This window comes from Ceratotherium simum, chromosome 11 (genome assembly GCF_057802395.1).
Source record: "Ceratotherium simum simum isolate JZ-2026a chromosome 11, ASM5780239v1, whole genome shotgun sequence".
Taxonomy (NCBI): Eukaryota; Metazoa; Chordata; class Mammalia; order Perissodactyla; family Rhinocerotidae; genus Ceratotherium; species Ceratotherium simum.
In genome coordinates, this window is record NC_141910.1 from 49903026 (window position 1) to 50027168 (window position 124143).

General features: G+C 46.9%; 2 protein-coding genes across 2 annotated transcripts; one reads left to right on the forward strand and one right to left on the reverse strand.

Moving 5' to 3' along the window:
- Positions 1-35523: 35523 nt before the first annotated feature.
- Positions 35524-64533, reverse strand: EHD3 (EH domain containing 3). Its single transcript, XM_004418171.3, has 6 exons — positions 63656-64533; positions 53746-53922; positions 49613-49710; positions 41182-41594; positions 40324-40488; positions 35524-37739 (listed from the first exon to the last, which is right to left on the reverse strand). The coding sequence occupies exons 1-6, from the start codon at positions 63880-63882 to the stop codon at positions 37212-37214; spliced, it is 1608 nt and encodes a 535-aa protein (XP_004418228.1). The 5' UTR covers positions 63883-64533; the 3' UTR covers positions 35524-37211.
- Positions 64534-84935: 20402 nt separating this feature from the next.
- CAPN14 (calpain 14) lies at positions 84936-121651 on the forward strand. Its single transcript, XM_087436423.1, has 22 exons — positions 84936-85014; positions 96014-96280; positions 97523-97592; positions 98547-98665; positions 98798-98934; positions 99357-99531; positions 100134-100199; positions 101934-102019; positions 104517-104591; positions 105735-105898; positions 106945-107108; positions 107605-107613; positions 109781-109986; positions 111089-111125; positions 111603-111659; positions 113284-113341; positions 115888-115952; positions 117291-117359; positions 118030-118108; positions 118712-118828; positions 119180-119235; positions 121625-121651. The coding sequence occupies exons 2-22, from the start codon at positions 96065-96067 to the stop codon at positions 121649-121651; spliced, it is 2052 nt and encodes a 683-aa protein (XP_087292549.1). The 5' UTR covers positions 84936-85014; positions 96014-96064.
- The last annotated feature ends 2492 nt before the right edge of the window (positions 121652-124143 follow it).

The window sequence follows — 124143 nt, forward strand, 5'->3', positions numbered from 1 at the left end:
CTAGGCAATAGCATTCCCTCTACATGTGGGGAGATGGTGGCTCAGAAAGGTTAATTCACTGCCTAAAGTAAGTATGGAAGTCAGGATGCCATTCCAGGACCATATGGTTCCTGACCTCTTGCTCTTGATGTAGTGCTCTGTAAGGCAAGTAAACAATGTGCAATTACTCCGACTATCTCTACATTCATTCATTGTTTCATTCATTTACCTAACATAAATGAGCTCCTATTAAGTGTCTGACACTGAGTGGGGGCTGGGGACTAATTGGTAAACAAAAGACACTGTCCTAGACTCTAATGGAAAACACATACATTAGACAACCACACACATAACTATAAACTTTGCCAACAGTTGTAAGAACGGAAGTGGAAAATTGCAGGATCTATAAGAAAGAAAGCAGGGGCTCTTAATTTATACTGGAGGATCAAAACAGGCCTCTGTGGGAATGTAATATTTAAGCTGAGACTTGAAGGATGGGTAGGAATTGCAGGTGAAAACCGGGTTCTGCACCCTGTCATTACTCTCTTACAGTATCAGCTTTTCAACAAATTGCTGAATCTACTATCACATCCATTCCACCATTCATTCACATGGGGAGTGCTGGGAAGAGAGGAGGGACACTAGGTGGGATCAGAAGTGTGAATCAGAGCATGAACATCCTTGTACAGATGGCAAACCAGGGAGTTTGCATGTTAACCCTCTGATAACGAGATATCTTTCACAAAACATGGGTTATTAGGTCTAAGGCACAGCCCCTCAGAAATTGAACTCCAGTGGAATTAAGACAGTGCACAGATGAGTAGGCATATCAGTAATAATTTTGATTTATTTTACTGTGGGAGTTTTGGCTACTTGACTGTGAATTGAAGGGAATTTGGATGGAGGTGATAGGGCTCTGTATCATGCAATGTGAAGACGTCATTCTCTAGATTTTGGGAACACTGCATGACCCTGTAGGTCTAGGATCTATTGTTGCAAGCTGTTAATTACTGTTCAAAACAAGGGATGAGACACTGTATTTGGTAAAATGCTACATTAGGTCAGCAGTAAGGCTTTTTTTAATCCTTATTACCTATTAAGATTTAAACTCCTCGGGCTTCCATTATTCTGTCTGGCAAATATATAAATAACCTTCCTAGACAATGTTTTTAATTTGGTTCTGTTTTTTCAATTGTTGTATGTGGGCACTGTTCATATCTGTGAATGTTTATTTTATATTAAACGTTTAAAAGTTAAAAAAAAAAAAAAAAAAGGATAGGTAGGAATTAGCCAAACTCAAATGTGGGGAAGAATGTTCCAGAACTGTGTTGTGCAAAAGAACATTCTGTGAAGACGGACATATTCCATATCTGTGTTGTACACATGGTAGCCACAAGCCACATGTGACTATTGAGCACTTGAAATGTGTCTAGTGTGACTGAGGAACTGAATTTTTACTTTTATTTAATTTCAATTAATTTAAATGTATGTATTTAAAAAGCCAAGTGGCTAGTGGCCATTGTATTGGACAGCATAGCTCTGAACAAAGAGAAAGTAGATGCAAAGGATCTGAGATGAAAAAGTGTTTGGCAGCTTCGGGAACCTAAGGTGTTGGGGCACGAGCGGGAGACAGGAGCAGGGCGAGGCCCAAAGGGAGCGGGCTCAGCATACGCAGGCACTTGCAGGCCTCAGGAGGGTGTTCAGTTTTGCCGCCATGGGGAAGTTGTTGGCGGGTTTTGAGAAGAGGAGTGACTTGGTCCATTTTTTGTTTTAAGAAGATCACTCAGCACCGTGGCAAAAGGATCTGAGGAGGGAAAGTGGGAGAAGGGAAGCCAGGGAGAAGGGGATTGTGGTGGTTCAGCCGAGGGTAGAAACCACAGAAATGAAGAGAAGTGGACAGATTTGTGATATCATTTTCGGGTAGAATCGACAAAACATACGGTTTTAAAGAGACAGAATCCAGCTCCCTAGACCTGTGTTGTCTAATATGGTAGCCACTAGCCCCTTGTGGATACTTAAATTTAAATTAATTAAAATTAAATGAAATAAAAAATGTTGGTTGCCCACACTAGGCATATCTTAAGTGCTCAATGTCCACATAAGCTATTGGACAGTGTGGCTTTAATGATGCATTTCCATCATTGCAGAAACTTCTATGGGACTGTGCTAAGGCCACTTGGGAAAGTATTAAAAATAGATCTAGAAGAGATCAAAGAGGTCATCAAGTCCAACACTCTCACTTGAGAGGTCGTGTGCCGGAGGACTCTCAGCTGGAGTCACTAGAGTAGTACCTATGTGAGGCTCACAGCTGGCAGCCTCCTCTACTCGCGCACGCTTTGTAAGCATCATTGGCAGAAACACCAGCTTTCCTAAGGGCTTTGCTTCCAGAAGGAAAGGCCCTGCTTCAAGAGCAAGGGCAGAGCAGTTCTCACTTCTCCCTAAGCTTTTGTCAACGGGGAGGGGGTGGGAGCAGAGGTGAAGGGCACACAGAGGGTGTGATAACCCTATTTGACAGAAGGCTAAACTAATGAGCTACTGGCAGCAACAGAGTAAGCAAAGGTTCCCAGAAGGCTTAGGCTGAATTCTGACTCAGACCATTTAATAATTCCATAGCAGTCTGGAGAAGGAAGGATGAGATATAAACAACAGAACACAACTGCCATTATTGTTTCCAGCTGACATGGCCCAGAGCTGGAGGCTCAGAGAACGTGTTTTTAGTCACTTCTGCAGGAAGGGATGCATTGCCTTCTGAAAACCACACACCACACAGGGAGCCTCATTTTGTCTTTCAGTCCTATCCTCTCACCCAGCCTGTCCAAAGACATACTAAAGATGTGGGTTCCAAAGAAACACCACTGGTTCACACTTTTCACACAAGTCTATACTCCAAGTAGACCTTGTCTCCAGAGAAGCAAAAAGAAAAGAAAAAAATCTCCTGAGCTAGCAAAGCTTTCTGGTGACCTGGTAATTCTGGGAACACGAAGTGAGTTCACAGGAAGTAGGTGAAAAGAGAAAAAAGCCTTGTTTTCATCACCTCTGAGCTTCTGGTTATGGACAGGGCTTAGCTTCAGATGAGTCAAGTGGAGGAAGGGAAGGGGGCAGCTGCCTGAGGAGCGGGCTTGGGAAGGAGAGGAATGCACAGTGGAGGCCAGCAGAGGTCTAATGGCACACGAGCCCCCTCAGACCCTGGCTTGCTAAACCTGGGACAAACTTCACGTAGACAGCGGCAGTGGTTTATCTCCACATCCCCTCCCCCAGCTCAGGCTGCTCAGGACTGCAGCACTCAGGGTCATGGCCCCCAGAGACCCCCACATTCTGCCTTGATGGAGGCAGTGGTGCCCTTCCAGCTGCCCTGTGCCTTTTGGATTGTGACAGACGATCCATGACTGTGACATACTAATAAGTCATCTCCCTAAGTCAATGCTTGGATTCACATCTCTCACATTAGTGTTGTCATTGACACTTGAATAGGACAAAGACAGCTACCCTTAGTTGAGCACTACCTACGTGCGGGCACTGTGCTAAGTGCTTCAAGCACATTAGCTCAAATAAAGACCACAATACCCCATAGAACTATGCTATTTCCTCTTTACCAAGGAGAAAAATTAGGCTCAGAAACGTTACAGTAACCACATGATCCAGCAATGGTGCTCTTTAGTATTTACTCAAATGAATTGAAAACTTATATCTGCACAAAAACCTGCACATGGATGTTTACGGCAGCTTTATTTATAATTGTTGAAACTTGGAAGCAACCAAGATGTCCTTCAGTAAGTGGATGGATAAATAAATTGAGGTACATCTAGACAATGGGATATTATTCAGTGCTAAAAAGAAATGAGTTATTAAGCCATGAAAAGACATGGTGGAAACTTTAATGTGTATTACTAAGTGAAAGAAGCCAATCTGAAAAGGCTACATACTGGATGATTCCAACTATATGGCATTTTGGAAAAGGCAATACTGTGGAGACAGTAAAAAGATCAGTGGTTGCCAGGAGTTAGCAGGAGGGATGGATAAATAGGTGGAACACAGAGAATTTTAGGGGAGTGAAACTATGCTGTGTGATACTATAATGGTGGACACATGTCATTATACATTTGTCAAAACCTGTAGAACGTACAACAACAAGAGTGAACCTTAATGTAAACTGCAGACTCTGGGTGACAATGATGTGTCAGTGTAGGTTCATTGATTGTAAAAAATGCACCATTCTGATGGAGGAGGCTGTGGTGGGGGAGGGGTTGGGGTATATGGAACTCTCTGTAATTTCCTCTCCAAGGTCCCCGCACCAGTGAACAGTGGAACTGGGACCCAAATGCAGAGCTCTTTAATTCCAAATATCATATTCTTCTCCTTCACGCTATCCCACCTCACTGCAGTCTTTCATACCTCATGAACGCTTTTGTTTTTAATTCACAGCTTTAATTCATAGTGATTCCGTGACTTGGGTGTTAATCCTATTTTCCAGATAATGAAATAGGCTTAGAGAGGCTAGCTAACTTACTCAAGTCACAAATTGGGTGAGAGAGTAGCTGAGTCAGAACTTGAATCTAGGCCAGCTGACTTGAAACTCTGTGCTCTTCTCAGGTAACACATTGACCTCCCTGACCCAGAAGCTCATCTGACCTAGAAACACACACGGAGTGATGTCTCTGCTGATTGCCGTCACCTACCAGCTACTCTATGACTTTTGCTAGATGGCCAGTTATTCCATCATCTAGCAGTGGATGGAGCCCTGTGTACCTCAGGACTTGGGTCATGTCTCCACCAAGGCAAGATGGACGAAAATCAGCTTTGCCATTGGTCCACACCCAGAATAAAGGGGTGTGTAATAAATGGAGAGAGAAGGGGCAAGGGAGGTAACTGGGCTAGGGTGCTGGGAAACTGAGATGCAAGCCCAGCACCTCACTTCTTACCAGAGAAGGCTCTGCTCTTCTTCTCACTAGCATAATGGGATTCTGGGCTGCCCCGTGAGTGGGCAGACCTCCTGGTTGTGGAGGGAAAGTTTGCAACAGCAATGGAGAAGGCCCTTTGGAAACACTGGGGATATTCAAAACTCCCTTCTCTCTATGTCCTTTCTCTAAAGGCAAGTTTGACAATGGCTTCTCCTCCCCTATAAGCTGAGAACTTGCCTGACTGAAATCCCGACCACATGCTGCTTTCCCCTCTCTTTCTGACCTTCTTTCTTTCCTTTGCTTCTAGGCCACACCCCCTTCCTTATTCCCTCCTAGGAAAGGAGGAGATGGAGGGTGCTGCCCATGTCTGTCTGTCTGTCAGGTTGGTACCTCTCTTTCTTGGCCAAAGTCTACACTCCGGCCCATTGATTTCACTGCTCTAGGTGGGGCCAACCTGGGAGTTAGTAAAATGTTGAGCGCACAGCCACCCTGCTGCAGAAAAACAACTCAAAACTTAAGGTGATAACCATGGAGGCTGTCAATGTGGAGTAGGGCAGGTTGTGCAGTGCCCAGGGGTGAAGGAGTGGGTGATGAGTGGGGTCTGAAATAGAGACCATGCTATCCTCACCAAGCTGTGCCCCCGCAGCCCAGAGAGACATCTCTAATGAACACAGAAGTGCCAAGCGGCCTGAGGTATCTTAAAGAACAATGGTGATCATTGTCCGTAATCAGCATTATTGTTATATTTATTCCTAGATACTACTTGACACAGCACAGAAGGAGGCTGAGCTTGGGAGTCAAGGCTCTGGGTTCCATCATGCTGTATGATTCCAACTATATGGCCTTCTGGAAAAGGCAACACTATGGAGACAGTGAGAGGACCAGTAGTTGCCAGGAGTTAGTGGGAGGGATGGATAAATCGGTGGAACACAGAGAATTTCTCCACTTCTCCACTAACTTCTCCACTAATTTAGTGAGAGGGAAGAACTTTGTAAGTCTCTTGGCCTCCATTTACCCAGCCCAAAATGCTTCCAAATACATATTCTCATTGACCCTCACAAAAAAAAAAAAAGGAAAAAAATCTCTGTATGGAAAGCAAAGCATGGGTTACCATTCCCATTTAACAGAGAAAAAGTTAAGTGATTTGCCTGAGGCCACCAAGTTAGTAAGTGGTTCTTTTGGTTCCAGCTACCCGGCCCCAACCCCACACACACACACACACACAGGTGTCATACCTACACACATAGGGACGATTGTCAAAGCACCTCACATTCATTATCTTATCTGAGTCTCATAATGAACCAGATGAGGAAAACAGTGGATATATTTAGGGTGGGTCATACTGATGTCTTGTTTATCCAGCACTAGGGGGATGAGTGTCCAGAATTAGCCACGAATACAGTTAGTAAACACAATTTATTAGCATCCACTAAATGGTATTCTCTTATTTTTGCATAGCCCTTTGCAGTTTAAAATGCTCTTCCAAATATAACATTTGAAGATCTCATTTGATCTCCACAACTCAGGGAGGAGGCGGGGCAGTTCAGATAGCCTCAGTTTTACAGAGGAAGGCGGGGCTGTGCTGAGGGCGGGGCTGACTTGCCTGCCCTCACCCAGCTGAAGGGGCAGAGCACAGCTCAAACTTGGGCATTCTGGCACTGAACCAATGCCCTTCCCAGGAAACCCTTCTGCCTTGAGCCATGATCTAATCTAATGGTTTTCAGAACTCCTGACAGCTTCCTGGAGGTGACTCCAGGGCTTCTCCACAAGGTTTGCGTGTACGGGAAGGTGGAAAGGAGATAATTTTAATCTGCCCTATAATATTATTTAAATTTTTAGTAGATAATACATGCATAGGGAACAAACTTCAGAGGATGTATTTATTTTACCAAACACGTCTAGGGTGCCTGCTCTATGCCAGTATGCCAGACTGAGGGGGGATCAGCACGTAGTGCAGAAGGTTTATCAGGGAGTGCTCTTGGGATCAATGTCTGTGGAAGGAAGAGAATGAGGAACCAGGATTGGAGGGAGGGAAAAGTTGGGGTGTAGTGCAGCAGCAACAAAGGCCTCGGCCAACACTGGGAGCAGCTCGGAAGCTGGGGCAGACCTTCAGAGCTGTCTTGAGTTGTGGCAAGGGTACAGGGCTTTTATACCCCTGTGTGAGCCAGTCATTGGATTCAGGCAGCCTTGGGAAGAGGAAATGATTTTGGGTGAGGTGACTCTGTATACCAAGGCAATTCTGAAGGGGGTTATCAGCACATCCAGCAGCTGAGGGAATAAGGCCTCCATTCCTGAAGGGGCATCTGGGCTGCTCATCACAGCATCTACAATGGTCCATCTTTTGTGCCACTCAGATCCACTCTTTCTTATAAGTTCTGGAAGCACTCCTCCAGAATTCTGGTGGTCTCTTTTTGGGGGAGAAACTTACAAGAGGAAATGAGACAAACCCAAGCACCTGCTGCTACAGCTGGTGTCAGGGCCACACATAATACACGTTTCCCTCCTTGACTATCCATTCTAGCTGCCCTCACCCTCAGCCAGAACTTCTACCCGGTCTCAGTGGCTTCCCTGGTGGTGCGACCCAGATAGACACTCATCCCTGAGGTGTTTGAGCTTCTTCAGTGCTCTAATAAGCCCACGGCTGCTTCACTTTCCATTTACTGTCAAGATTGGGCAAAAGGGTACCACGAGATGCCCAGGTGAATTACCTGATGCCGTTACTCTTCCCTGCCCCCTTGAGTAAGAGCAGGCCTACCTCATCCTGCTGCCAGGGTCAGTTACCCCTGCCAGGATGGTAAGTCCGCTTCTTGCTTTCTGGCCTCTTGGCACAAGAAACCTGAAGTACCCAGGTGGCAGCTGTAGCTTATGGTCAAGGAACTCTTTCTGTGATCTCTGGTAGAAGTTTCCCTTTAGAGAACTAGGACCTAAACCCGCAGAGCCCAGAGCTGCAGGGTGGGAAGCAAAAATTCCCCAAGAAGGTCCCCCAGAGTGATGATAAGTATGACCTCTTCCCCTTCTTCCCAGATCTGTGTATTCCCTGCACTGGGCCACAGCCTCTTAAAGGGGAGCCTGGGATGAACAGATGTTGAGTGTGCACACAGCTCAAGAGCATTCACAGAGCAAGGAGCAGCAATACCATAACCAATGCGCCTAATGTTGGCCTCAGCGTTTTGGGAAAGCTCCTCTGTGAGCAAAATGGACTGTCCCCTAGTAGGACTCGGACGTCATCTTGTACTCAGGGAAGGTGCAGGGTGTCCTCTCTACTCAGGGGACGTTTAGCTGTAAGCTTCTCCGTGGCTTACACCTTCTTCTGCCTGCTTCCATGGCTGCCTATCTGTGTGTGTGTGTGTGTGTGTGTGTGTGTGTGTCTCCCAACCACTTCCATAGTCTCATTCTCTCTCTCACATATACCCACACACACTCACATCCCCCACAGACCCACACACTCACACACCACATGTGCACTCACACACACACACACACTCACCCCACACACTCACACACACACTCACACACACACCCCACACACACACCAGCAGTGGGATGAAGACTTGGTCCACAGCCTGCTCCCTAGGGCAGAAACTTTCCTTTGCACCTCAGCCCCCATCCAGAGGTGGCTACACCCTACACAAACCTAGACCTTTCCTCGGGGTGCTGAAAAGCCACAGAAGGGCTCGCAGTTAGAGTCATGGAGGAGCCATTGGAGAAGACGACGCACAAACTTTCCCACTTGGTGGTAACAGGCTTTTCAGCTTTTTACTTCATTAGACTTTTCAGCTACAAGGAAAACCCCACAGACCTTAGTTGAGTTTCTTTCTAAGTAAGAATCAACAGGCCTCCTGTATAATTTTCTTCTAGGGCCTCCCAAGCTCCGGAGACACCTCCGCTTCCAGCTTTCCTCACCAAAGCCCCTCAGAGCAGAGGTACCCAGGCCCCAGCTGGAGATGACTGTAGCCTCAGCTTTCCCTTCTAGGGGCTGCTCTGGCCTGTCTCGGGGCCTGTGCCCTGCCCTTGGGGTCTGGTGAGGAAGCTGTCCTTCCAAGGCCTCCAAGTATTTTTAATCATCTAGTGTTTATGGGACCTGGAATGGGGCAGGGCTCGGTGGGGGCTCTGTGGCTATTTTTTTCTTTTTCCTGGACAATCAGCTGGGATTGTCAGGAATTCCAGGCTGTGTGTGTTAACGGAAGGCCACAGGGGGTCCTGAGAGAGGAAACTGACACTCTGACCTCCATTCTGATGAGCCCCTGGGAACCTAGAGGCATCTCCTTTCCATTCCTCCAAGTGAGTGTGTTGCCGCAAACCCGGCACTCTGTCCAGGGCGGGTCACTGAGCTGTGCAGGGGAGAGAGGGGAACTCAGCAGCAGAGCCTCCCACAGCCCTGGCTTCTCATAAGGACTGTCACCCACCTCTGCCCCTGCCCGATCTGTAAGTATTTCCAGATTGTCTCTTGTGGGCACAGCTGTGCTTTCCTCAACCTGGGGAAATTGCTAAAGTCTGGGCCACTCAAGGGAGAACTGAGAGACAGAGGTGCCAGTCCAGCCCCTGATACATACAAGCATCCAGTAAATACTTACGAAGTGAACGATTGCTCCTGGCCGGCGTCAGTACCCTCTTGCTGACTCTACGTGAGCTTCTTTCACACCAGCCCCATCTACAGCTCCCCCAGGCCACATGACAGCCCCCAAAGAAACGTCAACGAGTTGCAACGTGGGTCTTAGACGCTGGCCTGCACATGACTGACCACCACCTCCCTCCCCGCCAGCCCCAGGCCTTCTGGATATTATTGCAGGGTGTTAACTAGTCTGGGCCAAGATCATCTTTTACCCAGTAACCCTGCTGTTGGCAGACAGGTGTGAAAAGAACAGAAAGTAGACATCGCGGTCTGCTGATTTAATTACAGCTGTTCAGAGCAGCCGAGTTTTGGTCTGGAAAGCTCCTAATGGCAGGTCTGTCTGTGGAACAGGAGCAGACATTGTGAGCTTTAAATAGGGGGTTGACAGGCCACGGCTGACAGTAATGTCAGACCACCCAGTTGGGGCAGAGTCCTCTGGCTTTTTCCCTTTTCTCTCTGACCTCAGCTGTGGGGCGCTGTGTTCAGATGAGCTCCAGTGCCGGCCCTGAGGAGCCTGCAGCCAGGATGGGGTAGAATGAGGCAGGGACATGCCCTTAGGGGAGGCTGAGCTGTACATCGTATTGTCCAAATGGTGCGTGTCCTTTTCATTTATTCACTCAACAAACATCTGTTAAGCCCCTGTTGTTTGGCAAACGCTGTTCTTCCCTGGGGACACGATGGTGAACGGTGAATCACAGTGGTGAATGGTCAGCTGTCCTGACTTCCTGAAACTTTTGTTCTCCGTTGTCCTTCAGCTGGTGCCTGTGCCTGGCCACAGGTTTAGGGAACAGAGGAAGGCTTTTCAGCCACAGAGTCTCCTTGAGCATCATGTAGCATTTGGGCCCAGGCCTGAGGTGACTCCACTGTTGGCCCTGGAAGACCCCAATGAAGAAGCATGATCCTGTTAGCAACCCCTCAGGCAACTCTTCGCTACCTCAGATGGCCTCAGGGGCCAGTTGAATGGCTGGCTGCTCGTGCTGCCCCAGATGGCCATTTCTGATGTCTTGTGTTTAGTGGGGGAAGGGCAAACTCTTTATCTGGAAGGACTGGCCATTGTTCCAGGTATTCTCAGGGGTATGGGAGAAAAATCATGGGCAATCAAGGCCATTTCCCAGGGCGTTTGTGTAGAATGAACTGACAGGAATAATGACCTATCCATTTGTCTTTGACTTGTTCCGAGACGGCGGATCAGGTCCAGGGTCTTTGTCGAGGCTCTCGGACCTGCCATGCTCCAGCACAAGCCAGTCCTCCAGCCTATCTTCCCCCCTGAGTGCCTGTGAAGCAGCCACATCATCTCTCCAAGGCCTGCTCTGGACACACTCAACTTCCTTTAGCCCTTTTTGCCTTCTCAAGCCATCAGTCTACTATGACTGGCGGTGAAGAACTATGAAACGAGAGTGTTCTTAAGCAGTGAAAGGTTTCAGACTGGATGCTTGAACACTGAAGGATCAGACCACCGATTCCTTCCCTCTCTCGTTATCTCAGTTCATTATCCTATTTTCTTCTATCACATGCTTTTATTTAAAGCCAATATTGAGGGCTTACTCTGTGTCAGGCACAGTGTTTATGTGAATAGTTTCATTTAATCTTCAAAACAGTCTTGTGAAGAAGCATCACAAAACCTTATCTTACAGAAGAAGGAACTGAAACTAAGCAAGGAAGGAAGTATGCCCACCATCCCCCAGCTGGTTACGGGGTTTGCCCCACCATGGTCTGACCCCAGAGCTCCTGCTCTTACCCTCTGCACTAGGCAGACCCTCTAGGCCAGGTAATGCCCATGTCACACTTGTGTCGTTCATGGTCAATGCTGAGGTTCATCCTTGAACCTGTCATTCAAGTAGTTCAGGAAGGTGGCTGATTTCCTTTTGTCTCTTGCTTACAAGACCTGCAGCTCCTCATCTCCATGCCTGAGGGTGAAATCTGCCCAGTCCTGTAGCCCAGAGCTCCCATGGGAGTCATTGCCTCTCTTAGGTCTACCATCCTAGATGCCCCCAGAGGGGACCACAGTGAGGGGGAAGAGGATGATGCCTATAACTACCCACGTTCCAGTGCTCACTCTCTGTGTAATCTTGGGCAAGTTACTAACCTCTTTAACCCTCAGTTTCCTCATCTGTGAAATGGAAGTAAAATGAGAACCTACCTCACAGAGCTGTTGGTGGATTATATGAGGTAACTCACAGTAGGCATTAAGCAGAGAGTCTGGCACATAATAAGCACTCGATAATTATCATCTATTACAGGTCCATGATCTGTTTTCTTCAATTCTGAAGTCAAAAAAGCTCCGAAAATTGTATGGTTGGTGTCAAAACTCATTCAGAAGCAGGATATATCCGGAGGTGGCATACAGCTATATTTAGAAAGACTAATGAGGTGCTGCTCTGGACCCTGCTGGGGTCGTTACAAGATATATTGTACATGCACCACATTACCTTTTATAGTTTGAAGAATTCTGAATTCTGAAACACACCTGGTTCCAAGAGTTTAGGATAAGGGATTGGGAACCTGCATTACTTTTAAGAGCAGAGTCAGTATGTCTCCTGATTGACTTTCCACAGCAGTGACTGAGAGCCAAAACCATGGAAGGGATGGAATTAATTCTCTTTTTTTCCTAGAAAAAATTATAGATTACTTTTTAAGGGCAGAAAGAAATAGAGGTAGTAAAGTTAGTTGAAACAATGTATTTCTTTCTTCATTTGCTCATGTGATCATTGGGGAGTTTCTATAGGGGTCTGCTCCTGGGTGAGAACAATCTCGAAAGACCTTTTCAGTTCCCAGATCCCAGGAGGCAGTGATCACTTCCTGATTATTCAGTGTTTTGCTAGGCAGGGCTGGGGAGAGGGGAGCAGAGCACTTGTCCTCTCTCAAAGCATAGGCTTTTATCAAGGACGCAAGATACACATGCTTGAAACAAGGAGTAGTATGTTAGAAGACTTGATTAGATTAGAATGTATTGGGAGGTTCTGAAATCGATGTTCAAGTGAGGAACATAGCTGGTATGCATTGTAGGAATCCAGAAAAGGGACCCTAGGTGGGAGAGCTAATCTCAGGCCAGCTAATTCTTAGAGAGAAGAGCCCCAAGGAATGGATAAGAAACGAGAGAAGAAGGAGAACTGAGATTGGAGTGGAGGGAGCAGTAGAGACTCTGGAATTCAGTCCACGCTCCACATTTACTAGCCATGTGGCTTGGGCAATTTGGTTAACCTTTTTGAGCCTCAATTTCCTCATCTTTAATGTGGAGATGGTTATATCTCTCTCTAGCTACAATTGTTATAAATATTAGACTAAACAAAACAGTATGTGTAAAGTGTTACCAGAACACCAATTCTTCTTTTGATGGCAATTGTCCTGCAATCTGGCTCTCAGAATCTTAGGGTTCATTGATTCCATTATGCCCATTGACCACAGCTGGGCAGCTTATAACCTTGCTCAAAGTTATGTTTGACAAAGGCATATAAATCAGTAGGAAACAAACATTCAACCAGCCAAAACCCCAACATTTCTTCTACCCACCTGGCAACATTTGACAACTCTCTTCCATTCCCCTCCCATCATTCTAATTAAGCCACATCCTCCATCCAGCAGCGGACAGGGGAAGCCAGCCTGCCCATGGAACTTTGCCCTGAAATCAGAGATGTTTGTTCTCAGGAGATCTCATTTTATCTTCTTCTTGGGATCTCTTGGCCTGTTAACACACAGCACCACCCTAGGGAAGCTTCCTGATAGATGGCGATTGTCCTGAGATCTTGGCTCCAATGCCATTGTCCAGCCTCAGTAGGTCATACAAACACCAAAACCATATAGAGCCTACATGTCAACTAGGGGAGAGGTTAAGGGGAAATGTAAAACAAAAGGGAGTAGAGGTTATCATGGTAGAAACGCAGGGTGAGAGAAGTCTGCTTTATGTCTAATGCAGAAGAAAAAGGGGGAAGAAATAGTCACCAGAGCAGAGTTAACACCAGAGCCCATCGCACGAGCAGGGGACTCAGGAAAACTGTCTCAGTTCTGATAGGAAGCATCCCCACTCCAGTACAGGACACCCAGGAGAGCTGGGGCATGTAAGGCTTTGGATGACTGGAAGCTATTAGTAGTAGTAGTGATGGTTTAGTAACATTGTCATCATCATCATCTACCTTTGTAGAGGATAAAGGTTCATGAAGATGGGTATCTCCTGTGAGGGCTGGGGTCAGGAAGAGCGCACGAACCTCCGGGACCAGTGCCAGTGGGGACAGCAGCCTAGCTAAAGCAGAGGGGTGCTTGGCAGTTTAGATGTAGACACTGGAAGATTCTGAACACCCAGCAGAGCCTTCATCTATAGTCACTAGGGTGTCATTGGGCATTGTTGAGAGAGCAAACATCGTGATTAACAATGGTGAGAAGGGAGCCCTGGGGCGACGGGTGAGTGTGAACGCTTGAATGAGGAAGGGAAAGGAGTCAGGGCAACTAGTAAGAATAAAAAGGTAGGTTGGGTCCCGATGATATTTTTGTTTTATTTTGTTTAAATTGGTTTTATTATTCTTTATCAACTTAAGTTTTTAATATAATTTATTGAGGTGAAACTCACATAACATAAAACTAACCATTTTAGAGTGAACAATCTAGTGGCCTTTATACATTCATAATGTTGTGCAACCACCACCTTTATCTAGTTACCAAAACGTTTCCAGCACTCCAAAGTAAAACCCGGTACCCATTAAACAGTTTCTCCCCATTCCCCCCTCCCTCCAGCCCCTCGTAACCACCAAGTCTTCTATCTCTAGGGATTTATCTCTTCTGGATACTACATGTAAATGGAATCACACAACATGTGACCTTTTGTGTCTGGCTTCTTTCACTTAGCATGTTTTCGAGATTCATCCACATTGTAGCATGCGTCAGTAGTTCATTCCTTCTAATGGCCAAATAATATTCTGTTGTATGGATATACCAAAATTTGTTTATCCATTCATCCATTAGTGGACATTTGGGCTGTTCTGTGTTTTAGTTATTGTGAATAATCAACAAGAACATGTGTGTACAATCCTGATGACATTTTAAAGATGACTTTGAAGATGTATCTTTATGTGTTTTCTACTTGGATGCTGTGGCAAGTCAGACTTTGTGAAATGTATTTCAGAAGTTAGGTTCCCAGTTTCAGTTACTGGTGAGCCAGGACATGGGCATCAGTAGGTGGAAGAGACTAAAGATTGAATAACCGCCATGCTGGTTCCCCAGCTCCAATAGACCAGCTGGTTCCACCAGCTCCAATATAGCTCAGGAGGCCCGGGAGGGACAGTGTGGTCCAGTGGAGAACATCCTCGATTGGAGTCAGAAGGCAAACCAATATTCACATTCCCAGGCTATGTTGTAGCTGGAAAGGTCTCTGAATTTCAGCCCCCTCATTTCTCAAAAGGCGCTGTGATTGCTGCTTGCCTTCCTCACAGAGCTGTTAAAAGGCTGAAGGAGCTGTCTTATGTGGGGGTGCTTCTCAAGCAGTCAAGGATCACACATTTGTGCTATTACTGTTATTTCCCTGTTAGAAGACATCTAAGGTGACACTTCTGGCTCACCATTAGTACTCTTTTGTATTAGTCACAATAAGTTATTTCCAAGTATTAGAAAATGAAGATCTTCAGAAGGCTTACAGAATTGGAGAAATGATTATTAGGCTTAGAAGGGCAAGGTTTGGGAGTCCAGGGGGCAGGCACTGACTGCTGGGGTGAATAAGTGATGGTCACTTTTCTGTCTTTGCATCACTCCACTCAAGGTTCCAAATCCCAGGAAAGGATCTGATTGACAGGCCACCTGACTAGGGGAGGGCAAGAATCCTTGATTGAGTTCCATCAGGCCTGCATATTGGGGGCAAGAGGTGATTCTCTAAATGGAGATGAGGGAGCTCTTAACAAAAGAAAGAGGAAGTGGATGCTGGGAGGCTCGAAAGCCTCAAATGTCACTAGAGACAAACTCTTTGAACTATTTATGCAGAAGAAAGCACATCTGGGACTCTGAGCCAAAGGCTCTGGGGCTACCCTAGATGCAGAGCACAAGTTGGGGTGACTAGGGCTTTGGGGTGAAGGTTGGGGCCTTGCGCCTGCACACGCTGTGCGAGGTGCTGCCCTTATATGACATATTGCATGTGTGAGGTGCATCCAACAGCTCAGCCTGAGAAGTCGGGACCAAATTGCGTCTGGTAACTAAAAATATCCAGGCCTCAGGGAACCAGCAGAAAGAGCTTTTCCAAAGCCAGCCAAGGTCTTCAATGTGTGTAGGAAATTATCAATCGCACCCTGTGGGTCTTCTGGTATGAGCTGTCTTTACACTTTAAAAATAAATAAATGTGAACCGAGGCTCACTCGGCCCCTCCTTTCTTTAATCATTCATCTCGGAAGTAGTTGGTAACCCCCACTGTCCATGCCCCCTAATATAGGCTGCCCTGTTCTCTGGAAAAAACAGGAATTTCTTATCAGATCAACAGGAAATTCTATTTTTACTTGATGTCATAATTAAAAATACCACAGGGAGAGAGAGGCACTCCCAGATCCAAGCTGGGCACGGAATTTATCCGCCACTGAGGCACTCCCCTCCAAACCTGCTGCTCCCAGGGGTCATTCCCAGGGTTTGCTCCCTCTGAGACTGGCCCCAGTTGGCACGGGTGAGACAAAGAGCTGTGACATCTCTACTGGTTTTCTTTCTAACCCCAGGTCGCAGTGTTGCCATAAGGATCACATATGACTCTAGGAGGACAATGCTCCGTGCAAGTCATGGTTGGGCCTAGAAAGCTGCTTCAAAGACAGTCACTGAGATCCCAAGACAGCTGCAGTTAGCAGCATTCCAAAGCTAACTAAGTGGCTCTGGCCAACAGTGGCCCTTAAGCCCGAGAATTTCTTTCCCAAAAGAAGTTCAGAGAATGGCATTGATTTGCTGTGAGAAACCAGCCTCAGGAAAGGAAAGCAAAAGTTTATTGAGGCCTGATTGTGTGCCAAGTACTTACTAGCAGGGCCAGGCCGTTCAGTCTTTCCAGCAGCCATCAATGGAAGGTATCATGAGCGTCATCAGCATCTTCCTCACTTTACAGAGGAGAGAGCAGAGGCTCAGAGACGTTGTCGGGGATTGGAATCCAGGCCAACTTGATTCCAGAACTCGCGTTCTTTTCTCTTTACCACGAATATTTTGTTCAACATCTTGCTGCAGGTCAGAAGCAAAGCTAAGAGATCCAGTAGCCACTAGTGTCGGCGCTGCCAGCTGGATGAGTGGCAGCCCTCTAAGACTCCTTTCTCCTGGAAAGAGCATCTGTCTGTTCAGCACGGCAGCTGCCTTTGTTCAGCTTTAGCTGTAGCACAAATAGCTACCTCACTCAGAGAGTGGTAAGAAATTCTCTCAATGCCCAGCTTTCTTGAACTTGAAAGTCACATGACTCCTTCATTGTAACTCTGCTAATGCACCCTTAGCCTTTGTCTGGGGTTTCTGTAAACCGAGACCTTATTTGTTTGCTGAGTGGTGTTCTTGTTTGGTTCTGGTTTGGTTTTTTCAGTGGTACAACTAAAAGAGTGTTGCAAAACATCTGGGCTTTAACCTTGCCTCTGGAGCTGGGATCTTGATGTAATTCTCTCCTCATCTCAGAACCCCAGTTTCCTCATCTGTAGCAATAAGAGGCTTAACTAGACCTGTGCTCTCAGGACAGAGGCCACTAGTCACAAGAGTCCAAACTGGGATGTGCTATAAATGTAAAATACACACTGGATTTCGAAGACAGCTCAAAAAAAAAAGTAAACTTTCTCATTAATAATAATTATATTGATTATATGTTGAAATGATAATATTTTGGGTATATTGGGTTAAATAAAATATATTATTAAAATTTATTTCACCTGCTTGTTTCTTTTTACTAATGTGGCTATTAGAACATTTAAACTACATAACATATATACATTTAAAATATATTTGTGTATTATATTTCTCATAGACAGGTTGGACTAGACCTTCTGGGTTCCTTTCCAGTTTTGGTCTGGTCAGTTTACTTGTCCAGGGTTAGGTGAAGTGGTGCTTAATGGAAGCCTCTCGGTGGCCGTGGGGACTCCTACCTCTGGCCACCCCTCAGTCATTTACTGCGATGTCCCTCAGAGCTGGCCCAAAGTGGGAAGGGAAGCCCCCAATTGCCAGTGTCCTTGTGAACTCACATCTGTGGCAAAATGTTTGCTACAAAAGGAGCTGCACGGGGTCGTGGCCTGTCCTCCCTGCCACCACTGTGAGGAAGAGGTCACCCATACCCTGAGATCCTTCCTGCTCTGGGGTTGACCACCCCCTGGAGAATGCCGGGCATGTGACTAATGGCTGAGGGCCAGCCTCAACTATTGACGTATGTCCAGGAGTAAGAGATGGTCTGCCACGTTTTCAAACCTTAAGTGTCTTAACTTCCAAAGAGTTGGTTCTTTCAGGCAGCCTAAGGAAAGGAGATTAAAAGACGAATAAAAAGGAATTAAGAGTGGGTCCTGGACAGAAACCCAATGCCCCTGGTTAAAAGGCTGACAGCTCTTAGAATACTCAAGAGTTGGAATGTGATAAGAGAAAACAAAAGAAACAAACACACACACAAATAAGCTCACACCTCTCATTGTAAGGGTACACGCTGGTGCCAAAGGCCAGTGCTTTTGTGGAGTCGGTTAAGGACTGAATGCTACTTCAGAGCAACAGTGAAAGGCAGGGCCTGAGAGATGAGACTCAAGAATAAACTCATACCTGTGGGCAGCTGTATGAAAAACTAGGAGATGCAAAGGGCTACTCAAGAGTGGGTCAGTGCACTCAGTCTGACCTTTACCCCACCTGGAGAAGGCAGTGTCAATTATTCCCACGGGAAAGATGGGATATGCCTATGAGACTGCTAGTTGATCATCAACACATGAGTGCCTACTCTGTGCAAGGCCCCATAACGAACACTGTGAGGAAGATAATGGACACCGAGGGGTACACAGCAAGACAGCCTAGAAGGGAGTTTTTCTCATCCTAGCAGTGGAGAAACTGAGGCCTGGGAGAAAGAATGACTTACCCAGGATCACATAACTAAGTAATGAAGGGCAGGGGCTGACATCCCAGACTCCTGTTGTTAAGTCCTTGTCTCAAGGATCCTACAGGATGGTGTCATGGAAGAAGTATTGGGCTGGATGTTAGGGTCACTTGGCTCTAGACTTGAGTCACTACTAATGATATGACTGTAGGCAAGTCCTTTCACCTTCTCTGAGGCTTAGTTTCCTCATCCGTAATGCAGGGGATGGGACTAGATGGTCTCCTAGGTCTCATGTTATAACAGTCAGGATAAACTAGATTTTGCTGTGATAACAAACAACCTCCAAATCTCAGTGACCTAAGAAGCAAAGACTTATTTCTCGTTCACACTATATGATCATAGCAGGTCGGCAGGGACTCAGGCTGACAGAGGATCCACCCTGACGCATGCCTCATGGAGAAGAAAATGTGGCAAAGACACTGGCTTTTAAAACTTCAGGCCAGAAATGACACATCCCACTTTCACTTACGTTTTGTTGGCCATTGCAAGTTACAAGATCATTCACCATATGCCCAGAAGGAGAGGAGACTGGAAATATTTGACAATGGTCCTACCACCCATATGGTACTTACGTTGTGACAAAACAATACAGAGAGCTGTGTGGGGCAGCGGGGGCGGGAGCACTTGCCCCAAGTGGACTTGATGGGAAGGCTTCATGGAGGAGGAAGAGATTAGAGAGCACTGGATCTAGAAGGGGTGACAGGAGGAAGCAGGCAGGGGACTGCCTAGTTCGGCTGAAGTATAGGTGCATGAGAGGAGGAATAAGAAGAGAGAAATCTGAGACCAGCTCACGGAGGGCTTTGAGTGCCAGGAGAAGGGGCATGTGCCTTATTTGCTAGGCCCTGAAATTTCTAAGCAGGTTTGTGAACCTATTAAGCAGTGTGGATAATACTACCAGCTCTAGAGAAGGGGTGATAAGAAGAAATGGGGGTAGGGGAGACCAGGTAGGAGGCAACTACTATCCTTGGGGCTGGAGGTGATGAGGCCCTAAGGCCCTGAGGCTTTACTCATGGTGGAAGCAGCAGGGGAAATAGGACAGATGCAAGTGAGGTTACCATGCAAGAACCTAGCACACATCTTGGCATCCTAGACAAATGGCTTGAGTTTGGTGATGGTTGATGGTGTATAAGGAGGAAGAGGGAGGAATAAAGATAAGCAGGATGTCTTGAGTTCACGTGACTGGAAGAAAGGGGTGGCGTCTACAGAGAGAAGGAAGTTAGGATGGGGAGCTGGTCTGGAGTGAGGGAGCTGGGGAGGTGTGCTCAGTTCTAGAGATACCGAGGGAGTCTCTGTTTTCTTCTCTGGGTGAGGGAGCGTGTGGAGGGCAGGAGAATGGTTGTGGAGTGTCATTTGGGCTGAAGCAGTCCTCTTGGATGTGAAATTTCAAGCCAGTGTCCTCAGAAACCCCAGAAGAATCCTTGAGCACCCAGCCTTCATTTTCTGAGCACATGAGGATGCCCTGCAGGGCAGGGACGATTTGTTTGGGAGTTGCCTGGAGCAGCTCCAAGAGGTTCATGTTTCTAAGGGTACCTGGGGTCTTCTCAGGAGGGAGGGGGGTAGCCCTGAGTGCCTGTGGGGGCTCCCTCCCGAACCCTAAGGTGAGGATCAGACTGAGTAACAGGGAGGACACTCCTGCCTGGTCTGGAGTCATGGTCAAAGGCATGGGCAAAGTACAGTGCCAAACCAAGGGGGACCCAGGCATCAGCTGTCCTTCTCTCTCCGGGGTTATTTGTGGATCTCTGGCTCTCCGTGCTGTGGACTGATTGCTCCTCAGAGACAGGGAGAAGAGGCTAAGAGAGATGACAAACCCATCAACTGACTGTGAGTCCCGCCATGGGTGACAAAGGCTTATCTAGCTCCACTGGGGAAAGATGGAAGCCCCCAACCGCAGGAGCTCAGAGCTTGTTGAGTGGCCGCCCTGGCATCTAAATGTTCCTTCTGGCTAGGACTCAACCCCCGACTGGTTGTTTTGTGCATTTTGACCAGATCTGAACTTGCCATTTCTAAAGCTGCTGCAATCACCCTGAGTTACTCTAGAAAAGATGCTGACACACTCTGTCAGCGCCTGCTGCTTACGATCCGCCAAGACTTTGAATATGATTATTTAAAGTAATAATGAAAAGCAAAACAGGAAATTCTTATCCGTTTTGGCAGGAAATTCTTTAGCTGGGTGGAAGGTGCTGCCCTCGGGGTTTGTGCCCTCCAGGAACGGTTTAGAAATGATTTATGGGCCAAGATGGCGCCAGTCCTTCCTCAATCCACAGCATTAGAAGAGAGAGGGATAAGCTGGACCCTGGGAAGCAGGACCTGCATTATCTTGGAATGTGCATTTCTGTTGATAACACATTTGTTGTCTCCATTGATAAGTTATGGTCCTGTTTTCATCTTGCCCTGGAATGGGAAGTACCAAATTCAGGAAAAATAAAGATGCCCCATTTCAAGTTTGGAAAGTTTAATTCTTTAGCAGGTATTATTATTATTATTTTGTGTGTGCGTGAGGAAGATCAGCCCTGAGCTAACATCCATGCAAATCCTCCTCTTTTTGCTGAGGAAGGCTGGCCCTGGGCTAACATCTGTGCCCATCTTCCTCCACTTTATACAGGACGCCACCACAGCATGGCCTGATAAGCAGTGCATTGGTGCGTGCCTGGGATCTGAACCCGGGCCACCAGCAGTGGAGCGGGCACACTTAACCACTACGCCACGGGACCGGCCCTTTTAGCAGGTATTATTTTATGTGGAATCCTAGGTAATAGGACTTAGGAGAGTAGGGTGACATTTATTGAGGACACTTGAGTTCCACATATTGTTGTAGACCCTTTATATGTGTTGTGTTATCTTCTCTAATTATGGGTACTATTTTCTCCATCTCACAGATGTGAAAACTGAGGCTCACTGAGGTTAAGCAACCTGGTCTAAGTCATATCAGTAGTAAAGGGCTGAACCAGAAGAAATAATATTTTCAATAGACTCTGAGTTACCTGAGGGCCCAGGCCAGGTTGGCTCTGCTCACCACTGTGTCCCCAGCACCTGACAGATTGTCTGGAATCTAATAGGTTCAATCCAAAACAGCAGTTCTGGAATGAAAGAATTAAGGTGTGTGGGGGTGGGGAGGCTGATTATCTGAATTTGCTGCGATGTCTGTGTGTTATTCTGTTCTCATGAGGTCTTTTGATTATTTCTAGTATACACAGTGCCAAAGCAAAAAAACCTCATTAAAATGTTGAAGGATTGTTGATTTTTACCAAGAGCTAGTGTTATGGGCTGAATTATGTCCCCCCAAAATTCATGTGTGTTGAAGTCCTAACCCCTAGTACCTCAGAATGTGACTGTATTTTGAGGTATGGTTTTAAGGAGGTAATTAAGGTTAAATGAGGTCATTAGGGTGAGCCCTAATTCAATACGACTGGTGTCCTTATGAAAAGAGGCAACCAGGACACAGGCACAGAGGGAAGACCATGTGAAGATAAATGGAGAAGACAAGTTAAGGAGAAAGGCCTCAGAAGAAACTAACTCTGGCAACACCTTGATCTTGGACTTCTAGTCTCCGGACTGTGAAGAAATAAATTTCTGTGGTTTAGGCCACCCAATCTGTGGTACTTTATTATGGCAGCCCTAGCAAGCTAGTACAGCTAGTCTCTCTCTCTGTCTCATTACCCATTGGGCATTACGGCCCTATGTTGGCCCCCTGCACATTCCTTATTGCATTTTTATCTCAGAATCTGCATCAGGACAAGGCCAATGCTGAAAGTGGTCTGAGCGTGTCTCAAGCTGAGGCTCATAAGCAGAAGATCTGTGTTTGAACTTGCCCTGTCCACAGACCCTCCTCTCTCCCCCATTGTCTCAGCGGCGTGTTGTTGGCAGTCAGATCTAGATTCCAGGAATAGGGCCGTCATGCACTGGCAGGTTCTTCCAGTCTCTGAGCAGGTTTCTTCATCTGTGTTTGTTTGGCTGGCAAAGGTTTCGTTTTTAACTGGTTTTTAAACGCCTCCATTTAAAAGGATGTGCATTCTCCAGTTCACCAGCGAGCATGCCTATTGTCTTACATCTGTCTGCTTTACTCATCTACTTTCAAGTTTAACCTCTTCTGGCTGCAACAGCCTCTGTGTACATGATTCTAGTATGGTTTAGCATATAGCTTACCCTGTGCTTGGCCTCATATTTAGAAGGCTTCTCACAGCAAGGGCGGTTCCCTCCTCTGTGAGGCCTCCTCTGTGGCTAGTTCTTGGCATCTGGTGTCCTGCCAGCTTGTCTGTCTTCACAGCTCCCACTTACATCAAACTTCCACCTCCATGAACTTGGGACTGCTCACTCTTGTTTTTATATCTAGGCTAGCATTGACTGGTTTTAAGTCAGAACAGGTCTGACTGATCTTAGCAATTCCAAATTCGCCCATTTGTTTATTCATTCATCCAACAAATATTTATTACTGGCTTTCCAGTATGTCTTTTAAACTCATTGTTACCTCTGGTGCTGCTAGCTTATTTATAGAGTCCAAGAGTTTACAAATTGTTTTAGTTTAGCCCTTCTAATTTAATTAGGCTGACACTAGCTGGTAGGCATTATATACCCATTTTACAGATGAGGGAAAATGGAGGCTTAGAGCTTAAATTACTTACCCAGAGACATGTGGCTAATAGCAGCAGAGCCAGCAGCTATTTCTTGATCTTCTGGTTCCATGTTTTCAAGACACTCTGTTTGCTTCTAACTCCTGACAGATATAAAGCGGAAAGGTTTGTCAGTTTTGGAGAATTTCCTAAACTCTAAGAAAAGACGCACTGAAAAGCAATTGCGTGCCTAAACCCTGCTCCTGTGAAACTACTGTCAAAAGAAGGAGACCCAGGATGGGGGAGGCTGGATAAGATGAAGTGTCAAAGAGGGATTTGAGGATGTGGCTCTGCAGGGATGTGGCCAGATGGGAGTGGGAGAAGGTTGGGGAATATTCTAGCAAGCCTGCACACATGCTGCAGGCCTGAGCACTTCCGCCCTATGCAGCATTTAGGAGAATGTTTTCATCCAAAGCAAAGGCCCAGCCTGAGGCCTCAGCTTTAAGGAGCTTTATTTGTCGAGGGCTGAGGACTAACAGAGTGAAAGCTTGACCTTGAGTTGGAGGACAGAGAGCTGGAAGGTCAGTGACCAGAAGGCTCTAGATCGCTAGAGTGAGTTAACTAAGAGCATGAAATAAGGAGTAGCAGGGAGACACCAAGACTTTAGTCTTGCACCAAGCTAGCTGAGCAACTGAGAATGTGATTCTATAATTCATAAACCCATATGTTCTTTGTGCACCAAGATACTTCTCAGAGAAATAAAAATTGGTATATAGAAAGCTTCCATCCTCCTTTTCCAGCTTAGTCTTTCTACTCTTCCAGAATCCGGTAATTATCTCACTCCATCCCCACACTGCCCCCTTTGCATTTTGTAGGATGACTAACTCACTCCAGTTTGCCTGGGACTTTACCAGTATTAGCACTGAAAGTCCCACATCCCAGGAAACCCCTCAGTTATGGGCAAACCAGGACAGTAAGTCACCCTAAAGATCTTTCCCTCCATTGACTCCTTCCTAACCTGTGAATATACCCATGACTCCTCTTTGTTAAATAATTCTGCTTCCCCTTGAGCTCCTATTCCGTTCTTTTTCATCTATGGATTTCTAAACATTTCAACAGGTTGTTGTCCATGACCTCACTATGTCGCCTCACCTTCCAGATGACTCCTGAACCTTCGCTGCCCTCATTCTTGATAACCACTGCGTTCTGGGATCACATTTTCTCCTCCTAGCTCTGAAGATGCTGCTCTCTGTCTCAGGTCTAGGGAGTGAGTGCCACCTCTTCTCTCTCTGCCTATTTGATCCCTCCAGACTCAGATCTTGTCCTGTGCTCTCACTGATCTGCACAAATGCCTAGAAGAATCAGGCAGGTAATGCAATCCATTAGGCAGACTGAGTAAGGATGGGGAGAACCAGTGTATGTGCTCCCTCTAGAGAGATTTTCACTTTAGCAGGTTTTCAAAAGAGTTGGCCAATCTTGGTGCACAACTCTTGAAGTTCAGCTGTTATATGAAGCAAGGAGGAGCAACCTTACGATCCAAACTGGGAATGGCATATTTCCACCAAAAGGCATAGAGGTAAATCTGGATATACCTTATGTTAACAATTCATTTCTCAGCGTTTTTGAAAATATCCCATCTTTGACTTGAGAAAAGAGTTCTCATCCTTACATTGGAAGGAGAAGGCTCTCTCCTCACCTGACTTTGTACCCTGGCCCCTCCCAAGCAGCTGATCAATAGTTCCTAATCACAAGCCCCTCACGGTGGAGTCAGGACCTTGACAGAGACAGGTGAGAACCAGCCAGTCAAGTCCTGGAAGCATTGGTAGTGTGGGAAAAAATCCTCTTAGCTGATAAAAGTCTTTTCACTCATTATGGGCTCATTCATCTTTCCACTGAAATTAATGGGCGGACTGTGGCGAGATAGAACATGATGGTCAGCAACTAATGAACAGCTAAATCACAAGAAATTTCAGACCTGAATAAGGTCAACAGCTTGAATATTTAAGCTATTTTTAGTATCCAGTGTCACAAGTCTAGAAAGGACTTTGAAAAATAATTTGTCTAGTCTTCTGATCTCTAACAGGGCTGTATGTGAATAATCTCAGATTTTCTATATTCTAATTCTTATTATTTCCTTAAAGAGTTTGTGCCCTCTGTTCCTTTTTAAAACAATTCCTTCATTCTTTTATTAAGCATTTTCTGGTGTTTTTAAAGGCTATATAGTTGGAAATAAACACGTGGAGGGTATATCTTTATCCTTGAAAAGATATATGTAAGAACAATAACCTTGAAAAAACTTCCTGTTGCTAATCCTAGCCCTGCCACTTAATGGATGTCAAGCTTGGGCAAGTAACTCTCAAGTCTCATCTAAATCTTACTCTTTAAGTTTCTCATCTGCAAAATAGGGGTCATAATATCAGTGCATGATTTACAGGGTTGTTGTGGGCTCCAAATGAGACGCACATAAGGAGCCTAGCCTGGTATACAGTGAGTACTTAACAAATGTTAGCAATCATTAATAACTTTAATTCTTATGAAAGTTCTTGTGATAGAAGCATTGTTACTTTTATTTCGTGGGTGAAGAACAGCGATATTAGTCACCCAAGGCTAATACATGGTAGATTTGGGCTTCCAACTTGGGCCTGCTGACTCTCTAGAACAAGCGTGTCCTGCTGGATGACTCCACCTCCCCCGCACAGGGTAATTTGTCCCAATAATACCAAGAGCTTCTGGAAAGCAAAATAGAAGGCTTCAGTACCAAGGGAGGTGAATTTCACAAGTGTTCTGGAAGTAAGTAATGGTTTTAGGAGTTGAGACCCTTAATAGGCAGCTCAGTCTTATGTTATTAGAAGCTGAATTTGTGGGTGCTATCAAGTTTAGGAAAGGGATAGGTCACTGTGGACTTGTGATAAAGGCTGAAAAGAGGAGAAAGTGGTGACAACCAAGGTGGGTTCATTCCCTAGCTCTTTCTGTGGGAGGGTGGCAGGCAGCACCAGGAGGAAAGGTATAGAGCCATGTCACAAAGGGGTGAGGGAGGGGAAGTCAATGGTTACTTATTGAGCACCTCATCTGTGCTAGGTCCATTACAGACATTGTCTCATTTTGTTCTCATGAGCATATGTGACAGTGGGCTTAATTATCTGTATTTTACAGATGTGGTTCAGAGAAGCGTTCAGTTGTCTGCTCGGGCAATACACTGCAGAGGCACTGGTAAGGGGCTTGGTGGCCTTGAGAGCTGACTATTTAATAACATGTAAACACTGTCCTAAATCTTCAAATTGCTCAGCTGGAGGGACTTTTCAATGTTGCCTTTCCAAATCTGGAATTGTTCAATAGAAACAGGATAGGAAGATGCTGGTAAGCTGTTTTGCAAAGCTCTTCTCAGGTACTCTCCAAAACTGTTGTACCACTAGAGAAATAGGACAAAAACAGTTATTAACACACACACAAATACACATATAAGGCATACACACAAATGCCACACAGACTCTCTCTCACATACACACATACACATAGACACATGGATGTTGAAGACTTGTAGACACTGCAGTGCTCTAAATACCTACTTTGGTAAAAATGTTGGATTGGGGCCAGAAACTACAATAACTAAAATGACTTTTTATGAAACCCTTGCAGGCAATGGGAAGAGTCAGGAAGAGGGCATTGGAAGAATTATCTTACTTTTCATGCTTGTTTAGTTAATGCTCACAGAGAAAGGGAGTGGGCTGAAATTGATCATTTCCCCCATCCTAAACCTGCTATTTTTTTTATTTAAAAATTGTTTTTTCAACTTTATTCTCCCTCTCAAACACATACGAAGAAGCTTTCAGCATTCTTTTTTTTTTTTCCCCCAAAGCTCCAGTAGATAGTTGTATGTCATAGTTGCCCATCCTTCTAGTTGCTGTATGTGGGACGCGGCCTCACCATGGCCAGAGAAGCGGTGCGTCGGTGCGCACCCGGGATCCGAACCCGGGCCGCCAGTAGCAGAGCACGCGCACTCAACCACTAAGCCACGGGGCCGGCCCCTAAACCTGCCATTTTTATTAAAAAAAAAATGACTGTAATTTGGAACACATGAATGATACATTTGGTTTTCAACAGAAATTTTATTTTTGCATTTGAAGAAAATTAAAGAATTCAGTTTTTTACTTATCTAAAGAGTTGCATTTCCTGAGCTGCAAAGAAAAATAAATTCTTTCCCTTCTCAGGACTTATCTCTTTTCTTTCAACGATAAATCATCTTGGGTTATTTTTTCCGTGCCTGGATCAAATAAGACCAACAACAAAGGGAAATGATGGGACAAGAGGATCTCAAAGCTTGGCCGTGATGGAAAGCAGGCCCTCAGAGACCTGAAATGGGGTGCCAAGAAGGGGATATGGGAACACAGGAAACCAAGCTCTCCCAAGAGGAGTTGTAAGGATGAGGACATTGCAGATAATCAATTAAACGTTCATCTATTTAAATCTCCTTTCTTTTCTAGACCAAAATTCCCCCAACTCAAAACTCAAAACAACCCCTCACCATACCCAGCAGTCATTGATTTTATTTCGTCGAAGTGAGAAGGGAAAGAAGGAGCCAGAGGACCTAACCCCGTTGACCCCACAGCCCACACCGGCCAGCACTTTCTTTACTGCTGCATACAGGTCTTGAGCTCCACACGTACAGAGAGGGCCCTGATTCCTTTCTTTCTTTCTTTTAATTAATAAACATTATTTTTAGAGCGGTTTTACGTTCACAGCAAAACTGAGTAGAAAGTGCAGAGTTCCCATATGCCCCTTGTCCCCATACATGCACAGACTCCCCCACTATCAACATTCCACACCGCAGTGGTACATTTGTACAACGGATGAACCTACACTGACACATCATTATCAGCCGAAGCCCATAGTTTACACTACAGGTCACTCTGGGTATTGTACATGCTACGGACTTTGACAAATGTATATTGACCCTACTTTCTTTTCAAAAGCAGTTCCATGTGCATGTTTATAAGGCGAGTATTGTAATAACTAGATAGTGACTGCTGGAAGATATTACATCCAGAAGAAATTGGTTGGGATATGTGGGTGGCCAGGGATAGTCATAAAAGAGAAACTCCATTGGTGCATGTCTGAGGCTGGGTGGACATGATGATTTCCAAGGTCCCATTTGGCTCCAGGACCTGCAGTTCTATAACCTGGGTGGCACACAATCAGGGATAGGCCTTATGAAGGCGTATTCCATAAGAGGTGCCTCTTACCCATTCTGCCCACGCCGGCCAACAGGGTCCTTACCACAATGATTAATGAGGATTCACTGTGTCCGGGCTTCTATTTGTTTAATAGTGTCTGAAGAGGATTGTTTTTCTCCAGACTTTTATAACAATTGAGAATATGGAATAAGATCTGCATAGTTTATCAAACTATTAACTATGGATATCATATAATTAGGTATATAATAAACCACATATAATATTACAATATGGCTCTGGTATTAAATTTGATTCCTCTTCACTGAGGAACTGGTAACACTTTAGGATGAATGTGCCGAAGCTCTCTGCGCCAGCCAAGACACTTCTGACTGGTCGTGGCAGCCACACTGGGTCTCAGACTCCTTCTCCCATCAGTGTTCCAGGCAGCTGCTACCAAGCCATGGCCACTTGGATGTGAAAAGTAGTGTGGGTATCCCAATCCCCACCAGATCTTCTTTTGTTGTCCCAGTTCTTTGTCATCCACTGATCTTTTATATTCTACAAGTCTGCGATTTAAAAACAATATCAAACGTAGAAAAGTCTCGGTCTCTACCTGCAGTTGTTCTGGGCTGCTGCTTTAGAACAGCATCTTCACCAATTTCATCCTGAGCAAGAGTCCTTCTCTCGAAAGCTTACTTTTTGAAAAGCTGTGGCAGGAGCTGCAACCAGAAAGGGACGCTCTCTCCCTCATCTATTGATCTCTGTTGCTCTCTGAGCTATGGCAGTCCCAGAATCGCTCCCCCCCAGAGAGGGATTTTCTTTTGGGAAGAATAGAAGAAAGTACAGATGGAAAGTGATTAGAAAAATGGTCTCATTCTGCACAGAGTAAGAGTCCTATGGTCTTTCTCGTCATTCACTAATAAACAACCCTCTGGCTGGAGCTGCCTGAGGTGTAACTTGGGAATATTTTTGCCTTTTCCTGTGTGTTCCATGGCTCCAGCCTCTCCCAAAATTCAAAGTGACCTGCCAAGTAGGTTTGGTGCGACATGGCACTTACTTTCTGGCAAGGCCACTGCTATTTGCATGGTCAACTAACTAGTTAAGGCCATTCTCTGATTGGATTTATCACTGAGCAATTGACTATATAATTACGCCAACCAGTGTTTACTGGGAAGCTCCTATTGCCAGACCCTCTATTGCAGGTTGGGTTCCCTGGGAAGCAGACTCTGAGATGGAGTTTAGCAAGAAGAAGTTTATTAGAGAGTGCTCTCGGGTTTAACGCTTGGAAAAGGGAAGGGAAGGATGCAGGAGTGGGCAGAGGGAGTAGTGGGGCTGCAATGCAGTCAGGAGGGCTCAGCTGACCCTGTGGGGAGTTCTAAAGCTGGGATGGCCCTTTGGAACTGTTCCAGGTTGGGGCAAGGGGGCCAGGCCTTCACAATCCCTCATTGATCACTCATCAGATGCATCTGCCCCTGGAAAGAGGGTGTGGCATCGGGGGAGGCAGATCTCTGCAGCTGATGGCAATTTCTGGAGACAGCTTGAAGTTGAGGGCTGGCAGCCGGCAGCACTACCTGCAGCTGGGGAAATACGCACTCAAGGACAACCTAGGTGACACAGCAAGGCATCCACTGCATGGTGCTCAGCACGTTCCATGCCTTAAGGAGCTTATTCTCTGGAAGGTGGAATTAAACAAGCATGCGCAGGACAGTGCTATAAGGTGGCAGCAGGCAGACAGAGATCCCAAAGCCCTAAGGATTTGCAGACTGAGGGGATGATGGTGAGGTGGAGGTGTCGCATTTGCTTGGGGACAGTATTTGAATTGAGTCTTGGAAAATCCCGGCTTAAGGATTTTTTTCATTATCCAGTCAAGGTAGCCTGACTGAAATCCTTGGTGCAGACAGAGCGGCTTCTTTTACACAGACCACTAGACCTGGATTCCAAACTAGACATTAAGTAAATCCCTGGGGCTGAGGAGTGACATCTGGCCAAGCGCTGCAGCTCAGAGTCAGTTTGCTTGTTTTCTCTTCATCTCAAGGAGTTCCAGGAAATGTCACTGAAGAGTTCAGGGCTACCGCTATCTCAGGCCTCACTTCCTGTGGCTGCTGGACAGGCCAGGGTATCAAGAGGACAAGCTGCATCTGCTCTGGGGCCTGGACGGTTGCTCTGCTCGGGGCAAGAAGCACCAGCCGACTTCCCTGCAGTGACTTACATCTTTTCATTCCATGACGTGTTCCTGAGGAGTAGGATTTTCTGGAATGAGGGGAATTGCCTTGTACTGCCAAGAAAGCTGTGGAGGCATTTAGGAAGCAAATAAGATCCAGAGGGGAAGCCTGCATATGGGCAGGTGCCTGCATGGTGGCATGTCCCAACGCCTGCCTGACCCTGAATCTCTCCCCTTCTCGGCCAGATTGCCAGGAACCTCTCCCCGTGAGCTCCTGCTAGACTCATACCTGCGACTAAAGTCATCGCAGCAGTATCTGACCCCATGGTCACACACGCAGACTCTTGGTTCCTCAGATCAGCCAATGATGCCATAGCAAGACCCAGCTCTGTGAGAAGGGACAGACATGGATGATGGGAATGGGGTGTGTGTATGCATGTGTGTGCACACGCACCACTGGCCTGGAGAGGACAGAACACCCAGTCGGGGAGAGGCGGCGATCCCCTGGCATCCTGGAAGGGGGTGGGAAGGAGAGCAGGAGAAAGAGGGATAGGAGGGGAAGCGGCCTGTGAGAGAGGAAACCTGGACTGAGGTCAGATTTCACCAGTGTCATCATTATGCCAGTGAATCGGAGATTCCCTCAAAGCTGAATCAAATCCCAGTCCCATCCCATGATGGGGTTGGGATGCAGTGAGGGTCATCTCTTCTTTACGTTGATCTAGCATTTGCTACTGCCTTAGCTTCTTGTCTTAAAAAGGATGAAGAAATGCTATGAAAATACACTGCTGGCAGAAAAGGAGACGTCACTTCACACAATAGCATGATTCTGAAACTTTGTGAATGAAGATAAACATTTGGCATTTGGGTTGTACATTCAATACACTGGAGGATCTGCTATTACCTATGACATTCTTAGGCGGCCTGCATTGGAGCCACGCTGTCATGCCACCCCCCAAGCCCTGCCCAATGAGTGCACCTTGAGTGTTCATAGCCCCTGTCAGCAGCAGATCACGGTGGCTGGGAGCCCAGGCAGGGATGCAGGGCTGTGCATTTACCCAGGTGAGAGGGGCCACAGTAGGCCAGGGCCTGCAGGGACCCATAGGTACTCTCCGGGCCCCCAGGCACCTTTCAGGTATTCAAGCTCTGTAAGCATTGCTCCTCCCAGAGCCTCCACATCTCCTCTTCCGTTCTCTTTTCCCTCTGTGCCCTTTGGGGCTTGGTTGCTTTCCTTCCTTCCCTTCGATAGGATGACCACCCCTTCCCTGGACCATCCCTCTTCCAGCATAGGCCAACAGAACCCCATGTGCATGGTGTTTGTGTTATTGGTGAACTTTCCCATCTATTGTCTCTCTGTGTCCTCACGGTATCTCCAAAAGATTGAAATGATCCCAATTTAGGGGAAAATAAATGGAGGCACAGAGAGGCACGTGGTTTATCCCGGTGCTGGAATTCGGGGGGCCCGATTCCCCAGCCCCGCACTTCTGTGTTAACAGTGTGTGGGAATGGTGTTGCATGCTGACCTGCCCTCAGGCCATGGTTGCCCCCATTATGCTTCAGTGACATTCCCTGGGGTGAGGTTGGGGGAACCACCCCTCATGAAATTCTAAGGGAGGAGATGGAACTGCTATTTTTAATATTTCCTTATTTCACAGCCTCAAGTGTTCTAAGTGCACACATGCACACCCTCTGGATCCTTAGAAAGGGATTATTCCTTTGAAAAGTCCCCAGCCACCATTCTCTCTGAAAACCTCTGCCAACCCTTTCCTCCTTCCTCATTTATCCAGCAGGAACCACTTCAGCGTATCCTCCCAACACACACACACACATATCCCTCCATGAAGCCTCCCCTGCTGCAGCCGGGGGACCCTCTGCACATCTCAGCAGTGCTCAGGCACCATGGTTAGGCAGGCAAACGCCAGGTGACATATGGTCACTTACAGTGCTGTCACTAGTGCAGGCCACTGCTTCAACTGGCCTCACAAACAAGACCTCTGCCTCCTTGAGCACAGATAGGAGGCTGTGAAGCCAGGAAGCTGTTGTTATAGCTGCTGGGTCCGCCTCTGGCATGGTCGGCTTCAGCAAACTCTCCCATGAGTATATCAGGTTGGCAGGACCTGAAATCACATCCTGAGCCTGGCTGCAAGGGTGCCTGGGTATTGCAGTTTTTCTCTTTCTGACTGGTACACCCTCTGTTTAGGGTCTAGGCAGACAAATGCCCAGTCAACCCCCAGTGTCTGTATTATTGCAGAAAGAAGACAAGTCCTATCAGTGTTTGACTCCATTAGTCCAAAGTTCTCCAACTTAAAAAGTGATGTTCGGGGCTGGTCTGGTGGCGCAAGCGGTTAAGTGCGCGTGCTCCGCTGGAGCGGCCCGGGGTTCGCCAGTTTGGATCCCGGGCGCACACTGACGCACCGCTTGTCAAGCCGTGCTGTGGTGGCATCTCATATAAAGTGGAGGAAGATGGGCATGGATGTTAGCCCACGGCCTGTCTTCCTCAGCAAAAATAGGAGGATTGGCAGATGTTAGCTCAGGGCCCATCTTCCTCACACACACACAAAAAAGTGATGTTCACAACAGTGCGAATGTATTTAATACCACTGAACCGTACACCTAAAAATGGCTAAGATGTGAGTTTTATGTTATGTTTATTTTAACGTGATAAAAAAAGACAAAAGTGATATTGCAGAATATGGCTCAGATGCTAAAGGACTTTGTCAAATCACCCATGCCTTCAGCCTCAGGTGGCCTTGGTTCTTCAGAAGGCAGACTCTGTCTCCCAGGAGACTTCCTCCTTTACACTTGCGCAATGGACTAAACTACTGGAAGAACTTACCAGGTATTTGGTCATGATAGTCTAGGTTATGCTGGGTAATAAATAGCCCACAACTATCAGTGGCTTAAAATTAAAACGACTAGGGTTTATGTCTGGTTCATGCCACTCGTCCAGTGCAGACTGGGAAGGGATTGCAGAGTGTCCCAGAAACGTGGGCTGACCAAGTCTCCATCTTCACACTTGCCCCCACATGCATTCCTGGGAGGCAGGAGAAGCAGAACATCGTACACTCACAAAGAAGGACATGTTGCTTACACACATACTTCGCTAGCCAAAGCAAGGCACACAGCTCGCCTAACTTCAAGGGGGTGGAAAGTCCAATCCTCCCTGTGCCAGAAGGACTGGAGAACCAAAATGTGGTAAACAGCACTAATTCTCTCCAGTGGGAGGTTCAGGGGAGCACACGCCCCCTATATCCTCCCATTCCCCTCATCGCTGCAGCTGGGACAACTTATATCTCCCCCATTACCATTTTCCTTTTCTTCCAGGCACTGAAAATTTCAGCTTCCGTGATACTGATAAAATTTTTACTTAAAAATGGCTTGTGAAAAACCAGCACAGTCCCCAGAGGCAAAATTCTAATCATGCTTTTCCTCAAATACATCAGTGGTTCTCAGTCTGTCATGATTCTGTGCGCTGGGAATGCTGTGTGTTTACTTTTGTATAAAAACCCTGCCTGTCTTCCTTGGATGAGGGAGACAGATGAGAGGCGCAAGAGGCAGACCCCAGAGGTTTCTCAGGCTCAGTTCAAGTGCCCACCCTCACCCTGGGCTTTCTCCGACCACCTTCTCCCCAAGTGGAAGCCATTTCTGATTCTCATGAGCCCCCACTTTGCACTCATGAGCCTGCACTCTCCCGCCCCAGGACCTGTCACGGTCCCTCGTTGTATTATCAGTTTGTGTAAATGCCTCACTTCCCTACAAAGCTGTGAGCTCTTTGAGAGCAGAAACTTGATTTGATCCACCTAGAATTGTCCCTCCTGCACAGATGGCGTTTAATAAGTATTTTTGAACGTCTCAGTGGATGAATTGCTGTCTTCATCATAGGGCTTTTTCTGCAAGAGGTTCTCAGTGTCTTCTGAGTGAAAGAATGGATGGATAGACGAGTGGATGGATGGATGGATGGACAAATGGAAGAATAGAGGATTGACTACATATAGAGGCCAGTTAACATCTCATAGGGAGAATAATCCTATTCTCTCCAGACAGCTCTGCTGATTCTGAGCAGCTAACTCATAAAGGTAGGCTCTTGGAACACAGGAGACAAATGGGAGTGGGGGTGACTCAGGGCAACCTCTCAGCACTCTGCAAATTGAGGCCAGGCCCTGCTACAGCTAGCAGGGTCCCCTGCACATGGACACGACTAGACTTTGGTCATGGTTTAGCTCGTAGGCACCAGGGGCAAGCTTTGCTGCGGCAGTGGAGAAGGGTGTTGTTCTTCTTGTTTGACCATTTCTGTGGCCCAGGCTGAGTGGTGTGGAGAAAGGAGCAACAGGACAGTGGGGTCTCTAGGGATTCTTGCCCGTGAGACTGCCACGATGTGTCTCTGCTTTCCATATTACATGTTTTCCTGGATGAGGCATGAGATCTCCCCAGGCCCCCGGAGCCTGTGAACGGTCAGTAGGTCAAGGCAGCAAGAGCCAGAGGGACAGCCCCAGAGAAAGTGTCCCTCAACTGTCCCCTCACCCATGGTGAGGAGCCTCAAGCACTATTTCCTCTTTCTCAGGAGATGGGAGAAGTGCCAACATGGAATTCCGTGCCTCATAGATCTCTCCCGGGTGGAGTCCTGAAGCAGGGAGGGAAGACAGGCAGGGAGAGGTAGGGCAGGAAAGTGGTACGTGAAGTGGCAGTGGGGTGAGGGGACAGGCAGACACCCCTCTTTCTTCTAAAATAAAAAGACAGAAACTTTACCTCCCTCTGCTGTCTCCTTCCAATTTTTCCTTTACCTCAAAGAAAGGCATAGAGCTAAGAAATGGTCTCTTTGCTGGTCTTGACACTCCATTTAGAGGAGGTTTTATTACATATGAAAAAGAAACATGTGGATGCAGAAGGAAGCCCAGAGGTTTGGGGACCATCTCCACTCCAGAGTTCCAGGGAGTGGTGGTTCCACCAGGTCGGCCTGGATAGTCACTGGGCCTGGACAGGCACCAGGCCAATGGGATGCTGTTTGTGGATGCTGGCTATGGGCAGCCCAATCCTCTGCCCAAGATGCCACCAGAAACCCTAAGTAAGAACCCAGCCCCTCTTCTTTGGCCTCCCCAAAATGATGCTCTGTAGCCAAGCGGGTACCAAAGGATAAATGTGCTGTATTAACATGAATACTAATGACAAATGCACTGCAGTAGTAAGCACATCATAGATACGTAGAATATTCTCTATATAGTCTGAACATAGAAATAAAATAAGTTATACTTGTTTTTGTTTTCCATCACAGTTAGGAGCATAGCATACAAAGTGACTGATTCAGTGGCCGTGAAGCAAGGGTGAGACCACAAAGGAGGGAGTGGGGCACTGGGAATGGTGGGGATTTGCCAAAGACACCACAGAGTCGCTGGGGGTCCTGCCGGGAACAAGACCTCAGACCTCTCAAGTTGGCCTTCTGAGAATCAGCACGAGGTCCCACTTGATAAGAGTCTGCATTTGAGTTGGGATGATTCAGGCTATTGGGTGGGAGGCGGAGCAGGGACAGGCATCCGAACAGCATCCGGCAGGCTGGCCCACTCTCCCACTGGCGCTGTTGGACTTCTGCAATTTTAGGAACGTGGGGAACATAGCCAGAAGGCACAGTTTGCTTCTGTGGTGTGACACATGGCCAGACTGATGGCCCACCAAATGCTGGCTGGCCCTTCTCCCTCACCAGCCTGCTCTGGGAGGCTGTGAGGGGCCTCCGTGCTTGGTTTTTTCTCCGTGATTCATCATTGGCTAGCAGTGCAGGGATCCTGCACACATCAGCACAGCAGAGGAAGAGTCTGAGCCCCTGGCTCTGAATCCTCTCTCCATCACATGTGACCTCTGTGATGCTGGGAAGGTCACTTGAACTCTGAGACTCAGGCTCCTTATCTGCAAAATGGGAGGACTAAGGCATACTTCCCTAGGGAGTGGTGAGGGCCACGTGGATAATGTACATAAAGTGCCTAACACGGCCCCTGGCACGCAGGAGGGGCTGGATAGATGTAAGTTGAGTACGAGCCGCCAGACATCAGAGGCCAGGTGGAAAGAACACGAACCTCACACAATCTGTGGAATAAAGCCACCTTGCCTGGCTTGGAGTAGAGGATTACAGGACAGTTTCTTTGCTTTCTTTCCTGTCAATTTTTTCTCTTCTCTCCCCTCACTGGGATTCTTTCAAATGAAGTGCCAGCAGGGTTCAAAGCCAGGTTTGCCAAGGCAGCAGAGGCTAAGTCTGGGAAAAAATAGCTCAGGGCAATGCTCCTCAAGGCTGGGACCTGGTTACCCAAGGATGTTTCCCCCCTCCCCTCCCTGCAGCAGCCCCCCTTCCCTCTCATCTCCTGGCTCTGGAGCAGATTTCATATTAGGAAGCCAAAGAGGGGGAGCAAGCACAGAAAACAAAGTGAATTGCCTATTAAGTGAAAAGCCTTTTCCATCTGCTCCAGGTCCAGGGAATCTGGAGGTGGGTGGGCCATCCGTGGGCGAGTGAACTGCTTTCACTGGAGAAGGCAGGTCTCTGGGTAGTGGAGGGAAGTAGTGGAGGGAAAGAGGGATGGAGACCTAGGCTTGAAACCTGGGACCCTGGGAATGCTTCTGTGCTTCTACCCATGCCGAGAACCTGGAGACGTGTCCAAACAAAGATCAGCCTGGAAACCTGGGGATCACTGTTCTCTCTCATCTGCAGTGCAGTTCTCAAGATCTGCAAGTGTGTGTGTGTGCGTGTGCGTGTGTGTGTATGTGTGTGTCCCATCGCCTCCTCTAGCTCCTCTAACACCTGCCTGCTCTGAACCTCCCCCAACCCCTGGTCACTCAGTGACTTTCCTCTTGGACGGGGGCAGGAGGTGGGCGGGCAGCTCATTGGGCAGCTCATGCCCCTCCAGCTTGATCTTGATGAGGTGGTTGGCCAGTGCGAACTCCTCGTCATCCAGCATGCCATCCTTGTCGATGTCAGCCAGCTTCCAGATCTTGCCCAGCACGCTGTTGGGCAGCTTGGAGCGCACCATCTCCTTCTTGGCATTGGCGCCTGTGATCTTGCCGTCCACCGGTGACAGGGTGTAGAAGATTTCATCATACATGGGCTTGTCCCTGGCCACCACCCACTCAACATCATCGATGCCCTCCCCAGCCCCCTCTCCATAGCCGTGCCCGAAGGGGCCATGCAGGCTGCCCTCGAATGCTCCGCCCTTCACCATCTGGACGGGCCGCTGCGTCTCCTCCTGGCGCACCAGCACCATGAGCTGGGCAATATCGTGGGCCAGCATGTCGTCCACTACCTCCAGCAGCTTGCTTTTCAGCGGCTGGAATTTGGTAAAGTCCTGGGCCTGCAGCTGGTCCTGGGAAGAGGGAGAGAAAAGAAGGCAAGGCTAGAAGACAATGGAAGAAGATCCTTCCCTTGTTGTGGAGGCTGCCTTCAACTAATGCTGGAATGTTCACAGCCCTTTGACCTGAAGGCTAAGCTGATCCACATCACAAAATAGTAAAAGATACGAGAGAGGAGGAGGAAAAAGGCACATTGGCGCTAGGTGAAATTTTTCAGGAGAGAGTGGAACAGTTGCAGGGACTGGGGAAGAAATGGAAATTTGACAAATATTGGTTTGATCCATTACTTGGATTCTCTTTAATGTTGTTCTAGAAGGCAAATAATTAGATTTCTCTGTCAGTTACTTTCAGCTATTGAGCTGTGGTTCTTGAATCTCCACCCCTCTGAGACTGAGGCACGCGGGTCTCTCCTCTACTAAGGGTTACACTTGAAAACACTGAGTGCCTTCACGACATTACCTCATTCGCTCCCTCAGTGCCCTTCTGAGGGAGGGAAATCACGTTCTATCATCTCCATTTAGGGAAGGAAAAACTGAGGCAGAGGCAACTAAAAATAAGTCATAATAGAAGCCAAGAGTCATCCCCCAACCAGTGGTTCTTAATGAGGATGCTCATCGGAACTACCTGGAGAGAGTTTTCAAACATTGGCTTCTCCCCCAAGGGTTCTGACACAGCAGACATGGCAGGCATGCAGGTTTTGTAAAAGCTCCCCTCCTTGCCTTCCCACGACACTCACACCACGCGGTAAAAGAAATATGCTCCACTTTGCATGTCTTTGCGATTTTGAAAGGTCCTGAGTCTAGAACACTCAGCTTCTCCTTGGGCTCTATAGTGACAAGGTGAGAGCTTTCTGCTCCTGCCTTGGCTCTGGCCACAGCAGTCTCAGGACGCTGGGCAGAGGCCAGTGCACAGGGGACAGTCTCAGGGACAAGCATATAGAGTTCACTGCAGAAAAACTCAGAAAACACCCACAGCTACATTTCAAGAGCCAGTGTTAGCTTCGGCATTTCTCACCTTCATTCCAGGCTAGAGCTGAACTAGGGAGGCAGGTGGGGGCTGGGAGGGGATGTGGAGGGCAGAACCTCAGGGCATAACCTCCCAGGGTCCCTCGCATCTCTCCCAGCCTGTCCACATCTAGGTGTGTTTGGTGGGCTCCCAAGGAGGGGTCCCAAAATCTTCCACGGGGCACATTGGATGTTCCCATCACCCCATATATTCACCCATAGGACAGCCACTTACATTACTGATTCAGCATACCTAACATCGGACTGACAAATGAGAAAGTAAAAACCATTTATGTTGCGAAAAGATTCCTCACATTAAAAAACGGTCCCTTTCAAATGTCATCTTCCCAAATGTTTGCTTACAGATCATTAAATTCTTAACAGAAAGAGAAACTAAAAGTTGAAGGCTTCCAAGCCACAGCTGATTGAGGGACCCAAATTATGTTAAAGTAATTCTGCAATTAGTGATGGGCTCTAACCAGATACATGAACAAATGCATACTTTGAATGTCTATTTTTTTCTATTTATTTTATCAGATGGGAAACTGAAAATGCCTATTTGGGACTATCGTAATGTTCTGAAACCTGTCTTAAAGTGAGAAACTGGTTCCCAAGCTGAAGATCAACAGCAGCAACAAGACCAAAAACAATATTACCCCTACATCTGCTGCTATTTTTCTCTAATTCCCTAATTCTTAACACTTTTTATTTTAAAATAACTATAAAATCATGAGAAGTTGTAAAAATTGTACAGAGAGGTAGGTCCCTTGTGTTCATCACCCAGTTTCCTGCAGTGGTGACATCTTACCTAACCTGCTATTGCATTTGAAGGGCATAGTCTGTGGCAGACTCTGTGCTAAGTGCCTTGCCAATATCATCTCACTGATGCTCACAACATCCATGAGGCGGTGCTTCTGGAGCGTCGGTTTACAGATGAAGAGACAGAGGCTCAGAGAGGATCCAGTTAGTATGCTGTTGTGGTTTCTTGCTGGAACCATGATGACAGTTCCTAGCTTTTCTACTAGCAGCTTATGTGAACACTACACTCAGAACACTGCAGGCAATTAATTATAGAGGTTAGTTACCTTTGTAAACCTCAGTTTGCTCATCTGGAACAGGAGGATGACCATGCCTCCCTCAGAGGACTGGTTTGGGGAAGACCATGAGAAACCACGTGTGATCGTTCCCGGCCCAAGAGAGGGGGCCAGGAGCCCCCTTGTAAAAGCACTTGAGGACCTGGAGCACCTTTGTCAGGTGACTTGTCCCATTTCACATCACATGGTGGGGATTCCAAGCCTGTGGTGGCTGTGACTGGGAAAGGTCATAAACTGGAGGCATCAGACCCCAACCACCATGTAACACCCCTGCCCCACTGGAGGCACTGGGGCTCTGTGTTTCTGCCCAGGCCCGGATATGACACCTGCTGGGCCAGTGACAGCCCAGCAGGGAAGACAGACATAGGGCCATCTCCCCGGCTTCTGATTCTGGGTTGAGTTTCCATCCGGGGCATCCAAGGGTGGCCTCTCCATACTCAGGCTGCTCAGCCAGCTCAAGTGACATTGTCCCTTGTCCTGGAGCCCCAGACCCTGGTTACCTTCATCCTCTTCAGGTTGGGAAAGTCCCCAGGTGAGATCTGGTGCTCCCGCTCGATCTGGCCATAAATCTCGGCCAGGTTGTTCACCAGCTCCTTCTTCTTGGTATCCTTTCCGAACACTGAGGGCATCTCCTTCTTCAGAGAGCTGATGATGTAGGCATGAACCTGAGAGACGGGTGAGGAGAGACCTTTGGATCAAGAGCCTTGATTCATTCCTTCCCTCTAGAGTGACTCTCACCCCATCTCCTCCCATAAATCCCTCCTCTCCTCCTGCTCCTACTTGTGAAATACTTTCTACCTCCACCCTCTTGCTCCCATGTTGCTTGCAGCCCTGAGCTATTTTTCTAGATCACGTGGAAAGGTGAGATTAGGGGGAGGTTAAGGTCAAGGCAGTAACAGGGATGGTAATGCTGGTGATGATGTTGATGATGAGGAAGACAGTAACAACAGCTAACATTCACTGAGCACGTCTGAGGATGCCAGGTGATGTGATGAGGGCCTTCACATTCTTTATTCTACGTCATCCTCCGAGAAGCCTTTCATTTTACAGATGTGGAAACAGGCACAGAGACTAAGGCCTTGCTGCGGTTGGCATCACACAGTAGTAAACAGTGGAGTCGGGCTCCAATCTGGCCATCTGACACCAGGGCCTATGATCATAACCACCACACCACCCTGCCCCGCAGCTGCCAGAGTTGGCATGGCTGACGCTCGTGATGCATTGGCTATAGGACATTCTCTCACGGGCAGGCAATAGCTCAGGGTTGCAGGCAGCGGCCCTCAGTTCTTGTAGCTGACCATCCCACTCTAAACCCTCAGCCCTGCCCGTGCTGCCCATCTCCCCAGGGGCGGCCGCACCTTGGCCAGCCTAGCTCTCTTGATGAGATCATTGAGCTTGCGCAGGGCAGCGTTTCGGGGCAGACTCTGGATGTCTCTGAACAGGTCCTGCTCCTCAGCCTCAAAGAGCTTCCGGTTGTCAGGGATGAGAAGGGGCTGGGACCAGAAGGAGCCGATGTAGACCCGAATCACCTCCGGGGTGTTCACAATCTTCCCCAGGGACCACATGAGGGCCCCGTAGACGCGCATCAGCTGCTGCGTCTCGATCTGGTCGGCCTTGTTCAGCACCACCCGCATCTTGTCCTCGTGGTTCTTGAGGGCCTTGATGACCTCCGAGAACTCATCAGAGATGTCCAGCTTGTGGGCGTCGAAGAGCAGGATGATGCGGTCGACCCGCTCGGCGAACCACTCGAGGACGGCCGCAAAGTCGTACCCTGCCGGCAGAGGGACAGTCAGGGGGAGGGGCCTTTGGGGTGTAGGGGAGGGCTTTGGGGAGAGGCAGCAGGTGCAGTAGGAAAAGCATGGTCTTGGGAGTCAGATCTGGGTTCAAATCCCGGCTCCTCCACATTTTCACTATTTGGCCTTGAGTAAGTTACTCAGTGTCTCCGAGTCAGTGCTTTTTCATCTATAAATGGGCCTACTAATAGTACTTAATTAATAGAATTATAAGGACTAAATACACTTGGAGCCCAGCACAAAGTATCTGCTCAGTAACATCATTATTCCCATTTAGTCTTTACATTCAAGGAAAGGGGCCCTCCCCACTAAGGGACAGGCCCAGGAAAGTGCTTCGGGGGCCCAGCTCTCCCCAGTAACAAGGTGGGAGCATTGTCAGCGCCACCTAGAGATGGTCACCCAGTGACTCAGCCCAGACCACCCTGCTCATAGGAGGCAGCCAGTGGGGCACGTGCCTAGCTCTCTAACCCCAGGTTCGATGCTTGCTTCGGCTGGCAAGACTTGTGTCACGACCTCATTTCACCTTCACAACACCCTCTGAGGTAGACAGGGTGAGGAGTGTCATTCCCACTTTCCAGAGGAGGAAACTGAGGTTCACAGATGAGGTGAGAGTCAAACAGCCCACAAAGGGTGGGGCCAGGACTGGACTGGACCCAGCCACCCAGGCCCTGGGCTCCCTGAACATGCCATGAGGGCAGCCACCTCCCTGCCTCCCTGCCCTGCCCTCCCCAGCACACTGGCCCAGCCAGCAGCCCCACAGAGCAAGGAGGCCCCGAGCATTCCTGCTCCAGGTGGGCCTGCGGCCTGCCCCGGCTCTCCTGCTCCCCTCTCCTCCCCCCTTCCCAGAGATGGCTCCTGGCTATGTTTAACCTTCCCTTCAGCACAGCCGGGTGCAGGGTGGCTCTCACCTCTCAAAGGCAGTCCCTCAGAGCTGTGGGCAGGAAGGAGGCCAGAGGGCTCAGAAAATCAGGCCATCCAAGCCCCCTGCCACAATCCCACCCCAGAAAACAGGTCACAGCTGTGCTGCTCTGCTGCCTGGAACCAGTAAGCCTGCCTCCGTAGAAGCTGGAAGGGAAGCGGGGCTCAGAGGCCTCTGGCATTCTGCGGAGACCTAGTCCCAAATCTGGCCTGACAAGGATTTTAGCTGTGGTGTGCAGGCCGTGGGGAGGGCTGCTGGGAAGAGTGTGCGGCTGCTCCCTCCCACCTGTACAGCACATTTCAGCCCTCAGTGCTCACAGAGGCACCCTGGCTCGCATCAGCTGCTCATAACCAGCTGGTTATGGACATTTTACTGACAGGGAAATGCAGGCTCAGAGAGGGCGAGAGATGTGCCCAGGGCTGTGCAGTGGTGGGGTCAGAGCCAGGACCAGAACTCAGGTTTTCCAATCCCGAGTCCAACACTCCAGCCACCCCTCCACAGGCTGGGGAAAGCAAAGGGGCCTGAGAAGCTGCAGAGAGAAGTGGCTCCCACCCCTCCAGCCTCTCCAATCCCTGATGGCACCAGCCAAGCAGAAAGAGGCTCAGCTGCCATGGCCTGGAGGGGGATAGGGGCAAGTCCCTGCCACCTGACCAGCCCCCAGTTTGGGGTGGAGTGGGAGAGTGACAGCACCAACTTGGTGCTGCCAGAACAGGACAGCCCTCTGCCCGTTCCTGTCCCTACCTGGGTCAGATGCCCCTCGGTGTTCTCATAGCGCTCGGACAGATGCTTGTCCCTCTGCTCACCCACGGAAGTTCTCAGGATGAGTGGTCCCCCCACTGCACTGCGAGCCGGGCAGGGCGGGGCCGCGCTCATCCTTGTCCACTTCGCCCGCACCCAGCACTGTGCCCAGCACACAATAGGGGCTCTATCAGTATTTGTGAACAGAAATGACGCATGAGCCCTGTTCTGCCTTTTACATCAGGGGACAGCGACCAAGTCATCTCCGGGCCTCAGTTGTCTGGTCTCTGAAGGGGAACCCACCAGAACCTGCCACAGGGTCACTGTAAGGATTCAATCAAAGAAGAGAACACAGGTGAAACTGCATGTGACCCTGGCTGTTCCTATCGCTCTGCTCCCTTTACAAAGAGCTCCTTCTAAGAGCCAGTTTCCATGAGATGATGTGCTCTGAAGGTGTCACCCGAGGAGCACTGGCCTGGACAAGCCCACCTCTACTTTCTGCTCAGCCATTAACTTGCTGTGTGCCCTAGGGCAAGCAGCCACCTCCTCTGGTCCTTGATCTCTTTGCCTGTCAAGACAGCAGGCTGGACTGGAAGATCTCTGGGCTTCCTTTCTGGGTTCACAATTCCCTGCTTCTAAGATCGGAGGCATGAGGGGTGAGGGTGGGGAGTACAGCAGGATGGATGGAGACGAGACACAAGGAAGCCCCCGCAGGACAGGGAGAAAGAAGGCTGGGGGCCGCTGTCTCAATGCCTCGGGGAGCCTATGTGAAGTCTGCTCCTGCTTGAGGACAGGCAGATGGCTTCGGGGAACCCTTTCTAGGATTTTATAAGCACAGACGCCTCCTATTCATCCTCCTACTTTTGCAAACTCTGCATGATCTGGCAAGCTGCTATCAAACCACAAGGTCAATAATGCCGGGCGCTTTCTCCCCAGGTGGGCTGTGAGGACCCTGAGAATCAAGCAATGATGCCATGAGCTTCCTCTGAAGCTCAGCCTCGGGCCCCTGGCTATTCAGAGCCTAGCAGCCTCCAGGATGAGTATTTAATTGTTTCCTGGACTGCCTTATGCCTATCCAGGAATGGGAGAATCTGAAAGGCATGAACTGGACCCATTAAGGAAAAGGGCATGGGATTAGCTCTCTCATTTATTTTCTTGGACAAGCCCTCAATTTTCTCAGCTGTAAAATGGGGATAATAACTACTGACTGATGAGAGGTCAATGGTAGAGCCATGGCAACAGGGTCTGACAGCGGAGGGAAGGCTGGGACTCAGTCCGGAGGCTCTGCCCTAACGTCTGGGGTGACAGGCCCCCTTTCCCTCACTGGTCCTGGGAACGACTCTGAGACCCCCAACAGGAGCTCTGGAGCACCTGCAGCAGCCAAGGGCTCATGAAATATGGACTAGTGGGCAGGGGGAGACTCGAGCCCCAAGAGTCTTAACAGTGAAGCTGGCCTTCCTAGAATTACCAGAATTAAGTACAGCAAGTCGGCTGGCTCCAGGGCGTCTGGTCTGCAGGCATCAGGTCCAGAGACTGGGCAGCCTGCAGGGATCTGAGGCTCTCCTCAGTGCCCCCCAGGCTCCAGAGGACTGGGAAGAAAGCATTTCTCAGTAATGCCGGGCAGGAGGAAATCGATGAGACAAACACAACAAGCAAGAAAACTTAATCACCCGCCAGCTTCCTCCTCTGAATGACGTGCAATGCAAGGGCACTGACAGGCAGCACATTTCTTTGTATCTTCAGCCACACGATCTCATCTGATCCTCATAACTCTGCATATGCCAGGAGGCAGACAGGACACACATCTTTCAGGGAAGGGAGAGGGGACAGAAAGGTTAAGGGGCTCGCCCACGCTCACACAGGCAGGTGGTGTCAAACGCATTCAGATCCTTCACTCCTGTCCACAAAGCCTTCTTGCTCGGAGGACTGAGCCCCTGAACCAGGCACACCTGGGGGGGCTATATAAGAGGTTCCATCCCACCTCAAAAAATCTTTTCAAGATTTAAAGACATTTTAGCTGAAGAGTAAAAAGGCATCAATTTCCAAAATGTGGGAAGAGTTCAGACGACAACGGGGACAAATGCCACACTCCTAGAAGTAACCCCGAAAAGTGGCCCAACAGCCTCGTCACAGGCCTCCAGATGAGCACAGGCTGTCAGCAAGCCCTTCCGAAGGAGTCAGGACTCTGCTGCTCTGCCCCGGCACGTGATGCCCACACGGGCACCTGAGTACAGCACGCAGTCTGGGGCCCAGAGTGAGGATACCACAGATGGGCCAGGGATGTGAGGCTGTGAGGGGCAGCCCAGACCCTCCACGGTCGGCCCTGGGGAGACTTGTCCTCATTCCTACTCCCTGCCTTCTTCCTGGGCAGGCGATGTTCATGTGCTGAAGAGCCACTGGATGGGGAATCAGGAGATCGAGTCCCCATGCAGTTTTGTGACCTGGGCACAGTTTTTACCTGCTCTGGCCCTGCTGAGCTCACCTGTGCAGGAGGAAGTCCGCTGGGAGCGGTGTGAGCACCAACCCCAAGGGGTTGCTTTCCTAGGGAGGGGCCTGCGGGGATTTCTAGCTGAGAAGCAGCCAGGAAACGCAGTTCCCGAGTACGAGGACACTCAGGCTTCCGGAGCCTCCCACTTCTGCTGCATCCTCACTCCTTCCCAGTAATGAGCCCTGGGCTGGCCACATCCTGTCACTTCCAGGAACAGCCTCCCTGCCCCTCTGCAGCCCCCCAGTGCCTCTTCACCCAGAGTCAAGTGCCGGCCTGGGACCTCCCAGGCTCAGGTTCCCGTACGTCTCCTGCTTCCCCTCTCCCCCAAAGACACCCATCCCCAGGCCCGGGCAGTTGGGCCGCAGCTGAGCAAGGACCACACTTTGCCCGGCTCTGGCTTGGGCCTGAGTGCTCCTTCCCGTGAAGCCTGAGGCCTGGGGAGCCCTCGGGAGCAGCTCACTGTCCAGATGTGCACACTGGGGCCGCCGGCCCAGAGGTGGCTCTGTGCAGATTTGATAAGGTGACTCTCTCTTCTGGTGAGACACAGCCCTGCGCCTGGCATGAGGCTCAGTGAACAGAGGGTGGGCTGGATTTCAGGCTCCACCCGCCTCCGGCTGGGTGTGCGCGTACAAGGCACAGTCTGTGGGACTATCCAAGGGGCTCTGTCCTGCCCTGGGCCACAGGAAGGGAAGAAGCACAAAATCTGTGCAGAGGGGCCCAGGCTAGAAGCCATATAAAGCGTGCTTGTTTCTGTCCACACACTTGTGTGCGGGGGGGTGTGGAGGGAGATGTGGATGTGTGGGTGTATATGTGTGTAGGTATAAACTGGAACCACCAAGTCCTATGGCTGGTTGTGAGAAAGGATGAAGAGGGACTCTGCATACTGGAAACTCTCCCCATTTGGGGTCCCCTTCATATCTGAGGATATCTAATGCCCCCCCCATTTTCCTGGCCTCCTTGGGGTGCTGAGGTCAGCACTGCCCCAGGCTGGCAATGCAGTGCTGGCAGCCCAGCTCTTGTTTTTATCACAGGCTGCTTTTGCCAGCATCTGCATTTGTAGTCTGGACTCAAGAGAGCAGAGAACAAACTGGCCACTCATGGGGCCATCACTTCTCCCAGAGGTAGGGTGGAACCTGGTGCTTAGTCAGTGTGGGATGGGAGGGAATAGGAAGGGCAGGCAATAAAACCAAGCACTCAATTTGCGTAGGGCAGCCACTGCGATCCAAAGATGAAGGCGGGAGGAAAGGTAGAGGAATAGGAAAAGAATGCAATAGGACAGAAGCTGAAGAAGGCAGGTGTCCCTGAAGCAGGGCTGCCAGATACAGTTGCACAGGCTGTGCACTGCACAACTGCAAGGGAGGCCATTCACATAGATTATGCTGGGTTGTATAATGGGCAGATAAAGGGGAAAGAAGGGAGCTCACTGTGATCCAGACCCAGAGCTGATGTCTGTGTTTCCATTACCATCTCAGGGACTTCACAAGGTCATGCAATGGGTATCATTACCCTTGTTACACGTGGGGACATTAAGGCTCAGGAGAAATTGACCTGTTGAGACCCACACAGGTTCTCTGAATTCCCCGTCCAGTGCCCTTGGGAACCCCAGAGGCTGGAGTCCTCCCCGGGCCCACCTGTCAGGCTGCACTGGTTTGCAGGTACATAAGCCACCCCACCCCCGAGGTGGTTCCGATGGACAGGTTTTGGCTCTCCTGAGCCTTCCTTGAGGAGACACAGGTGCCCGTGAGAAACTGTAAATCCCCTTTAGGCCTAAACTCAGGATGAGCTCAGATGAACCCCGAGCTGGGGGGTCAGGGTGGGGCCTGGTGGGGAGTGAGGGAGTGTTTAGGGAAACCAATAGAAGCCAGACAGAGCGCCACCCAAGCTGCCCCCCACAGGGCACCAGGTGCCGACAAAGGGCACATAGGCCGGAAGGAGCGGGGGGTGAGACGCCCCTCTCTTCCCAGGGCCGAGGGTTCTACAGCTTCAGACCAGCTCCCCCTCGCCCCCTGCACCACCATACAGCCCGAGTCAGGGAGCTCGGGGCCCAGGTCCCCCAGATCCCCTTCACTGGGACCTTCTACAGATACCCTACTTTCATGGATGGGCCGCCAATTACAGGAAGTGTTAACAGTTTCTGGGGCCCCTCCTGACCCCTCTTCTTCCCAAGTCTCACCTCCTCAGTGAACCAGGAGTGAGGGAGGGAAGGAGGGGCAGGGCTTTCCTGCTGGAGCCTTGGGCCCACCGCTCCCTCCCACCTGCTCCAGAACGAGGTCCCTGGAAGAGCAGGGTCTGTCTTCCCTTCAGGACAGACGGGGGTCATGTGGCCCTTGAGCAGGCTGCTGGCCCGGGGAGCCTCCCCGCTGTCTTCCCTCCCCACCCCCAGCAGGGGCTGCTGTACCCACTCACACAGTCACGGTGGACCCCAAAGAGCCGAGCCTGGCTCTGCCACCCAATGCCGACAAGAGAGCCGCTCTTTCCAAGAGGAAGCCGAGGCGGCTCCCAGGGGCGCTGGACGGCGGCCCAGGCCTGGCACCAGTGGCCTGCACCTGGGTCGGTGCCGGCAGCGGCTGGGCCTCATCAGTACAGCCACTGTCCAAACGTGGCCCGCTGCCCGCAAGGCCTCTGCTCTTCTCATGGCGGCCTGGGGGTGAGTGAGTGCCAGCCCATGCAGGCCATGCCCCTGGTGGAGGGGGTTTCTGGGCACCCACCTGTGACAGTGCAGACATCCTGCACGACAGAGTTTGTGCAGGGAGTCAAGGCACACGCGGGAGGGAAGTAGACAGTCACCTAAAGTCGGTTCGGGCCAGAGTTCCCGCTGCTGCCCAGACAACTCTTGCCAGTCCAGACCCTTTCCTTCCTGGAGGCTGACTTCCAAGCACTGATTTGGCTCCAGCCCAGCTCCCGGCTCCAGTACTGGGGTGGCTGTGGCTTCACTGGCTTTCCTTGCCAGAGATACAGCACACAGCACAGAAGGGGTGGGGGGACCACTGGGGCACACAGCATGATGTGGCAGGAGAGTCCAGGTGTGGAAGCCAGGAGCAGCTGCTCTTTAGCTTTTTACAGCATCAGTCTAGCATTTTAGAGCCGATGCTGACGGTAGTGGTGACGATCTCTAACACCTCATGCGTGCTGGGCACGTGCTATGTCCATGCAGAAGGCTTCTTACCTGTATTAGTTCTTTCAATCCTCAAACAACTCTACAAGGTAGACAGAATTATTTCCCCCTACTTTACCGATGAACCAACTGAAGTAAGGACACTGCCCAAGGTCACTCTGCAAGGAGGTGGCAGAAGCAGGCTTGGAACCCCAGCAGTCTGGCGCAGAGTCCGTCTCCTCACTACCGTGCCGGTGACCTCCCTTAATGAGCAGTTACCCCAGATCTGCGCGGAATGAAAGTTTTCAAAGTGCTTTTGCTGACCCAGCTCCGCTGCTAGGCCTCAGAGCATGTGCTCGTCCTTCCCCCGTGGAGCTGAAGTTCTCTGTGTGCATCTGCCTCCCCTGCAGAACTGCAAGCTCCCGGGGCAGGGACAGCAGGAACTTCAGAAGCAACCAGGCTCTGGCCCACAGTAGGAGCCTCTCGGAGAATGCATAAACCCGATCAGGGAAGTAAGGCAGATATCGATGGCTCCACTTTACAGATGAGAAGACTGAGACCAGCAGTCACCTGAGCTACAGTGGACCCAAACCACTGGCCCCTGCCTAGGACGACCTCACACAGCACACAAGGCAGGGCCAGCTCATCAAGGGATTGCAAGGCCCTGGGAGCCTCTCTCTTGGTATGAAAGAGAGAGAACATATGAGAAAGAACGTAGCATGGAGCCAGAGCGAGTCCTACCAGGTGCCTCGCTTACCTCGGCTGATCCTCTGCTTCTCCCCAGAGAGGATCCCCGGCGTGTCGATGACGCTGATGCTCTCCAGCACGGGGTTGGGCAGCTGGGCACACACGAACCTGCAGGGGTGAGAGGAAACCCAGGCTGAGCCACTGTCCTCTTGCTGCCTCTCGCACACCCTTGTTTCAGCCACACGCCACCTTCCCTGCCCTGAGGCAGGGGTTCGGCAGCCTGGCTGCCTTCCGCTGCAGGCTCCCAGGCCTCAGACCAGACTCGGCCCCAGTGGTGGGCCTGGGATCTGTACTTAGACGAAGCTCCCTGGGTGAGACTGAGGCAGCCGTGGTCCTACGTTTGTGAACCTCTGCTGTCGGGGATGCCAGGATGTGCAGACGTGGATCCCTGCCCCCAAGGAGCACAGTCTGGTGGGGGAGCAGAGGCAGGCACAGGAGCAACCACAACAGGAGGTGCAACGGGACCAGCACCCCGAGGGAGGGCAGGTGAAGGGCTCAGGAGATCCCAGGTGGAGAGGAGGCTTCTAGGGACGGCTTCCTGGAGGAGGAGGCACTGGAGCTGGCCTTGAAGAATGGGTCACAACACTCAGGACTATTTATTTGGGCTTCTAAAAGGCTATACCAAACATCAACATTAGGATAGCAGTCAAGCCTTATTCAAGGAAATATTTCTAGTGCCACAACCCGAAGTCTCAAAACACAAATTGGCAAACCTAACTTAGATCCTTCTTACTTTAAGCCTTCTCTCTTATATGCCATTTCTGGTGGAAGCCAACAGGCGTCTTACTATCCTGGGTATATTATATGGTCCCACAGTCTCAGGGAGCAGACAGGGAAAGGGGCCGCTGCTACCCAGTGAGCTGGATACAGAGATGCAGACTAGGGGAGGAGGCAAGGGATGCAAGGAGAGGCCGTCAGGGAGGGCTTCACGGAGGAGGCAGAACTTGAACTAAGACTTTGAAAGATGACCAGCATTTGCTGGGTAGACAGGGGTGTGGGCAGGAAGCCAGCGTGCGTGTGTGTGTGCGTGCGTGCGTGTGTGTAACGGAGAGAAGACTGCATTCCAGACAGAGATAAGGGGTAACAGTAGAAGAGTGTTACAGGTTGAATTACGTCCCCCAAAGAGATATGTTGAAGTCCCAACCCCCAGTAGCTCAGATTGTGACTTTATTTGGAAATAGGGTCATTGTAGATGTAACTAGTTAAGAGGTCACACTAGAGTAGAGTGCCCTACACCAGTATGACTGGTGTCTTCATAAGACAGGAGAATGCCGTGTGAAGACACAGAAACGCACAGAGGGAAGACGGCCATTTGAAGACAAGAGGCAGAGATTGTAATTATGCTGTCATAAGCCAAAGAACACCTGGGGCAACCAGAAGCTGGAAGAAGCAAAGAAGCAAAGCAAAGAAGACTCTAGAGGAGTCAGAGGGAGGATGGCCTTGCCAACACCTTGATTTCAGACTTCTGGCCTCCAGAACTAAGAGACAATATATTTCTGTTGTTTCAAGGCACCCAGTGGTAACTTATTACAGCAGCCCTAGGAAACTAATACAAGCAGGTGCAACTCCAGCACAGAAACGGGAGAGAGAGAACGAGAATGCACCATTCCAGGGAAGAGCACATCTTTGAGGGGAGAACAGGAAGGGTGGAGTGGCCAGAGATGTGGCTGCACAGGGAGGTGGGGGCCAGAACACGAGGGCCTTGAAAGCCACATTAAGAAATTTGGATTTTATACTGAGGGCAGTAGAAACCCATTGGAACAGTTTAAGCAAAAGAGTGACGCAATCAGATACGACTGTTGTCAGCATGTCCAGTTCAGTTCAATAAATCTTTGTGGAACGCCTCCCATGTGCCTGGCACCATGCTAGACAACGGGGGTAGAAGAGTCAATGACACAGCCCCTGTCCTATCAAAGCCCATGGCTTCCATTATGCCTGAGGCCCAGCCACACTCTGGTCCTTAGGTTCTATGGCACAACCCAGTATTCTAAAATAAATTTCACATTTTGCTGAAGCTAGCTTGAGCTGGGTTTCTGTCACTTGGTGACCAGGTAGTCATGTGCATGGGGCTGGTGTTTGGAGCCAGGGCTGTGATGGAGGCATCACCCAGGGGGAGCGCATGGAGTGACGAGGGTAGGGAGGGGGCTGAGGATGGGCCTGACTGAGGGTGACCAGGTCACAGGAGCCAGAGAAAAAGGGGATCAGAGGAGACTGCAGAGGGCCTGGCCAGCGAGGGGTAGGAGGAGGGCCAAAGAGCTAAGAGGGGACAGTGGCTGAGAGAGACAAATACCACAGAGAGGTGGGGTAAGGTAAGGATGGAAAGTGCCCACCTCTCAGGATCACTGTGAGGTCATGATGACCTTCACAGGCAGCTGTGACAGGGTGAAGCCAGGTTCCACAGCCTGGGGGACAGGAAGAAGGGTGGAGGCGAAGCCAAGAAACCTGGCTATGAAAGGAAAGCAGAGAGGGTGAAAGTCAGTAGGATGCACTGTAGGGTTTTCAAGAGGAGATATTGCCATGCGGAGGGGAGGAGACAAGGGAGGGTGGAGTTGTCAGAAAGGGAAGGAATAATTAATGGAGCGGGTCCCTGAGAGGATGGCCCTGCAGCACGGTCCAGGGGAAGGAAGGAGTCAGATCTAGAGGGAAAGAGAAGCCACCGCTCTCTGCAGATTGGGTGCAAGGAAGAGAGGACGAATGCAAATGAACTCAGAAACAAAACAACCAGATGGAATCCATGGACACTGGCTTCTATCTTCTCTAGAATGGGAAGCAGGTCATCTGCTGAAAGAGGAGGCTGAGGTGATTGGAGAGGCTTGGAATACCTGCAGAGGGGAGGGGAGGGGAGCTGATGGGGGATGGGAAATAGGATATTTGGCAGCACGGAGATGGAACCCAGACGTCTGGGGTGTCGTCTCCTCTGCATGGCTGCAGGGAAGCTGGTGGCACATGGACGGGGCTTCCCCGGTCCCTGTTGTCCTCGCAATAGACGTGGCTGGCAGACCCCAGGCAACAGTCAATCTAAGTATCTGTCATCTCAGCTGCCGAGGGCTCCTGGGGGACGCACGCCTCACAATGCCCTCTATGTTCTGGTCTGAGGGTTCCTCCATTAAGCCACATTCTTTCATTCCTCTCTGCTTGTATTTTTTTTTTTTTTTTCAGTTTTCTCTGCCCAGAATGTTCTTTTTTTTTTTTTACACTTTCAGTGTCATTTCACTCATCATTGAACACCCATGTCAAATGTCAACTTTTCCACAAAGGCCGTATCAGTCCCCTTGCCCTGGAGGAGGATAAACTATTATCCCATTTTACAGATGGGAAAATGAGACACGGAGAAGTTAGGTAATTGGTCCAAGATCCATGGTGCTACTTGGCAGGATTTGAAGCCAGCTCTGTCTGAGGCCAAAGCCCATAGTCTTTACCTCTACTCTAAACACCTCCAATTAGAGAAAGTAGTTTTAAAACTTTTAAGAGCAATACGCATGCAAAACTGTGGTGTGGATCTACCTAAGAAGCACAACCAGAGGATGAGCCTGCATTTCACTGAAGCAGAATAATAATCAGAAGGCCCAGATCAGCTCGCCCAGCATTCCCTACAGCTGTCTCCACCCAAACCCTCACAAGGACCCTGGTGTCTGCAGGCTCAGACTCAGCAGAGTGAGGGGACCTGTCCAAGGTCACACCGTGAGTTTAGTAGGAGAGTCAGTGCTCAAACTCTGGGTTTCCACCTTAAGTCCTGGGTTCTTTCCACCACGTAAAACAATGTCCATGAAGAGAGAAGAACCATCCTCCACCTCCTTCCAGGTGGATGCAAATCCCATAGTTCATAGGCAAAAGCTGGGAACTATGCAGAGCAGCCCTCTCCGCTTTGATTGGAGGGAGGTGCAGATTAGGGGGATGTGACTTAATTCATTGTCCCCTTCCCTGCTCCTTGATCAGGAGGAATCAGCCCAGCATTTGCAGCTCCTGCATCCCTAGTCAACGGTGACTGACTCAGCTCCAGTCCCCAAAGAAAGAGACATCAAGAGACACTCTAGGTTTGTGAAAGGCACTGAGCCTCCCAAGACCCTGCCCCATCCTTTCACTGCTCATACTCCAAGAAGAAGAAAAGAGAACACCCATAGTGTGTATTCCCTCCGCACTCACCTGTTCAAGAAGGCATTGCCAAAGGCATTCAGTTTCCTGAAGGGCTTCTTAGGATCCACCACCAGGGCGTTCCCGGGGATGATCCCCTCCACCTCCCCATGCATCACTGCAATGAAGGAGTCCGTGGTTGGCTCAGGCCCAATCCTCATGCCTGGGAAATCCTGTTCCAGCAGGTACCTGGCAGAAGGGAGCACAGTCATAATGCAGGGATTCTGCTCTCGGATCAACACTGCATATCTACCACAAGGCAGACAGTGATGTGAGTCATGGCAGAAGGGCAGACCCAGAGCAATGAGATTCCATGGCAGAGAGAGATGACTGCCGGGTGGGAATCCACAGACCTTTGTGGAGGAGGTGGGACCACAGATAGACTTAAAATAACAAATCTGTTCTTCTTGGTCTTTATCATTTTCCCTCCCTGAATCAGTAGGGAAAAAAAAGCAAGATTTGGGTTCAGAAATAAAGCATGGGTTGAAACTGATTCCTATACAGAGTATTGCAGACTTCACAACTGGAGGTGGCTTGCTGAAATTCCTGCACAGAAGCATGGTTAGAATCAGACAATCCGTGGACTCCACTGGCTTTCCATAGGCCATTATTTATTTATTTGGTTAGTCAGTCATTTAAGATAAAAATAGCTCGTACATGATAAAAACAGTGTGAAGGGAACACTACAGATAGTGGATCTCCATCCCATCCTAGACTTTTGGTCCTGCTCTCCAGCATCTGTATTAGGCTGTGGCCTCAGGTGGCAGGTGCCTCTCTTTGCTCTTCTCTTGGTGAAGGCAGTGAGAGGCCAAGGTCACTGCCCCTCTGCACAGCTTCCTTTAGAAGCCATGAGCAAAGGCATGTGGTGAGCCAGAGAATGAAGAGAACCATCTCTGAGGACAACCGAGTCCTTTAGAAGGAGCTCAGAACAGCTTTGAGCCCAAATAGCATGAGGCCGGACTGAGAGGAGGAGCTCAGAACTGCCTTGGGTTGGAACTGGCCAGAGCAGAGTCCCAACAGCATCTCCCAAGACCATGATGGACAAGGAGCTAAGGGATGTGTAGCCCAACAAACACAGACTCCAGGGGGATCCCTCGCTGAGTGCTGAGAACCTCCTCCTAAACCTTGAGGGCCTGTATTCACACTCAGAGGGAAGAATCAAGGAGTCCTCAGGAGAAGGGTGTCAAGTCAGAGACTGAGAGTTGGGAAGGGAACCTGGAGACCTCCTGGACCAGTGGTCCCCAGCCCCGGCTGCACATTCGAGCCACCGTGGGGCTCTAGCTAATGGTGCCTGAGCCCCACTCCTAGAGGTTCTGACCCATTTGCTCAGGAGTGGGGCCCTGGTCACTGTGAGGAGCTCCCCAGTTGGTTTTAATGTGCAGCCTGGGTTGACAACCTGCTCTAGACCAACCCTCTCATCTTACTGATAATACCACTGACAGTCAATAGCATTTCCACATGCCAGACATCGTGCTAATCACGCCGAGAACACTGTCTCCTTCGGGCCTCACAGCAGCGCTACGGGTAGGTGCTGAGGAAACCAAGGCTTAGAACAGTTAGCTGGCTCTCCCCAAGTTAAATAGCCAGTAGTGGAGCTGGAACCCAAACCTATATCAGTCTACGCCAAATCCTTCTCTCCTCAGCTGTCCTCTACCCTGAGGTAATCACGGCCAGAGAGAGCTGATGAAGGCCCCGCAGAAGGTCAGGGCAGAGCTGGGACCTGAGGCCATGTCCCCAGGGCCTGAGCTCTCAGCCCACCGTAACCTCCCAAGGAGGGCCTGGAGCAGTGGTCCTGCTCTGCCCAACAGGGTGGTGGCCAGGGAGACTCGCTGGGGTTTCTTCCAGCTCATGGACATTCCGCCTGTGCCTTTGGGAAGCATGGGAGCGGTCAGTTTACTCCGTGGGTCCAGGGCAGTGCCAGTCAGGTTGCTGTGGACTACTCCCCGCCCCAGGAGCCGGCAGAGGAGCTGCTGCCAGAGCACCGCTGCCCAGGCCCCCCGCCATGCACCGGAGGGTTTTAGGTTGCCTTCAGAAGCCCCTCGTCTCCCTCCAGGATCCCAGCCCAACAACCTGGGTGTGAAGGCAGGATTTCCTCCCGTCAGAGGACCGTTTTGAAAGCTGGCCCTTGGGCCGTGATGAGAGTAAATCACGATAGCTGCACACTGGAGAGCACTGCCTGCATTCTCAGCGCCTCCGGGAGAGGCAGAGGGTCTCATGGCCTGAGGCCAGCAGATCCGGTTTCTCTAACCATGAGGGATAGGCCCTTTGGAAGGCCCCTCACCTCTGCAAACCTCAGTACCTTCCTCTATAACATGAGAGACAAGAGTTCTGATTTATTAAGCACCTGCCATGTGCCAGGCACTGTTCTAGACTCTCCATGGATTATCTCATTTCATCATCACACCTACTCTGATGTGAGTACCATCATCCTTATCATCAAATGGGCCTAACCCACCTCCTAGGGTGTGCTGAGGATTAAATTAGTTACAGATCATAAGCACTAAAACCCATATCTGACACCCAATTACCAGCCCATTTTAAAGAGGAGGAGACAAAGGTCAAACAATGAGCCCCAAGTTACAGAACCAGTAAACAGCAGAGCTAGGATTTGAACCCAGCACTCAGATTGGAGAATTCATGCTCCAAACCACAGTAGTCACTGCCCCCTTTCCTGCCTTAGGTCTCCTCTTGACCAGAAGATGCAAAAGGGCTGAGCCCCACGTGGGACTGGATGAGAAGCGGGACAAGAAGGCCACAAAGGAATAGGGTTTGGCAGGAGGCTGGCCAGGGGCCAGGCCTCGGGGAAAGGTTCGGCTCTGGGGTCCACAAACCCAGGAATGTATACATTTCTGTAAACGTCCGTCCTTGGGGTTCACAGCTCGGCCTCAATGAGCAGCATGAGGTATGGAAAAGCTATTGTCATCAGGTCACCAGAGCAGGCCCCAGGCCTACTGGCTCTCAATGGACATTCTTGGGACTTAAAAACAGTAGGGCCAGATTCCTCTGGAAGCAACGTTTTATGAGAATCAATGCTTTGCCGGGGAAACCCCATCCATTCTTGCCTGTGTGCAGGAGCACCTGCACCAACGCTTGCTTGGTTGAGAGGCCCTAAGAGGGCCCCGCAGGGGGTGTGACAAGTGTGATTCTGAGGCAGGAGGAGGGTGGTGGATATCATCAAAGGCTTGAGGGACAGCTGACATAGAGAGGAGTGGAAAGAAACAATTCTGAGGCAGCCTCAAGAATGCCTAGCCTGAACAGGCCAATGGCAGGGGTGAAGTGTCTTCCCGACACAGGCGTCTCAGATTCCAGCCCTGAGAGACGTGGTGTACCAGCGGATGATGAAAGGGTGCCACTTCCAAGCACAACAGAGGCCACTTCCCGGGATGTTCTGGCGCCGCAGCCTGTGGTGGCTGAGCAAGCGCCTGGAGGCTGGGCTGCTGTCCTGCCCTCTTGCCCAACCCACGTGACCCCAGACTTGCTGACGACACGAGTCTGCAGAAACACAGAGTCTAGCAAAGCCACCAGCAAGTCTGGAGACACAGCCAGGCCAAGCAGAGAACGGAGCTGGGTAAATTCTCAGGGACATTTGGATACGGCTTCCAGCACCGAGTGCCCCCTTCACAAAGCCACCACTGTGTCCGGAAAGGACAACCTTTTGAGGGATCTCATTGCTGCTTCTCTATGGGAAGTGACACAGGTCGCCTCTGTTGCCAGGCAAAAACATTCCCACAGCAGCATAAACGAAGAAAAGTTAATTCAAGCCTGGGTGGGAATGGCTGAGATGGGGACGTGCAAGAATAAGGAAAGACAGGGCGGCCTGAGCCCCTGCTGGGCGACAGGTGCTGTTCTGGGACCTTTACCCGAATTATTCCACTGAATCAGCCCTACAAGCGGTATCGCATGGCAGCATTATTTTAGTTTTGCAGTGGAGTAGATGAGATATAGGTCGCCCAAGTTCGGGGCCAAAGGAAAATATTTAGAGGCCCTTAGAGCTGAAAAGATTTTGGTGTCCGCCCCCTCCCTTGCCATCCAATGCAGAATAGATAAGTGCTAAGCCATAAGATAGGTGTAGGGAAGTCCAACACAATTCTGATTTTTCCCACAAGGACTGCTTTTCTGCATATTTTCTTAAGTAAATTATTTTATAACATTTTCCTCATTTTTTTGTGTCCTGCTTGTCTGGCAATCTAAGCATATGGCCAGCTTTACTGGTGACCTAAACATTCAGAGTAAGGCATGGAGCCAAGAGTCCTAACCCAGTCTGCCTCCAGAGTACCCATCTCTGCAACAGCGGGGCCAGACCTCAGGCTGCTGCTGGAACAGCGCCCAGGCAGGAAAGGGGGGGCCGAGGTCCACAAACAGTGCTGCTGGAAGCTTCTGCCTTGGCTCAGGGGGAATGCACCCTTATAAGTGGCTGCACTGTCACAGATATGACCTTGGACATGTCACTCAAGAGCCCACTGCCTCAGTTTCCCTGGTTTATAAATGGGGTAATACTTGACTTCTACCTAGCACAGAGGGATACAGTGAAGGTTTTGAGATGATATACATGAGTCTGGGAAAAGCAAAGGCTACACCAGGCATGTGCTCCTATTGGCAGAGACAATAATTAGAGAAAATGAACACCTCATCACTGCCTGTAAGTACTCGGCACACTTCTATCTCGTCTCCAAATCCAGTCCCAGTGCCTCCTCCGTGAAGCCGTAACTGATGCATTCCCACCTCACCCCAAACCTGACCTACTCTCTTCCCTGAAAACCGCAGAGCTCTTGGTTTGCATATCTTTAGTAGACTCGAAATGGCCTTTTCTGCCTTGTATTACAGGTATTCGCATTCTGTTTCTGAATCTTTGGTCTCTCTAAGCCTTGGGTTTAAAACAGAGTCCAAACAATAATACTTGCCCTGTCGACCTCACAGGGTTATAGGGAGATGAAAAGTGCCCCACAGACACAGGTGAGGTAGTAGATGGTCTGAGTCAGCTCTATACTCCCTGGAGCAGCCACCACTGTCCCTGGAGCACGGCGGCCTCTGCCATGGGGTGAAGTGACTCACAGTGGCCAGACTGTCAGGCCTCCCTTTGCCTGACCCCACCCTGTGCCGGGCTGGCCTGCCCAACCCACTACCCAGCACTGCCCACAGAGTTCCGCTTCATGCTCCTCCTCCAGCCCTCAGAGGTTTGGAGGCAAGATCCCCCGTCCCTGCACACAACTCCCCTCCCCCTTCATCCTGACTGTGGGCAGTGCTGGACAAGGGCTTCCCCCACCCTCCTGAGGGCCAGCCTCTAAGCCTCCTGTTAGGGAATCAGATAGAAAGAGGAGGGGGAATGCGAAGCCCCAAGTGCGGAGCCTGGAACGTAACTGGAGCTGCGTGGGTTCTTTCCCCTCTTGATCCTGAGAGTAACCCTGTGAGGTAGTTGTCACTATTCACATGTTAAAGATAAGGAAACTGAGATTCAGAAAGGTCAGACCTTCCTAACAAGGTCTCTTGTCTGGCACCTGGTGGAGCCTGGATTCTGCTGAGCCGGCCGCGTTCTTTCCACGGCCTTGTCCCATTGTCAATGGAGGCGGGATGAAGCCTTTTCTCCAGAGGTCCTTCTCCTCTCAGTAAGTGCTTCTCCTCATGACCTCCAGCTACCTGACTTTCAAGGCAGATCTTAAGCCAGACCTGAGGCAGGTGGACCCAGTTCCTCTAGCCTAGAGCCGTCTGCTCCCTCGAGTAGCACCCAGGCCTTGTGAGAGGAAGGCAGATTCTCACCCGGCCCCACTTAGAGACCAGCAGACCAGAGCCCTGACAGGAGAAGGCCATCCGCTGACCTCAGAGAGGGGAAGGAGCGAGGTGTTGCAGGGATTGTGCTGGTAAGATAGACTTTGCAGAGGTCAGTGGGTCTACCTGGAATGGTGACCCCTTCTCTAGCCCTTCAGCTTTCCAGAGAATCATCTCTCCAGGGGTAGTGATGCTGTAATGCCTGGGGAGAGGCCCGGGCAGTGGGGATGTCAGGGCTGTGATGAGAGATGGTGAAACCATAGGCAGATGCTGAGTCACCTTTGGGGGAGGATGCAAACAGCCCCCTGAAGAAGTGGGGGAGGTCAGGTCAAAAAGGTCAGCTGAGTAGCCCCCTCCCACCCTAGCAGCCTCACCATGTGCTCATAGCTTCGAGTCGCAGTCATGCTATGGAAGGGCCACACAACCCTCCAGACCAGCCCAAACCTCCCAGGGAGCTTAGCTCTGGCAGCCCGAGGTCCCACACCCAATCCCCCGGGCCCCTGCTTCAGCTCCGTCACGGTCTAGCGAGGCCTCCCTTACAGCCCGTGAGAGCACCGGGCCTTCCTCAGCCCCTCGGCAGCCAGCTATTCACCTCTGTGACCAGAGAGCCAAATGGTGCAAGGGAGGAGGGATTCGAGGCTGCATGCCAGCGAGAGCAAGAGTGGAGGGAGACAAACAGCAGAGGCAGGAGGAGAGGCTGCCAGAGCCAGAGGGACACAGAGCTACTGTGCTCCAAAGAGGCAGCCTGTGTTGGAGGGAGCAGCCACCAGGCCAATTGACTGTTTATTTTATTACTCTGGGTTGCTGGGCCCTAGGCCAGGGAAGTTATTTCAGGCAGAGATCAGAGCACATTAATTAGTTATTAGAAGAATGTCTTTTTCTGTGTGTTCTTCCTGAGACAAGAAATAGACCCTGTGGCAAGTACATACAAGTGAAAGTGGATGGACACTCAGGAAGCAAAAGGCCAAGGGCCAGCGATGAAGAGACAAGTCTTAGTCCCCAAAGGAAAGGTCCCTCACAGTTCAGCCCAGGGACAGAGATGAGAATCACTGCATTCAAGGCAAGGAGCAGGGATGGGAGAGGTGGAGAGGCGAAGGCAGGCTGAGAGCTACACCCCACACACTTAGTTATTGGGAGGGGAGCCCTCTCTGCTTTGGGGCAGGGGTATTGTGCCAACTTAACTTCTCAGAAAGCAACATAGAAATATGACTCTTAACATCAAAATTAAAAAGTAAAAAATTAAAAAAAAAACTCTTCACAACCTTTGGCCTAGTGATTTCACTTCTGGAATTCTCTGAGAAAACAGTTCAATATGCGGAGAAATATTATGTGCAAAGACGTTCAGAGTGATTCTACCATAGCAAAAAAATTAGAAGCAACCTAAAACATTCAAGAGAAGTAGACTGGTTAAATGAATACTTGCATATATATACAGCGAAATATCATGTAGCTCTTAAAAATAATGCTTACCAAGATTTTTTAATTTATATGGGAAATGCTCATGCTATAAGTGAAATAAATCAGCATACAAAATTATCTCATGGCATGATCTCCTTTGTGTTACAAAATAGCTAAAAACACTGGAAAGACAAATATGTATATATATAAATATATATTAATATATATATATTAATATATATATATATAAATATATATATATAATATTTAAAATGGTTTCCCCTGAGTTGGGTTGTGGGATTATGGGTGATTTTTTTTCTTCTTCCTCAAATTTATTCTTGTCTGCATTAGCCAATTTTAAAAAAATAACCATTGAGTGGATTCAATGAGAAGGAGGGAAAATATATAATTCGGTTTTGGATCCCTGTGCAACATCCCCTCCTACTCTGCTGGTGGGCTCTTCTTCAAGAGGATATAGCTTTTGAAGCATGAGCTAAATTCAGTTACTGACATGAGTGAGGAGCAAGAACTCTTGCACTTGGTGGATAAGAGAGAAGAGGGATCTGCCTCTCCTGGCCTTCCTGTCTCTCTCTGACAAGGAATAATCTATGGCAGCTCGACTCGGCCACTTTCTTAGACTCGATAAACAGGCAGGATGACTCAGGCAAAGCCAGAAGAGTATCTCAGACAACAGGCTCTTGAAGCTGTCTGCTGCTTGAGGATCCTGCCCCCAGGACACTCGACTTCCTCCATCTTCCCTCCTATTCTGCAAACGTCGGCTGGGAGCCTCCTGTAGCTGAGACCCTGGGCGAGGCCCGAGGGAGCTAAGGCAGACTGGTAAGTGCTAGTGCTACAGGAAGGAGAAGCTCGCAATAATGTCTTAGGAATTATAACCAAGGTGTGTCCAGAGGGCCAGGGAAGGCCGTGCCAGGGCAGAAGCCATCTGAATACGGCCTGTGCTTCCTGTGGGGCATAAACCAGGCCAGGAGGAAGGCATGGATTACAAAGGAAACCTAGTACAGAACTCAGGTAGCTCTGAAGTGCCTTCGGCAGTTATCTGTGATTAATAAAACAAGAGAGATAGATTAGATCAGGGGTTCTCACCCTAAGGTCCAAGGCAGCCCTTGGACCCCCAAGGTGATATGTAAATTTGGAATGCATGTACATTTTTCTAAAGATAGGTCCACAGCTTTCATCAGATTTTCAAAGAAGGTACTGACCTTTGGAAGAGTTAAGAAGCAAGGGATTAGATTCATCGCTAAGGGCCCTTGTGGTTGTAACAAGACAAGATGTCCAAAGGCCAACAGGCCCATCCCCCCAGCCTCTCAAAGCTGCTCAGCCCAAGGCTGCCCACCCAACAAGGGCAAACTCGATTTGGTGTTCTGTTCAGACACGACATGTTAGCGTGATGCATGCTCTGCTCCCAGAAGGCTTGTGTTATAAGCTTAGCATTAGAGAAAATTAGTATCTCAAAAATCAGTAACCGAACTTAACTTTTCTGCTCTCCTTGCCAAATAAAGCACAGTGCTTTGCATGTTGCAGGTGCTCAGTCAATGAACGGAAACAGAAGCACCCTGCTTTGAAATCTTCTGCAGGAGATGAGCACCATTGACTCTGGGGGGCTACTGAACCCAGCGCCGCACTGTAGGAGCCTGATTCTCAACACAGAGGGCCACAGGCACCCTCTACAGCTCGGCAACGGCTGTAAATGAGGCCAAGGAAAATGGCCTCGGCTTGAAGATTGTGTGCACTGAGAGAAGCCCGTCCCCTAGAGATAGGAAGGATTCTCATCACTCTGGTGGACAATGCGTGAACCTCTCTGAAGGCAGGGTGGACAATTCGACTTCTTGAGGATCCCTCCAGCCCAAGGATTCTGTAATCCAAGGGAATGGATGACTCACCCTCAAAGTTCAGGCATTTAGCCAAGCATCTCCTCCCATGCATCTAGGACCTGCATCCCAGGCCAGCCTCCCACCCAGTTATACAGCTCTGGACAATCCATTCACCTCTCTATGCCTCAGATATCTCACCTGCTAAGTCAAGGCGCTGCATGAGACAACCTCCAGTATCCCTTCTATCTCTAAAAGACTTTGATATTATTACTGAGCCATTGAGATCAAACAAGGGAAAGGAAAAAGGCATTCAGCTTCTGGACACTGCTTCTGTCCAATCTCCAAGAGACATATGGAGGAACTCTGCTCAGAGCAGGAAACTGATAAAGAAGGACAAGTGGCACTCCAGGCAGGGGGCCACTGGGGTCCCAGCCCACCTCCTCAGCTGCAACTGTAAAGCTCCCATGTGAGTGACTGAGCCCTTTAAAACGCCAGGCAAGTGGTCCTGGCCATGAAGGGCATGTCCCTAAAAAGTGAGGGTGTAAGACATTCCCACCAGCCTAAGGTGGTGGGTACTCGTGTGGCCAGGAGCTTTCTCACTTGTGCCTCCTGGGCCTCAGTTTCATCATCCATAAAATGGGGAGAATAGGGACGGCTCTGAACTTGAACACTTCAAACTGATCACCTGAGCAAAGGGCTAAGTACAGTGCAGGTAGAGAGGCACTAGGTAGGATGGGGGCGCTGAGAGGGGGGATGGACCAGCAATGAAATCGTGGGGTAAGCTCTGGACACATGCACACAAGGATTTCTTCAGAGCCCTACGCTGAAGACTCCCTGTTTGTCCCCAGGCAGGAGGGGACACCGGGAGTGAGCAGAGGGCCTAAGCGCTGTGCGACAGGGTGGGCTGCCGGGGCCCTGGGCAGGCTCACCTGATGAAGGTGGTCTTCCCAGTGGAGTACTGGCCCACCACCAGGACCATGGGCTTGTTGTCGAAATCGGCATCCTCCAGGGCGGGCGAGTGAAACTCGTGGAAACGGTAATGTTCTTCCAGGGGCAGCAGCTTGCTCTTGTAGAGTTTCTTGAGCCCCTCGCTCACCGTTTGGAAGACCTCGGGGTCCTTCCTCCGGCGGTCGTCGGAACGCAGCCAGCTGAACATCGCGGCCGCCGCTCGCCCCCCGCGCGCAGCCCCAGCAGGAGGGCGCGCAGCCCCGCGTCCCGGCGCCCTAGGCTCCTCGGGGGAAGGTGCCCCGCAGGGCGGACCCGCCGGGATCCGAGCCGCGTCGCCGTCTCACCCGAGCGCGGGGTTCAGCCGCACCATGGCCGGGGCGCGCGGCTCCGGGGTCCCTGGGGCGACCGCGCGGGGCAGGGAACGCGCTCCTCTCCTGCTCCTGGGACCAAGCCCAGCCCCGGCTTCATGCAGCAACCAAGGCCGGAGGGAGGAAAAATATGTGGGCTGCGCAGGAGAATTGCGATCTTGGAAATTAAAGTCAAACCTGCAATTAAACTGCCAGATGCCGGGTCCGATGCCGGGGTCCCCGAGCTCCCCGAGCCCTCTCCTGCTCGGCCCCGGCTGCAGTTAACGGATGCTTCGGCTGCGCTCCTGCCCGGCCCGGTGGCTCAGAGGAGGCGGTGGCACTGCCTAGCCCATGGACAGCTCAGCATCCGCAGCCGCAGCCCGCAGCCCCAGGCACCGGTTTAAATGCCAGCCGTGCAGGAAGCCGGCTCGCGGAGGAAGTCCCCGAGTACTGGCACCGCCGGCCCGGCGCCACGGCCCCTGCGAGGAGAAGCTGAGCAGCGCGCAGCCATGTTTGTGGGCAGGCGCGCCGCGAGGGACCCGTGGCCGCTGCTTGGAAGGGAGGGATGCTGAGTCCTGTGGGAACGCTCTGGTATTTCAGCCCCGGCCTCTGGAGGTTTGGCTTGGGAACAGCGCCCTCTCAGGGACAGCTGCGAAGACAGAGCTGACCTGCCATCACTCTCCCTGCTTTTAAATAGCCTTTCTTTTAGTTGCTGAGTTTTCAATTCCTTAGGAAGACAGGTGCTCTAGTATTTGGGAATGTTCTTCTTGGGGCATGGAAAGAAGAGCCCAATATCAGGTTACACAAAGTGACGAAAAGTGTCACTACGCATACTTTTTGTTAGGACTAGGGTGGAGTCAAATCATTCCCATTCATTCATTCATTTGTTCATGCCTTCCGATAAAACAAAACAAGCGAAACCCCCACAAGTATTGAGCTGGCAGTATGGGGCAGACACAATTTTGGTGACTGTGGATACAGAGTTGATCACAAAGATGAGCACATACAGACTCTTCTTTCCAGAAGTTCCAGTCCGGCAGGCTTTAAAGAGATTGAGCAGAAGGCCATGTGCCACAGGGGGAGGAGGTGTTCCTTTTGTCTGGATAATTTGAGGAAGGCTTCACAGAAAGCAGGCTGTGAGCTGGATCTTAAATGATGAATCTACAGAGAAGAAGGGAAGACATTCCAGGCAGAGTAAAGGGCTTTTGCAAAGCCATGGGAACACAGAAGAACTTGGTGTGGTGAACGCAGAGTCAACAGTTTCGCTAGAGTACGGGTTCAGGAGGGGGGAAGGGAGTGACTGAGACCAGGCGTGAAAGGTTTTGCCTGCCTATAAGAATGGCATAGAGGATAAGGAACCAATAATAATGTTATTATTAATCATTGTTAACGTTAAGTGCTCACTATGTGCAGGGGCCTGGGCTGAGTGCTCAGCGAGCGCTGTTTCATCTAACCTTCACAGCAGCTCTATGAGGCAGATCATATTGTCTCAGTGTCATGCTAACAAGAACCGGGGTGGGAAGAGTTGGCCATGTGTAGGCAAAAAGATTGCATTGTCTGTAGGGAATCTAAACATGATAATAAAACCAACTCAAAGTCCATCTGCTTTATATTAGCACCATTCTACATAGTGTCAGTGATAAAATACTGCTCCCTGCCAAGACTGGGTGTGTATGATGGCTCCCATGCACTCCTTTCCATGGATGAGGACACAGAGCAGACCATTGGGCCAGGCGGGACAGCGAATGTGGGTAGCAGTGTGGGGAGGGACTGGAGGAGCAGAAGAGGCTGGAGGCCAAGAGACCAGTTAGGAAACTATTCAAAAACTTAGGAGACAGAAGTAATCAGGATGGAGAAGAGGCCATCTTCAAGAGATTTTTTTATGGTGTAGAATTGAGAGATCTTGATAGTCAATAAAAGAGAGAAGATGAGGGTAAGGCGGAGTCTAGGATGATTCTGAGTGTTCTGTTAATAGGGAACAAGAGGTTTGGAGACACTGTTCCACCAATTGAGGGAGTCAGGAAGAGAGAAAATTTAGAATTTAAGGAGGATGTGTTCAGTCTGAAACATGCAGTGTCTGAAGTGCCTCCAGACTTGGAGTGGGAGCTCTCAGTGGAGGAGTTTGGTGAAGCTGACGAATTTGGGTGGGGATTATCAGAAGTGGGTGCTGCCTAGAATCTCCTTAATTACAGCTCAGATCTCCTGACTCCCTCCTTGAACCCTAGAACTGATCGTCTTTTTCTGAGCTCTCTGCATCTCTGGTTGAGAAGCCAATCAGATTAATATTTTAATGTTTATGTTAGCACCAGCATATGAGCCTAAGAAGCAACATTCAAAATATTAAACAATTCACATGGCGCAGGAATGGAGCAATCAGAACAGACACCTGCCTTCTCAGGGGGCCAGGGCCTAAGGCCCCATGCTGTGCCAGGTGTAGAGACACGAAAGAGTGAAAAGATATAACAGTACATAAAACCAACAAAAGAGCATGCAAAATATATAATTAATGCCTGTACATTAATAAAAATAGACAAATATTCCAATAGAAAAAAAATTGGCTAAAGACACAAAAATTCCTTTTATAGAAGAGGCTACGTGAATGTCCTAGAAACATAAGAAAAGATGTTGAACCTCATTACCAGTGTCTAGAGCTTGGGGAGGTCTAGATTTGTCCAGGGGAGAGGTCAGGATGGCCAGGTGCCAGGGGGAAATTGGGGGCTCCATTGTCAAAATATTTCAATATTTTAGTAACCAGCACAGCCATGGTATTGTGTACCTCTGAATGCCAGCCCTGAACATCTAATTTACTGAGTGTCTGTTGACACCTCTACTCTGGGTCTCAATCCTGAAGAGTTGGAAATCTATCTTCTTTAAAAAGGAACTGAGGGGGCAGCCCAGTGGTGTAGTGGTTAAGTTCATGCACTTCACTTCGGCGGCCCAGTGTGCGCAGCTTTGGATCCTGGGTGTGGACTTATGCACTGCTTATCAAGCCATGCTGTGGTGGTGTCCCACATACAAAATAGAGGAAGATGAGCACAGATATTCGCTCAGAACCAATCTTCCTCAGCAAAAAGAGAAAGATTGGCAACAGATGTTAGCTCAGGGCCAATCTTCCTCACTAAAAAAACAAAAACAAAAACAAAAAAGGAACTGAGTAATAATGCAGCATTTCTATACACTAGTAATAAAGAGTTGTAAAAGAGAATTTTTTTAAAAGGTCCCATTTACAAAAACCAAAAAACCTATGGATAAATCTAACAAAGGATGTGCAAGACCTTTATCCAGAAAATGATAAAACTTAATGGAAAGACATTAAAGAAGTTCTGAATAAAAGGGAGAGACATACCATGTTCAATCATGGAAAGATTCTCTGTCACAAAGATGTGAATTCCTCATAGCATAATCTCTAGATTTAATAATAGATGGAACTTGAAATCTGAACAGGGTTTTCCATGGAAATTAACAAGGTGATTCTAAAATGTATGTAGCACAATGGTCCAAGAATAGCTAAGATATTCCAGAAGAAGAAAGAAGAGGAGAGGGAGCAACAGAAGAAGGAGGGGGAGGAGGGGGCAGGAGGAGAAAAAGAAGACAATAACAACAACAACAGCAACAACTAGGTGGATGTCATCATCAAGTTGCAGAGGTTAAGATGGTGTGGTTTGGGCACGGAGATGAACCAGTAGAACAATGAGACAGTAAAATAGCCAGCAAATATGGAAACCTGATATACACAGAAGTTGCAATAGAGATCACATATGTATCACCACAAGGTCAGGAAGAATTCCTTCAATAAGACACCAAACTACAAATGAAAAGATTGATATATTTGGCAAAAACTTTTGTTTAACTGAAGATGCAAAAGAGAATGAAAAGATATTTACGTATAAAACCAACAAAAGAGCATCAAAAAATATATAATTAATGCCTGAACATCTATAAAAAAAAGACAAACTCCAATAGAAAAAAATGTCAAAAGACACAAAAATTCTTTTTACAAAAAAGGCTACATGAATGTCTTGTAAGAAAAGAGGTTGAACCTCTTTGTTAATGAGAGAAACACCAAACCACAAGATAAGACTTCTAATCCACCAAAATGTCCAAAAATAAAGAAGTTGGATGATACCAAGTGGTAGCGAGGGTGTGGAGCGATGGGAACTTTCACACACTGCTGGAGGGTGTGTCGATCAGCACAAACACTTAAGATGTGCACATCCTCTCCCCCGCAGTTCCACTCCAACGCATCATCTAGAGAAACTCGTGCACCTGTGCACGGGGAGGTACGTATGAGAATGTCGACGGCAGTGCTGTTCGCAGCAGCAACGTGTTATAAACAACTACATTTCCTTCATCAAGAAAAGGGATAAAAAATTGTGCCATGTTCATATAATAAGATAAATTTCATGTAATACAATCAATACTACACAGATGAGAAAATGAGGGAACTGGATCTCCTGGTGCCAAAACAGAGTGCTGAGTAAATAAAGCCAGAGGTAGGCTGTTACGCATAGTGTAACATCATTTTTCTACAGTTTTAAATCAGGCAAAAACTACTCTCTGTTGTTCATGGATGCATATATGTATAGAAGTTTTTAAAAGGAGAAGTGGGGCATATAAAACAATCAGGAAGGTGGTGTCCTCTGGGGACTAAGAAGGGAAACGGAATTGGGGATGGGTACACGGGAGTCTTCAACTCTATTTGCAGTTGCAATAAATTCAACTGAATTTATTTCTTAAATTTGAAAATAGGTACTTGGCTGTTCATTTATTATTCCCTCTATCCTTTATAAAAAATATCTGGTCCTTGGATGCACAAAATTAGATTTTTTTTCATAATTGTGGTTCAAGACAAACTCTTTATACCTGGCTTTTTCATTGAATTTTTTCTTTCTTTTATTTAACACACTTTTAAACAATGTAATTAACCCTTGGAGAACCCATCATCCAATCCAAGGACTAGAAAATTTAGGAGTAATTTACATCTACCGTGTGTTCCTTCCCTATCCTATCCCCTGCCTCCTTTCCATTTCCGGAGGGAACTACTACCTGGAATTTAGTGTGGTTTTTTTCCCTTGCTTTTTAAATTATTGTTATCACATATATATGTAAGCCTAAACAACGTATTGTTGAGGTTTAGTGCTTTGCAACTTTATAAAAAGCATATACTGCTGCGTGTAGTCCCCTGGAACTTAATTTTTTCCTACTCAACATGTCATCAGCAGCGTTTGTCTTCATCCCTCTCTGACTCCTCAGTGCCTCTCCTCCCAGGTGCCTGTCCCAAACCCAGCACAGGGCTCCTGTGTTCTGTCACCCTGGCAGCTCCCGGGGGTTCCCAGTGAGACAATAGATAGAGTCCTGGTCCCCAACACCCTAGCTGTACGATCTTGGGGAGCAGCTTCACTCTCCCAGCCTCACCTTTCTGGTCCCTGGAATGGAGAGAGTAACGGTATTTTTTCAGGATTAAGGGAGACAATGCATGCAGAGTGCTTAGCGCAGTGACTGGTCCAATGAGCGCTCAATATGCATCATTAGTGCTTACTATTATAATCACTATCATTTTTATTCACTGCATGGGCACTGCTCTATGTTCTGGACCTATTTAATAAGCTAGCACGTAATAAGTCAGTGAGTAACTCCTTTCGGTTCATTTGTATTTTAACATGAGGATGGCTCATTGACTCAGGAATATAATTGCTAATAGGGGCATTTGTGGCATTCGCTATAGGCCCTTGGTGCTGACACTATGAAAGTGGGGCTTCTCCCTTCTCTTCTCCTTTCTCTTCCTTTCTCACCAAGACTCTGAAGGTCTGGGCAGAAGTAGAGGGAAAAGGAGATGGAACATGCAGTGGCAACCTGGGAAAAAAGCTTGGTCCCTGGCTAGGGGAGGTTGGAGGAGTCAGAAGGACAGTTCAAGTGGAGGCCTACTGTCCGCAACCCTAAAACTCAGGCCCCTCTCGGGCTGGCCCCGACCGTACGAGTAAACCATAGTTTATTCATTCCATTGAAGGACAAAGTGCATCAACTTGGGCAATTTCTACTGTTGCAAATTAGGCTAAGCTATTTACCCTCTTTTTATGACAACTTCCTCATCTGTGAAACCAGGCCTAAGAATGACACTTCACAATGCTGTTGTGGGGATAAAATGACACAGGGTAGATCAAGGACCTAATATAGTTTTATATACCTATCTATAAATATCTATCTATCTATAGATATAATTATAGATATGAGTGTATAGCACTCAGTAAACAGTAGTTCACTTCCCCCTTGAATGAATGCAAATTGAATGCACACAAGGAAAGGGAAGTCTGGAATAAAAATAAAGAGATTAGGAAATTGTTCTCAGGAAGTTTGTCAACAGAAAAGGAGATGAACAAACAGGGTCAGGCAGAGTCCAGTTGTCCAGTTGTCCAGGAACAACTTTCCCCATCCACACCATTGCTGCCACATCTACTTACCTGCTGGGACATGTGTCTCTCACGGGCAGAAAGATAGTTTCATCCTTAGGTGTACCAGGAGCAGAGCTAACCTGAAAAGTCCAACATCACAAAGAAGAAAGCCCACACCATTGGAGGCAGTGATGTATGTCTGGTTTTATTAAAACGCCTGCTTGAGGAGCCCCCACAGCTCAGTTTTCTCTCTAAGAACCTCCTCTGCCAAAGGCAAAACATTTGTTACTTACAAGGTGTGAGCTATAATTAGAAAACCTCTCCATCATCACCTTCCTCCTCAGTCCCTGCTTTCACAGCGCATGTGTTTCTAGAGGGTGGGCCTCGCCATTGCAGCATCTGGTGCTCACAGCAATCCTGAAGGTAAGGAAAGGGATGTTTCCCCTAGAGGCACACTCAAGCAGACAGGTTGAAAGCTCTGCCCACACAGTATCTTCTGTGGAGCTATCTATCATTCTATCTACTTTCCCCTCAACCCACAAAAGACGCGAGGCAGCTTACCCAAATCCCTTGAATTCTTAGAAATAATGTAACCTTGAGGCAATAGATATGAGAGGAATGGGCAGGTGGGTGGTGCAGCGATAACGTCAGGGGGAGATGAGCGCACCCAGTGCTCCTTAGAGGTGAGCAGCATGTGCGGCTCCAAGCTTCTTGATCAAAGTAAAAACAGAAACAAGTTCTTGGCTCTGAGCCCAGAGATATCAGTCTGTCCCTGCAAGTGGTATCTTGATTGCAGCATCCCACTAAACAACCTCCTTTGGGTAAGAAAAGTGACAAAGCAGCCAAACGCACAAGAATCCAGAGCTGAAGGAGCCTGGAACCAGCACTGAGCATCTTTCCAGGGTTGTAAATTTTGTCTGTCTCCCCACTAGGGGAGCTAGAGGAAGCTCCTCCGGGAGGAAAGCTGGGTTTTCATCTCTCTTTTAAAGCCTAGCACAAGGCTGGTGCAGGCCCCCAAACTTGACTTATCCCTGAAGTGGCTCTGGATGGGCAAAGAGACTGGAAATGTAAATTGCCTGCAGTTGGCCAATGATCACAAAATAATAAGGCAACGACCATCACAAAATGTCTCTGAGCAGAGGGAATCTGGGAAAGAGACAAGATATGAGCCGGAATTATTTAAAAACACAAAAGCAGACAATGGTGAAAATTAAAAGTCTGCTAATCAGTAGCCACATCTTGCTTTTTCTCTATTTTAAAATTGTATTTATTTTTATTTTACTTAGTTTGTATTTTGCCTTTTAATTTTTATTATAGGATTTTTTTTTTACTTACTGAAGTCTAAAATTGTTTTATAGCAAAAGCTATTGATTTTATTCTTTATGATTTCTTCTTCTATTACACTAAACTTAGAAAGAGTTCCCCTGCTCAGGAATTTGAGAATTTATTTTCTTTCAAATTTTTCTGTAGTTTAAAATTTTTATGTGACTTTTAAATTCATCATCTTGTTTTTCTTTTTTGTATAAAGTTGTGGGGTAGTGATGTTTTGAAAATTATTTCCAGATTCTTTACCAGTTCTCTGTTGAGTAATCTTCCATTCTCTTTTGATTTGTCAAGCCTCCTTAAAGATAAATTATTATAAATTATTGAATAATATAAGCCCTATTTCAGAATTATCTGTTCTGTTTCAGTGAGCTGTTTGTCTGTTTTTAGTAACATGCCATTTAAATTACTGTAACTTTATGATACATTTTAATGTCACCCTCTCTTACTAATATGTTTTTTAAATTTCTTAGATAGTCTCACTTTCTTCTTGTCTTATTATCTTCTTCCTCCTCCTCTCTCTCTCTCTCTCAATCTTTTGTCTCTTCTAATTGAGAAGTAATTATGAAAATTTGGGGTGATTTTCTTCAGTCTTGTTTCTGTTCGTATATATTTACTTACCATCTGCTTTTTTTCCCAGTCGACATCATACCAAGATGAGTCTTTCACATATCCTGAAAAACTATTCAAACAACTAAATTGGAATGAATGCTAATATTCAGCTATATGGAAATTCTGTAATTTAATCAACCATCCTCAATGATGAACATACAAGTGATTTGCAGAATTATTGTCAACAGTAATAAAAGCTCTGTTTCAAAGTAATCTATTCTGTGTCAGTGATGGCCACTGAAAGATGAACATCTTTGTACATAAATCTCGATCCATGGTTTTATTTACTTAATATATATTTTGTAAATGGAATTATTGGGAACACTATCAATGCTTTTGATACTTATCACCAATTGCCTTTTGAAAGATGTACATCAATTTATATTCCTATCACAATGATATTGGAGTTCCTAGGGTTTTCTTTTTCCCTCTAGCACTATATGCTATTATTTAAAAATATTCACCAATTTGGTAAGTGGAACATGATATCTCATTTTTGAGTATTAGTATATATATTACAAAAAGTTGGAAATTTTTCATTTGTTTATTAACCATTTATATTTCTTATATGATTGTCTATTTTTGTTTATCCTTCATTTTTCTAAAAACATTCAGTGTTTTCTCATTGTTTTGAAAAGAGCTCTTTGTTTTTAGAACAAGGAAATTAATCTTTTGTCTGTGTGTTTATTCATCCAGATTAATTTTAAAGAAGTTTTGTCAGTTACCTTCTCCTTGTCTCTTCCCTCCCCTACAAAACAGGATGGTTGGGATATTTTTTATCAGAATCTCATTAAAACTAGAATTAATTTTAGGAAGATGAACATCTTTTTCATATTTAATCTTTCCATCCAAGAACATGGTATGACTTTCCATTTATTCAAATATCTTTTGCATCTCTATAAACTTTTTCTAGTTCCCTTAAATAGATCAAAACCATTTCCTTTAAGATTATTCTCAGTTATTTTATATTTTTATTATTACTATGGATGAGATATTTCAGTTATGATAAATTCTAACTGCTTACTGTTATACATAAGAATGACATTAAAAAATCTTTATCTTATATGTAGTTGTTTTACTTAATACTCATTAATATAATAATTTTTAGTTCATTCCTAGGTTTTCTAGTTATATGAGGATCATCAACTAGAGTTTTTCCTCTTTATTAATACTACTTTGGTTTATAATTATATTTCATATTTTGACAATAATTTTCAGAACAATATTGAAAATAAAAAAGTATCATTCTTGTTTTGTTCCTGATTTCAATGCTATTCTGATACCCATCTGGATTCTTCTTTCTTTTGTCCCCTTGACTTGGGAGCTGTGATCTCTTCTAACACATTTTTTTCCTTTTGGTCAGATAAAAAAAAAATTATTCTACCAAAACAAAGCATCTGGTATGTAGCATCCTCTCAGATTTAACAGATGCATAATTTTGTGTGTATATAGAATCCTACACACATAATTACATGTGTATGTTATGTACTCTGAGTGTTCTTTCTTGGAATCTGGGTGATGATCATTCTATGAATGATGCCATTCATAGAAACTGAGACCACAGGAGGGGGAGGAGATTTGGGGAGTTTTCTACTCATAGCCACAAGAATACTCAAGCCTGCTTTCAGCAACTTCTCAAAGGGTTTTCCTTTATAGGACGGGATGGAATTCACATGTTAATGCGACATGAGATCTAATTGACAGCAAACTCAATGTGAGTCAACACTGGGATGTACTTGCCCAAAATAATAAGGCTCTAGCTGCGTGAAGACAAACATAGGAGGTGATGACTGTCAACCTTGACCGAGAGCCTGTTATGCGGCAGGCATTATGCTGTGTTGTCACGTAGATTAGTCATTTTGTTTTCACAGCAATAGTTCAAAGTGTCATTATTCTCCCAGATAGAGAAACTGAAGCTTCAAACTTAGAATGAGGCAGAGCAGGGGACGTGCCTCAGTTTTTATGAAGTATAGGGTCTTGGACTGATGGATATACCCCAGATGTGGCCTGATGTGACATGGTGAACAGTGAGGGAACCAGTTACTACATTGTGTTGTGAATAATTTAAGGAACTAAAATTTTAAATTTATACTTGAAGGGCTGTCACATGAGAGGACAAAAACTATGAATATATGGTGTACCAAGAACAATCAATCTACTACTATGATATTACCCACTTGCAAGATTTCAATTACCATCTGCATGCAGTCTTAAACATTCATATCTCCAGCCTAGGTGTCCCCTGGATATCCTGTAGGCAACCACAGTCAGTTCCAGGGGTTAAGAGTTTCCCAAAGACCTCTCAGTAAGCACTAAATCCAATCAGTAAAGAATAATCATAATTATTATTTTTACAAAATTTATTGAATGCTTATAATGTACCAGCCACTAGACTAAATGTTTTGTATTCAATACAAAATGAATAGTTGAATATTTTCTTAATCTTACAAAGTAGTCATCCCCATTTTGTAGATGACAAAACTGAGGCCCTCAGAGGTAAGTCAGGGTATCAAGGCTATCCAACTAGTTAAGTGGTGGAGTTGGGTTCAAACCTCAGGTTTATCTGGCTCCAAATGTAAGCTCTTTCTAAGACACAAGCTCCACAATTCCAGAGAGGGCAGATCAAGGCAAAACACAGCATGCACTGAGGGGCCAGAGATGAGGGTTACTAGGTGCTTAATGTTGTCAGAGAGGCTGCTTCATTCCAGAAAGCCCAGACTCAAAAGCTTCTCAGAGATTTTGCTTCTCAAGTAAAGGGATCTTTGGTCTTTTGTGTTTTGAAAGGCGTGCACAAACCCTTCCACGGAACTGTAGGAGGAAAATTTATTTCAACATAATTTCCTACCATGTTCCTGCTGAAAACTTTAGCCCACATGCTCCATAAAAATGTGTTGTTTTCTGGAAAGAGAGAAATGCTTTATTTTAGTAGAATGCAAGTTTGAGGATGGCTAGTAGACATAATGGTTAAGGTGAGGAATTCCTTTGATTGCAGATCCTGAAGCCTCTGTGCCAGAGACATCACTTTAGATGGTTAGGCATGGCGAAATGCTCAGGAATTGGAACTACTATGTTGGCAGCTTTACTGGAGTCATCCCCCTGGCTGGGATGCTGCTGACTTCTGGACACTCTCCCCCTCCTTTCTTGCATCTTCTGGGCATTGGGCACTATGTCTTCCTCATTTTTGTACCCCTGAGATTAGTCATGGTTTATTTACTATCAGGACTTCCTTCCTAACAGAAATCTTGCCACTGCCTCTTGGAAGGAAATATGGAAACCACACTGCTCTCTCCACAGTCACTTTTCCCTGTCCTGAGCATCACAGTGGCAAACAAACTTGGTACCAAGAAAGACAGGCCAAGACACAAGGCAAATGGAAAACAAACAAACAAATAAACAAACCAAAGCAGACAGATGAGTAGAGGTAAAAGTGTAAGACAGGGGAAGATGATATCAGGAAGAAAGTAAGGGTCAGGAAGAAGAATGCTTAGAACTACGTTCTGTAGTCAAGTATTGATTTGGACAAGTTTAATAATGCCAAGAACACAATTAAGAATAGAGACAGAAAACAAGAGATGTGCACTATGAGACTTTGAAAGAAAAGAGTCTAGACAACATTTTTATATGTCAGGGGACCAGACTAGGAGTTAAAAAATAAATGAAAAAACAAATCATGCTGTAGACCTTTTTTGTTTTCTATCTTTGGACAGTCTTTGTTTGGAGGAATAGTCCATAACTTCATAATCGTGTGATTTCTGGGTATACCAGGAAGGCCTATCACACAAAAAGGATCTCTCCCAGTGGCTTATTGTTAGGAGATAAAGTTCTATGCTTCTATATTTTGTAATTGAATCATTGGCATTTGACAAACTGTTTTCAATCATGAGCATGTTTTCATGAATTAGGTTACCAGATTCCTTCCAAAGGTCACGGGAAAAAAACATATTGAGAAAAAAAAACAGGCTAGAGTGCTGGATTAGTAGATATTTCACAAACTTTCCAGAGAAATGCCAAAATGCATGACTCATCTAACTGAAATGTCTACATTTGTCGTAGGTAAGTGTGCCACAATATGTCTCCAAGCACTGAACAAGCCTGTTCCCTGGGACCAGTGTTAGATCAGAGAAGGTGGGGTAGACAAAACAATAACCAGAATGGAGAATGATGGAGGGAGGTTCCTGCTTCTGCTTCCACTTAACCTCCATCCACCCAAGATATAGTGACCAACTCTGCCCCAAGACTGGGCAAATATCTAGGGCTCAATTTAGATATTTCATGGGGCCTTGAAGTTTGTTTCAGTAACTTTGCTTGTTTGATACTCTATGATCAAGAAATTGACTTGCATGCTAATTCCACTAAGGTCTCCCTACCTCGGACCACTTTCCTATGAGACCGAGGTCAGCCTTAGCTCTGTCACCTTTCCAGTAATCCAGTTGTGCTCTGTGGCCAGGTCACCATTGCTGTTTTGGACCCTCTCTGATGCCGCCTGTCTGGAGCTTGACCTCTGTGTATTTCGGCATCTTTTCACCCTCATCCACCCCATCATGCCCTGCCTCCCTGATTTGCGTGGCTCCCAGCCCATCCTCAGGCCCTTCCCAGATGTAGCATGCCTTGTCATTTCAAGTTCACCTGAGTTATAAGTTAGAAATAAATGTCCTTGAAATTCTAATGAGCTATCTGATAACTTAAGAAAACACCCTCATGTTGAAAAAATAACTTCTCTGTTTTTATTTCCAAAATTCACAGTGAATTTCTTAAAGGATATTTTCCTATGACATTCTGAAAGTATTTTGAGTGTGAAGGAATTAATAACTTAGGTCTTAGAATTTACTTTGGAACCTTGAAAATGACTTTTAATTTATGAGCTAGCCCACAAAGCCTCTTTTTATTATCTTGGTTTTTGGATAAATTTCTACTGCGTGAAAGTTTTATACAGAACCACCAATTTTTCTTTTCATTTTTCTGAACATGTTATTGTCCTTTCTCCCACTCGCAAATCAAATCCCTTTTCTTTTTCTTGTTGGATCCTAGTTTTAAAAACATATAACCAACTGAACAAAAATTAAACAGGAAAAACCATCAGAGAAAAGTAGAACTTGTCAACTGATTTTATGAAGCATTGATGCTGTCAGAACCAGCAGGACCTTAAATCCCTATCTATAGGGCTGCCAGGAGTAATCCTTGTCAGTACTATAATATCTCGTGATTTTCTTGTTTTACTCTTATATCTGCAAAAAAGGGAATCAAGGGTGATGTCAGCATCATGGTGGAGTGGGTTGATCCCTTTTCCTCTCCCCTCTAAGTTACAACCAGTCAGACATCCAGTGACCAACAGAGGATTCCCTACACAGCACAAAAGGACACATAAGAGATCCAGGCATCTATACAGCTGAAGGTCGGTGGACTGGACCCCCCAGAAGGTAGTGGAACTAGGGGAGCAGCCCCTCCCCTCTCCCAGCAGCAGTGATCCAGGGCACAGATCCTCATATGGTCTAAATGCCTGTGAGAAAACAGGCACAGCTTGCTCAAGCAGTCTGGTGAGGGCAGAAAAGGTGGCCAGCTGGCTACCTGCCCATCTCCTAGAAGAATTAGCTTGCATGCCTTCAAGTGGTCCCAGTGGGTACAGACAGAGCAGATCAGATTGCTGCCTGCCTGTCTACCAGCTGATCCAGCATCCATGCCCCCCCACCCCCAGCAGTATCCAGGTCCTTCCAACAGTGGGGATAGTATACAAAATTTGGATTTTCCTGGCTGGGGTGGGGTGTTCTGACTTGAGTTTTAAAAACACACTGGCTAGCACTAAAGACCAGAGGCTGCACAGTGAGCCACAACAAAAACCTCTCCCTGATTAGCCCCTGCTCCCTGCTAGCAGTGGCAGGTGGAACCTGTGACAAGAGGCTTCAGGAACCACAGCAGAACCTGTGGCCCAGCCCCAAATGGCAGCATCCCCAACTCCAGCTCCACCAGCAGCAGGGGCTGCACATAATTCCCCAGGTCCACTGTCTCCCAGCAGTGACTGAGACACCCATGAACCCAACACCACTGGGGCAGGTGAGGGTGAGTGGTGCAACCAGCACCCCCAGACAACCTCAGGAACAGCAGCACAAGTGGTGCATGGGGCAGCAGCATCTGAGCCCATGGAGATCCAGTCGAGGAACACAAGACCCAGGCAACCCTGGAAGCAGTAGAAGTGCTTGCAGCCTGGCGACCCCAGTGGTGACACTTGAGACTAAAGTGAAGGCACCAGAAACCCTTGAGGCACAAGCAGCACAAGGAGGGCACTGACAATGCCCCTGGCAGAGGCAGTGGAGAGAGGAAAGTGTAGGCTCTCAAATACAACCAGAAGCAGCACAGAACCAAAGTAACAAAAGCTGTACCCAAATAAGAAATGTGGTTACTACCACAAATGTGCCAGCAAAGGATCGATTCATCAAACACCATGAAGAAATACAGTAACATGGCAGAACAGAAGGAGAAGGACAGCTCTCCAGAAACCAAACTTGAAGTCACATAAGATTACAATCTGACTGACAGAGAATTCAAAATAGCTATAGTAAAGAAACTCAACAAGTTACAAGAAAACACAGAAAGACAATTCAATGAGCTCAGGAATAAAATTAACAAACAGAAGGAGTACTTCACCAAACAGATTGAAGCTATAAAAAAAAACCAAACAGAAATTCTGGAGATAAAGAGCACAACACAATAAATGAGATGAAAAATAATGTAGAAAGCATAAAAAATAGAGCAGACCATATGGAGGAGAGAATTAGTGAGCTCGAGGATAGAAACTAAGGAATGAGTCAGGTGGAGGAGGAGAGGGAACTAAGAATTTTAAAAAAATGAAGAAATTCGTTGAGAAATATCCAACTCAATTAGGAAAAGTAACATAAGGATCATAGGTATCCCAGAAGAAGAGAGGGAGAAAGGAGCAGAGAGATTATTCAAAGAAATAATAGCTGAGAACTTCCCAAACCCAGGGAAGGAACCAGACATGCAATTATGTGAAGCTAATAGAACTCCTAATTACCTCAATGCAAAAAGACCTTCTCCAAGACATAAAATATTAAAACTGTCAAAAGTCAATGATGAAGAAAAAATATTAAGGACAAGACAGAAGAAAAAAACCTACAAAGGAATCCCCATCAGACTTTCAGCAGATTTCTCAGCAGAAACCCTGCAGGCTAAGAGAGAGTGGAATGACATAATCAAAACACTGAAAGATAAAACCTATCAGCCAAGAATACTCTATCCAGCGAAATTATCCTTCAGATACGATGGAGTAATAAAAGCTTTCCCAGACACACAAAAGCTGAGGGAGTTCCTGACCACTAGACCTGCCTTAGAAATGTTGAAAGGAGCCCTCCTATCTGAAACTAAAAAGCAAAGGTTTACAAAACCTTGAGCAACGAGATAAATAGACAGACAGAATCAGAAAATTGCAGCTCTATATCAGAATAGGCTAGTAAACACTTAATTATACATAAAAGATAAAGGAAAAGAAATCATAAAAAATAACTATGACAAATACAATTAGCTTAAAAACTCACAACATAAAAAAGAAGAATTTGTAACAAGGAAAACATAGAAGGGGAAGAGGAAAGGGATGCAACCGGCATAGATTAACAGAGATAAGAGGCTATCAGAAAAAGGACTATCTCATCTATGAGATCTTTTATACAAACCTCATGATAACCACAAAACAAAAAATCAAAGCAGAGTCACAAAGCATATATAAAGAGAAAATGAAGAAAAACATCACAGAAAACCACCAAACTGAAATGGCAGACAGAAAGACAAGGAAAAAGAAACAATGGAAATATAGAACAACCAGAAAACAAAAGATAAAATGACAGTGTTAAGACCTCATATATCAATAATCACTCTAAATGTAAATGGACTGAATTCACCAATCAAAAGACAGAGTGGCTGGATGGATTAAAAAACAAGACCCAACAATATGCCACCTCCAGGAAACACATCTCAGCTCTAAAGACAAACAAAGGCTCAAAGTGTAGGGATGGAAGACAATACTCTAAGCAATGGCAAGCAAAAGAAAGTGGGTGTAGCTGTACTTATAAAAGACAAAACAGACTTCAAGATAAAAAAGATAATAAGAGACAAAGATGGGCATTATATAATGATAAAAGGGACATTACACCAAGAAGACATAACACTTGTTAATATATATGCACCTAACACAGGAGCACCAAAGTATATAAAGCAACTATTAACAGACCTAAAGGGAGAAATTGACAGCAACACAATAATAGTAGAGAATCTTAACACCCCACTTATGTCAATGGATAGACCATCCAGACAGAGAGTCAACAAGGAAACAGTGGACTTAAATTAAATGCTAGACCAGATGGACTTAATAGATATATATAGACTATTCCATCCAAAAACAGCAGAATACACATTCTTCTCAAGTGCACATGCAACATTCTAAAAGATAGTTCATATTTTGAGAAACAAAGCAAGCCTCAATAAATTTAAGAAGACTGAAATCATATCAAGCATCTTTTCTGATCATATGAAACTAGAAGTCAACTGCAAGAAGAAAGCTGGGAAAGTCACAAATATGTAAAGACTAAACAACATGCTACTGAACATTTGGGTCAATGAACAAATCAAAGGAAAAATCAAAAAATTCCTGGAGACAAATGAAAATGAAGACACAACATACCAGCTCTTAGGGGATGCAGCAAAAGTGATATTAAGAGGGAAATTTATAACAATACAGGCCTACCTCAAGAAACAAGAAAAATCTCAAATAAGTAATCTTACACCACACCTAAAAGAACTAGAAAAAGAACAAACAAAGCCCAAAGTCAGTAGAAGGAGGGAAATAATAGAAATCTGAGAAGAAATAAATGAAATAGAGACTAAAGAAACAATAGAAAGGATCAATGAAACTAAGAGATGGCTCTTTGAGAAGATAAACAAAATTGACAAACCCTTGGCCAGACTCACTAACAAAAAAGGAGAGAAGACTCAAATAAACATAGAAATGAAAGAGGAGAAATTACAACAGATACCACAGAAATACAAAGGATTATAAGAGAATATTATGAAAAGCTGTATGCCAATAAATTGGATAACCTAGGAGAAATGGATCAATTCTTAGAATCATACAACCTCTCAAAACTGAATCAAGAAGAAATGGAGAATCTGAATAGACCAATCACAAGTAAAGAGATTGAAACAGTAATCAAGAACCTTCCAAAAAACAGAAGTCCAGGACCAGATGGCTTCTCTGGTGAATTCTACTAAACATTCAAAGAAGATTTAATACCTATCCTTCTCAAATTATTCCAAAATATTGAAGAGGATGGGAAGCTTCCTAACTTATTCTACAAGGCCAACCTTACCTTGATACCAAAACCAGACAAGGACAACACAAAAAAGGAAAATTACAAGCCAATATCACTGATAAGCATCGATGCAAAAATCCATAACAAAATATTAGCAAATGGAATACAACAATGCATTAAAAGGATCATACACCATGATCAAGTGGGATTTATTCCAGGGATGCAGGGATGGTTCAACATCCACAATTCAATCAGTGTGATACACCACACTAACAAAATAAAGAATAAAAATCACATGATAATCTCAATAAATGCAGAGAAAGCTTTTGACGAGATCCAACAACCACTTATGATAAAAACTCTGAATAAAATGGGTATAGAAGGAAAGTACCTCAACATAATAAAGGCCATAGATGGAAAACCCACATTACTCAACAGTGAAAAACTGGAAGCTATTCATCTGAGAACAGGAACAAGACAAGGATGCCCACCCTCACCACTCTTATTCAACATAGTACTGGAAATTTTAGCCAGAGCAATTAGGCAAGAAAAAGAAATAAAAGAGATCCAAATAGGAAAAGAAGAAGTAAAACTATCACTATTTGCAGATGACATGATTCTGTGTACAGAAACTCATAAGGAATCCACCAAAAAACTATTAGAAATGATCAATGAATACAGTAAAGTTGCAGGGTACAAAATCAACATACAAAATTCAATTGCATTTCTGTACTCTAACAATGAACTAGCAGAAAGAGAAATCAAGAATACAATCCCATTTACAATTGCAGCAAAAAAAAAAAAAAAAAAACCTAGGAATAATTTAACCAAGGAGGTGAGAGACCTATACACTGAAAACTATAAGATCTTACTGAAACAAACCAAAGAACACATAAACAAATGGAAAGATATTCCATGCTCACAGATTAGAAGAATAAACATAGTTAAAATGTCCGTATCACCTAAAGCAATCTACAGACTCAATGCAATCCCAATCAGAATCACGATGACATTCTTCATGGAAATAAAACAAAGAATCCTAAAATTTATATGGAACAATAAAAAACCCCGAGTAGCCAAAGCAATCCTGAGAAAAAAGACCAAAGCTGGAGGTATCGCACTCCCTTACTTGAAAATATACTAAAAAGCCATAGTAATCAAAACCTCATGGTACTGGCACAAAAACAGACACACAGATCAATGGAACAGAATTGAAAGCCCAGAAATAAAACCACACATCTATGGACAGCTAATCTTTGACAAAGGAGCCAAGAACATACAATGGGGAAAGGAAAATCTTTTCAATAAACGGTGTCGGGAAAACTGGACAGCCATGTGCAAAAGAATAATAGTAGACCATTATCTTACATCATACACAAATATTAACTCAAAACTGATTAAATACTTGAATGTAAGACTTGAAACCATAAAAATCCTAGAAGCAAATATGGGCAGTATACTCTTTGACATCAGTCTTAGCAGTATCTTTTTGAATACCATGTCTACCCAGGCAAGGGAAACAAAGGAAAAAGTAAACAGATGGGACTACATCAGACTAAAAACCTTCTGCAAGGCAAAGGAAACCTTCAACAAAATGAAAAGACAACCCATCAGCTCGGAGAAAATATTTGCAAATCATATATCTGACAAGGAGTTAATCTCCAAAATATATAAAGATTTTGTACCACTCAACAACAAAAAAATGAACAACTTGATCAAAAAATGCACAGAGGATATAAACAAACATTTTTCCAAAGAAGATATACAGATGGCCAACAGGAACATGAAAAGATGTTCAACATCACTAATTATTAGGGAAATGAAAATCAAAACTACAATGAGATATCACCTCACACTCATCAAAATGGCTATAATTAACAAGAAAAGAAATAACAAATGTTGGAGAGGATGTGGAGAAAAGGGAACCCTCATACACTGCTTGTGAGAGTGCAAACTGGTGCAGCCACTATGGAAAACAGTATGAAGATTTCTCAAAAAATTAAAAATAGAAATACAATATGTTCCAGATATCCCACTGCTGAATATTTATCCAAAAAACTTGAAATCAACAATTCAAAGAGATTTATGCATCCCTATGTTCATCACAGCATTATTCACAAAAGACAAGACGTGGAAGTAACCCAAGTATCCATCAACGGATGAATGGATAAAGAAGATGTTTTATATCTATACAATGGAATACTACTTAGCCATAAAAAAGTCAAAATTGTGCCATTTGCAACAACATGGATAGACTTTGAGGGTATTATGCTGAGCGAAATAAGTCAGACAGAGAAAGACAAATACGGTATGATTTCACTTATGTGGAAGATAAACAAACATATAGATAAGGGGAATAGATTAGTGGTTACCTGGGAGAGGTGGTTAGGGGGACGGTGAAAGAGATAAAGAGGCACATATGTATGGTAATGGATAAAAACTGGACTGTTGGTGACGAACAAGATGCCGTCTTTACAGAAACTGAAATATAGTGATGTACACCTGAAATTTTCACAATGTTGTAAGCCAATATGACTTCAGTAAAATAATAACAATTAAAAAGAAGGGAATCAATGCAGGGAATATTTGAGCTTGTCCACAAGTATTTCAGTAGTTTTTCCCACTTACAATTGTTTTGGACACATACCAGTGTTACTTGTTTTTTAATGCGAGTCTAATTAAATAAAGTAAATGACCCGTGTGAGCAGGAACAAACACTTGAGCCGTTGTTATTTACCATACTGGGCACCTAACTCATTCCTCAGCTGGGATCTTTCACTTCTTATTTCACTGCCTGAAATTCTAACAATCAGGGATTCATTTGGGTAAGGAGTTTTCTATTTTAAAAAATGCAAATACCTATGGTGAGGTATGGTGAGGTTAAGATTCTGTGAGCAATTCACATATTCTTGAGAGCTAGTTCAATCAAATTGCTTGCTGGGGCCCTGAAGGAGTGAGAATGTTGATTGGAGGAAAGGGAAGGAGATGCTTTAGAAAGCACACTTAGGTTGTGAGAACAGCGGGCTTGGGTGGGGCGCTTGGGCTCTGAGAGGAGAGGACGAGGAAGTGGGGAACTCCTCCGGGAATTGGGGTAAGAAGGTGCCAGAGACACGCTTGACCTCTTTTGAGCACTTTCTCAGGGCAGGTCACAAACGGAGTCATAGAATGTCATACCAGAAAACTGAGGGATGACGGAGCACAAATTCCCTGTTATGTAACTGACTAAGTCTCAGAGAGAGGTGGTGGCTTGCCCAGCTTTGCATAATCAGTGACCTTGGACCTGAATCCACGTTTCTCAACTCTTGGGCCAGTGCTCCTTCTCCAATACTCTGCTGCACAGCACAGACAAGGAAATGCTTCCTTTCTCCTTCGGATTTGCCTCCAGGACCTAGAACTCCAGCAAGTGCTCAGGTCCTGCTGCCTGGGAGCTTATGTAGACCACCACAGCCCTCTTGGGAACTTCCCCACTGCTTGTTTACACAGAAAAATAAATTCCTGGTCACAAATCACAAATTTGTCAGCCCGTTTGGTCCACAACACATTCCTGGGTCAGGTGCTGCCTGTGCTGTGCAGAGACAGACAGAGTCATTCTCAGATGGACCTGACTTCACTACCTTCCTCTGAGGAACACAAGTCTGTCCTGGGTGAGAAACAGAAGCCTGGGGAAGGGACATATGACCTCTGAAATACCAAAAGTCATAGGGCTGTTGTGAGCCTCCCTGGCCATCTGTTTCCTTCACCTGGGACAATAATTCTCAAGAATTGTCAAAAGAAGAAATGGCCATTGGGCTTCACCCTCTGCATCTAGAGGGCTCTGCTAATCCTCTGCACAATTTATGATAAGCCAAATGAAGACCGTAATAAGAACAGCTCCAGCATAGAGTGAGCCCCAGAGCTGTGCTAGGTATGGAGGGTCACCCAAGGATGAGAAGCAGCCCCCAGCAGGAAGTTCCTGAAACAATGACGAATGGAAGAGGGAAGATAATTAAGGGCCAGGATGAAGGATGAAAATGAAAAAGTTACATCTGGGAGATAGCTTGGAGACTGATAATAACAACAGTCCTCTACATGTGTGTAGATAGAGCCCTGCAGTTTTTATAAAACGTTTCCACATTTATGATTTGATGTGTGCCCTAAATGAGCCTCAAGTTAGAGATGAATTGTTATTCTGATTTTTCAGAAGAGAAAAATTGAAGTTTTCTTAACGGGATTTTTCTTCAGTCTTTCGATTCCCAAATCCACTGTTCCTGTTACCCCTGCGACACTTGCAGACTGATGAAAATAATCATAAGTTGTCACATATTGAGGTATACAGGGAAGCCATTCTGATTGAAATCTGATTCAGCCTAAAACTCATATTTCCCAGAGCAGCCTGACTTATGGCCCACCAAACGTGCGTTGTACATCTGCTTCAAACATTTTCCCAAAGCGAAGAACGCGCTCTTTAAAGATAGGACTGTAATAGCTACCTTTCTCTAATGCCGATGCCATTACTTCTTTGAAGATAAGCTTTTCTTCCCAGATAACCAAGGTGAAATTGACCTGCTGTTTATGTGCTAAACTTTAGCAAAACATCTCTTGTGACTTTGGAAAAAAATTATATTCCTGTCATGCTTGATGTGTGTTCTTTGTTCTGAAACAGTATATAACCATGCTGTAAACCACGCTTCTCTGGAGAGCTTTCTTTCCCACAGAAGAGAGCTCTTCTGGGCTAGTCCTCACATTAGGCTCAATAAATATCACTCTATCTTTCTTGTCTATAGATTGGTTATTGATTATTTGCATCAGTAAGACCAAGTAGCGTAAGGAGGGGTGGCTGTTGAAACAGGAGATGAGGGCAGAGATTCAAAGAGCTTTGAACTCAGGAGGAACACTTTGGATTTGTCTTAACAGTGACAAGGAGATGGTTTCTTGATTAATATGATGAAACATTAGTGAATTATGACATAGCTGGGACTTAGTCCCATCTCGGCTGTTTACTAGCTGTAGTTATCTTGGTCAAGTTACCACTCTGTGCCTCAGTTTCGTTTTTGTGCAATGGGGATAATAATAGTACTACCTCACAAAATTGTGGAGATTCAATGAGACTCTGAAGGGAATGTGCTTAGCATTGTACCTGGCATGTCAAAAGTGCTCACTAGATGTTGGTTTTTGTCTTAGTCTGCTCAGGATGCCATGACAAAATACTATAGACTGGGTGGCTTAAACAACAGAAATTCATTTTCTCACAGTTCTGGAGGCTAGAGGTCCCAGATCAAGGTCTGGCAGGGTCAGTTTCTGGTGAGGACTCTCCTCCTGGTGTGTAGACTACTGCCTTCTCACTGTGTCCTCATATGGCCTTTCCTCAGTGCACACAGAGAGAGAGAGATCTCCAGTGTCTCTTCTTACAAGGACACTATTCCTCTTGGTTCAGGGTCCCACCACTATGAGCTCATTTATTTCCTTACTGTAAATATGGCTACACTGAGGGCTGAGGGCTTCGACGTGAATTTTCGGTGGCGGACACAAACATTCAGTCCATAATCACTATTGTCATCAGCATTACTTTTCTTATCAGTACTAATATAATGAGTGAGGTGATAGTTGCCCAGAAAGATCAAGGTGTGAAAAATTAGAGTTTTGGCGCAGACTGCTGCAGATAAGCAGGTGGGAAGGAAGAGGGGGGAAGAGTTCTAGGGTGCGGGACTCTTTAATCCCACTGGCACGTATTGAGCACCTACCAGGTGCCAGGCATTGCTCTGTGTCTTGGGGATCCACAGTGTGCAAGCACAGAGTCAGGCAAGCTAGAACTGACTTAACTGCTGTGATGACAATCTGTGCAAGTGGTCGTGGGAGCCTATGGGAAGGATCCTGGGAGAGCCGAGAAATCGCCACAAAAGATCTACCAAGTGAGTCTCAGGAAATGTTTCGGGGGAGGAATGGCCGGTGAAAGGTAAGGAAATCAATAGGGGTCAACGTTTCTAGCCCTGAGTGGCCAAAGACATGAAGACAAAATTGGCAGAAATGGGGGATTCAGGAAGTAGATTTGGGAAGGGAGAGAGACCTCTCAGTAGCACAACGGAGTCACGAAGTTCCTCCTCAGCAGGAGAAATCCCTGAGGGCTGCCGCAAACTCTGAACATCACAAAAGAAAATAATAACTGCACTATTTCCTGCAATGAAATAATGTTCTAAGTCTTATCTCCAAATACCGTCACTAATCTGGAAGTGAGAAGGTGACTAACTCTCTCTTTTGTCAAGGCATTACCGGAACAAGTTCTGTTTTTACGGTGTTCTAAGAAAATAGTTGGGTTTGTACAATAACACCACAAATCTCTGAGTGTTCCCCTCCCTTCCAGAGAACATGCAGTGGGGAGGAGTCAAGGCTCTTGGAGGTGGAAACTCAGACTCTCAGCCAAGCTCCTGTGCATAGAAAGGACCATATAAAAGCGTGGTCTTGGGCGGTGGGCTTCTGACTGCATTGGGACTAGAGCCTGTCCATTTGCTTAAAGAACAAGATCTTCTGTGCAGGTAAATTTCTTTAGCTCCAAAGGTGGGTCCAGTTTAACCCAGAGTCCACAAGGGCCTCTGTAAGGTCTGGGTTCAGAAGATGAGAGAACGCTAATTACTTCGCTTGGTTTGAACTTACAGGTCAGAGTGTATACGGAAAGAGCCCTGGAGTCTGGAGATCAGAATTTTGTCCTTAGCTTTGCCATCAATAATCAGTGTGACCTTGAGGAATAGACTTCAGCCCTTTGGCCTCAGACTCCTCATTAAAATAGGAGGGAGGGTCTTTGGGCCTGGGTGGTCTCTGAGGTCCCTCCATCTCTGATTTCTATCAATGGTTATTTGGTGGAGTTACTTATGCTGCTAGGTGCTGTCATTTTCCAGGGCTCAGAGCATTCTAGGGGTCTTCTGAGCCTCATCAATTTTGGAAGGGATCTAGAGGTGGCTGGTTCCTGCCTGGGGCCTTGTGGGATCCTGATATTCCAGGAGACAGGCTACTCTCTGTGTGCTAATAGGCAGGGAGGCTGGTTTGACTTCTGTGAAATCAGATGTGAAGAAGACGCTGATGACAATGCTCACATTCTGTGAGAGTGAAATGGTCCCTGAAGGAAACCAGAATATGTCACCCCAAAATATGACACATTGATATAAAAATTATTTCGAGCTGAAGGCAATTAAGAAGCAGTAAGCCCAGAAAAAACTCCTCTTCTTCTGCCTAAAGGCAGGAAATAAATTCTCCTTTTATTGGAGACAGACTCTTATCAGCCCAGAGTAGGAACTAGAGGAATCTGCAAATAAACCTTGTTAAACTAACCCTAATCTTTTTAGTTACTTCTTCACCATTTACTATCACTAGCCCAAATCTTTCTGTCTTGTCAGTTCTTCACAAATATGTTGGGGGATTTTTTGTCTAAAAGGTATGAAAACTTCCTGCTCTGGCCACTTCTTCAAGTCTTCATTCTCTTGTGAAGGCTCCCATATACGTGTAAACATTCTATCAAATTTGTGTGCTTCTCTCCTGTTAATCTGTCTTTGTCAGTTTAATTTTCACACCCAGCCAAGACCCTAAGAGGGTCAAGGAAAATTTTTTTCCTCCCCTACATCCCTCACAGGATACTTACCAGTATGGTTCTTGGGGACGGCCCTCGCCTAGTTAGAAATCTAGAAATCACTGTGGCTGGAGCAGTTTGCTTGTCTCTGGACATCAGAAATCACTTGCTGAGGCTCTGAATGACTCCAGAGGCAGGCAGTTAGCTCTCAGCTCAGCTTGTACCCTTTTCCTATTGTTTGGGTGGGTTGCAGCCTGGATATGGGTTAAACATTTTTGTTTCAGAAATGCCAGTTATAGTCTACAGGAGCTCAGAGTTGGAACTGTGATCCTAACCTTGAGCCATGGAGTGGACCTGGGATTTTGATCTGGGGAGATCTCCCAGACCTGGCAGGGTGAGAGGGTAGGTTTGACTTTCTAGAGTGAGGATTCTTGGACAGTGAGTACTGACCATTACACAGAGTGAGCACCTCACAGTGAAGAGGAGAGAGTCCTCTTTAGAGTGGGAGCCGACCATTGGACTGTGACTTCCTTGGGAGGCACTCAATAAAGCCTTGTTTAAATGAGTTGAATTTACCACTTTTCAATCTCCCTTGTAAATCTCTCTCCTGACCATCAAAACAATCAATAGAAAGGAATAGAATCGATTTAACTCTTAACGGTATAATTGGTTTTGTGATAAATCTCTCCACCCCAAGGGTAACCACTAAGCTGATTTCTAACATATGGATTGGTTTTGCCTTTTTTTGTAAGTTGCGTAAACATAGTCATAGAGTTTTTGTGTCCGGAGTTTTTCACTCAGTACTATGTTTGTGAATTCCGTCCGTATTGTAGTGTGTAGTTCTTGTTTGTCCATTATCTATGCTGTGTAGTATTCTACTGTGTGCATGTACCCCAATACTATTTATCCATGTTCATGGGCATGTGGGTAGTTTCTCAGTTCAAGGCTATTTTGAATAGCTCTGTTATGAATATTCTTGTACGTGTCTTTTGGTGCATAAATTTAAGCATTTTTGTTACCCAGGAATTGTTGTGTCATAAGATGTATATATGTTGAACTTTAGTATTCACTGCCCAATAGTTTTCCTGAAAGATCTTTTTGATTGACTTACTTTTTCCAAAGTTTTGCCGGGGTTTCTAACTGCATAGCTTGATATTCTGGAGTAGCATAAATCATAGCCTAAGATGGGAAGGCCATCCATTCCTCAAGTCCAAGACCGAGCTTTCGGGGGATGGGGGTCCTGTTACCCAGCATCCTCCTCCCCAGTTCATACTCTTGAACAAAGGGCAAGCAAGTGCTTGGTCATAACAGATTCAGGATTATTTTTTCATGGGGGCTTTTTTCACAATAGTCTCTTCCCGACTGTCTCACCAGATCCAAGATCCTTAGAATAACTTTTCTGAGGTGAAAACATCTGTGTATCAGTGAGGTAACTGGCTGTGAGGAAAAGAAGATAAAATGTGCTGTAAGGGCAAAGAAGGCTCTAGGGAGGAGGGGAAACTTCAATTGAGCTTTGAAGGATGCGCGCAATTTGAACCAGAGAGGGCAAGAAATATCTTGTGTTTGCATGCAAGGAGAAAGATAAGTTGCGACAGAGCAGAGAGTGTGTGTTTCAAGCTGTTTACTCAGAAACAGGCCAAAACACGAAAGCCTGGCCATTTGGTTTGAGGCCATGAAAGCAAGCCTCAACCTCCATCAGTTCTCAGAGATGTGATCAGAACACCAGAAAAGCAGCCAAATTATTGACAGTTCACAAAAAGTTTTCACGTCCTTTATCTCACTTCAGCTTCATTTCATGAGGGGCAGGCAGGGCCGGCCTTATCAGTCTTCACATTTTACAAGTGAAGAAACATCCATCCATTCATTCAGTCAGTCAGCCAGTCAGCAAACATTTGTCAAGCATCTGTTTATTCACGATACAATGCTGGACTCTGGGAATCCAGAAAAAATTATATACTATTCTTGCTTTTAATAGCTCATGGTTGGGCCACATTCTTCATTGTTTCCTGAATGGCAAATATCTACTCTAGTAACTGAAGAAGAGTGCTTGGGGTCTTCTGTTAAAAATGAAATATAAATGTAGACAGATATCTAACTAGTAAAAACTTTCAAGATGCTTTGAAATTCATTACTTTTGCAAAATCATTTCCCCTTTGATGAACAGGTCATGATCTGTCCATAGAGATGCGGGTTTTCCTATTCATAATCAGTACCCACAAAACCACCTGAAAACTGCCCAGAAATGTCTGATGTCATCACATCTAAGAAATGGATTAGAGGCCAGACTTTAGCAGAGAGAAGTGGCAGGCCATATCTTCAAGTCTTTTTGAGACATGAATGTAACTGCAAATGTTAAGAGTCTGTAAAAACAAATCAATGAATCAATTAGAGATAAAATTCTGTTCCATTAAGATAAATTCTTAATGACAGACTCAATCAACCACATTTTATTCTGTGAATTCCTCCTTGGAGCTTCCTCCTGTGCCTAGCCCTGTGAAACAACAATCTACCTAGGTTAGTCAGTGCTTTAGGCAAACTTGACTATAAAAGGCCAGCCAGAAAATGTTTTAGGCTTGTGGGCCGTATGATCTCTGTTGCAACTACTTACCTCTGCTGTTGTAAAGCAGCCATAGAAAGTACATAAACAGGTAAGTGTGTTGTGTTTCAACAAAACTTTATTTACAAAACCAGGGGTGGGCCAAATTTGGCCCTCAGGCCACAGTTTGCCAACCCTTGCTTTAGACTAAAGTTTTTCAAGTCACTTTGCGTTGTTATTTCTTTTGAGTCCTGAGAGTATAAACAGTGTGTGTCATCTCCATTTCACAGGTAAGAAAACCAGCTTAGAGAGGGTAAGGGGTCTGCCCACAGTCACGCGGGTAAGAGGTGGCAAACCCAGCCACCTCCTGGGTTTTCTAATTCCAAATCTAGTGCTCTATGACCACTGTACATGGTCTATTATGCAAAAGTAGTACAGTGCCTGCCCAAGATAAATCAGGCAGAGCCAATAGTTAGTCTTTCTCTTTTGTTCCAATTGTCAAGAGCATGGGATTGATCATTTTTTCAGTTCACTGCTTTTTATCATGTAAACAGAGCCATTTGTGCAAGGAGCCTAGGTTTCTATTCCAATTTTACCTCAGATGACTTAGTGGGCTGTGGCCAGATGCCAGAGTTCTCTAGAAATTAGTCATCCCGGAGGAGGATTCTACAGGTCCACAGCACCTGTGAGTGAGGACGTGGTTCTTATTTCTTTTGTTTCCTTTCCAGAGCCCTGATGCCACCCTTACAGGTGGGTCAAGAGATGGGTGTATGCATCCAGCATGGGCACAGTGGCTAATACATAGCAGGATCTCAGTAAACCTCTAAACGAACTGAACATCAGGGCAGGGACTCAAGACATGGAACACACTCGGGCCTCACCTGGTGATGCTCCTCAGTGTTCACCAGCCAGTTAGCACTCAAGGCCTCCACTGGATCATGAGCAGCAGAGGTACCCCTCACCGTCATAAAGCTTACCCTTGCACCTAACATCCACAGAGAAGGCAAGCATAGTCAATATGGAAAAGTGAAGATTGTGGCTCTGACTCTTTGTTTATTTGCTGAGTGCAAATGAACCCTGACATGAAGAACACGACAGAGGAGTCTCCCACCCTCTGGGGAGCCAAGGAAAGGACTTTAAGGCACAGGAAGCATGACTTTAGGCTGCACATTCTAATATCTTGTGCTCCAGTTGGCTTTTCCCTGTTCATTCGCATAGTCTTGTTGTATGGGCCTGCTCCAACACTGTTCACTTACAATAGTTAAAAAGAATTTCCAAATGTGACCAAGACCTGTCTGGCCCTTTGCAGAGAGTTGTGGCAATCTGGGAATGAGTCAATTTCATCCTCAGCTTGTAACATACAGAAGACATGCAGGAACTGCCAACCACCCACATCTAGGTCTAGACTCTCCTGCAGATGACTTAAGAATACTTATTTAAATATAAGGTATTTGTGTGTGTGGCCTCATTCTGTAATTTGGAGGGTGAGAGGATCTTGTGATGGGCATTTTATCCTCTGAGCCCCACAAGGCACCAAGGCTTATCACAAGACGCAATGTTTTCAGGCTTGGAGAAGAATCTGAGTCTGACCCAGCGCTTGGTAAGGAGGGCGTGAGCCTGGGTCAGGTTCTGAAGCCAAGGGACCCACTATCATTTGTCATGTCACAAGCAGTGAAGGATTGCTGTTCAGGCTTGAAGGACAAAAAAGTAAGACCTTGCCTTTATGTGGCCTCATGTTCGTTTACGAATGTAAATGTGGTCCAAGAAACCTGTTGAGAAGGAAGTGGGGTTAGGCTGGAGGAAGCTTTGCCTGATAGTCCATATTAGGAAGAAAAATTCAAGGGAAAATACAAGACTTGGGTAACAGCTTTGGATCTCTATGACTCAGGTTAGGAGGGTGCTGGGTCTTCCCCCAGGAAGTGTGCATGCTCCTGTGACAAGTAAGAGCGGCCGGAAATCTGATTATCCTAACCTCTGAGAGGGGCAAGGATGTGAGACCAACAGCATTTCCCCACTGTTAACCATGGGGCCTGAAAACCCGGCATTGGGCAGAGGAAGTTTCGGTACATGACTGGCTCAGAGCACAGCCCACAGTGGGGTCCACAGACAAGGTCATTCCACTACCTGGTCACGAGCAGTGCAGGACGAGCTAAACAAACTAAGGGTATGTGTTTATAAACTTTTATAGCAAATGACCAAATAACTTTCTGTTGAATCTGAAAAAAAAATTTTTTTAAAGGAGGGCTTGAATTTTGTCTTTTTTAAATTTTATTTTTCCATTAATTCATTTTCATTAAATTTCTGTGATAAATTGGATACAAAAGAATACAGGTCCTTCACTAGTGATAACTTGGGAAACACCAATTAAAGGGAAGTAGGGTGCCCTGTGGGGTAGAAAGTGGGGCAGAAGACGGTTAGGATGAGGGGGACTCACTGAAGGGCAGGCACTCAAGGAAGTCTTCCTGGTGGAGGTGATCGAGTCGGTCTGTGGAGGAAGGGCAAGATCTTGACCAGAGAAGAGGACCCTCAGGTCACTCCTACAGCCGTGAGAGAGTACACATACTGGTATAGATCTATTTGCAGGCTGCTTTGAGTGCATATACAATCTGTCCCACACATTGTACTTCGCGCAAATGGGAGTTGTTGGCATTGAGGGCTGAACACTGTTATGGGAATCAGGGCCCTCGGGCCTTGATAGGGCTCTGATTCAGTTTCTCTGTGTAGCACCAGGAAGATCATTTTACCCCTCAATAGACTGTAAGGGGATTGTCTCTGTTGAATGGTGTCTAGCTCAAGTCGGGCAGATGACAAGTTCCCAATAAAGTTTTTGGTGAACAAATGGGTGAATGAGTCTCAGTTTTAACACTCCAAAAAATGAGGGGGACTACCTAATATTGGTGGTTTTCAAACAATAAAATGAGAAACCTTGCAAAGATGCCTTGCAGTCCAACTTACAAACTCAAGCCTCCACTCTTGAGTTTCTGTAGGATTTCATTTGAAGAAGGAACGTCTCACTGCTAAAATAATTTGGGGAAATACTAGATTAGATGATTTCTAAGGCCTATTCTAGATCTGATATTTTCTGATTCTACATGGATAAGAATGCAAATAATAGAGACCACAGAATCATTGACTTAACCAACCACAACTGCATAAAAAGAGATGCAGGAGATTTAGGGATATGTTAGAATATTGGGGTTTGTGGGGTCCAGTTGGCTTGCAGAGCTCTTAATATGAAGCTCATAGATGAACTTCAGAAGAGGGATCCACTGACCACCTAAAAATGCATGCAAAATTTTACATGCCGTTGAGCATCAGTTGAGAGTGCCATGGCTGCATGTAACAGATGTACATACAGTGTCTGACATAAGAACACTACAGATTCTCGCGGCTACCCTGGCTTAGGTAAGCAAGCGGTTTGTCCTTCTGGTATAACAAGAAGTCCGGAGGCAAGCCACCCAAGGCTGATGCGTTTGTTCGAGGAAGTCATCAAGATCCAGACTCCTAGCCAGTGGCTTTTTCATCATAGTCCCAAGAGAGCTGCTTCATCTCCAGGCATCATATGCTTTCTAGGAAGGGGAAAGAGGGAAAGTCAAAAGTGGTGCCAACTGAGGCTGCCCCTTTCTTTGGGAAAGTCACAGCTTTTCCGAAAGCTTCACCTAGTAGACTTGCACCTTCATCTCATCAGCCAGCACTATATTGTGTGGCCAACTTGTCCTGCAAGAAGTTCCAGGAAATCAAGTTTTGTAGCTGGGTGATTAAAACTGAGGTTCTGTTAATACGGAAAAGAGGTGAATGGTAGGTAGAGGCAACTGTCATACTTGCCACAATGTGTGAGATTTTTTTTTCATTACCTTCAAGGAGGGAGGTAGATTTGAAGAGAATGTAGAAGGAGGACAGCCAGAGACACGGTTCTGCAGGGAAGATGGAGGAGGACACTGGAACAGGGGGAGGAACGTGTGTGAGCTCAGAGGCAGCAGCAGGGAGGTCCTGCAAGGGAGGACAGAAGGGGCAACCACTGCCCCCTCCTTGCCTGGCACGTGGACCCTCAAGCCCAATGAACTGAGCTTCATTTGCTGTGGAGCCTGGACCCCCACCAGGAACCTGAGCACTGGAGTGAATGCTCGAGGACCCCCACTCTCTGGGATAAGACTAGAACCAGGTGCTTCAGTCTCTTCCTCACAGGCTCATTTCTCCTTCTCACTTCTCTCCACCTTCCCCCTCCTCTCTGTGGGAATGGCAAAGCATAAACAGGAAGTGAGTAAACTGAACTCTCCGTTTCAGGAGCAACAGAGACCATCCAGGAAGACCCCCGGGGTGGCTGTCCACCGTGCCATGTATCTGTGTTCAGGCAGCTGGAAGCTGGGGAGGAAGAACCCAGCGCGGGGCTCTGCGCAGCTCCCCAAACAGGACTACGAGGCCCTGCAGGAAAGGTGCCTGAGGGACGGCCGCCTCTTTGAAGACAGCAGCTTCCCGGCCACCCTGAGCTCCATCGGCCGTGGGTCTCTGCTGCAGAAGCTGCCGCACCGCCTGCAGTGGAGGAGGCCTCCGGTGAGGGCTGGGAAGGGGGCTTTCGAACACACACTACATGTGTCAACCCAGACCTTCCTTCCGAGGGCTCAGGGCTTTCAGATACCGGGTCTTAATCGCTGTCATTGATCCCCATGCAAAGGGAACAGGGTAAGTGCCCACATTCCCATTTTCCAGAGAAAACCAGGGGTGGTCCTGAGAGGGGTCTAAGTTGTAGCTTCCCTCAGGCCCTGCCCAGAAATACGCAGAGCAGCTGCAGCCAAAAATACGTCAAGGTACGGTTGACCTCCATCTGAGATGGCAAGGCATCCCCAAGTCACCATCCAGAGCATCTGCCGGAGAGAGAAATTTTAACATATCTTCACTCACCTTCCCCCAAATCAGTCTCATGAAACATGTAATTAAGAAGCTATTAATCACTTTACAAAAGTATTTTTCACTTTAGAAAATGCATCAACACTTCCTTTAAAAGGCAACTTAATGTGTTCAACTGCAATTCAGCTCCCCCTAGCTTGATTTACACGCAAGATTTCTGGAACATGGCTAGTGAACAAGGTAAAGTCAACCTGTGCTAAAAATTCTCCCCTTTTCTGCTCCCTATTCAGCCATCACCACCAAAGCCTGCAGCCCCAGGCTTATTAAGTCCCTACTATGTGTAAAATTCCCAAGTGGGCCTCCTAAACTAGATGGCAGTCAAGATTCTACTTCTCATGGAAAATTTTGAGAGCTTCTAACATAGAGACTCTGTCACCCACCTGACCTTGGGGGAATTGTTTCCATGCAAAAGCTGAGGGATTTAGTACATGGAGCAGAGAGCACCCCCACTTACCACTCACAACCCAGCCCACATCTCAGCGTGGAAAGCCAAAGAGGCTGTTATATTGGGGGTTGGGGTGGGAAGGAGGAGTAGAGGGAGAATAAGGAGGATGGGAAGATCTCTAGGAAAAATGAGAATACCCCCTAAAAGAGGTGCTTCCATTTTTTGATAGAAACTCCAAGAAAAGGCATTTTTGGTACAAGTGTTACTTCTCACTATCTGCACAGAGTTCTCCAGGACTCTGACTTACATGAGTTGCAAGAAGGAATGAGAAATACAATGGTCAGAATATGTACACCAGATTTTCCAGGACAGCCCCGATTTCACATGTATTCTATAGGTGTACCCCCATAAGTCCAGTTGTGGGGTGTGGGAAACTATGGTCCTTGTAGCTCCAGGATCTTCTTTGTTCTCAGCCAGAGTGACAAGTCCATCTATCCCTGCAGGAGCTGCACAGCAATGCTCAGTTCTATTGTGCCAAGGCCAAAAGGCTGGATCTGTGCCAGGGAGTTGTAGGTAAGTCTGCACAGCCCCTGGAGACACCCACCCAGCACCTGCGAACCTGGCCTAGCCAAGGCAGAGTAGGAGTGGAAAGAGAGGAAGCAAGGGATCCCAACGGGGCAAATGGCCACTGTGAACTCCAACTTGACGTGCTATGTTAAATGCGTGGGAATGGAAAATCTTGCCTAACCATAATCCTCCTTACCCTAAGTTTCATCTTGGGAAAATGTGCTCACTCTTCTTTAGTCCCCGTAATGAGTCACTCTTGGCACACCAGTCACTAGATAGATGCCCCAGAATAGAGTCCAAGCAGCCTATCTTCAACCCAACTTTCTCTTTAGAGGAATAGAAAAAACTCTTGGCCATGAGGGAAGGCACAAATATAATGATACCCATTTCCCAGATAGGGAAATGGAGTCCAGAGGGGTTGAGGCTTTCCCAGGAGAACATAAATCACTTACAGAGGCAGGACTTAAAAAAGTTTGATTGGGTTTGGGTCCTAGTTCCCGAGGATGGGGCATTTGAAAAGCTAAAAGGTGGTCCAAGAATATGGCTCTATTCTTGGTATCAATTCTGGATTCCAGCCAATGTTCCCCATCCCCCTACTCTGCTCACTCACCATCTTCCTCTCCAGGATATAATTCCCTTCTCCTAAACTAGGCTACAAGCCCTGAGAGGATAGCAATTGGGACCAGACATTTCTTACATGCAATAAATCCTCACTAGATTCATGGAGATCTTTGTAGAATGTGCATCCATGTACAGCACATCCATGTAGATACCTGAAGAATGTGTATGCATGTACAGTTCAGACATACAGATACCTGTAGAATGTGCATCCATGTACAGTACATCCATGCAGATACCTGTAGCATGTGTGGGCATGTGTACAGTACATCCATGCAGATACCTGTAGCATGTGTGGGCGTGTATGCAGATTCACGCAGATACTGTGTCTGTCTGGCTTAGGCGACTGCTGGTTCTTGGCTGCTTTGCAAGCTCTGACTTTGCACCAGGACATCCTGAAGCGGGTGGTTCCCCTGAATCAGAGTTTCACTCAGAAGTACGCTGGCATATTCCAGTTCTGGGTGAGTATCCTCCTGGTGCCCCAGCCTGGAGGGGGCCATAGTAAAAAGGGTTCTTGGAAGAGCCATGTCTTCGCCTCCTGGGCTGACCATCTTCCATGGCTATCTTCACCAGTGGGCACTCTCTCCTTTCAGTTCTGGCACTTTGGAAAATGGGTTCCTGTGGTGATAGATGACCGACTGCCTGTGAATGAGGCTGGCCAACTGGTCTTTGTGTCTTCTACCTACAAGAACTTGTTCTGGGGAGCTCTTCTGGAAAAGGCCTATGCTAAGTAAGACAACCACCAGAAATCTTTTCCCTTCCTCTCCCTTCCCTTCCCTCCTCTCTGTCTCTCTGTCTCTCATCAATGTTGAGGTAGGGCAGGAGGAGGCAGGTAAAGTTTATCAAGTGAGATAGTGAGGCACGACTCAGTGAATATAGAAGTGACATATTCAGAGTCTCTTATGTACAGGTCGCTCCGTCTGAACAAGCCTTCAGCAGTTTTGCCTCTCCTAATGGATGGAGTTGTTTAATGGGGATAGGAACTCTGAGTGTATATTTTCTCCTTTGCCTCAGGGGTGGAAGGAAGGGGTAGCAGACATATGCCCAGAGAATAACCAAGCAGGGGGTTCACTAGACTTATTTGGACCAGCCCAGGCTACAGTATAAATGCCCCTTCCCTTCTCCTCCCATGTTTACTCCTTCCCCGGGCAGGCTCTCTGGCTCCTATGAAGATTTGCAGCTTGGACAAGTGTCCGAAGCCCTTGTGGACTTCACCGGAGGGGTGACAGTGACCATCAACCTGGCAGAAGCACCTGGCAACCTCTGGGACATCCTAACCCAAGCCGCCTATAACAGAACCCTCATTGGCTGCCAGACTCACTCAGGGGTGAGACTAGACTGGGCACTGACAGAATGTCCTCCCCTCCTGCTCTCATCCCCTTCATCCACCAGCTACTGCTCTCCCTTCAGTGTGGGCCCCAAGACTTCCACCAACTCCTGCGCCTAGAGTCCTGATATTCAAACCAGAGCAGCAGAGCTGAGCCCTCAGGGCAGGCAAGGCCACAGTAGATTACAGATGGTGTGCTAATAATTATGAAGTGTCATCCACATGCAAGGCACTCGACTAACACAGCTAGTCTTCACTGTCTAGTTTAATTCAACCAAGAACACGGAACTGGAGTAGGAAGCCCTGGGTTCATCCCTACCTCCACTAATGACCATCGTGTCACCTCACACGATGACTTAGCAGCTTGGAATCTGTTTGTCCTCTGTGAAATGGGGTTATAATCACTGCAGAGTGACACCCTGACTTATTGAAAGGCTCGAATGAGACTGTGGGTGCTGAAGAGCTTTGAAAACTATAAGGAAACACAGCTGGGTTCTATCTCATCCCCTCCCCATAACCCCTCGCTCTAACCAAACAGGTCCCCATGACTCCTGAATAAGCTGTATGCAGCAGAGGACTGACGAGCTCTCTTGTCTCTACAGAAAGAGAAAGTGCTGGAGAACGGGTTGGTGGGCGGCCATGCCTATACTCTCACAGGAATCAGGGAGGTGGGTAGAACCAGAAACTTCCCCATTCTTTCCCAGGGCTTCTCGCCAAGGCCTTGGCTCATCTTGGTGAATGTCAGTATCTGTGCCCAGTCTAGCAGGTAAAGTCTCTGGTGGATCCTCCAGAGCGTGCCAATGCAGGTGGGTAGGCTCCCCGTACCTCTGCACCTATTTTCTGGGGTGCAGTGGTATGTCCAGCCTTTGCCACCTCCAGTGCACCATTCCAGCCTCCTCTCTTGCCATGGGGCGGCCCCAGCTAATCAGCCAACTAGCCCTGCTGAGCCTCATAACCCTTTCTTGAGCTTCACTCCACTCTGGGCTGCCAATGATAGCCTTTATATCCGGGTCTTCTCTACCAGATTCCTGCTTCTTTTCCACGTGCTCCTTTTCAGCAGTCTCTCAGTGTCCTTCCATTGCTATTCGTCTTTTGAGTCTACTAAAGATGAGTCTCATTGAGAGAAAGATGAATCAGACAGGGACCCTGCCTACAAAGAGCCTACAGTCAAGCATGGAGGCAAACCATATTTGAAAATGATGAGGAAGCAAAGTAGAAACAGAGAAGAAAGCAGAGATGAAAGGCTGTAGGGGTTCAGAGGTAGGAGAGAGGACATTCACCTGGTTGGGTGGGGAAAGTCAGAAAAGGCTCTGTAGAGGAGGTGACTTTGAGTGGGTCCCTGAAAGACGGGTAGATTTGTATGGAGGGAGAAGGGCATTCCCGGCGGAGGGAGCAGCAGGAGGAAAGCATGGAGATAAGAAATCGGCAGGTGCCATCTTAAAGAAGCTCTGCTGTTCTCTGGAAAGCCCTACTTCTCAATAGTCCTCCAATTCCCTTTAAGTCTGTTTCAAATTTTTTCAACTCAACTCACACCTGACTTCTTCGTCCTGGATCTCCATCAATTATGTTTGTGTGTGTGCCAAGAAATTTTAATTTCTTTAACAAAATGTAAATATTTATATTTTGTTTTATATTTATTTAACAAAATTATTTAACAAAATTTAACACTCATTATGTGCTAAATACTGTCCTAACTGCTTTACAAATGTTAACTCACTTAATCCTCACAACAACCCTATGAGTAATTGTGTAAGTTTCCTAGGGCTGCCATAACAAATTATCCTGTCACAGTTCTGAAGGCTAGAAGTCTGAAATCAAGGAGTCATTAGGATCATATTCCCTCCGAAGGCTCTGAGGGAGAATCCTTCCTTGCTTGCTCCAGATTATGTTGGCTCCCGGCACTCCTTAGCTTGGGACGCATAACTCCAATCTTCGCCTGCATCTTCACAGGACCATCTTCTCTGTCTTTTTCCTTTCTCTTCTTTCTTTATAAGGACGTTTGTCATTGGATTTAGGACCTACCCTAATTCAAGATGATTTCTTTTCAAGATCCTTAACTTAATTACATCTGCAAAGACTCTTTTTGACAAATAGGATCACACTGACACGTTCTAGGTTCTAGGTTGGGCGTGGGGGTGGGGGGGCATCGTTCACCCCATTGCAGTAGATGTGACTATTAGCTTCATTTTACAGATCAGGAAACAGACACAGAGAGGCTAAGTAACTTGCCCTAGGTCTCAGAGCTAGTAAGTAGCAGAGCCATTTTCTCCTCTACCAACTCTCAGGGCCTTTGATCGCCCACTTCAAGGTCTCATCTGCAGGCATGAATCTCACCCAGATATCTGCAACATTCACACTTGACACTCAGCCCAGCCACCTAAACTGCTTTTCATTTTGTGCAGGTGACCTGCAAGCATGGACCTGAATATTTAGTCAAGCTGCGGAACCCCTGGGGGAAGGTGGAATGGAAAGGAGCCTGGAGTGACAGGTAAACTTCTGAGACTGGCTGGGAGGGGTGAGGAAGGGGTAGGTGAAGGCTGCAAAGGAGGTTGCCATCTGCACAGACATGCAAAGGTGTTCTTTCTTTGGTCTCAGGCTAAATCAGGAAAGCTTTCAGACCGTGAAGGTCAATCCCTCACATTTATAAGATGCTTAATGATGTATAGATTGTTTTCTCATTCATTATAATAATTAACGCTAATGTTTATTGAAAGTTTGCCAGCACTGTGCTAATCTCTTTGAATTTTTATTATCTCATTTAATCCCCTAAACAATGCTATCATAAGGTAGGTAGTTTTATCCCTATTTTACTAATGAAGAAACTGATGCTTAGATTGAGTGAGCTAGTTAAGGTCTCCCAGCATGACTCAACCAATGTCTTTGCTGTCTGGTCCAGTGTTCTTTCCCTGGTGTGGTTCAGTCCACTCTTGGGCTTGTTAAGTCAGAGGTAGACAGATCCAAATTGGTCCCTACTTTCTGGTTACATTTAGTGACCTGTGGGCATTCCGATTAGATGCCTACATTTAGATTGTTTCTCCCTAAAGGCTACCCTAAATGGATGTGGGCTTGACAGGATGTAGGGCACAGGCAGAAAGGGAGACCAACTGTTAAAGTCTTTCTCCCTCTTTCTATGAGGATTTATAATACTTAACTCTGTGAAACACTTTAGAATACACAAGCGTGTCCACATATACGTTATCACTTAATCATTTTTATAGATGAAGGAATGAAAGCTCAGGAAAAGTAAGTTGAATTTTACTCCTGATAGGATGTGCTGCCCTATATTTATTATACGTTAATAAAGAGAATTGTCAGAGGAACTGGGTCTGTGTGGAAAAATGGCATCCAGAGATATATATAAATTTTAAAGTGCTACAGAAATAGAACATCATAATGTTGGTAGTTTGTTTCAGAGAAGAACAAATACTTGCATTAGAGATAGGTGATGAGTTAGGTTAAATTAGTTTTGTTAGCTGTGTGATCTTAGGCAAGCTTCTTAATTTCTCTGAGCCAGAGATGTGATAAGGATTAAATAAAATGATGGGCTTTTGTTCCATAGTGTTTAATCTGTTGTTAATCCCATCCGGTGTATTTTTTATTTTAGATATTATATTTTCTAATTTTAGAGATTCCATTTGGTATCTTCCACTTTTCCCCTCGTTATTTCCATAGTTCCCTTTACATCCTTGAGGATACGAGCATATTTATAATAGCTGTTTTAACGCCGTTATCTGCTGATTCCATCATCTCTTTCATTTCTAGCTCTGTTTCTACTAACTGTTTTTATTCCTAGTTATGGATCACATTTTCTGCTTCTTCATATGCCTAGTAATTTTTTGTGTTGCTGAACATTGTCAACCTAAGTTTCTGGGTGCTGAATTTTGTAGTATTCCTTTAAAGAACATTGAGCTTTCTCTGGCAGGGAGTTAAGTTGCTTAGGGATTATTTTTGATACTTTGAGGTTTTGTTTTAAAGTACTTTTAGGACATGTCTAGAGAAATCTTTATGTCAGGGATCATTTGACCCCACTATTAAGGTGTAAATCCTCCAGGATCTCTACTAACGGCCCCTTGTATTTAATAAGGTCTTTCAACTCTGGCTGGTGGGAATTCAAATGGTTCCCAGCCCTGTGTCAGCTCTGGGAATTGTTCTGTATCCAGTCTTGTGGGGTTTCACTTTACGAATGCACAGATTTACTTTTGACCAAAGGCTCAAGGGAACCTCTGTGAAGTTCTCTGGAGCTCCTTCCTTAGGTAGCCTCCTCGTCTCGGGCACTTTCCTCAACAAATTCTAGCTGTCTTGGCCTCTCTGAACTGTAGACTCTGCCTCTTCCAATCAGCAAGACTAGTAGGTTCTTTTTGGGCTCCACTTCCCTGCACCACTATCCAGGGAATTCGTTTCAGGAAGGAGTCTAGGCAACGTTAGGGCTCGCTTCATTTGTTTCCCTCCTCTTGGGATCACAATCCTGTGCTGCCTGCTGTCCAATGTTTGAAAACAATTGTTTCTTATATTTTGTCACATTTTTAGTTGTTTATGTTGGGAAAGTGATACAGGAAAGCCTTATTCCTTCATGGCCAGAAATAGAAGTCCAAAATGATGGGCTTTGAATATAAGCAATAGCAATGTAGGTTCAAAGGCCACCTCTGACATTTAATAGCTCTGTGACTTCAAGCAAGTGACTTAATCTCTTGTAACCTCAGTTTCCTAATCTCTAAAATGGCAATAAAAGTCCCTACCTTGAAAAGTTATTCTCAGCCTTAAATGAAATAAAGCATGTCAAGAGCCTAGCCCAGAGCTTGGCTCATAGCAAGTGATGAATTAACATTACATGTTGCTTTTATAATACAGATGTGAGATTTAGTTGTCTGCAAAGCAGCATGAAGGTGAGAATAAATAATGACACCACAGAGCATTTACAAAAGAATTTCTCGTGTGTTCTCCACAATCCTTCCATTCCCATGAAAACATTTCTTTTCTGCTTTTAGCTCAAGTACATGGGAGCTACTGAGCCCCACAGAGAAGATTCTGCTGCTGAGAAAAGATGATGATGGAGAATTCTGGTATTTGACTTGGGGACTCGGGACAAATGCCCTGGCTTATATTTGAACATCCATCCAGCAGATCTTTACTGGATGCCTCGTGTATGTCAGGCACCGCTTGTACAGAGATCGAGAAGAGCCTTTAGGGGCTCGCAGTCTAGCAAGACAAATTGCCCCTGCAAACAGTCACAGTCTCTGTGATGAGAGCAGTGACCGCTGGCATGGAGCTCAGTGGACACTCAAAGCACAGTGTGGGGGTGGCCACCTCCTCCTCTCTGACTTCCACTCTGCCCTCTTGCATCCGTCAACACACTCAATCCCACGGTTTTGCCTTTCCTGGCCTAGAAAAGAGATGAGGAAAGAAGGGACTACAAGGTCTTGCCAAACTCTGAGCCACCTCACTTGTGCCCTCCAGAGCAGACTAGCACTACTCCCACCCACCCCAAAGCCACTCACCCCTTTTTATGAGAGGCTCCCAAGACACCCTGAGCTGATGCTCTTTCTGGGTATCTGACGTGAGAACCATCTGTTCTCCTTTCCCTTCACTTTGCACCCTTCCTATGTACTTCTACCTTGTTCCCCTGGGCCCCTCTTCTCTCATTACCCATCCTTTTCAGACCGCTGTGGCCCTCTCTCTTTTGAAGTGGTCACTGAACTCAAGAGCCCTGGAAATACTGTTATTGCCACTTTACAGATGAGTAAACTGAGCATCAGACAGTTCAAATCGCATGCCGTGGGTCACAAAGTTAGCAAGTAGGGGCAAAGATTTTTATCAATTAATGATTGAGAACTGACTTGTGCAATTCTTATTGAAAGTTTATTAGTCAATTGACTAGTTATGAATGCCTCAGTTTGCTTTATCACTGCAATCAGTGAAACAGGGACATTTCCCTCAGGCAGCCATTGTAGGAGGCTGCCTCCAGCCACGGGGTTTCTCCGTGGCTCCACTTCCCCATGATAGACCCTCACACTGGTCTCGCCAGCCCCGCTCTCATGTGTCCAAGGCCAGCTCAGCTCTGCACAAGAGAGTGGAGAATGGGGGCCTGAGTCTGGGAAAGGGCTGGGCTGCCCCCTGCTTGATTCCAGCCTCCCCTTTGGTCCTGATGACTAGATCCTGGTCCTGATCTCATCTGTCTCTGTGCTGTTCCCTCTTCCTCTCTGCAGGATGACACTGAAGGACTTTAAAGCACATTTCATGGCTCTGGTCATCTGTAAACTGACCCCAGGCCTGCTGAGTCAGGAAGTGGGCCAGAAGTGGGCGTACACCATGAGGGAGGGAAGATGGGAGAAGGGGACCACGGCTGGTGGCCAGATGAAGTTTCCCCGAGGTAAGCGTGTGCACAGGAGCTGGGGCTGTTGGGTCTAGAGTGGCAGCTTTTGCAGGCAAAGGTGGGGATGTGGGCAGAGCCACTGTGAATGGTTGTGCAGCTGATGCCCCGCACAAGGCATGTGGCTGAGGATGAGGGGGCTCTGCTGGCTGGGCTGCGTGCTCTGGCCCTGGGCTGTGTGCACTGGGCATATGGGGGACCTTTGGTCCTAATTTGCACAAAGGCATAGAACTCTCAGTCAAGCTGCCAGCCTGTTGGGGCTGCATCTTTCCAGAGGGCGCCTTTTCCTAATCAGCACCAGGAGGTCACAAGCTCACCTGCTTGGTAAAAGGGTGGGTTAAACCTTTCTTTGGTTTTAGGACAAGGACATTTACATGCTGAAGTCCTAAAAAGCATCCCCCTTAAAGGCAGGATTAAAATAGTATTTATTTCATATGTATAAGGCACTCCTTATCCAGAGTTTGGTAGGGAAACAAAGTCAGGGATTCCCAGGTCATCAGTTGCAGGAGAAAAACATGTCAAAATTCTCAAAATGGAGCGGTTTGGTGATGGTGTCCCTTTCTCCACAATGGAGGTACTGAGCGATCACTTTGGAGGAAAACCCTGTGGGGTACGGTCTCGGTGGTCAGGGCGCCCTTAGCTCTGGCTTCCCCTCCCCGCACAGTGACTCCCCCAAAGCTGAAGCTGCCCTTGAGCTAAGGCTTGGTCCCCGTTAAAATGCAGATCCTGCAGGATCATGGACACGTTCTCCCCAGTTAGTTACTACAATCACTTACTGGGGCAGCAACGTTGATGGGGCACAAAGTCTGTGCCAGACACTGTGCTGGGCAAAGGGATCCAGTGGCGAGAGTCACTCTCTGCCCATGTGTCCTTAGAAGAACCTGAGATGGAAGAGGTGCGGGATGGAGCTGAGTTGGAGGAGACCCCGACTCTGTCCAGATGGACGGCCGGGTGGGACTCCTGGGCAGGTGCCTGGTCTGTGGTTTGGAGGCGGCGGATGCTGCGGCAGCCGGGGACCTGTCTCACCTTTCTGTGTTCTGCCCCAGACACATTTTGGAGGAACCCGCAGTTCCTGCTGTCCGTCTGGCGGCCCCAGGAGGGCAGGCGGGCCCACATGCCCTGCAGCGTGCTGGTGTCCCTGCTCCAGAAGCCCAGGCACAGGCACCGCAACTGCAAGCCTCACCTCGCCATTGGCTTCTATCTCTTTAGGGTAGGTGGGCCCCTGGGGCACGCGGCCGTGCACCGGGTCTCCAATCGTTATCCTTTCTTCCTGTGTCCTGTCCTCTTCACCATCCGTCTCTGTCCACCCACAGGCCTGGGTGCACATCCTCGCTCTGTCCCTTAGGAATATGTGATCTAGAACAAGTCACGTCCTTGCACTTGAGCATCAGTTTCTTCATCTGTAACATGGGGACAGTGACATTTATGCCAAGGGTAGAGTAAAAGAAGATCGTGTGGCAGTGCTTATCCTTATGCCCAGCACATGGTTGGTACCATCAATGTTGGTTTCCTTTTCCTCTCCCAAGAAGCAAAGGGTTCCTTCTCTTACTCTTTTCCAGAATTCTGATGACGGATTAAAATGTCAGTGATGGAAACAGCGAGTCTTGTGGGAGGGGAGGGCCTCTGGGGAGAGTCTTCTTATCTATTAGCCTCCATCAGGGTTAGTGCTTCACTGCCTAAGGAGGTCTTTCTTTCTTGTTTTTCAGGTGAACAAGGTGAGCTCCACACTGGACCAGATGGCCCTGGTTTGTGTGATGTCACAGGTGGCCAAGTGGTTCTGTTTGACCGTAGCAGCCTTATGTAAGGAGCTACGAGAATGGCTGACAGTAATGCCGACTGCCTATGTGTGCGGAAGTGAAAAGCATCTGCTATTCTATTTTTTTTTTTTTTTGGTGAGGAGGATCAGCCCTGAGCTAACATCCATGCCAATCCTCTTCTTTTTTTTTTTCTTCTTTCTTTGCTGAGGAAGACTGGCCCTGGGCTAACATCCGTGCCCATCTTCCTCTACTTTATATGGGACGCCGCCACACCATGGCCTGACAAGTGGTGTGTCGGTGCGCACCCGGGATCCGAACCCGGGCAGCCAATAGCAGAGAGCGCGCACTTAACCGCTACACCATGGGGCCGGCCCCCTGCTATTCTTTTTTATCCAAGTATCCCAGGAAGTCCTTATGCGTGCATAGGGAGGTCTCAGAGCTTGGTGTAGAATCGATAAATTTTAGAATTTATTAAATGCCTACGTACACACCAAGGGCTAACATTGCAGACTGTCACAGCACAAGAAAGATGATAAATCACAGTCCTGCCTGGGTTACGAAGCCCATAATAAAATAGATCTATAACATATGGGACCTCAGGAGACCATGCAGCCCACCTCCTTGGGGACAAGGGACAAAGGCTTGGGAAAATGGGACAGAAACACGGGCAGAGGACAAGAATGACTCTATATTTCAGCCACAGTGGCAGCCTAGCGGGATCAGTTAAGAAGGCCTGAGGTGTCACAGCCTCTGAAGGGTGGCAGCTGTTATTTTGTTTCCCAAGAAAACAGGAATGAAAAGCTTAATTTTCTCAGATTGAACTGAATCGAGTAAAAGGATTTTTACAAGGAAACCATTTTGCATTGGGTGTCTTAGGCCAGTTTTGTTTTTTTCCTCCTGTGGGAACACTGAGCACTCCCAAAGTTGCCTATTAATTTAAAAAGAAAAAGTTATTTACATTATGCCTATTTCTGAATAGAATTTGGGTCAGCCTACAATAAAATTATGAACAGAACAAAACTCTAAGCCAGTTAAAAAATTTAAAAGGCAAGAAAAAAGTAATAAATGGATGAAGGGTAGGTAAGCAGTTGACCAGGAAAACTAAAACTAGGACAGCTACTATGGCTGATTATAAAATTTAGTTCTGAGATTCCTAGTAGCCAAGGCAAAGATGGCAACAGGATGATTCCCTAGTTCTCATTATCTGATGAAAGAAAGCATGCATCATCAGGAGATACATTTTATCTCCCCAGTGCTGAGTGGAATCTGTGAAATATGTCTTTATGTGGGTGGGTAATGTCTTTGTTAGCAGCTGTTTATAAACTGGAGAGAGGATCCTCCATATGGACCTCCTCTCCCTCCATAGCCCTGAGTGAGAGCAAAGGGGTGAGGGAGCAAGAGAGAAAATTGGAAAGAGGGGGAAATAGAGGCAGACAGAGAGAGAAAATATGAGATAAACACATGCCGAGGCAATGTCTGAACCAGAGTCCTGATGCAGGTCTTCTGAGCGCTGGCCCAGTCCTCTTTCCCCTTCCCGAGGCTGTTTCACTGAGATGACATGGAATGTCCAGTTTACCTGATGTAGCTGTTATGCTGTAGGTGAGGAGACGGTTGGTGGTCCATCTCTATCTGTGACCATAATCATGTCATAATCAACCTTGAGACGGTATCACATACACGGAGGCCACATCAGGAAGTGTAAAGAACATGGGCATTGGCGCTCAGCTGCCCTGAATCCCAGTCCTGGCTGGGACTCCTACCAGCTGGGTGACTTTGGGCAAATGACCTAACTTGTCTGAGCCTCAGAGCCTCAGCTGTAAAATGGAAAGTGTGGGTAAAGTGACATTCCTCACAGCATTTTGTATACGATGTGGTTTTTCTTGTCCACATGTCAGAGCAGTTGACCTGTTACGTTAGCCCCACGTAGGGTTCCAGCAATGGTGCCCACTCCTGACAGGTTCTGTTTTTTTCTCTCCGCTCCTCGCCACTTTATCTTGTCCTCCACTGGGGCGGGTTGGATTTGGCAAATCAGAGGCCACCTTAGTACTGCTCCTGGCCAAGGGCCCCAGGCCTGGCCACAAGCCCTGGGTGATCACCTCAACTGCCCTTCTGTCCTTACCCACAGTACTATGATGGCCAGAGGAGACTGCCCCCTGAGTTCTTCTGGAAAAATGCTCCCCTGAGTTGGCCTGAGCCGTTTTGCACACAGAGAGAAGTGAGTCGGGAGCTGTGGCTGGAGCCAGGGATGTACCTCGTTGTGCCCTGCACGTCTGAGGCCCACCAGGAGTCGGAGTTCGTCCTCAGAGTCTTCTCCAGGAAGCATGTCTTTTAGTAAGGGTGCAGGCCTCTCCTACTGGGGCCAGGGGAGGTATGGAGGGCAAGGTGGAAATGGCGTAGCACGGGGTCTCTGTGACCAACACAGAAAAGAGACGGGGAGCAGGAGTGCAGGGCAGCTCTCTCCATGAACATCCTTCCCTTCTTCCTTCCTGCTCTCCTTCTACTAACAAATGACCCTCCACCAGACGTTAGAGATAAGAAGATAAAACAGGCATGGCTCCTGCCCTCCAGGTCTGGAAAGCTCAAGGTCTGGAAAGGACATGGACATAGGAGCAGTATTTATGTTATACTGTGTCCAGTGTAAGCATTTATCTGCACAGGGCATAACCTTCCATGGTCCTGGGGGAAGCAGGGCTGGCTTCAGGGAGGTGGTGATCCCTAAGAGATGCACAAGGGTTGTTCAGATGAGGGGAGGCTGTCATCAACAAGCAGGCTCAGATGCCACTAGTGTGTGCAAATGGTCAATATACATACATCCTGACCAAACTTAGTATTTTGCCTATGATTGGGGTTTTTGGGGGGTTTTTTTGCCCAGGAAGATTTGCCCTGAACTAATATCTGTGCCAATCTTCCTCTATTTTGTATGCGGGTCACTGCCATAGCATGGCCACTGATGAGTGGTGTAAGTCCATGCCTGGGAACCAAACCTGGGCCACCGAAGCGGAGCATGCCAAACTTAATCACTAGGCCACAGGGCCAGCCCTACCTGTGATTGTTTTGACATGACAGCCCTTCAATGCTTAGAATCCAGTTCTCATTTTTTTTCTTCATGTTCTGGCTGTAGGTCATTTGAATTTATCTCAGGCCTCACTGCCATGCAGACTGTTGAGTTTTAAAATATGAGTAGGAGTAGTTAGATGAGGGTGGGGGAAGTAAAGGGCCTGCCCAGCAGAGGGCTGGGCATGTGCAAAGGCACGGAGGTGAGAAACAGCACGGGGTGTGTGTGCCAGACTGTACCCGTCAGGGAGAAGTGGGAGGTGAGGCATGAGAGCTGGACAGGGACGTGGAAGATGAGTTCTCAAGGGAGGGAAAATATTGGCCAAAAGAATCCCAGGATGCTCCCCAAGAGGTAATTCTGTCTTCTGTTTCCCCTCAGTGAAGTCGGCAGCAGTTCCAGTGCTGTCTTCTCTAAGGTGAGTAGTCAGGCAGAATTCCAAACGGCTGGAACTGTTGCAAAGCCAGGATGGGGGGTTTCTCCCTCACGTTCAGGGGTCGGGAGAGGAGGCCCGCAGATCCTGTGGCACACATACTACATTATCTTTGTGCCCTAAGAGTGCCCAGGTTCTGCTGCCTTTGCACCAAGAGAACTGCCCTTCTGGTCAGGTCCTTGCACTGAGGGCCCTGAGCCCCAGGTGTATGAGTGACACCTTACTTTCACCTGCTTCTCTCTACCTGGTGTTTCTTCTGCCCATTTCACTGTTTGCTACTTCCCCAAAGGCAGCGAGAACTGAGAAACAGGGGATGTGTGAACGCTGTGGTAGAAAATTGAAGACAGTGCTCATGGTCAAATTTGTGGATTTCAGAGGCCTGGGAGCCATGGACATAAGCGTGGGCCCAAGAGTCCATTTATCCGGGTGAATGACTAAATCTTTCTGTGTCTGTTCCTATAGGAAATAGTAGACCAAAATGAAGGGCAGGATGAATTCTCCACCAAATTCTTTGAAGAGGTGAGTTGACCAGGTGTGGTAGCGAGAGGTGGGCAGAGCAGGGGACAAAGGGGAGCATATTATTCCATGGGGTAGGGGTTTCGTTTGCCTGACCCTCTGTATAAACTGTGACTTAAGGCCACTTATTCCCCAAACTGCCACTTTCTATTCAGGTCCTCAAGTTTTTAGACAAATGAGTGAAGCTGTTGTCTCCAGAAGGCTCCTGTAAAATGCATATCTGTTCTGGGAAGCTACTTGACTAGTTGTAGCAGAAACAACTTTAATCTTTAATCCCTGAGAAACTGGAATATAGCAGAGTTGAGAATCAGTGTTGCAGAGAGCAGGAGTATGGCAGTGACAAGCCCTGGGGGTCTGGGGGAGGGCCATCTGACAGAAACCCAGGGGGAAAGACCCCTTGGGTGGTCACCTGGAGTAGGGGTGGGACAGGCAGTTGGGGAGAAGGAGGACCAGGGATACCCGCCTGGTCCCCTGGAGTGCTTTCTTGAGCTAACCCAGATTAGGAGGCCAGCGGCGCGAGTACAGGACTCTGGAGGCCACTGTGTCCCTAACGTGCAGGACACAAAACCCATTTAGGACTAGGGCAAGAAATACATTGGGAATCTGGGGTCTGACGTCCGAGTAACGTCATTGGGGGTTAGTAATGCTCCCAGTTTAATTCACTGCTTGCCTGCCCTCCCATCTTCTCTCATAATCACCCCTTGTACTTCACTTAATGCAGCCAGAGAGGATATGTCAGAATCTTACACGTGTTGTTTATAAGTTTTCCTCCGTACCAGGAGTTCCAAACATTTTCTGCTGCGGTCCTTTTATCAAATGAAATCTCCTAGAGAATCCCAAGATATATAAAACAGATCAAAATTGTATATTACGGGGGGCCGGCCCCATGGCGAACTGGTTAATTGCGTGCGCTCCGCCGCTGGTGGCCCGGGTTCGGAATCCCCGACGGTCACAAAGCACTGCTTGTCGGACCATGCTTTGGCGGCGGCGCACATAAAGCAGAGGAAGATGGGCACGGATGTTAGCTCCGGGCCAGTCTTCCTCAGCAAAAAGAGGAGGATTGGCATAGATGTTGGCTCAGGGCTGATCTTGCTCACAAAAAAAAAAAAATTGTATATTATGAATATGTGTTTATTTTATAATTCAAATTTATGATACTTGTATTTCATGAATACATTTTGAATTTAAATGTTAGTGTAAAGAGTTGCTTCTGATGAACTCTAAAATTGAAATCTGGAGTCTTGGCTGAGGATATTTATTAAGAATAAAATACAAACCAAATTGTTTGCTGAACTTCTGAAGCATCTCTGTAGAACCTGGTTTGAGAACGGCTGCTCTCTATTAGTCTACTACTTAAGAGTCCTGCTCTGCTGGGGTGCTCCGGGCTTGGCACTCAGTTAAAAGCTGTTGTAAAAGTTCTTATGAAGTCCCAGATTTAATTACATGTCTAGTCACATTCCTCATGTGCAACATAATGGTGTCACTTCTGTCTGCTCAAAAGCGGCGTATGCGCCATGCTGGGCAGATGCTGGAGTGAACGATCCAGCCCCCTTTAGCCGTGGCCCCTCTGCATCTAACAAGCCTTGGGTAACGATCGTTTTCTCCTGCCGCCCCTCTTCCACTTCAGCACCCAGAAATAAATGCAGCTCAACTGCAGAAGATCCTGAACCGTGTTACCTGGTCAAGTGAGTATTTTGGTGTCATCCTGTAGGACTCAGGGGACACAACTGTTCTGCACCCTGGGTCTGTTTCTCTTTCCTCTAGCGGGATGTGTGAATTACTGCATGCTGGTCCGCCGAGCAGCTGTGTCTTACACAAGTGTGGGTCATGCGGTCTGACAAGCAGTAAAGGAATTTATTTAGTTTGGAAAATAATTCTTTTCGCTTAGTTTTGGTGTGTAGACACATGTGGCAGTGAAAATGAAGATTTCTGCCATTTTGCTGTTTGAGGAGAACAGCCGAGTACTTCTTTCTTGGCGTATAAATTTCATGTGGCAGAAATGCACCCATTTCCTTAATCTGGCAAGTAAGTGTTAAGTATTGACTGGCCCACCCAGGGGGCTCTCAGATGAACTCATATTTAAATTGATCAACCTACAAGCATTTGAAAGGACGGGGAACACCACCTAGGAGAACTGCAAATGGGTAGTGTGGATGCCTTCATATGAAGCCTGGGATAAATTATTAGGAAAGCTTCAAGTCCATAGATAAATATTTTATATGCATGTTTTGAGTGAGAAGAACATGATTTCCCCAGGGAGGAAAATGAACTTCAAAATGGAAAAAGTAAACCAAACCATTAAAGGGTATTTGCTACCTAAGATATGTGATTGCTTCTCCTTTATATGAAGCCAAGACTTCAAACCCAAACAAGTTACAGTCTATGGTATTGTATAACTCAGGCCTTGAAATAATTTCCTGATGGCTTCTCAAAGGCAAATTCGGGTATCGTAAAAGAGCCAGAAGGGGAGCCTGTAGAAATTGTAGAATATAAGAAGCCTCCCCTCGGCCCCACTCCCCAAAAGCATTCTAGAGAAATTATCCAGAAGAGATGGTCTGTGCGTATTTAAAATTTTTTAAATGCCTTGCAAAATGGCTCTCCAAAAAATGTGTGGACAAATTGCTTTCATTTAGTCCTATGAGAGACTTTCTGGATTGATAGATCAGAGAACTACTGTGGATTTTGGAGAAATATTTGGTAAAGTCTCCCACGATAAATGATGAAATGTGGGTTGAAAAGTAGCAATATGAGATATATTCACGTCTTATCACCATTCCCAAGAATTATATAAATGTAAAACAGGGAGCAAATTCTGTGTTATAGATGAGAGTCTTTGGATTCTGCCCTTGGTGTTCCCCCCACCTCACTTCCTCAACTTTTATCAATGGTTCAGAAGAAGACATGGAATGTAGGCTCATCAGATGTGCAGATGGCACAAAGCTGGGAGGAATCATTAATATAATAGACAGCAGAATTGAAATCCAGAATGTTCACAAGCTGTGCCCAAACCAAAAAGATGAAATGGAGTCAGGATGATAATTAAAAACTGCCATTTTGTTATTTTTTAGGAGATTAGTTGTACAAGTTCCTAACAGAAGAGACCTCATTTTTGTGGCAGTTTATGTGAAAGATATCTGCTTGATTTAGTTGACCTTGAGCTTAACATGAGCTAATAGTTTCAAGTTGCTGCTAAATAAGCTAATCCAAATTCAGGCTGTATTTAATGGAAGCATTTAGATTTGTGTTTTTGAAATTGTGTTTCAAGAAACATTAGAAACCAGGAGGTTTTAGTAAGAAAATAGAAGGGGTTAGGTTCTGTGGTCAATTGTACTTGGGAAATTCTGTGTTAAAGAAAACTTCAGTGTTGGCTCCTCAGTAACTATCATATGCTAAGGTGCATGGTGAACAGAGAGAATGGTCTATAGATAAAATACTTCATATTTATTTGAACTCAAAACCCTTTCTCTGCAGAACATCTCCCTTGGAACACAGTTTGGGAAATGCAGACTGAAAATTTTGCAAGTGATAGACCCATTGTACTCTGCTTAATCAAATTGCATCTGAAGGAGTGTGTTGGTCCCACATTTTAGAGAGATATTGGCAAAGTGTAGGGTCTAGAAGAAGGGGATGAGGGTTTAGAAACAGTATCGTCTGGGGAACAGTTGGAGAAATGTTGAGAGGGGACCAATACCTGTTTATGCTTTACTGGAGGCAGAACTAGGACTAGTGAGCGAATTTTACAGGAGGTTCCTTTGGAATTAACATAAGAAGTTTTCCCTGTCTAAAGCCGTCCATCCATGGGAAAAAGTGAACTCCTGTAATTGATGGACCATCTATCAAGACATCCGAGGAAAAAATCCCCTAATTTAGGTGGGAGCTTGAACAAGTTGGTCTCACAGGTCTCTCTCAGATTTAGGAGTTCATACCTCTACGATCCTGGCCCTTCCTAGGTACACAGGGCCGTGCCCATCTGACCCACTGTGAAAGCAAAGCCAGGCTACAATCAGTGTTCTCTGCGGAGTTTCACTGTGCTCCTGGGGTATAGGAGCAAGTCTTCACCACCAAGTCTTCTTTCTCTCCCCTGCCCTCACGCTCCTTCCTCTCCACATAAGTGATGGTTATCCGAACCTAAGGCTGGCCCAGACAGCACAGCCTTGTCCTGTTCAGGGAAGGGCCATGCCATGCAGTCCTGGTGCCAGCCCCTATGCAGACTCTCTCTGTTCTTTTACAGGGCTGGGGACCACGCAGCCCCTCTTCAGCCTCGACGCCTGCCAGGGGATCCTGGCCCTACTGGACGTATCTTTTCAGGATTGTTGGTGGATTCATGCTGCTGGTTGGGAGCTTCACCCTGAAGCCAGGCTGCCTGGGCTTGAATCCCAACCCCAGCGCTTCCTAGTGGTATGATCTCGGGCAAGTCACTTAGCCTCCTTGTGCCTCCAGGTCCTCATCTGAGCGTAGAGATGGTGTTAAAACCTAGTCTGGAGGATCGGTGTGAGGATGCAAATGGGATAACACATGTGAAGGGCTTGGGACAGAACTGGCGTAGAATACATGATCACTATTAACAATTAATGATAATAATCTTACTTCTTGAGAGTGAGGATGCGGCAGCCAGAGGGTGGTGGTTAGTAACAATTCTCTAGGTTTAGAAGAAGCTTTAACAAGAGCTTCAGGGTCCTAAGTTTCCCATTTGGTGATCAGGCAGTGGCTGCCCCACTTACAGATCAGGACACCAGAGCTCAGGAAGTTCAATGACATGGCGCAAACTCAGCTTTCCTGGTTCTCAGCCCTGCGATTTTTCTAGCAAAACCTCTGCCTTTCTAAGTAGACAATTTAATCAAAGTTTGATTACCCATACTACAGATAGGGACAAAGAATGGATAGTGTGACGGGGCCTGCAAATACAAAAAAACAGTCTTTGCAGAAACTTTGCAGAGGGCATGGACAGTGTGGGACGGAGGTCAGGTGTACAGGCGTTGGAGTGGGTCCCAGCCTAGTCACCAGCTGTATGAACTTGGACAAGATCATACTCTCTGAACCCTCATTTTATCATCCATCACGGGAGGGAGTTAATACCTACGTCGTCTACTAGGGGAAAATGAAATAACGTAGGTAAATCATGTAACTCAGTGCTGGGCTCCCTGTAAGGTGGCCCAAGTGGAGATGGCAGGTGGTGGTCTCTCTGATGCGGGGATATTTGGACATGGTCTAAAGGCCAACCATTAAGCTTTTAACTGCATAAAATAACTAAATACAAGAGGCATCCTTAGCCACCCTATGCCTGACTTCTTCCATAAGTTGTTTTTAACAATAAGGAAAAAAATACTGTTTTTTATTTAAATCACATCAAATTGGCTATGTCAAAATATCCTGCTTCATTAAATGGTAGTTGTTGCATGACCATCATCACCACCGTCATCAGCACTTCTTCTGGTGCTGCTGCGTTCTGGCTCATTCCGTCCTTCCATAGCAAGGGCGAGGGAGCCATGGGCTGGACTGACCAGCCAACTAGGGATATCCGACAATGAATGGGGCCATCCACAAATTGCACACTGCTGTGTGGAGGGCCAATCGCTGCCTCTAGAGGCGTGGATGAAACTCCTCTGGCGGCTTTGACCTTAACCTTGCTATCAGCTTAACGAGTCAGGTACCATGAACATCCAGGAATTCAGGGACCTGCGGAAGCAGCTGACTCTCTACCAGGTGAGAGCAAGTCTTGACATGCCTCCTAGCAGGGTGGTGCAGAAATGGCCATTCTGCAAAGTATGAAAGGTCTCCCTTTCAGCCCTTTAATCCCAACCACTCACCCAGTCTTCTCTGATCTCCCGTCAGTGAGACCTCCTTGTCTTTCTCCCAAACTCAGACAGCCTGTTGCAATAGTCTGCTGAATTTCTAAAGCACCCATCTGACCATGTAACTTACTTACTAAAAGCTTTTTGAGACTCCCCATGGCCTTCAGAGGAAGTCCACTCTCCTTAGCATGGCATTCAGAGTCCCTCATAAATTGGCTCCTTCCTGCTTCTCCAACCACTGCTGACAACTCTCCCCTTTGTCTCCTGAGTCATAAAATTGGAAGCCCTTCAAAGTTTGGATAATGTGCTTAGATTCAGCACATTTACCTATACCCAGACTGTCTATCCCCTGTGACAAAAAGGCTGCTCCCTCTCTCAGAAGCCTTAAGGAAAAATGGAAGAGGTGGTCAGATCCTGGCACAGACCGTCTGCCATATTCTTGTCCTGGCGTCAGGCACTGTTGGTGGAGCCTCACACTTGCCAACAGTCCTCTGAATTGTTGACACTGGGGCACAGAGGGGCTATGAGGTGGGGCTTGGAAATGCCTGGTTTTCTCAGCCTTTGGTGTGGGTTCTTCACAGGAAGTTTTCCACAAGCAAGACAGTAACCGGTCAGGATGTCTGGACTGGGCCCAGCTGCGGGCTGCCATGAGGGAGGCAGGTAGGCACGAGAGGAGTTGGTGCTGCAGGGCATGGACAGGCAGGGAGAGGAGGGGGTGCGTGACATTCTGGAGTAATTCTAATGGGCGGAGTTTTACTCTCAGAGGTCCAAATGCATGGAACTGCCAATAACAGAAACATTTACTATTAGAATCACTATGATCATAGCTAACATTTATTGAGGGTGGGCAACTCCACACTCTCATTTAGTCTTCAACAACACCCTGTTATAATCCCCACTTCACCGAGGGAGAAATTGAAGCTCAGAGAAGTTAAGCAACTTGCCTGGGGTTTACATCCAGTAGCCAGGCTCCAAAGCAGATGCTGTTGATCACTAACAGCCTGCCTCCTGCCTTGAAGGCCAGGAACCCACTTGAAAAAAGATCCTCATGCTGGTTGCCTAAGGGGGCAGGAATGGGGAGTGGAGATAAAGTAAAATGAATGGACTAAATAATAAACAATTCACAATGAATCCCAAAGAAGATCCTCATGCCGACAGCATTCAGGTCCAAGAAGTGGAGGGACAATTTAAGGGACTTCACGTGGGAGGGGAGCTGGGTATGAAGTCCCCAACACTTACGGCGGGAGCCTGTGTTCAATGCAGGAATCGTGCTCAGTGATGACGTCTGCCAGCTGTTGCTTATCCGCTACGGTGACCCCAGCCTCCAAATGGACTTTGTCAGCTTTGTCCACTTGATGCTGCGTGCGGAGAAAATGGAGGGTGAGCTGGTGGGAAGGAGAGAGGGTCAAGGCTTCCTCTGCTCTCCTTGTGGATTGCCCACCTGTCCCTAGTTCAAGCGAGAGGGAGGACAGCTGCCGGATCAGAAACAACAGGCCAGGGAACTATGAGGGACGCTGGCTATGCCTGTGAAAGCTGGCTGCATAGACCCAAACTAATTTATACCCTACCTGTTCCAGAGACAGTTTTGAGGCAGCTCCCTTATATTAAGGTGGCCACATGTGATTGCCTTTGGGCTGAAATTGGGTTCCCAGGTGAGGGGACATGTGGGAGGACTAGTTCATAACGTTCCCAGCACACATTAGCTGTGTTTTTTCTGCTGCGTTTTCACAGATGTCTTCCAAAACTTAACCCAAGATGGCAAAGGGATATACCTCCAGAAGCCAGAGGTAGGACTTTCTCCATGGGGTTGGCTTGCATCATCTCAGGTAGAGGTGGCCGCTGCAGGTCCAGGCTCTTGTGAAGGAGATGGGTTCTGCGGACTCCTCGTTCTACTGAGTTTGGGGAGTAGCACTGCATTCATTGTACTCATTCATTCATTCATACTTACTAAGCACTCACACTGTACTAGGCACATAGAAGCGAATGGGAGACTGACTCAGTGTACCCAATAACTAGGACCACAGTAACGCCATGTGACAAACCCACAACTTCAGCTCCCATGACAGCCTTATATAGCTCCGAAGTCACATGGCTGGGAGTCAGCTGGTCTCAGCTGGCTGTCTTGTGCATCTGTGGGTCAGCTGGGGGCTTTGCCAGGTACCTTCATTGAGGAAGCCCTGGCCAGGCTTGCTCTTCTCAGGACAATGGCAGAAGCACAGGAAAGCCAGGTCCAACGCTTAAGGTCTCCGAGACCAGGGCTCCCGTCTAGCAAACCGTGCCTTGCAACTTATTCTGTTGTCCAGAGCAAGTCACATGGCCAAGGCCACTTCCAACTGATGGGGAGCCGGCCTCCTCCTCTGTCATGAGAGGAACTTCAAAGTCACCTGCAGAGGGCATGGCCACAGAGAGGGGTGAAGACCTGGCCAGCAATGAACTCCAGCACAGACAGTCAGAGGAGAGCTGGTCTGGATAGGGCCTTCCACAGAGGCCTTTCTGGAGGAGGTGACATTGAAGTTGAAACCTCAGAGATAAGCGGGGGCTGGGCAGGCAGAGTGGAGAGTGGGAAGGGCCCAGCCTGGAGGTGACAGTGTGTGTGGTCCTGGCCAGCGTACAGAGAACGAGGAAACTGGCTCAAGATGCGTCTGAAGTGATGGGGGTCAGATCAGGCAGGACTTATCGGCCAGAAACAAACCTCGTGTCAAGGGCTGGCTCAGCCTTCCCCATATGGGCAGGGATTCTAATCTTGCCTCTGTGCCCTCTTCCTGAATCTTGTACAGTGCTTTGCATGTAATAGGTGCTTGGCAAACGATTGTTGAATGAACGAGGTGATGTGCCCAGGAGAAGACCAATCCACATCTGATACCGACTGTCTTCTTTGATCATTCAAACTGCATGTACTTATTAAGCACCTGTTATGAGCCAGATGTGGTGCTAGGTGCGGTCACTGTAAAGGCATTAGAGTCTGGCCTTGAGTTATCTGCTCTTGCTTTCTGAAACACATCCTTTGTTGGGGCTGCTTAGAAAGGGACTAGTAAAAGATGGGGTTTCTTCCTTAACCTCAGATATTCATTTTATGGATTAACTTTCCAAGATATAGGGACCCTCAGCATGTGTCTCCCCTCAATCACTCCCATATTCGAGTGTGAAGGTGGGATTCAGCTGGAGGGGCATTGGTTAGAATCTTCTGAGCCCACCTCTGGCTCAGATCCCCAAGGTCACATCCTGGTCCCAAGCAGTCCTTCCATAGCGACAGGCTCAGAGCTGAGAGAGCAGGACCACGTGAGTGTGCAATTGAAACAGGATGGCCCACAGCCTGAGCAGGCTCCTGAACAGCAATGTGCTGTCATGAAAAGAGAACTGGACTGGGACCCAGGCTGAAGCTACAGCACTCCTTGTAACTTGCTTCAGGACCTCAGGCAAATCACGTTAAATCTCTGGGCCTCAGCTCCCCTGTGTGTGAAACGAGTGGGCTGGACTAGGTGGTCTCTAAGATTCTCTCCAGCTCTGACCATCTCTGGTTCCATGAGGAGGAGATCCTCAGGGCCATCAAAGGAGGTCTACAGGGAGTGGCAGCCAACTTGTTGGAATCTCACTCTGAGGTTCTCTCCGACACCATTGGTAACTTCACCATTATCATCTTCATCATCACCAGCAGCAGCAGCATCATTCTGATGTAATTAGCCTGAGGAGTGGTTTCCCCAGAGATCCCCTCTATGTGGGTTAGAGAGACCATTCATCACATCCATATAAAGCAAACAAAGGGGCCCATAAATGTAAACACGTAAAACATGCCTTAATGGATTTCTGCTACCCAGTCGGTCCACACACCTGCACAATGCTGTCATAAGCAAGCCAAATTGAATTCATGGGGGAAAAAAGTGTTTAGAATTGAATGCAGAATCAGCCTGCATCTTGGCTATCATCATTCACAGGCACCATGAAAAGTGGAGGCTGATTATATTTCAGGTTGATTTATACTAACTACCAGATGGTGTGGTCCCTCTGGTTAAACCATCCATTAACGTTCTGTCTCCATGGCTTCTCAGGAATGAGGGGGAGGAGGTCTCAAGTCCTATTTTAGGCTCTAGGATCTGGTGACCGAGAAATGAAGCACTTTTAACTGAATGTCAGAGGTGGATCTGAACTGACCATAATTTGCTTTCCCATTATGTCCAGTGGGTGAGGATGACTCTGTACTCCTGAAAAGGCTGGAGCCTCATCTGCCCTCACCAAGGACTCTGCATATGGCCCAACGGTAGCCTTTGGCTGCAACCAACCCCTGCCCAACCCACTTACTGTTCTTTAGGACCATGTCTCCAGCCATCACCTTCTCAGCTGGGAAGATTTCTCTTCTGCAGATCTCCCCTTTGGATGGCCAGTGTGCAAAAAGGGAAGTAAAGATTGTCTTGGACTTGTAAAGACCAGCTCTCCTCCCTGTGGTCACAAGCTTGTCACAGCAGAGGTGTAACCTGACATGACCTATGCAGTCTGACTCCAGAGTTGGTGTCTTAACCTCTGTACAATACTCCCTCCATAGCTGTCCAACTTAAATGACCTTAGATGTGCCAAATGACATCACATTTGGGGTAATAGTCTAGGTTTCAAGATCTGAAGAAGGAATGATATGTCCTTAGAGAACTGTGCCAGCATCTGTAAATTGGTGGAGGCGTGGGCTAAGTTTCAATTGTTTGGAGGTGGGGTGGGGATCTGTTGAGCTTTCAAGAACACAGAAAATAACAGAATTGGCAGAGTCCAGGCGGCGTGGGCTGGCTCTGGCATCTGAGGTCACTTGGTGGTCTTCTGCTGACAATATCTCCAGATGATTTGGATTTGGGGGGACCAGTGGATTTAAAACACCTGAGTTCTCAAAGTGCCTCCTTCGTGTGGCAGATGTCCGTCTGTTTACCTATGGATTATCAGATCTATTTCAAACCCTCTGTGTACCTACTTCAGAGAAGAACAACCAATCCATGCTACATTGTAGAGCTAATCAGTGGATGGTCAGAATATCTAATTTTTTGAACTACCATGATGTCTCACTTTCGTGGCATCCCTACCAATCCAGAACCTAGGTGGAAAACCAGAACAAAGGCCATTTCCCAAAACCCATGAATTTTACTCATAGGTTAGCACCTCAGAGCCATTCACTAAAATTCTATTTTTCTAGATATACCAACTATTCTAACAAATATGGCTATCTGGTTTCCATAGCAGACTAAAGGAGGAGGCTGAATGTTGGGATAAAAGTGTGTCCATTGGCAGAACTAAAGGAAATTTGACAGCCTGATGGTAGACAGGCACTGTAGGAGCAGGAGGGATCACTTTCAAAGCATGGCTTAAGATGGTAGAAAAGTATTTTATTTATAAAAATCTTTTCGATTTCCAAATGATAAAATGTAAAATGGTTTGCCATAAAGTGACAAATGCATGAGGTATTACTGATTTTATAAATGATAGTCGTGTGTTTATAGTCTTTTAACAATTTTTATGTCTATCAGCATCTCTGTTTTTAGATTCTGCCATTGTAAATATTTGTTTTAATTACATAGTTATTGCTTTGGTCCATGAAGGCAATTTTGGGGATTTTTTTGGCTAATGGGAAGGTGGTACCATTATTCATGACACTTGGACTACAGTGTGATGGTTTTGCTTGGTGCAGATGGGATCTATAGTGAAATTAATTAAGTCTGATAGAGCCCCCCCTTCTGGCTTCTTGGTGTCCTGAAGTGCCCTCCCACGTCACTCATGGATTACCCTCACCTCCCTGAGTCTATGTATTACTGTGGCAAGTCAGAGATGCCCTTTGCCCGGCCGACCTCCACTCCCATCGATTCCCTCCATGCCCCCCAAAGCTGAGTACTGGAGATCAAGGGCAAAGCCATCTCCCACCCAAATATACCTTCCTCATCCTCTGTCATTCAAGGGCATGAGGGGCAAGTAAAGATCTGGGACAGGATAGACCGGACAAGGGTCAGCATAAAGTCAAGCTGAAGGTCTGAGTGGTGGACATTGGTAATTCCCGGAAGTCAAAAGCCAAAAGTTTTTCACGACCAAGACAAGTAGAAAGTGTGCATACCAGAAGTCCAGTGAAGGGGGAGCGAGGAATCAGTCCTCAAGTGTCAAGACAGGCAAGGTCAGAGAATCTGGAAGCTTGGATTGTCCACAGTCCAGCCCAAGCAGGTGGAGCTTGCCACGGTGAGCCCTGTTCTAGGCTTCCAAATCTAGAAAAAAATGACTAACTGGCGCAATAAATGGACAGAGCAGGAGGGGACTAAAATACCTGCCTTTTCGTTATCCCTGCTTTTTCTTTTTCCCTTCTTTCATATTTTTTGTATAAAAACTCAGTCACCAAAGAGAACCTTCCAGATTCCAGCTGGGGCCCGGGGCAGAGCAGTCAGCAGCTGACTGTTTTCCTGCCATCGTCACGCTGGGTTAGAGAAATGATTTTAGCCTCCAGGATTTTCAATCTGATGTTTCCCTGATAAAATATATGTATTTATATTTACAATGGAAAAAAAGGAGGAAATGAGTTTCATAGGTTTTGGGTAAGTGAAAATGGGCCAGTTCTGCCCGGCTTTGTGGAGGAGCAAGCTGTGTGTCCAGCTCTCGGGGACCTCTGGGAGGACAGCCCCAAATCCCCACCTTGACCTTTAGTTCAGGGACCTTGGTCAAACTCCTCCAGCTGCCTGAATCTC

What these genes read in the sequence shown, in the direction of transcription:
- EHD3 (XM_004418171.3), bottom strand. Translation starts at nt 63,882, where the DNA reads ATGTTCAGCTGGCTGCGTTCCGACGACCGCCGGAGGAAGGACCCCGAG. An exon ending in GGGAAGACCACCTTCATCAG is followed by an intron (nt 53,923 to 63,655) that starts GTGAGCCTGCCC and finishes CCCTTCTGCCAG; the next exon opens with GTACCTGCTGGAACAGGATT. An exon ending in CCAACCTGAAGAGGATGAAG is followed by an intron (nt 37,740 to 40,323) that starts GTAACCAGGGTC and finishes CCCTCTTCCCAG; the next exon opens with GACCAGCTGCAGGCCCAGGA.
- CAPN14 (XM_087436423.1), top strand. Translation starts at nt 96,065, where the DNA reads ATGTATCTGTGTTCAGGCAGCTGGAAGCTGGGGAGGAAGAACCCAGCG. An exon ending in CCAGATGAAGTTTCCCCGAG is followed by an intron (nt 105,899 to 106,944) that starts GTAAGCGTGTGC and finishes GTTCTGCCCCAG; the next exon opens with ACACATTTTGGAGGAACCCG. An exon ending in GGCTGCCATGAGGGAGGCAG is followed by an intron (nt 118,109 to 118,711) that starts GTAGGCACGAGA and finishes TGTTCAATGCAG; the next exon opens with GAATCGTGCTCAGTGATGAC.